Raw genomic sequence first — 144,179 nt, forward strand, 5'->3', positions numbered from 1 at the left:
TTTTTCGACTACGGAAACTCGGCGCCACGCGCTCCGATTGGCCGCGGGATTGTCCTGTTGCCGAATGCACTGGACAACGCATGATCGCGAGTGCTTTGCTTGCCGGAGATCTCGATGTATCCAAGGGGGCCCTCACGCTTGGTGGTAGCGCGCCACTCTGGGGGCCTGGGGACGAATCTGCTGGGGTCCCGACACATCCATTGTTGTTTCATGATGAGATATACCGGGAACAAACCTGTCAACATCTGTTAGTCTGCGTACAGAAAATCTTTTACAATTTGTGTCGGCCCTGAAAAGGGCCTTTTTGTAGGTAGTACATTGCTTTATTAAAGCTGGTGCTCGAACAAACGACCCTCTGACGCGACACAAGCTTGGTAACATCAAATGGTGTTTTGCCGAGCTCTTTCAAAGATCCCTGGCGTTGCCCTGATGTGATTGGTGGCATATTGAATGCGATCGATTAACTACTCTTCTTTTGTTGGTGGTTCGCGTCCGGGTGGGTGAACTAGAACCTTGAAGAATCCCCACAGGAAAAAGTCCGGTGCCGTGAGGTCTTGCGATCGCGGGAGCCATGTCGTATGACCCCGTCTGACTATTACCCAGCCCTCGAAGCGTTCATTTAATCCTGCGTTGCTGCTGTGTTCGTTTGTACCACCGTTGCTACATGGGCTCTCAAAGAGCCCACCTGCGTATCTGATTTGTTAAGGATAGGGAGCACAAAAGGGCTTGGCACTCACGTATGTTGTCTAGATCAAGTAAACAAACACGTTTTGCTTTGGGTTAGAGTAAATTGTTGTCCTTCATTACTACGTAAGCATATTAGACAGTGATTGTAACATTTACATACCGTACAGGACAAAAATGGTTACACAATGTGACTATCGTGTGTCATAGCACACAGAGTAGAACAATGAAAGCTACGAAAACCAAACTCAGGTATGAACAGATGAGCAGAAATCATGTACGAATACGTTGTAAGTAAACGTAGAAACTCCACAATGTCTTTTGAACGTACTTTTTCCACGTGTCGTTTCACCACACCAGGCCACTACATGCAGTCTTTACAAATTAAATTTGAGTGCTTCTTGAAACACACAAACTTAGAGCATTTGTAACAAATTTGTAGCATTTTGATATCTTCACATCCATATCACCGTCGTCTCTGAAGCACCGTACTCTGGTTCACACTCCCATCGTCTTGCTGTTTGACCCCGCCAGTCTGTTGACAGATCTTTTGAGAGGTCGGCTGATATGCTTACTGCCACCCCTGTGTAGTAATTGGCCTCTGACAACAGCCTTCCCAAGTGATTTCCGACTCCTCGCCGTCTCCCCCTGATTGTTAGCTCTGAAGATGACGATGCTATTTATGTCTGCTACATTCAGTAAGCAAAGGAATAAGGCCAACGGCCACCTTCTAGTTGTTCTTGTTACATCATAGGTCGCACATATCTGATCTACTAAATCTACCCCACGCTTAGTAGTATTATACAGAATTATCGTTTCCGGCTTCATTGCTTCCCCAGTTGTTGCATCTATTTTGTTCTCATGGTGCATAGTACTCATTAGAAGTAGGCACCTGCTTTTCTTTCGTACATAACTCACTAATGTGCACGTCTACTGAAAGCCAAAGATACTTGTAAGAGCATTTCTACGTCTTGTGTTCACGAATTCTGGAGGAATTCGTCTGCAGTTACAGCAGTTCCGTGGCACCACTCACCTCCCCCACTAAAAGTCTCTCAGAGAACTGTACTATTGATGGAACGGTTGATACTGTTAAGAAACTGTTGCCATGATCTTCGTTTATTCCCTTCTATAATTCGTGGGAATATGGCCCTCGCTAGACGAAAGGCTGCGACGTTCCCTGGTGTTTTTTGACATTTAAGCCCATGCAGAACCACCTGGCTGGCCTTGCTATCAGAGCAATGCTCATAACTCCCTCCAAGCATATACTTTCTTTGAAGATGGCAGGAATGGGTGCTTTGGCGGCGTGGTGGATCGTGTATGAGCTACGATCCATCCATTCCTAGGTACTTGCATGGTGCTCAAAAACAGCGAGTTATCTGTACAGCTTCCAGATCATCCTGCAGCTCACCCACCTCGGTGGTATACTTTCGGGCCGCACTCTGCCAGATGAATCCTGATGGGAAAGGGTCACTAGAATGCAAGTCGTCTGCCATCTTTCAGTGTGAAACGTGTGCGATTGCTGGAGAGCATATCGAAAGGTCGATGTCAGAGACAGACCCCATAGCAGTACTACAATGATTATTCTGAAGACAAAGGTTTTATGCCATCAAAAGGTTCTCAACTGCTCTTCACTGGGCCAGGTGGCAACGGATCATCGTAGCATATTGCTTGTATTAAAGATTTCACATAACATGAATGGGAGGAAGACCTGTATGATGAGATTGGTGAGACCTTCTTGATCGTCTACATGTTGATGGGGCAGATAGAAGGACCTGATTGTGAATCTGTGTTTCAGATAAGCTGTGATATGAAATAGTTACACATTGGTAGTAAAGGGAGAGACAAATGGCTCTGAGAACTATGGGACTTAACTTCTGAGGTCATCAGTCAAAGGGGGAGACAAATGGTATGTACGAGGCCTGTTCAGAAAGTAAGCTCCGATTGATTGCCAAATTGAAACCACAGTGAACATCAGAAATGTTTTACTTGTAACAATTAGCTACACCTTTCAGCTACGTCTCTACGTAGTCGCCGTTCTGACTTAGACTTTTGTCATAGCGTTGTACCAACTTTTCAATAGGCTCATCATAGAAGGCAGCCGCCAGTGCTTTCCGCCAATTCTCCACGCTGGCCTACACCTCGTTGTCTGTGTCAAAATGTTGTCTTCAAAGACAGCGGTTCATGTGACCAGAGATGAAACTCAGGGGGAGACAATTGCGGACTGTATTGTGGGTAATCTAACATTTCCATTTGAAAACGATGCAGGAGCATCTTCATTGCAGAATGCGGCTGAGAATTGTCGTGAAGACGAAACAGCACGACAGTTATGTAATGTTAGCTGCATAGCTTCAGGCGAAATTTCTCACCAGGCCCTCGTACTTGGCGGCAGACACTATTTTCTAGACATCTTTACGCACTCACTGCGAGCTCAGAAATGAGAAGAGCGACGTGATGCTAACTGGGGTTATACTAGAGACACTACCCAACACATCTGTGCAAAGCTTTATCGGATTTTCATAGTCGTTTCCATTTCGCGACCGATCGGAGCTGACTTTCTGAACGCCCCTCGTATAATCTAAAGGGACGGCCAGTCCACCTTTATGTCTATTTCCACTGAGAGCATCCTTTCTGCGGAAGCTATATCCACTTAGCACAAGGGATGTCCAGTGACTTTGAATGCCTCTCTTGTAAACACAAACACAATGGTCTTCCTTGTACTAAAATTTGAGTTCCTCTACATGAGTCCTCAGCCTATTAAGTTTCCTTTGCAGAAAACTACCGCTTTTATCAGTGATGTTTCCCTTTTCCCCTGTCTCTCCACTGAGATGAGGATTTCGTGTCGGTTAGGGGTCCAGTTGAAGGGCTGGATGGTAGCCTTAGACACACAACATTATACAACCCGTTTCATTACTCCTGAGTAGTTCACAGACGTTGCGTCGGGTAACGTAGTGAAAGGTCCACAGTATTTTATGTGCTGTATATTTTCCTTAGACATTTCTTTACTAAGAAAACTGGATGAGCATTCGTAGCATTCATATTGCTCGTATGTTTGTAGGAGTCTGCATGTTTCGTTATTTGATTTTCTATAATGCTGGTAACCATTTTGTTTGACGAGATATGCAGCTGTTGTGGTAAGAACACCTTTTCTAGTTCACTTACATAAGCAGATGTTTGAGTTGGCGCTGTTTACGTGTGTTTGGGTAGATGAATAAGCTTTCTGGTATGACCTTCTTAATGCGGAAACAAAAGTGGTAGTGAAACTGAAACTGTATACAGGGTGGCCCATTGATCGTCACCGGGCCAAATATCTCAGGAAATAAGCGTCAAACGAAAAAATTACTATGAACGAAACTTGTCTAGCCTGAAGGGAGCCGGCCGAAGTGGCCGTGCGGTTAAAGGCGCTGCAGTCTGAAACCGCAAGACCGCTACGGTCGCAGGTTCGAATCCTGCCTCGGGCATGGATGTTTGTGATGTCCTTAGGTTAGTTAGGTTTAACTAGTTCTAAGTTCTAGGGGATTAATGACCTCAGCAGTTGAGTCCCATAGTGCTCAGAGCCATTTGAACCATTAGCCTGAAGGGAGATACCAGATGGCGCTAAGGTTGGCCCACTAGATGGCGCTGACATAGGTCAAACGGATATCAACTGCGATTTTTTTAAATAGGAGCCCCCATTTTTTATTATATATTCGTGTAGTACGTACAGAAATATTAATGTTTTAGTTGGACCACTTTTTTCGCTTTTTGATAGATGACGCTGTAATAGTCACAGATATATGGCTCACAATTTTAGGTTTTTTAAATTAAAATACAGAACGTAGGTACGTTTGAATTGTTCTGGAATGTTTTTAACACTGTGGCCGGCTTTTAACCTGTGCGTGTCCATTCAGTGTCTTCTCTGTGCTTTAAGAATCGCCAACTGTGTTTTTTAACTTTCTGGTGACTTTTTGTTTTATATTCCCCTTTTCGTATCAGCTTATGTATGTAACATTTTATTCTTATTTTAGTTGTCATGTCACTCCGCTGAAGAGCGGCGGATTGTGCCTCTGACAGCCCTCCCCTGCCCATATGGGGCAGGGGAATGAAATCACAATAAAGAAAAAACAAAGTTTGAACATTTTATTTCGGTTGTTCCGCCGGCGGCTGTGGCCGACCGGTTCTAGGCGCTTCAGTCCGGAACCGCGCTGCTGCTACGGTCGCAGGTTCGAATCCTGCCTCGGGCACGGTTGTGTGTGATGTCCTTAGGTTAGTTAGGTTTAAGTAGTTCTAAGTTTTAGGGGACTGATGACCTCAGATGTTATTCCCATAGTGCTCAGAGACATTTGAGCCATTTTTTCGGTTGTTCCAATGAGATACATGTGCGTGTGTGAACTTATCACTTCTGAGAACGCCTGCTGTTACAGCGTGATTACCTGTAAATTACACATTAATGCAATAAATGCTCAAATTGATGTCCGTCAACCTCAACGCATTTGGAAATACGTGTAACGACATTCCTCTCAACAGCGAGTAGTTCGCCTTCCTTAATGTTCGCACATGCATTGACAATGCGCTGACGCATGTTGTCAGGCGTTGCCGGTGGATCACGATAGCAAATATCCTTCAACTTTCCCCACAGAAAGAAATTCGGGGACGTCAGATCAAGTGAACGTGTGGGCCATGGTGTGGTACTTCGACGACCAATTCACCTCTCATGAAATATGCTATTCAGCACCGCTGCATGCAAGCTATGCGCCGGACATCCATCACGTTGGAAGTTCATCGCCATTCTGCATGCAGTGAAACATCTTGCAGTAACATCGGTAGAACATTACGTAGGATATCAACATACATTGCACCATTTAGATTGCCATCGATAAAATGGGGGCCAATTATCCTTCCTCCCGCCGGCCGGAGTGGCCGAGCGGTTCTAGGCACTTCAGTCTGGATCCGCGCGACCGCTACCGTCGCAGGTTCGAATCCTGCCTTGGCCATCGATGTGTGTGATGTCCTTAGGTTAGTTAGGTTTAAGTAGTTCTACGTTCTAGGGGACTGATGACCTCAGATGTTAAGTCCCATAGTGCTCAGAGCCATTTGAACCAATCCTTCCCCCCATAATGCCACGCCATACATTAACCCGCCAAGGTCGCTGATGTTCCACTTGTCGCAGCTATCGTGGATTTTCCGTTGCACAATAGTGCATATTATGCCGGTTTACGTTACCGCTGTTGGTGAATGACGCTTCGTCGCTAAATAGAACGCGTGCAAAAAATCTGTCGTCGTCGCGTAATTTCTCTCGTTCCCAGTGGTGGAAGTGTACACGACGTTCAAAGTCGTCGCCATGCAATTCCTGGTGCAATAGATGTTGATGTAGCATTCTCAACACCGACGTTTTTGAGATACTCTATTCTCGCCCAGTTTGTCTGCTACAGATGTGCGGATTAGCCGCGACAACAGCTGAAATACCTACGTGGGCATTATCATTTGCTGCACGTCGTGGTTGGCGTTTCACATGTGACTGAACACTTCCTGTTTCCTTAAATAACGCAACTATCCAGCGAACGGTCCAGACACTTGGATGATGTAGTACAGGGAACCGAGCAACATACATAGCACACACCCGTTGGGCATTTTGATCACAACAGCCGTACATCAACACGATATCGAGCTTTTCCGCAATTGGTAAACGATCCATTTTAACGCGGGTAATGTATCACGAAGCAAATACCGTCCGCACTGGCGGAATGTTACGTGATACCACGTACTTATACGTTTGTGACTATTACAGCGGCATCTATCACAAAGCGTAAAAATTGGTCCAACTAAAACATCCATATTTCTTTACATACTACACGAATATGTAATAAAAAAGGGGATTCCTAATTTTTTTAAAAATGCAGTTGATATCCATTTGACCTATGGCAGCGCCATCTATCGGGTCAAACATAGCGCCATCAGGTTTTCCCCTTCAAGCTAGACAAGTTTCGTTATTTGTAGTCGTTTCGTTCGATGCTTATTTCGTGAGATATAGGTGGATATGGTGCCTGTTCTCTCCGACATATCCATATAAGTATGTACGTCTGGCAATACCGGCCATGACCTTCTTCTTCTGTGCGGATGCACACATATTCCCCGAACTCTTACGGGACTAGGTAAGAATGTCTTCCACGAGTAATGAGTGCGTTGGGGTGGGACACTACGAACGTAGTGTGTGGACATACAAGGTGAGAATGTGGGTCTCGCTGAAGGCGTGCGCGAGGTAGTCTCTGCAGTCGTACTATCATCTGTGCCCTCGGTGGCTCAGATATATATAGCGTTTGACATGTAAGCAGGAGATCACAGGTTCGGCTCCCAGTCGGGGCAAGCATTTTCAGCTCTCCCCGTTATGTATCAACGCGCGTCAGCAGCTGAAGGTATTAAATTAATTCTCACTTCGTACTAGACGGATGCAGGTCATCAATGGCGTCTGTTCTTTCGGACATGGTCGAAAGAACAGACACCATATCCATATAAGTATGTAAGTCGAAAGAAGTCCCTGGGACTAGACAACATTCCATTAGACCTACTGATAGCCTTGGGAGGGCCAGCCATGACAAAATTCTTCCATCTGGTGAGTAAGATGTATGAGACAGGCGAAATATCCTCAGACTTCAAGAAGAATAAAATAATTCCAATTACAAAGAAAGCAGGTACTGACAGGTATGAAAATTACTGTTCTATCAGTTTGTAAATCACGGTTGAAAAATATTAACACTAATTCTTTACAGAGGAATGGAAAAACTGGTAGAAGCCGACCTCGTTGAAGATGAGTTTGGGTTCCGCAGAAATGTAGGAACACGAGAGTCAATACTGACACTACGACTTATATTAAAAGACAGGTTAAGGAAAGGCAAACCTGCGTTTTTAATATTTGTAGACCTAGAGAAAGCTTTTGACAATTTTGTCTGGCATACCATCCCTCAAATTCTGAAGTTTTCAGGGGTAAAACACAGGGCGCGAACGGCTATTTACAAGTTGTACAGAAATCGGGTGGCAGTTATAAGAGTCGAGGGGCACGAAAGGGGTACCAGTGATTCAGAAGCGAGTGAGAAAGGCTTGTAGCCTGTCCCTGATGTTATTCAGTCTGCATATTGAAAATGCAATAAAGGAAAAACAAAAGATAAATTTGGAGCAGGAATTAAAATCCAGGGAGAAGAAATAAAAACTTTGGGGTTTGCCGAAGACATTGTAATTCTGTTTGAAAAAGCAAAGGACTATGAAATGAAGTTGAATATAATGGAGAGCGTCTTGAAAGGTGGATACAAGATGAACATCAACAAAACCAAAACGAGAATAACGGAATGTAGTCTAATTAAATCAGCTACGGTCGCAGGTTCGAATCCTGCCTCGGGCATGGATATGTGTGATGTCCTTAGGTTAGTTAGGTTTAAGTAGTTCTAAGTTCTAGGGGACTAATGACCTCAGAAGCAAAGTCCCATAGTGCTCAGAGCCATTTGAACCATTTCCACTACTGCCATAAACACTCTTAGTGCATGAGATGGTCTCCAGCAGATTTCACACACAACGCACGTCAAACGCCAATGGAGGCTAGTCCTCCACGTCGTGTGAACAAAATTGCTTACGCATGCCAGTGCATGAGCCAAAATTTATTTGTTGTTGTTAATAGAAAAGATGCGATGTTCATTACAGTGTAGTCTTTTAGAACGAAGAGCTAACACATTACGACCACCTGCTTAATAAGTTGGCAGTCCTCTTTTGGAATGCAGTACAGCAGCACCTCTGTGCCATAGAGTCGAGAACTTATTCGTAGGTTCCTAGTGGTATGTTCCATCAGAATTCTACGCAAATGTTACATAGTTCCCTTTAATGACTGACAGATTGTTTGTGAGCGCGTAACTGGCATCCGAAAGCGATCACACTGTGTACCATCGTTTACAGATAAGGTGAATTTGGTGCTCCAGACATCAAGGTGAGTTCACTAATCTGCTCCTCAGACCAGTATAGCACGAATCTGGACTTGTGACACGGACAGTTATCCCGGAGTCGTCGGGGAAGACATCAAGCATGAAGGGTGCGCAATAATATTCACGTCCATAGTTGTCATGGTGCCTTCGATTACGACCACAAGTTTCGTGGAAACCCAGATGAATAGGGTGCATAACATAACACTGCCGCCATAGGCTGTCGTTCATGACAGACTGGTTGTTTCGAACCGTCGTTCGCCTGCATGATGACGTATCTATAAAGGACCATCGACTTTCCTTAACAAGAAACGTATTCATGCTGCCAGGCGAAATGGCCCAATCTCTATGTTCCCTGCCACTCAAATTGACGACGTCGTTGGGTCATCATTGGCACATGTAAAGATCGTTTGCTGTGGAGCCCCACGTTCAACGATGTGCCCTGAACGATCTAAATTGAAAACACTTGTGGCTGCAGCAGAATTGTACTCTGTCGTCAAATCCTGCACACGCCGGCCGCGGTGGCAGAGCGGTTCTAGGTCCTCCAGTCCGGAACCGCGCGACTGGTACGGTCGCAGGTTCGAATCCTGCCTTAGGCATAGCTATGTGTGATGCCCTTAGGTTAGTTAGGTTTAAGTAGTTCTAAGTTCTAGGGGACTGAAGACCTCAGATGTTAGGTCCCATAGTGCGCAGATCCATTTGAACCACTTGAAACCCTGCACGGATCGTCGCCTGTTTTACAGAAAGTGGTAGACTCCGACCTCGCTAGAATTATACCTCACTGCCCTCTGCTCCGCTCACACTGTTTTCTTACCACGTGACATGACTGATTCGCCACCAGCTGGCGTTCAATCTCCCACAGGACAGTGGTTATATCGTTTTGGCTCGTTAGTGTGTATTCATATAAGTTTGGTAGGTACTCTAAAAGCATCAACTCTTCCAGGACATTGTACGCTCCTAATTAATCCTGACATATCTAACCAGATGAAACTACGAAGGGAACGGCTAAAATGTGAAGAATTTAAGATAATTATGAGATAATGGAGATCGATATCTCATGAACGAAACAGGAAAGGATATGTAAAATGGAATAGTTTACGAGGGATAAGTAATAAAAAGAAATAATGAAGTACTCGAAGAGACCATCGCTTTCATAGTTAGTTCCGTAACTAGTTTATGTACAAATATAAAATGGTTCAAATGGCTCTGAGCACTACGGGACTTAACATCTGTGGTCATCAGTCCCCTAGAACGTAGAACTACCTAAACCTAACTAACCTAAGGACATCACACACATCCATGCCCGAGGCAGGATTCGAACCTGCGACCGTAGCAGTCGCGCGGTTCCGTACTGAGCGCCTAGAACCGCTAGACCACCGCGGCCGGCGATGTGCAAATATATCAGGGCACTTTTCCTAATCTCTATGACCAACATTACCATGAGTATTAAAGAAAAATTTGAGTACAGAAAATGTGGAAAGGCAGCTTATCTGCCTGGCACTGATTGCCCATCGTCAACTACGTGCAAAGTACTTTTGGGAGCCTTCAGAGTGGAGCCGAGACTTCTCAATATTCATTGAGGAAATATAAAGCCAAGAAATAAAAGTGAAAGAAACCATAGATTTCCCACTCGGAATCCCAGAACAGAATTTAATATGACTAAACCTTCTATTTTTGTGACCTCCTAAGCATCGCTGGGGATCAAATTTGCCACTGAAGTTGATTTATTGGCACAAAAGACATCTAGGAAATCTGGAAACGACACCTGCATTTGTATCTGCAAAGGTAAACAGGGAAAAGGATCAGAAAACATAGAGGGGCAATATTGCAACAAAATACAAAATATGTATACAGTTTTGGGAAAGCAAATGAACGTAGACACCACAGTAAGCAATCCTTTACACTTCCTCCTCGACACAAACCCGGCGTGTGTGTATGTGTGTGTGTGTGTGTGTGTGTGTGTGTGTGTGTGTGTGTGTGTGGATGAGTGTGTTTGATTGTGTGTGTGTGTGTGTGTGTGTGTGTGTGTGTGTGTGTGTGTGTGTGTGTGTGTGTGTGTGTTGGAGGAGGCGGTTGGAAATTAAAAAAAAAAAACTCTCTTTAAAATGGCTTCCATACTTCACGGGATGTAACTGGGTCCAGCACACTTGTATAAGGATTGACATTTCCTGCTCAAATGATATCTTTACTAGTATCAAACACTGACCAAAGTTTTAGAAATAAATTTTTAGAAAGTACGCTTGGAACAAGGCACTGTATGGGAGTAAATCACGGAGGGTGAGAGAACCATGAAAACTAGGTATTGAAGTGTTAGAGACGTGGTAGAAGTTGAAATTTAAGTGGATGAAGGTGAAAAATGAGGAGGTTCTCCAAAGAAACGGCAAGAAGAGAACCATGTAGAAAACAATGACTAGAAGAACGGAAAGGTTGATTCAATGTGTGTGAAGACATTAATAAATAGTTTTCATGGTACTTGAGGAAGCTGTGGAGGCTGAAAACTGTAGGAGAATGCAGAGATGGGAAGATTTCCAAGAAATACCCGAGAAAGTTCGGTTCAAGTGATACTTTGAATTGAAGAGGTTGGAACAGGAAAAGAGTTCGTGGCGTTCCTCATCAAACCTGTCAGAAGACTGATGACATGGAAAAGTACAGGAAAAACCTCTCTACCAGCATATACGAAAGACGTATTTCATTAAAAAAATTTACACTCATGTTGTACATTCTACACTCCTGGAAATGGAAAATAGAACACATTGACACCGGTGTGTCAGACCCACCATACTTGCTCCGGACACTGCGAGAGGGCTGTACAAGCAATGATCACACGCACGGCACAGCGGACACACCAAGAACCGCGGTGTTGGCCGTCGAATGGCGCTAGCTGCGCAGCATTTGTGCACCGCCGCCGTCAGTATCAGCCAGTTTTCCGTGGCATACGGAGCTCCATCGCAGTCTTTAACACTGGTAGCATGCCGCGACAGCGTGGACGTGAACCGTATGTGCAGTTGACGGACTTTGAGCGAGGGCGTATAGTGGGCATGCGGGAGGCCGGGTGGACGTACCGCCGAATTGCTCAACACGTGGGGCGTGAGGTCTCCACAGTACATCGATGTTGTCGCCAGTGGTCGGCGGAAGGTGCACGTGCCCGTCGACCTGGGACCGGACCGCAGCGACGCACGGATGCACGCCAAGACCGTAGGATCCTACGCAGTGCCGTAGGGGACCGCACCGCCACTTCCCAGCAAATTAGGGACACTGTCGCTCCTGGGGTATCGGCGAGGACCATTCGCAACCGTCTCCATGAAGCTGGCCTACGGTCCCGCACACCGTTAGGCCGTCTTCCGCTCACGCCCCAACATCGTGCAGCCCGCCTCCAGTGGTGTCGCGACAGGCGTGAATGGAGGGACGAATGGAGACGTGTCGTCTTCAGCGATGAGAGTCGCTTCTGCCTTGGTGCCAATGATGGTCGTATGCGTGTTTGGCGCCGTGCAGGTGAGCGCCACAATCAGGACTGCATACGACCGAGGCACACAGGGCCAACACCCGGCATCATGGTGTGGGGAGCGATCTCCTACACTGGCTGTACACCACTGGTGATCGTCGAGGGGACACTGAATGGTGCACGGTTCATCCAAACCGTCATCGAACCCATCGTTCTACCATTTCTAGACCAGCAAGGGAACCTTCTGTTCCAACAGGACAATGCACGTCCGCATGTATCCCGTGCCACCCAACGTGCTCTAGAAGGTGTAAGTCAACTACCCTGGCCAGCAAGATCTCCGGATATGTCCCCCATTGAGCATGTTTGGGACTGGATGAAGCGTCGTCTCACGCGGTCTGCACGTCCAGCACGAACGCTGGTCCAACTGAGGCAACAGGTGGAAATGGCATGGCAAGCCGTTCCACAGGACTACATCCAGCATCTCTACGATCGTCTCCATGGGAGAATAGCAGCCTGCATTGCTGCGAAAGGTGGATATACACTGTACTAGTGCCGACATTGTGCATGCTCTGTTGCCTGTGTCTATGTGCCTGTGGTTCTGTCAGTGTGATCATGTGATGTATCTGACTCCAGGAATGTGTCAATAAAGTTTCCCCTTCCTGGGACAATGAATTCACGGTGTTCTTATTTCAATTTCCAGGAGTGTATGTTGCCTCAGGAAAGACTAGTTTCCTGGTGACAGGATGAGGGGTAGTGTGACAATGTTCTTCCAGGACATATGCCACGCGTCACATGATTAGCCACAACTCTGGCACTGTATGGAGTCGCCAATCAACGCAACACTACAGGCAGCGATTTCCATGGTTCGTCACCCCAACAGATGAGCCCATTGGTGGTGACACCTCCAAAAAGGACTTCATCGTACGTTGTGAGCTGTAAGGCTCCACCACCACCTTTCTCGTGGATCAGAAGACTGCGAGTGTTTCACAAAGGCACATGTCACTGATAAGAGTAGAACTATAGGTTCTTGTAACGTCATTGCTTTCATTTGCCTCATCTGTCCTTACATACTCTCTTCAGTGTGAAGTGGATAGTGACTTACATGGAAGGAGCTCATGCTCACCTAGATTCATGTGCCACACGAAGTTGATCTGAACTGAGACTGCTAATGTGAACACTCACTAATGTCCAACTTACGATTTGTAGCCAGTTGACTATTTTTGGATACCATGAAAGGGTCCGGGTCTGAACGGAGCACATTACTGACGTATTCCCCCAGACCCCTGACGCATCCATCTGAAACACAACCAAACAACTGCCCTGTCTCTTAGACGAATGGAAAATATTGCTACGCTTAGAGCGGCAAGTCGGTAACGATTTCAGGATTGAAAGTGGCTTCCAATAACATAGCAGTCTTCAGGATGGAAAGGTCAGAGGCGACTGTAAAAATTAAAGATTGTAGAAGTCATAGCATTAGTTTCCAAATTCAGTCAATACTGGCTGGCTGTAATAAAAATTACTGTGTTACAGGAGCTTAAGTGTGGGTTGTATACACTGCAGGGCCCTGAAACGTCTTAAGTGTATTCTTTAATATGCGGACTCGTTGGTTATTCTGAAAAATAGATTCCACTTTCGGCCACCAGGCGAAAATATGGCGCTGTAAGTAGTCGTAATTGGCGTAGATGCAGGAGAATGGGAGCAACGATCAGACACACGATACCAGTGGTTCTGGCATGTTTATTAGGATATGGTCACAAGATACAACATACTCAGCAACATGCTGCATCTGTAATACTGTAGGGTTGACAGTTGGTCGCCGCATATCTAGTGTAATCAGAGCTATATATCGACGTATTGTCCGCAGCTCGTGGTCGTGCGGTAGCGTTCTCGCTTCCCACGCCCGGGTTCCCGGGTTCGATTCCAGGCGGTGTCAGAGATTTTCTCTGCCTCGTGATGACTGGGTGTTGCGTGCTGTCCTTAAGTTAGTAAGGTTTAAGTAGTTCTAAGTTCTGGGGGACTGATGACCATAGCTGTTAAGTCCCATAGTGCTCAGAGCCATCGACGTATTACATCCTTCATATCAGGATGTGTCTGGATACATCCCTGATAGATACGATCGTTCAAATATTTCTACAACCAAAAGTCACCTGGATTTAAGTCTGGGGCTCTGAAAGGCTACACTTACTGAAATTACTTAGGGATGATGCAGTCGTTACCGAAAGTCTCTCAGAGCCCTATATGCGACAGGGTTCTGTGCATTCACGCCACCATGCAGAGTAAAATGTACGCCATCCAGTCATAGAATTTCTCCAGCCTTATGCAAGCCATTTCCATGCGCGGCGGAAAACGAAGGGCAAATTCACGGCGTTGTAGCATATCTTGGGACTTCATTTGGTGCATATTACGAATCTTGTAAAATACGCTGTAAAACCTTTTGAACTGTTGAACGGGGGGAGACAATTCCTTTGACACAGCTGGTGCGCGGGTTGCAGAATTTGACGCGTGTGTTGTACGGTCGGTCATAGTTACAGCAACTTCGTCAAAAACTTCCATGCGAATGGGTCACTCCCTCTTCCTGCTGCACCAAATATTTCACCGGTTTCTTCAACTTTCTTGATCGTTTGTTTAACTCAGTTATTGTCGTTGTGCCTCTTTGCAGCTGTGCGAAATTCCCGAAATACAGCGCTGCTATTGCTGTAGTTTCGGTAAAACAACTTTGCCGTCAGTTCACAGACTTTCTTCTCCGCAGACGCTGCATTTCACTCGGGAACTTCCTTCGTAACCCTGATTACCATCAGTCACTTCATAAAAGAAATCAACACGCATCACCAATGACAAATAGCATGCTGTCGTTAATACAGGAAACATTTCATATTATGATCCCATAAAGCTTGGTATTTTGAAATGGTGGCAGGAAGTGGAACTATCATTTTTTTCAGCATACTTCACGTTTCAGTGTCCTGCGGTTCATACAGCCCGTACTGCAGCACTCGAAACACTGTCAGTTTAATTATAACCACCCTGTATATCACACCTGGAAATAAAATATGGATAACCGATAACACAATTCTCAAGTAGCATTCACAACTGCCTGCAGTTGCCTTACAAGATCATGGGTGCCTTCTAACAACATTAAGTATCATCGATATCGAATATGGCATCATCTTATACGAGTATCAAAACCAACTACGTCTTGGATCCATATTCGGTCACTATTGGCTCGGACGATAAAACACGTTGGATATGATTTCCTTTCCATTAACACTGATGAATACAACTACCCCTTTATCTGGGGAAATGTATTTTTCTTTGTCCATGGTTCGTGATGTCTTACCCTGTGGCCACCTGATAACTCTGATCTTATTAAAATACTTTTAACTTAAATTCACTAATAGGAACATATAACAATGTCTGATAAGAATCCATTTTAATCTCAACCGGGAAAGGATGATACTTGCCTTACTAGTTATTGTAGTGAAAATTACAGAATTTGAATAGCGAATACCAAGGAGCACATGGTTTACCGACACCTAGCTTGTGTTCTCGAAATCTGGTCTCTTCGACGTCGCTTCCTATGTGGGTTCAGGAGGCATCACTCTACACTCGACGACCTAACTCAGCCTGAAGTAGGAATATAACAGGCTTTACAGCTGAAGCAGCACCTTGGAATTGGGACCTTAAATTGATTTAATTGATTTTCACCATACCCATCTCTATTTATTTTAAATATGCGAGTGCATTAAAGGCATCCCCGTCACCATCATAATTTATTATAATCATTAAGCTCCCGACCTAACATGAAGTGGCTCTTACTGGCTTATGTGTACTTTCAGCATCTGATACCTGATATTAAGGCATATGACCAGAAATACCAGTGCACAGGATCTGATGTCCTCGAGGCGAAATCCTAATTCGGTGCCAGAATTGCAACAGTGGCTGGCAGCGTCGGTGTCCGTGCATGCCAGCTCGGGTGGCCCAAGGGCCGGCGGCTGGCATACATTGTCGCCAGCCCTTAGAAACTGGCATAAAGTGCAGAGTTGAACCAAGGGCGGTTGTAAGTTGACTGGTGTGACAGGCGATTCTGAGTGAGCTCGCCCCGGCAAATCAAATTCGAAGTCCGGACCTATCATGGCTGGCTGTCAGGTAATAGGCAAGCGGCTCCAACTAGTAGACGACGCTTCTGAAGGATGGACAGTGTAGTCTAGTCGAACAACCGGCCTATGAATGGCCAATAGACTGCGTCAGTCAAATTCAGGATGTTCATTTATTTCGCCTGCTGAGCAATGCGTATATATACACCATGACGCCTAGTGTGATGTTGCAGTAATCTGACTCAGTTCAACTACGCTACAGTGGCATCGCACTATAGCAGTTCGTAGCCGTACAACTGTAGCTGTGGCTGGTCTGCACATAATCGTCTGGTTGTGAAGGGTAGCTTGCTTCTTAGGCCGATTCATATGATACAGCTGCTCTTTATCCGTGTGAGAGTTTCGATCTGTGTCTAGTGACGACCCAGACAGCATTCAGATACGAACCTGAGTGTCGCACGTCATACGACCCGGGGTGCCATCTTTTATTATAGCACTACCCTTTTGGTCATCATCCGACGTACCCTAACCGCATAGCGGTACGTCGCCGATTGGACAGAATTTAGCATGATATCCCTCAGAAGGATATCCATTAACTTTGGGAGTCATTGCCAAACCGAATAATGGCTTGCATAAGAGCCAGAGGTAGACCAGCACGTTATTGACTTACTAAATTTCTCAAGCGCTTTCTCTTCAATAAATCATTCAATTTTGCTAAAACTACAACAATTTGTTTGTCTAGCGATATTCGTCCCATTCTAATAATTCCTTCGTGTTGCGTCGTTTCTTTTATCTTTGAGCGTATTACTTCAAACAGGTTCTTACGTGAATTGATTCAGAAACCAATAAGTTTCAAATGAGTGTGCCACAGAGATACAGAATAAATCTTAGTAAGGCTGACAGTGTTTCGGTATACAAGAACGTACGTTCCCTTTGTCTGTTTTGGCAATATTAGTATGTAAATGGAAACGTTTGCTACTATTTTCCAAGTATTACAGAGAAACTTCTGATGTCCTTCACTTGTTAGAGCGTTAAACTTTCCAATTAGAGTTACCCAGAATAACTGTCAACCTCTAATTGACTAACGTATTATGTGCCATCCGGTAGCATCAGTATTCGCGAATATGAATTGTAACAGACGTAAAACTTCACCGAAACATGGGTTCTTATATTTTATAGTGGGAATTGAATTTTCGCTTAAATTTTCAGCCAAAGTTATGACACAAAACACACGCTTATATGAGTGACTCCAACACACAAAAAATACAACGTGAAGTCACTCGATACCAAACATATCAGTGAAGCTGTGGAGCCAGTGCTGGAAGAGAAAAGATTTCTACGTTGCAGCCTCGTCGTATTGCCGCTGGTGGTGGAGGTGGTGTGGGTGTGGAGGCAAGGAGCGTATGTGGCAGGACGACAATCTGAGTTTCATGAGCTGCAACAGATTACATCACGTGACAGCCCAGATCGATAATACAGGCATCGTACATATATAGGCAAGAACTAACGAGGGTGAGAGGTAATCAGGTAAACGACTGAGTGGGTCTGGTCGCTAGAGGAATCAGCGTAAGTGGCGCTACTTACATGTAGTCGTACAGGGATCCCGGCCCGGGGCCGTCGGGCCACTCGGGGTAGCAGACGATCTGCGTCTCCCCGCCAGCCTTATCCAAGGGCGCCGTCGTGAAGAACAGCAGCATGGGCAGCGACATAAGCGAGCCCAGAACCCAGATGCCGCCCGCGATGCCCAGAGTGGTGCGCCGGCCCATGCGTGGCTTCAGCGGCCGAATAATCGCCAAGTACCTGCAACGAACAAGCGCACGCCCTTGATTATTCTCGCTGTGGATAAAGTACGAGAATAAGGATACAAAACGTTTCCCTGCCACAAGCAAGAAACACGTAGTATAAAATATTTGCAAATGTCAATTCTTGCGCTTTCAAAATCTAAATCAAATAAACAAGTGGTACCGAAATTAGACAATTTTAACTAAACTACGAGAGATACCCAAAAATTAATTCTAAATTAAAATCGTGTCGTTATTATCAAACCTGAAATATGATGACCATGTAGCTATAGTTAGGGAAGAGCCGGGAAGAACGAGAAAGAACATGAAGGCTACAACGTGAATGCTACGATTTCTTCATTAATAGAGAATCATTAGGTGCACAGCAGCTACTACACGTACGACCCCAGGAAACTCACAATATGAATATGCCAGGAAGCGTTTTAGCTCAGTTTTCCTCACAACAGACGGATATTAAAGCGAGAGAGAGTATCTAAGTGTGATTCTCGGCCATATGAACTTTTCGACACATCGTTTCCCTTCCTGCCGTCTCCTAATCTCAGAATCTCCTAAATTTAGAATTTCATTGGAAGGAGACATTTTTGACCATTAAATATCACAAACGTTCAAAGTTTTACGTGCAAAATATGTTGGAGAGATGCACTTTCTGACACTTCACACAGGTACCAGCAGATCTTCGGTAAATGATTCTGTTTTCCCTGAAATCGGTAATTAAGTTTTTCATAATCACTCTGATTTTTATCACGCAGTTATATCTTTCTCTGCAAAACTAAGCTTCACGCTGACGTTTTTGATACCCCAGTTGGCCATTTTCCACTCTTTTGGCTATTAAAATTCGGACAAAGATTTTCGCTCTGTTCAATACAATTCAAGATTTAATTTCTTCATAATCACCCTGATTAATATGAATCATTTAACCTCCTTTTTCTTGCAGAGCTAAATCGACCCTTTTCAATTATTTATTTGGCTATGAAAATTCGGAAAAGAGTACATAGGAGAATTTTTCTTCACATCACTTATTAAGTTTTTTTTAATTACACAGATTATTTTCAAGCGATTACATATTTTTTTAGCAAATCTAGGCCTCACACAGTCAGTTTGATACCCAATTTGTCCATTTACCATTCTTCGCTTCACAATGAAAATACGGACCAAAATCTTTCCTCAAATCATTAAATTGCTTTTAATTACTCTACTTAATTTAAAGACAATTAATCATGTTTTCCAAAACTAGACATCACATTGATCAATTTTATACCACAAATGTCCATTTTCCACTCTTCGTTTGTCTATAAAAATTCGGAAAGGAAGTCGTTGTGTAATTTATAGAGAGTATATTTTTCCTTTTTCTCTGACATACGACCAAAAATTGATACAAGATTTACTGTCGTCCCAAGTGCTCACTAACATCATGTATAACCCGTTTCCAGACACGTGGAAGTCCTAGGATACCTTTAGCAGAGCCAGTTGTGTTGGTAGTTCGAAATTACCGTTCAGTTGCCCGACTAATCTTTGTGACAATTCTGAATAGAATGCGAAGTGCATCTTTTATCTTAGGAATCTAGTAAACGTCACAAAGGCGTAGGTCTAAAGGGTATAAAGGATACAGCACTTCACAGCCCATCGATCGAAAGAGTTAGTCATAACTTGTGCTGCATGCGGCAGGGTATTGTCTTCCAAAATGATGGCTGATATTGCAAATTGCGTCGCCGCTGCCTTCTCAAAGCACTCAAAGCAGGACGCAAGCTGTGTTCTTAAAATCAACAGTGATTCAACTCATTAACTGTCTGCCGTTGGGAAGCCGTATGTGTCAGCATAACGCCATCACAGTAGTACCCGATAATCATTGAAACTTTCGCATTCCTGAGGTTCTGACGAGATATCGATGGTCCTGGTAACCCGTAATGACGCCATTCGTTTCATTGGCATTTCGGGTGTGGGTCGTATGATTTGGCTAATGTCTCAACCGTCGTAATGATACAGTGTAAGGAAACCTCTGTTTATTCTCATAAGTGCTGTATTAACAGATACGAGCAACGTCATATCCTAGACCTTTCTGCATTTCTCCACGCAGGACCTATCGTGATGCAATTTTTCTTATGCCCAAACACTCCTTCAGAATATGAGGCACAGTCATATGCACTAACCCTGTCTCTCAGGCCACCCTTGAATCGTTTGGTGCCAATCACTGTCCACTAACGTGATAGAAGCAGGTGCTTCTTCTTCGCTGACACGGCACGACATGGTCTACGAATATCTGCTACATATTTGCGTCCCCCGTTGAAAGCTTTTAACCATTTCACTATTATTCTGTAAGGAAATGCAGATGCTCCGCGAGCCTGTTGAAGGTCCTGATGTCACTGTACTGAGTACTTCCTCTCTGACATTCAATTTTTATCCGAAACTATCGTTCTTATTTCGAACGCTTCGTGACAGCACTATATTAGACCATCAGCTTCAAAAAGCTCTATTATTCTCTAGACTACACATGCATCTGGTATGAGATGGGCGTGATCATCTGGGCTGCGGTAACTAACGTGTGATATAAGCAACATTATTAGATTCCTTTGCGTTGGAGCACTACGGCAGTGATACCACTATTAATGTTCCATCCCATGTGTATGCGACAAGTGACTGTACAGAGAATATCGTAGGATACTACGTATCATTAATAGTCGCTCCATAACCCATTGTAATGATGTGTCAATCGAGTGACAAATGACATTTTGTGTCACTTCCTAGACTAGACATATGTGGTAGCAGCAGAATTGTAGCAGTATTTATCCAACACCGTTTTCTAAATTTATCCAACAAGCTATCTTCAGAATGTCCTCACGTTTCCTCCGGAGAACCAGAATGAAGTTCACTGAGCACATTCTGTACGATTTTGTATGGATTACACGCACCTGTTACAATCCTAACAGCGCGTCTTGCAATTTCTTCGAAATCTGTTACCGGCTCTAATTTACGGGGGCGGTACTATAGAGTATCTCTCCTTGGTGTTTCGCAAGTTTCATTTGCTGGTGTACTGCATGTTCGTAAAAGGCTCCCGTAGTGTAGATATCAAGCTCTTGTTCCATTTCATGTCGCTTTCTCGTACTACCACAAACCATCTGTGGTGTCACCGCCAGGCACCACACTTGCTAGGTGGTAGCCTTTAAATCGGCCGCGGTCCGTTAGTATACGTCGGACCTGCGTGTCGCCACCAGCAGTGATTGCAGACCGAGCGCCGCCACACGGGAGGTCTAGAGAGACTTCCTAGCACTCGCCCCAGTTGTACAGCCGACTTTGCTAGCGATGGTTCACTGACAAATTACGCTCTCATTTGCCGAGACGATAGTTAGCATAGCCTTCAGCTACGTCATTTGCTACGACCTAGCAAAGCGCCATTACCAGTCACTATTGATATTGTAAAACATGTACCGTCACGAGCGATGTTCACCAATTATGGATTAAAGTTAAGTATTCCAGCAGCTACGTACTTTTTTTACTAGACTCAACTCCTTTAACTGTTCCAGACCTCACGCCAGCCTGCGTGAGCTTAAACGCATGCCTTTCGGCTTCCTCCTAGTGGATTGGCTGTCTTGCCAGTCCACAACACCATCAATCTTTATATCACATTGATATAGTTCAACAGTTACTTAAGGCAACGTCAATGACAATGGCTATAAACTGCAGCAGACAAACTTTTTCACTTTCGAAATTTAATTACATATGACATATCAGTTCATAGTACTCGATTTAGGAATCTGAGCACAAATTCCTCGCAATTGTAGCCTAGGTAACTGTATATTTTTCATTTTTGCAGTTTTTTAAATTATGTGTTAGATTTGGGTAATGTTCTGCAAAGCGCTTCCAGAAGCCTGTTACAATCAAGTAAAAGTAGCAGCAAATACAAGATGGCTTAGCAGGATGATGTAAGTGGACTTTATCATATTTTCGCATACTTTACTGTAACCAGTAATCGCTGGCTACATAATTTTAGTCTGAAAACGTAAGAAACAGGAGAGACATTGATAAATGAAAGTCTCGAAAGGAAACAAACTTCGATTCGGTAATTGCCTTATATGTTGCTAACGTTTCTATGAACTTCTTTACTTGAAACATCAACTACAGTCTACCATCGAATACAGCACATCTTAAATTGGAAGGGATGATAACTGTTGTACACACATCACAACATGTTTTACATCACCCCGGTTCACAGAACTCCTGAAGAAAGACGTTGACTGTGGATATTGTATCCCAGACACAGTCGCTTTGATTGTTCAGAGATGTCACTAAACCCACCCAAAGATGTAAACAACCATGCATGAGCAGCGCCTATTAGACAGAGGTCCGGCAGCAGATCAGTTCCAGTCGTTCCATTAGGTACGAGGTACTCGGCTAGTGTTGTACGTAGTTCAACCGGGCCTAGACGGTGAATACTGAATATTACAGTCCAAGCAAGAAAATTCGTTACACCTCCAGTAAACGTTCGACTGGCTATGACAGAGAGCTATACACCAAGAGATATTCATACATGAACACACACATCTGGTGCAATTTCTATTTTTAGCATATTCGCAGTTATCAAACTAGCACCTGAAGTACCACTGAATAAACGTTTCAAAGACCCCGAAGGTACACACGTCCGGCTGGTGGCCTTTTTTTTAAAGATTACTATTAGGAAACCGTTTAGTTCCCTGCAATATGCCAGACACCCTGGGTCTACCTGCAAAAGAGTTGTGGGTGAACAGATACACAATTCACAGGTGCGCAGCTCACTGACTCCGAGTAGTTTTTTACACGTTTGTAACTTTTTCTCCATCGGGGCGAGTGAAAGTTTCCGTACTACTATAGTTTGTAATCACGCCACGTGTCCCACAACGTCTCCATAAACAGACAAATACAGATGGTGTCAGTATAGCTTACGCAAGCTATAAAAGGGCAATACATTGGAGGAGCTGTCGTTTAGAATTACGTGATCCACTTGAAAGGGTTCCCGACACAATTATGGCCACACGACGGGGATTAACAGACTTTGAACACGGAATGGTGGTTGGTGCTAGATGCATGTGACACTACATTTCGGAAATCGTTAGGTAATTCAGTATTCCAAGGTGCACAATGCGAAGAGTGGGCCGGGAATCCCAAACTTCAGGCATTATCTCTCAAATGGCTCTGAGCACTATGGGACTCAACATCTGTGGTCATCAGTCCCCTAGAACTTAGAACTACTTAAACCTAACTAACCTAAGGACATCACACACATCCATGCCCGAGGCAGGATTCGAATCTGCGACCATAGCGGTCACGTGGATTATCTCTCACCACGGACAATGCAGCAGCTGACGACATTCGCTTAACGAGCGAAAGCAATGGCGTTTGCGTAGAGTTGTCAGTGCTAACAGACAAGCAACATTGCGTAAAATAACCTCAGAAACCACTGTCGGACGTACGACGAACGTATCCGTTAGGGCAGTGGGGCGAGATATGGAATTAATGGGCTATGGTAGTAGACGACCAACGAGAGTGCCATTGTTAACAGCACGACATTGGCTGCAGCGCTTCTCCTGGGGTCATGACCTTACCGGTTGGATCCTAGACTATTGGAAAGCAGTGGCCTTCTCAGATGAAAGGATGGAAGTGCACCATGCAGTTTGTTTGAAGAACATTCTCGACAGTTCAAGCGAACGATTTGGTCATCCAGATTGCCCGCTATGAATCTCAACGAACATTTATGGGACATAGTCGAGAGGTCACTTCGTGCAAAACATACTGCACCGGCAACACTTTCGTAGCTGTGGACGGCTACGGAGGTAGTATGGATCAACATTCCTATAGGAAACTTCTAACGACTTGTTGAGTCCATGCCACGTCGAGTTACTGCACTTCGCCAGGCAAAAGATGGTCCACACGGTATTAGAATGCGCCTTAAGATTTTTGTCACCTCAGTGTAATATAAAGAACCATGGTGTTGCTATATGAAAAACAGTTAGGATTAAAGTCTATTGCAAATCGTTCGTCTATCAAGAAGCTGTGAAGGAGAAACAATTGATAGTATCAAGCTCTCAGGAAAACTCTTATAAGAAATTCAGCATGAGCGCCATGTTACAATAACGTCTGGTAAAGTACTAACGAAAATATCATTTGTTATCATGCATTTTTTTACATATTTCAGTACTACTTTTTCGTATGTATAATCTTTGGCTGAAGAATGTTTTTTTCCACCTAATTGCAAAGACACCTGCTTAAATAACCAATTATCTTCACCTATGAATGACTCAGTAAACCCACCCCGAACTCCTATACGATCTTCTGTATACATAATCACGAAACTATAGAGTTGTTAAATGTTTTGTGTGTTGTGATGGATTCCGCTGGCCATTTTTGCTGTCCATTGGTTCATCAGCTGCTTAGTTGCCATATTTCATAGCCGACCAATTGACGGATAATCTAGTGAACTACCAAGCGACAGAAGAAGCAGTATGTTTAATGCCAATAAAAACTGGACATGCCTACTACCTTCTGGTCGAACGTTAGTTATATCAATAGTGTGTCAATGGTACACAGAGAAGAGTGAAGAATGTCGGCCAACGTCAAATCAGTTATTAATATTCGTAGTGTAACTCCATGGCGTCACTATTCAACGGTATAGAACGCAGAAGTGTGTGCTGAAGTGTGCCACAAAATCGGATAAATTAACATACAGAATCGCTCATGATTTCCCGACTGAACTTCTTTCTGACAAATCCAGCTTCAAGACATTTGACTGACTTGCGATAAAATGACCACAATAACTTACTGAGGAACTGATACCATTCTTTCCGTGAAGAAATTTTCTAGTATATCGATCTAGAAAGGTCAACAACTGAATCTGCTGCAAGGTGCAATACATGAAGTTAGCGACAGGTATTATGAGTTAAAAACTAGTAGTCATAACTGCCTGGAATGCTTGTGTGTAGCGGATCTGTCCGTCCATTTGCCTCTGCAATATGGAGGCATTGTTCAATACGATTCGTCGATGGAAGGAATGACTTAACTGAAGTCAGCAAGGAGATTTTTTCGGGTGCAAAAATTTAGCAACATTTCAGTCCGAGAATCTGATTTCCTCCGACTAAACAGTAATGTGGGAGTAACTTCAAATAAGAAAAGAAAGGAAGACATCCCAGAAAAGCATAAAAATAATTCAATTAAGAATATTGTTAATAAGAAGAACATAGTGTCGACTCATAGGAATTATATTGAAGAAACAATTTGGCCATACTTAACATCGAAGTATCTCTTAAATAATTGTCATTTATACCAATAATTGTCATTTATGCCAAGAAATGAGTATTTATCCTCCAATTTATTATAAAGAAAATGACTTTCATCTGATCATCGGGCCTCAGTTACAGAGAAAACGTGTAGTACACTGATACATACAGTGTGAAAACCCGTTCGCTGCCTTTCTTTATAATGTTAAATGAACTCGTCTTTCTTTCTGTGTTTCATCTCCTTCAACAAACGAATCGGAATCACCCGTTCGTAGTATCAGTTAGTACCTGTTGCTGACCAGTGGTTTTGGGAATGATTTTACGACATGATTGGCCTCTTTGGGTAGAGATTTAATGACGTTTGTGCCACGACATTTTGAGCATACTAAAAAACCGAGGTAGTAGCAATAACCTTACACAGTCATCTTTTAGGTATATTGACACTGCAGTAAAAAAGTTTGAAATTTGTAAGTGTATTGTCAGAGATAACCACCAGTATCTATAATCAGCTACCACCTAAGCAAAGGAATTACGTTCAGCGATTTGAGTGGAGGGAGCGGAGTGAATGAAACGAAAGTGACCTTCACTAACGAGTGAGAAAATATTTCCAGTGTGACTCTTTGTTGACGTACGAGAGGGACAACTGCTTGTGTCATAGGAGGAACTAGTTTGAATCCGTGGCTTTCATGAGCTGAGTCTAACGATGTACCTGAAAGTTGTAAATGTGAAAAGCCAGGAAAGCGTTTGTAAATCCATAGACGGTAAAGAATGTGTGTGCAGTGCTAATGCTAGCGGAACATGGGCGCGCGCGGATATTCTCTTTATACACTGCGGTTTGCTGTGTCGCCCCCTCCTCTCCCCCTCTTCCCCATTAAATGTGCACAGTTAAAATCCTAAGAAGGCAGTGATCCTTTTTCCATGCAGGCTACTTTGTATGCTCTGAAAACCAAACTGATTGTTACTAGTTATAAAGTTGAATATTCTACGTAGATATGTATTTATGAATGACAATAAACCTACATTTTCTTTTAAAGAACATATTATTGTACATATTTGAAAAAATATTATCGCTATTTGCGTGGTTATTTTTCTCCAGATGACAAAGTTCTAAATGTACATGAGTACAGAGATTATTCCTAAAAGTGAACAAATGTTTCAGTCCCTTAATAAATCCATACCAACGATATTTTGAGACTATGTTTACAGTGTATTGTGCTTGTTGAATCTATAGTGTGACACAAAACTTTACGGAACAATCAACTGATTAGTGAGTTGCATTTATTTTGTAACATAATGATACTATGCGAAATAAAACCAAGTTAAATAGCAACTGTAATGCTAATTACAATATTTGGAAGCAGTTAGGAACTGTTTAATTTTCCTCCTAATGGCATGATTGTTTACTTATTTATTTATTTGTTTTGTACCGTTATCAGGATCACACGTTTAACTGCGTGGTACAAAAACCGTAATCAAGCAAGTGATGTGAACCTTAGAGGAATGGTGTAAGATACAACCTGCAATATGGCATGGACAATTCCTAGTAAGCGATTCTATTGAAACGAGTCTTCGGTGTGCTGACTATTGTTCCTACGCCTTAAAGGCCGTAAATTATGAAATAACGTGGAGACGTTGTCCGTGCTTCATTTGGTGTTTGCTTCTGGCTCTGAGGAGGAAGCTCCGTTTCAAGCAGGAACACCTAGCCGGTTCATTAAATTTTCAATCCTTAAGTCGACACTTGGGAGCTTATTTCCCACTAGAGACTGTGTTCATTAGATAACTTTTAAATTCCTTTCCCGTCTAGATTCAGACGCTGCTGTGTCTCCTACAGTTGTCTAACATTCGAGGTTCCTTCTGCTCCAGAGCTTACTCTTAAATCGTTTAGAGTCCATTTGCTACGGTGCCCATGTTATAGCATGAAAAGTTAACTGGCATTTCCATGGAGATTTTTACATGATGAACGGAACTATATTTAAGCGTAAGATTCCAGAAATGTGTAAGGAAGTATTTGGTAATCTGTTGACGAGGAAGAAATATGATATACGTGTATATTACATACATAAATTCTGTGTGTACAATAATAGGTGTATGTTAATGGAAAAGCGAAAGGTCAACTTCGTAGTTGTAAGATAAGTGTCCAAGCGAAAGTTGAATCAAGATTCTGGTACTACTAATCAGAAACTTCGCCCTTGAGATTAAGCTGTAATACAAAGATAAGAAAGACTGGCAAGTTTATTTTCAGTTAAAATTATGCACGAGAAACATCTTCTTAACTAAAACTGGAGGGAGAGGGAAATCTGGTCACCTGTCCGATAAAGATTTACTTTTCACATATAGAAATCTGTAAATACTATAATCAAGCCGGCAGTATTCGTTCATTCTAGAGTTGTCGTGAAGTGTCCCAGTCTAAATAATGTTTGAAATTTTTGTACTCTAAATTTTTATTGGAGACATAAACAACACATCACGAAAAAGTGTGGGGATATTCATGTGATAACACCCACTTAAACTGTTATCAGTGTACAAACTCTTAGTTGCATGTAGTGAAATATCACAAATTATCTAAACGTGACAACCTGATCAGCCATAACATTATGGCGACTGTCCAGGGCGAGGTTGAACGCCACCTGATGGCGATACTGGCACTTGATGACGGAAGGAAGGTATACAATCGATGTTGAGACGAATGGAGAGTCAATGTAGCTACGGTACAGGTCACAAATTGGGAAATCCCCTGCCATAAGTGACTGATTGTTATAAACTGGATGCTGGGGGCGAGCGTCTCGGCTAAGGCAAAGATGGTCGGCTGCTACCGTAGTACTGTGATGGGCATCTATGAAATATTTTCATTACAGAATGTAGGATCGGGGGCTTGCCACCTCTGAAAAACAAGATAGGCGACGATCTGAGATAGATCTGACGACAGACCACAGTGCTGGCGCAGCCATAGTGTATTAGAACACACTGCTCAGCTCGCATTGTTGAACCTGGGGCTCCGCAGCCGACGACACTTATGAGTTCACATATTCGGCCGACAATATAGTCAATAAAGATTGCAGTGAGCGACGAATCATCGAGAGAGGATAGTGTCGCGAGACCGGATCCCTCACATTTCTTGTTACGTTAGATCGATGATGTCTCCGGATAAGCCCTTTTTATGGAGAAAAGCCATTGAAAGATGACGCTGTCATTGTCTTTGGACCTGTAGCAGATCCGGACCACTTGCACGCGTTCACGCTTGATGTATTTTCCGACGCTGATGGCATCTTCTAGCTGGATAACGGTACGTGTCCCAAAGCCACAATCCTGCTGTAATGGTTCGAGGAGTATGATAGTGAACTCATGGTGAAAACTTCGTCACCGAATTCGTCTGATCTTAACCCGATGGCACACTTCCGGGACGCTATCGGGCGCCGCTCTGCTCTCACAAATAGGCACGAAATTTAAAGGAGTTTCTGGAGACATACGTGTAAATCCGGTGCCACACGCGTCCAGGTACCTATCAAGGACGTGTCGAATCCATGCTGAGCATAATCGCGGCTGTAGTGCGTTCTAAACATGAACCCATTAAATAGGTGAACATAATGCTCTGGTCCATCAGTGTAATTCGTGATTAAAAACTCAACAGTATTCTCAAAAAAAAAAAAAAAAAAAATGCTCCTCAATCTAGCACATAGTGTTTTTTTCTGTTTTCTCTTCTTCGGCAGATGAATGTGAGCAGTTTTTGCTTTCTCTTATTGATTGTCGGGTGGAACGCACAAATCCTTATCTCTCATCCACTGGCTTACTATGCTCCAGTAAAATGACCATTTGACCTTCTGCACTGGCTTGACTCCGACTTTCTAGTGGCCTACTGCGATAATCAGATGTAATCTACGAGTTACCCCCTAGATCTTCATGCCACATCTGGTGAGAATATCTGTTTTTGGCATTCCAATGTTATCTCTTTCGGGATCTCATGGTCAAAGCAGTAAATAAAACTGCTTACACACCCACTGTTTTTTGTACTAAATGTGTAATACTGTACTAGTGTCTATGTCTCCATAATGTATATCAATCCTGTAACCACTGAAATAAAATCACATACATTCTCAACTTGGGAAGTTTCAATTCCTCCTTTCATTTTGACTGCTTCTCTTTTCGCGTCAGGCAGTGTAGATGTGGCGAGAAAGAATACTGGGTTGAAAAGTATAAGCTGGAAATTCTGAGACAATAAAACCCCTGGCTTAAATTCATTATATGAAGTCCAGACGTCACTGAATGTTTAGAAGATGTACGATACTCATCTATTTGTCAGACAAAATGGAAGCTTGGTCCTCAGTTAAACTTAGTTCCTCTCACTCATCACCCATTTAATAAGTGGTGTAATGAGAATCGTACGCCATAGGCATGAAGATTGTGGCGAGGAGGGGGGGGTGAAGGTGAAACGATGAATGAATGAACAGTGTCCTACTCGAAGGCAGCGTCAGGGTAATTTTGACCCATCTTAGTGATCGGTATGCGGTACGGCATGATTCGAAAGATCTCTTTACCACATACAGCATATTCCACTCACCCCTCATTCACCACCTCCGCGCCTCCGTTCTGGCACTCCTCCTCGTGCATATTTACGGCACTCTGTCTTAGCAGTTAGAGGAATACCGCTCAAATATGTCGCTTTATGCCACGTTGTGTTGCATATGGGATTCCTTGGCTGCTTGCTCTTTATCCCAGATTTCTGTTTATGTCTGTACAAAACAAGGGCATGTATTCATCATTCATTCTTTCGTCCTTTCAACTGGGTACAATCTATGCAGAGCATTTCTTGTTTTGATTGCGTCTCACTTAGCACAGCACCATAAGGTTCAAATGGTTCAAATGGCTCTGAGGACTATGGGACTTAACTTCTGAGGTCATCAGTCCCCTAGAACTTAGAGCTACTTAAACCTAACTGACCTAAGGACATCACAAACATCCATGCCCGAGGCAGGATTCGAACCTGCGACCGTAGCGGTCCCTCGGTTCCAGACTGTACCATAAGGTTCATTGGCATTTCCACCTTGTATGTAGAGCAAGAATTGGGATGGCGAGTCCTAAAACAATATTGGGATACACGACTAAACAGCCACGGGTCTCCTGCCACATACCGTATGGGCGTGTAAAATTTTCAACTAATGACTAAGAGCTAAATCCGATGTGCAGTCTTCTTATAACCGATTAAGTCTGAAGTAATACTTCACGTCTTATGAAGACAATGCATAAATTTCCCACCTATCTAGGCTTAAAACTTTATAAACCATACATGTCTCTGAAAGGCAGTAACTCATACGGGTGTGAAAGAACTTGCTGTTCGCAGTCGATAACTAAACGGTACATAGTTGCGGCCTGGAAATTCTTTAATAGGCTAATTGGAGCAAGCGAAGTCGTCTGCTCATGTTAAATGGTAGCTTATCAGCATCAGCGCAGTGACTCCCAAAATCACCGTTACTCACCCGAAATCGTTCGTGGTTCTCTACGCGCAACGGTTTCGAATGGGAGTGTCTTACAGACCCATACGTCAAGCACCAATTTAAGACTGGGACCACATATGTACGACGAACCTTATTAATGTTGATATGTATTGTGGACATATTAAATTGCCTACCTCTTGAAGAGGTACCTACGTGACGTCTGTTGGTGAACAGCACATATTTTTCCTACTGCTGGCTTTTGTACAATCAGTACTTTCTTTGTAAGGGATGGTTTACTCAAGAGACTATTCTGTAAGACATTATTGAGAGGTTTTATGTAAATTATTTCAGGAAGTTGATAGTTTGTTTGCAAGATTAGCAATTGTAAGAGAAACAAAAGTAGCTGATCGTAATTGTTTGTGAAGCTCAGTCATATGCTCCTTCCAGTTCAAGTTTTCGTCGATATGTACACCCGAAAATTTTGAGCATTCTGCCCTCCTTACTGACTCCTGCTCATGTGCTGCAGCAGTTGTAGGTAGCAATCTGTTTGTTGTTCAGAACTGAATGAAGTACGTCTTTTCAAAATATAAGGAAAGCGCATTTTCCGAGAACCCCTTAATAATTCTTTAGAAAATATCATTTTATAACTCTTCTGTCGCTTTGACCTCTAATTGGATTTATTATAACACCTGTATCGTCTTCTAAGAGTAGTAGTTTCGCTTGTCAAGGTCGTTCACAAATATAAGGAATTGGAATGGGCCCGGAATTGAACCATGTGGGAGTCCATTTGTGATTTTACCCCAATCACTACAGTTTAGTACCGTTACAACACTGTCTGATCTATTCAGCACAATCTTTTGCATTCTGTTTCTCTAGCATGTTTCAAATCAGCTATGTGTAAAGCCAGCACTACCACAAAAAACCATGGGTTTTTCTAAGAGAATATAATGATCTACACAATCGAAGGCCTTGGAGAGCTCCCAAAATGTAGCAATTAGTGATATATTATTATTTAAGACTTGTACTTCTATTTCATGTGTGAGTCTATAAATAGCATTCACAGTCGAGCAAGATTTCTCTAATCCAAACTTTGATGTGCTGAGTAGATTGCTTCCACTTAAGTGTGCAACTACTTTTGACTACATTACTTTTTGAATATTTTGGTAAAAAGATGTCTGTATGGAAATTGGACGATCGTTGTTTAAGTCTGTCTTGTCACCTTTCTTATGAAGTGGTTTAATAACTGCCTATTTTAACCAGAGGGGACAAATTCTCTGTGCTAGTGATGCATTTCGTATATCACTAAGGGCATGTCTTATTAAGTTGGATAAACTTTTCAGGATTCCGTTTGAAATTACATCAACCTCACAAGAGCTTTTGTTTTTTAGAATTTTTGTAACAGTATTTATTTCAATGAAAGATGTTGATGCTACTTCTAGTTGCTTTCTGTTCATAATGAAACTATGTTTAAAATCAAATGTGACACCCATAAAACTCACTCTTCCCTTAAAAATTGCACATCTTCAGTGAGACAAAATTAGAAGTTGAACGCGATTGGTTAAAAATGATATACAGGCTTTTCAGTGGAAACATTAAAACATTTCTTCTCCAACCAATCATCCTCCACTATAGCAGATGTTATCAACGACTGAACGTTATTGTGGAGGACTGAAGGAGTATCAGTTGACGGAGAAGTCATGCACAAACAAAGAACACCCGAGAGGTCTTATGAATGGAACGTCAACGTTAAATAATTATAGTCACGGACAACAAAGTTACACATACCATACTTGGCACCCATCTCTCGTTCAAAGTGGTAATTAAAGAATTCGAAGACACAAACTTTATAATATTGTTGTTAAATGTAAAGTTATATAAAAACTGAAACTGACCTGGAACCCCTATTCATATAGCTCTCCAAGGATAATATCCCTCCAAGTAAAAAGAAAGCCTGCCTCAATGTCGAAGAAAATGCTTTCTGTGTGGTGATTATGTGCATAATCCTGTTGTATAGTCCCTTGCAATTGAGCCCGAGTATTCAACGTGGAATAATACCTCCAAAAATGCCCGGATAGCAAATTAAAAGAGCAGTTATTACTGTAAGATGCATACAAGGCACAGGTAAGTTGTCAACTTCAAGGAATTTCTTGTGTAGCTGGTTACAGTATTATTCAGATAACTATTAACAAACATTCGTACTAGTCTAGGTTAAGCCAGTGAATTACAATATCTTCTTTTAACGTGAAAGGGAACCACACTCTACGACCAAAAAAGGATATCCTAGCAGGACTGAAATCTGTAAATTTGATGTACATGTACGGAAAATCAATTGAAAACAATTTCAGAAAAATTGAATGATTTAGTCAAGAGGAAACAAGAACTTCACAAATGGAGCAAGTAAATAACTCGTTGTTTCAATTCTGGCCCTTATGCAAGCAGTTATTGGGCTTGGCATTGATTGACAGAGGTGTTGGATGTCATTCTGACAGATATCGTGTCAAAATCTGTGAATTTGGCACGATAGATCGTCAAAATCACGATCGGGTTGGAGGTCTTTGCCGATAATTCTCCAAACGTTCTCAACGGGGGAAGATACGACGACCTTGCTGGCCAAGTTAGGACCTGACAAGCACTAAGACAAACCGTAGAAACTCTTTGCGTGTGCGGGCAGGTATTATCTTTCTGAAATGTCAGCCGAGGACGACTTGTCATCAAGGGCAAAAAACCGGCTTAGAATATCGTCGATGTATCGCTGTTATATAAGGGTGCAACGAATGACAACCAAAGAGGTCCTGTCGTCAAATTAAATGGCATCCCAGAACATCGCTCCTGGCTGAGGGGCCGTATGGCGCATGAAAATCAGATGGGTGTGCCACCGATGACTGGGGCATCTCCAGACTAGTGTCCGCTGACTCAGTTTGAAGTGGGACGCATCCATGAGGACAATTCTGCACCAGTCAACGATATTCCAGACCAAATGTGTCTGTCATCACCGCAAAGGGGCTTGTAGGTGTATAGAGGTCAATGGCAGTCGGCGCAGGGGCGTCTTGAGCTCAGTTCCATATCTGTGAGCCACCTATTAATGGTAGTTGTGGTCATCAAAGCCCTACTTGCACGTCGGATCGATGGTAAAGATGAATTCGGAGCTCTGAGGGCCTCTTTGACGATTTCTCGGTACTCTCGTTCTGTCGCTTCCGTAGGTAAACCACTCACTTCTTGACGCTGTGTTCGGCCATAGTTCACTCATTCTTACAGACATCGTCGAATAGTGTCACCGCTCCCATTAAAATGTCCACGTCAGCTGCACATCCTCTCTCAAATGCTGCCATTTGCATATGTTGTTCAAGTGCCTGTCTGCGGGGCATAATTGCTGTTCAACTGAGTACATAGAATGAAATCTGCGAAGACTGTATGCACTGGTATCGACATGCCTTCTGTTTATTATCCCTGCCAACTGCGCAGTGATATTGCATTGCACACGTCCGGCAGCCAAAGTTTATAGTTTTGAATTTTCCGTCGATACCTGTAAGAATATCAATTTGTCATCAGTTTGCGTAACTCCTTCGTGGTGCGATTTTTTTTTTTAATTCCTTGGAATGTAGAGTGTATTTCTCAATCGGATGAAATCATAAAGGACATGTGAAAACCTACTAATCATTTGGGACCACGCTGAATAAGTTACGAAACCGAGACTGCGTGGAATATTTATTTGTATATTTCTGCCTTCAGTCACATTTATTTACTTTACGTTCATTTTAACGCATTTTCGATCTTATTTTGCTCATCATCAGTCCTTTATGCATATACTTGTTATTTAAAGATAAACTATCTTAGTCTAACAAGGGTACCATGAGACCTGTTAACCACATATTATTGATGGATCTTAAGTATGACGTTGAGGGAGCTGTCCTGAGTAGTTGACTAACAGCCTTTAATGTGACGGCCCCAAATTTTCGAGAAAATAGGTTCTGAAATGTTATGCATACGTAACGTCAGTCATGTTTCGATTAAGCGAGTGTAATGCGGGGGCGAAGTTTATGGATACCGCGCTGGCTCTGCGGGTTCAGATCTTGCCCGTGTACCTTCTTTCAGTTTCGTCGTACAGTTTATCATTATACAGAATATTTCATGAGAGCCTGCCGGAGTGGCCGAGCGGTTCTAGGCGCTACAGTCTTGAACCGCGCGACCGCTACGGCCGTAAGTTCGAATCCTGCCTCGGGCATGGATGTGTGTGATGTCCTTAGGTTAGTTAGGTTTAAGTAGTTCTAAGTTCTAGGGGACTGATGACCTCAGAAGTAAAGTCCCATAGTGGTCAGAGTCATTTGAACCATTTGAACCCTTTCATCAGAAACTATTCAAAAGTAGTCATTTTCTCTAAACTAATTTCTTTTATAAATGAGTCTCTACAGCACTCTTTTCAAATATGTATTCACTTTTCTGTTTCGTAGTAAAAATTCCAAAATTTTAGACAGCTACGAAGAGATCTCAACGATAGACGAAGTATTAGCATCTGTGAAACGATTCATGATAAAGACACAAGTACTCATCACTAATTTTGACTTCGTAATGTAAATAATACCGACGAAACTGGCTCCAGTGCCGATCGACGTTCAATAGATTCCTTGCGAAGCAAGGAGCGAAAACCTATTTGAACAAGAACAATATACTATAACTACGTCAGGAAAGGAATTCCCCTACGTTTTCTTACGTATGCAAGAATCATTCGGGAACTTTGGTGCGATTGTTCAGAAAAGAGATGACGGTTTGACTCATAAATGCCGGCCGGTGTGGCCGTGCGGTTAAAGGCGCTTCAGTCTGGAACCGCGTGACCGCTACGGTCGCAGGTTCGAATCCTGCCTCGGGCATGGATGTGTGTGATGTCCTTAGGTTAGTTAGGTTTAATTAGTTCTAAGTTCTAGGCGACTGATGACCTCAGAAGTTGAGTCGCATAGTGCTCAGAGCCATTTTTTGACTCATAAATTAAAGAATGTAACTGTGAGCAGCCGTATATCAGGGAAGTTCACGAAAGTGATAGAGGAAGAGTTTTTAAAACTTGTCATTCTTCCGCGCGTACAAGAAAACTTTATTTACAGTATTGATTCGTGGGGAAAGCAGACAGTCCAGACACTTGACGATCAAATATATGTGGATGAAACGCAAGCGTACACCTGCACCGTAAAAATAATTCCCTAAAATCTATTCCACTGAGTCACCACAGTGATGTTTAATTGCCCATAGAGTTTAGACTTTTTACGGAAAAACTCAAAATGCTCCCCAGTGCCAGAGGCTAACAGAGATATCGCTTCGAGGGAAGATTCTGCATCAATTTATTCGCCTGCTTTCACAGGAATACTCAATACGCGTAGATCGCATCGAATGTTTTTAAATCCCAGCGAACTGTATTTTCAGGTATCGTTTCTGAAAAATCCTTGTGCCTGCGAGACAGTAGATTTCATTAAATCCGCTTGGTGCCCTATGAATTTGTATTTCAGTTATTTCTGCCACAAATATCACCCGGAATTCTCTTCTATCACATAAAAGCGGTGTAAGCGATAGCGAGTAAGACGATTCTATGATCTGTTTTATAACGTATGAAATACACATTTGAACAAGTTTGCTGTAATGATTGAGTTGCTAATGAAATTACTACGGCAAAAATGATTATTTTTGAATAATTTTACATTGCATATACTGTTTAGTGATATTCTGTACGGTAAGACTGAAAAAGGTATACGGGCAGGATTTGAACCCCTACCACCAGCCTGGTGAACGTAAACTTTTTTTTGAATGGGGGTCCGTCTCATAATAGGAAATTATACATGTACTCGGGACAGGTCCCACTACAAATTACTTCCATATATCAAAATCCGTGATTAACAGATCTGGTGGTCCCAGTGTAAGTTAACTTAAAACTGTTCTGCTCCTGGAGTGACTTTTGGTTTCTTTTGGGTGGAGTGGGTGGGCAGTGGGTGGCCAAAAATTGTTGTGATGATACCAAAGCCTCTGAGGGACGATATTTTGCATCAGTTCTTTTGGTATTATAATCGTGTAAAGTACTTTTTTGTATGTCAGTTGTTGACTCACGATTATCACGTCCCAAAGATACATCTGCATCGTTGGTAGAGAGATTCTTCAACATTACACTAATGCACTGCTTAATCTAGCACTGTTTTTGTCAAATTTCCACTGAACAAAGAACCAGTAATGACCCTGAGCATTGACCTAGCTTGTTCACCGTAGCTTAATGACATACGTAGAAGGAAGCTACGGGTGCACCTGGACTTGAGCACAGCTTTTTTTTGACACGAGGGAATGTCTCTACGCTTTTTCTGTAACGCATTATAGAACGAAACAATATCAGCACTATTTCTGCCATAACAGTTCATCCACATTCAGTAAAATAGTGGATTCGAAATGCCAAACTCTGAAGTGACCAACGAGGAAGATCTTGCTACCTCAGGTGCAGCAACTGAATCGTCTCTTATTTAGTAGAGTCAGAAGGTATTACAGCGCCTACTGCTAAACAATTAACAAACAATCATTATCCTATTTCTGAATGGCATATGTCTTTTTGTACACGACATTATGTATCAGGCTTTTTTAAAGTTCTAAATACTGGAACTTGTAGTAGTATCTACACCTATTTATCTAATTTCTAAGTGCTTTTGTATCCCGTGTGGCTCAGCCTATATTTCATTTTGGAAGTCCATAAGTCTTTTTATCCGGCTAGGTAGCGCTTTTGCGTCGGATGTGGCAGAGTCTACATCTCATTTTTCAAAACCAAAGACCTGTATACCGATTGAGATGTAGCGGTGTTTAAACTGGGACTCGAACTGAGCAAGGCCAGGTTTCTGATACCAACTTATAGCCTTAATCAAAGTGTTCAACAATTGAAAAAATTATTTAAGTGGTGCACTGGAATGGTAGCTTTGGAAGAGTCTCAGCCGATTTCGTTCCCCACTTTTGCCGTATCCGAGCTTGGGCCACCTCTCTAATGACCTCGTGGTAGACGGGATGTCAGAACCTAAGACTTATTCTTCTTCTATCAATGAATTTCTGTAATATTATCATCGGTGTAAGTTTTTTTTATTTACTGCATTAATAGTTTCGTTCTGCTCAGGCAAATATTTTTCTGCTTTGTGTCACCGGTAATAAGTTCCTCCACTTTTTATCGAAGCTTTGTTCGGTACCGCAGAGACGTATTTGTGAGGAGAGGTGTTCGAACCCTTTTCAACGATCCACTAGGATATCCTCTTCCATTATCCCACAACGGATGCCAGTGCTCCATTTCTAAAACGCAGATGCCGAAGGGATATTCCGTTCATTTATAAGTACGAAATGCTAAAAGATTTAAAATATGCTGCATTGAGAAAGTGATTTAGGACATGCTGTAGATGAATCAAGCACTTATTTCCCACCATTAATGATACCACGTATGTTGCGCAAGGAAACACTTCAAGCGAAATCAATACGCATTCCCGAATATTGTTTCTAATTCGATAATCTCAACATCAGTCGCACTTCTCATATAATAAGGAGAAAAATGTACTGTTTCGTTCCTTAGAACTATCTATATATGGACAGTGTGTTCAACTTTAAACTAAATTAGAAGTATATGCGCATGTTACATGTGTATATCGACCTTATATGAATAAATTTCAGTTTTGTGTAGAAATTCTGCCCTTCCCAACGAAATGAAGGGGTTGACATCGTGGTGAAAGGAGATAGGGAACTATAGAAAACAGGTGTGAATCATTTCCAGCCTGGAGACCGCGCGAATGAAGACACGAACAGCGCGCATTCCGTCCGTGCGAGACGGAGTGGCAGCACAATCCGTATAAAGCAGCGCGTGTTAAAAATAGAGTGTTCAGTAATGAGTGTCGCACCGGAGAGAATTCTGCACGGCCGGAGGAGCAACGCAGCAGCCGCGCTTTCCTCCGTCAAGCACTGCCTATGGAAACAACGTCTTTCACTGAGGAATATCTTATTTCCGCATTTGTAGTTCACTTTATGTCCACCTGTTACTGACTTAATCCTGAATGTATTAACGGCTATAAAGCAGAAGAAAAACTTGTCAACGACACTCTCTGTCAGTGACGGACAGATTCATGGGTAAGAATCTCAATTTAATTATCACAACAGTTCCCTTTTATGTCCAGTCACTTTGTAAAATGGTTTATTAGGTAAGATATTCTGTATATGAAATACGATTCTGGCAAGTCTGCTTGTTACTTGTTTACGGCTGCCAATAAGCCTACATTTAACCCAAAAATTTTCAGTCAGATCGTTCTTCATATGATGGAATCGTTAGAAGTCAGCCTATGCTTATTTCGGAGAATGGAGCGGATATTTCAAAAATTTCTACTTGAAACCTTCCAGTTGTACTACTGAAATAGCACCTTGCGGGTTACTACATTTTCCTAATGGAAGATAAAATCTTTATTTTCTTTTGTAATCCAGTCACCTTCAAAGGTACTTTTATATGTAATTAGTTAATATGACTGGTGAATTTGTCAATAAATTGTGATCTGCATCTTCCAAGGTACAACTAGGTACTACACGGTTTGCATACCACGAAACATAATCCGTAAAATTTCTAGCAGATTATATCGAGTACGCTCATTTTGGCATAGACCAAATGGTTAAATTCATTGATTCATTCGTGTTTCCACACGTAACAAACTGACCCAAAACTATGCTAGACTGTATTACAATTGTCAGAATTCAGCAAATGTCGTATCAGTGTTGTACAAAGCTGTCATTTAAGTATTTACGAATAATCATCGTAATGTTCTTCTAATATGCCAATGGCACCAGTCGTTTCATAGGACACTTAAGCACCAAATTCTATATTGGGCACTTTTTTGTAGATGTTTTAATACGTGGCTGTAAATTAGTGACAGTTTCGCGTAAATCATGTTCAAGGGATACTTCGTATCGATTTTATTCAGCTGGCCTCTTCTTAATTTAAACATGATCTGTAGGAAGGGGAACGAAAGAGAAAGGATGGGTGGGAATTTATGGAGACCAATGGCACACGGCATTGTGGTAATACGACGGTGAACGTTGAAAACTTGTGCTAGAGCTGGTCTTTATCGCGTATCGACCATCCAGACACAGTCACTGACAGACTCAGATTTCCAACTTATCGCACGCTGCAATGCAAGTCCTATGTCCATTACACTCACTACTGGCAAATCCTGATTCCCGTAGGAGCTTAAGCGATATTTGTGCATATACACTGAATCAAACGACGTGGAGCTGTTCCCGTCTTGTTTTCAGTGTATCTGATTGGTGTCTCCGCCAGAACAGACACATCCTGCCTCGGGCATGGATGTGTGTCATGTCCTTAGGCTAGTTAGGTTTAAGTAGTTCTAAGTTCTAGGGGACTGATAACCTCAAATGTTAAGGCCCATAGTGCTCAGAGCCATTTTTTTAACACTTAATCGTCAATCACTTTAACTGTCACCATAAACAAATCCACAACACTGACAAAATTGACACCTGCTTTACGACGTTTTTAAACGTGCTCCAACGTAATAAGAACAATGTTTAAATGATATCGTCGCTGTTATGGTAACAGTTCGCTAATATTTCACGCTGCAGTCGCGTAAGAGGTCGCACGATGATCTATAAAGCATTTAATTCCGTCTTAAATATTGGCAGCAGCTTTTGCTAAATATAAATAATGCAGCATTCTCCAAATTAATGGTCTCTCCTTATAGTTTCCCAAATAAAAAACGATAACGTCGTACGACGTCTTAGATGGATAATGCTGGACAGCAGTTTCCACGCTTACCAGTCAGATGACATCGGGGACGCTGGGCAGGGCAGGGAAGTGATTGCGTTTCATTGGGCTCTCTTTGAGGACGGACACAAAGGGAGTAACTGAAAAGGCTCTCAAGACAGCGGAGCTGCTGTTCATCGGAGTTCCACGACGTGAGCGATCTCTAGTGTCTCAGCTTAGCTGTAGAGCAAGACACCACGCTCGTAGTATCTCTTGAGTATTACTCTGAGACCATCTCTAAGAATATTGAATTATATTTAGCTGAATATATTGCAGATTATAGACTCAGTTTGCTACGCGCATCTCTATTTGGAAATACATTGATTTATCCTGTGTTTCAAGCTACCTAGGACACCACATATATTTCCAATGTGAACCAGAATTCCACTGTCAGACTCACAGAGGTAGCAGCATGGACCATACCGAGAAAATATTTTTCATCTGCACTACTGTGACACATTTATTCTACTAAACAGGTGCTGATAGCTCGTAAGGTATCCAGTTTAGTGTCCACGTCCACTGGGCACTTTTTCCTTATTTTGGTCCATTCTGCCGCATCCCAAATTAAAGCAAAGACATTGATTTACAAGAGATGTGTATCACAGTGCTGATAATGAAAAATTGCTCATAGCTTTTAAGCTATGCATTTTAGAGGCTGTGTTTACTAAACAGTTGTCTCTTTTGTTAGTCCTTACCAACAGCCCTGAAAGTTCGTTGGTGAAGTTCTTGTTCACCCTGTATTTCAGTATTCTCCAAGATATCGGAAAAAAATTCCGAGTACTAATTACAACCTTCGTGACATCTATGTTTCTGTAATAGCTGCAACTTTTGTGTTGACAGATACAATGAAGCATTAAACATGCTTTTCTTCAAAATGGGGACCCATACGATTTAAAGGACATACGAGAGACCGTTGTAAGAGGAATACAACGTCTTCACCATGTTTTTTGCAGATACTTCAACCAGCAATAGCCGAAGATATTTTGGGTGTCCATATCAAGTCACCTGTACGAGGCGCATTTTCGAGCCTATGTGGTAACAGAAGTAACTGTTCATTTTCCATCAGTTCATGGAGCAAGTTCCTCAGGAAACTTTAACGCGCCTTATGTCACTGATAGTTAAAAATGTGGATAATTCTATTTAGAGTACCGAGGTATTTATACTATGGAGGTAAACGAAAGTTTTAAGTGTATTAACCCCTCACATATCACTCGTCGCTTTGCGTAGCTTTACAAGCTCCATGTTTAGATGTCTGGAGTAATTGCTATAACGATAGTATTGTCTACATTAGACGAGAATGCATGGATGTGTGGATATCAAGTATATAACTGGAATGATCAGTTACCAAATTTAACTCTAATGACTTCTGAAACGACAATTTATTTGTTGCTTTAGTCTTACATTTGATTTTGGATACGCAGAACGTAGAAGGAAGAAGCAATTGAAGGACAAGCATTGACTCATTTAGTACCACACTATTTATCTACGTTGTGAATGATAATGTTATTGAAAAATACGCTGCCCATCACAGTCCACATACAGCTATCGAAAAAATGCACTTATAAATGTAAAAAATATTAATATAACTGCTGAAGTTCCAAAATAATTCAAGTAAAAAGAAAAATGATAAAAAATTAGGATTTAATAAATCGACGACGACGAGGACATCAGAGGCGAAGCACAGTCTCGTATAGGACAAGGGTGGAAAATGAAATCGGTAGTGACTTTTTCTAATGAACTATTCTGGCGACCACTTTAACTGATTTAGGCAAGATATGGAAAACGGATGACAGGACGGGGATTTGAAACCGCTTCATCCCTCGTGGAAGTCTAGCGCTTTAGCGAGTTGCCGAGATAAAAGTCACTCAAGAATGACTTTGTGGTACAATGAAATAACTGGCAAGAAATTTAATGAAATTATATAGAGAATCTAACAGAGACAATTCGATTGGTGATACTGTAGAGTAGTGACTTGAAACCTTATTCCGGGGCCGGCCTGAGTGGAGGTGTGGATCTAGGCGCAACAGTCTGGAACCGAGCGACCGCTACGGCCGTAGGTTCGAATCCTGCCTCGGGCATGGATGTGTGTGATGTCCTTAGGTTTGTTAGGTTTCATTAGTTCTAAGTTCTAGGCGACTGATGACCTCAGAAGTTACGTCGCATCGTGCTCAGAGCCATTTGAACCTTATTCCGGCATTATGATTTCCATGTTTTCGTACTGTAAAATTCGTTTCTGCAAATGCATACATTGGTTTCTGACTCATGTCTTCCTGAATTTCTTTTTACATGAAACTCTAATTTGCAGTAATAATATTCGGCCAGTGTTTTCAGTTTCAGTATCTAGTAATGAGGACATCATTTTTGAGGGGACGAATAAAACTTACCCTAAACGTTGTGAAACAATGGAACCATATGTATGTACATGGTCAGAAGATATAGTTCTGAATACTTTCACATATAGAATTAAAGGACAAAATTTATGTGACTCGAAATAGTTCACTTATTAACTTATACTTATGAAAAATTGTTATGTGAGTACCCAGTGCTCCTTGGGTATGTAATAATTCAAGTCTTGTGTTAGTTCATCTCCTCGTTCCCCCTCTTTCTGCCCGTCTCCTCGTCCTCCACACTATCCGTCACTCTTCCCCCTCTCTCTGTGTCCATCTCCTCCTCCCCCTCTAATTCCATCTCCTCCTGCTCTTCTAACTCCTCCTCACTCTCTCTAAGTCCATCTCCTCTGTCCTTCCCTCTCAGTACATCACCACCTCCCTTATTACTCTGTTCATCACCTGCTCCCCCTCTCTCTGTCCATCTCCTCTAAATGATTCAAATGGCTCTGAGCACTATGGAACTTAACATCTGTGGTCATCAGTCCCCTAGAACTTAGAACTACTTAAACCTAACTAACCTAAGGACATCACACACATCCATAACCGAGGCACAATTCGAACCTGCGACCGTAGCGGTCACGCGGTTCCAGACTGAAGCGCCTAGAACCGCACGGCCACACCGGCAGGCTCCATCTCCTCCACCATCCTCTCTGTCTGTTTATCTCCTCCTACCCTATTCTTTCTCCATGCTACCATCCCCCCACCAGTAAAAGGTTGCTAGTTTTACACCTATAGTACTTCTTTCCTGATAGTAAGTACTGTGTGTACCAACTGTGGTTGAAATCAATGGAGTGATTTAGGAGTAGCTTATCACCCGTGCTGTGCCAGCACGAATTTTCACAAAATTAACCCATTTTATCACGTTAAGCAACGAATAGAAGAATATTTTGGCCAGAAAATTTATTGTTTTCGAGAGAAGGTCTCCTTGGAACCACTAGGACACATAATTTTGAACCAAAAAGCATTTCATGTGATATACGCTGGAACGCCAAAGAAACTGGTATAGGCATGCATCTTTTCAATTGAGACATAGGGAAACATGCAGAATACGGCGTTGTGGTCGGCAACGCCTATATGAGACAAGTGTCTGGCACATTTGTTAGATCGGTTACTGCTGCTACTATGGAAGGTTATCAAGATTTAAGTGAGCCTGAATGTGGTGTTATAGCCGGCATACGAGCGATGGGAGACAACATCTCCGATCAAATGATGATTCTCCTTTATGACCATTTCACGAGTGTACCGTGAATATCAGAAATCCGATAAAACATCAAATCTCGGACATCGCTGCAGCGGGAAAAAGATCCTGCAAGTACGGGACCAACGACGACAGAAGTGCAACCCTTCCACAAGCTGCTGCATATTTGAATGTTAGGCTATCAACAAGTGTCAGGGTGCGAAAGATTCAACGAAACATAATCGCCGGCCGCGGTGGCCGAGCTGTTCAAGGCGCCTGAGTCCGGAACCTCACGACTGCTACGGTCGCAGGTTCGAATACTGCCTTGGGTGTGGATGTGTGTGATGTCTTTAGGTTAGTAAAGTTTAAGTAGTTCTAAGTTCTAGGGGACTGATGACCTCAGATGTTAAGTCCCACAGTGCTCAGAGCCATTTGAACCATTTGAAACATAACCGATACGGGCTTTCGGAGCCAAAGGCCCACTCGCGTACCCTTCATAACTGCACGACACAAAGCCTTATGCTTCCTCTGGGCCCGTCAACACCGACAGAGAACTGTTGATGACTGGAAACATGTTGCCTGGCCGGACGAGTCCACGGGTGTGGAGACAACCTCAAGATTCCATAGACCCCGCAAGACAGCCGGGGCTGTTCAAGCTGGTGAAGGATCTGTAACGGTGGGGGGGCGTGTGCAGTTGGAGTGATATGGGACCCCTGATACGTCTACATACGACTCTGACAGGTGACACGTATGTAACCATCCTGTCTGATCACCTGCATGCATTCACGTCCATTGAGCACTCCGACGAACTTGGGCAATTCCAGCAGGACAATGCTACACTCGACACGTCCAGAATTGCTACAGAGTGGCTCCAGGAACACTGTTCTGAGTTTAAGCACCTCCGCTGGCCTCCAACCTCCCAAATATGAACATTATTGATCATATCTGGCTGCCTTGCAACGTGCTATTCAGAAGGGATTTCCAACCCCTCGTACTGTTACGGATTTTGGACAGCCCCGCACTATTCATGGTGTCAGTTCCCACCAGCACTGCTTCAGACATTAGTCGAATCCCTGCCACGTCGTTTTGTAGCAATTCTGCGTGCTCTCGGAGACAGGTTTGCCGGTATCTTTGGCTCTTCGGTGTATATCAAGGCAAATTTGCATTTTTCCTAGGCACTGCCTAATATGCCTTATCTTAGAGGAACTAATAATGCCTAAAACAAATTATAGTCGTAAATAACAATCAAAAATTAAAATGTACGTTTTAGTAACTATAGATACAAATACATTCACTGTCAGTTATCTTATCAAAATGCTCACTATAGAACGAAACACATTTCACAATCTCCTACTATCACCTAGCAGATTTTTCGCGCCGACTGATTCGTTGAACGGGGTAAGTGTGTATCACATGTATTTCATTCGTAGAAGTGTTTCACTTTATGTCTCTGTTTCGCTACCGCATCGATGATTTCATGCTAAATACACTGGTTTCACGCAGAAGCCACAGGGAATCAAATGGTTACGCAAATGGGTGAATGTTCTACTGAAGAATTTCTGTTCTTCCGTTACAGTAAAAGGCTTACCTGCGCCTTATTCATTACTTGTCGATCAAAAGTTTCAAGCAAATAATAGAATAAATATAATCCTCATTCGTTTTTATACTTTCTACACCTTCATACAAAATTACGGTAGGAAAGTGGCCTCGGTATGTTGGTCTTCAGCTTTGATTTCCACCTGGAAGAGCTCTGATTGGTACTGCGCTCTTTGCAAGAGTATAGAAAACAAACTTCTCGGGCGACGCCATTGCTGAATAACCTGTTGTGAAGTAGTGTTTCGGGATTGTTGTAATGTGCTTCTACTCTAATTTTCATCAGATTCCTAGCCACTGTAACTAGCCCCTGCCTTAGTATTTTTTCACTAAACCACGTTCCATGAATACTACTGTTGCACATGAGGTTTAACTTAGCGTATAGTTAAAGTATTTTTGATAATTAGGCTGTCGGGGTGGCCGAGCGGTTCTAGGCGCTACAGTCTGGAACTGCGCGACCGCTACGGTCGCAGGTTCGAATCCTGCCTCGAGCATGGATGTGTGTGATGTCCTTAGTTTAGTTAGGTTTAAGTAGTTCTTAGTTCTAGGGGACTGATGACCTCAGAAGTTAAGTCCCATAGTGCTCAGAGCCATTTGAACTATTATGTAATTAATCCTAAACTTTAAGGATGATTTTTTTCAAACCACTGAAAGCGGGTACCCCCAGTACGTAACCTCGTGGAAATGGCAGAAAGCTACCTTACCCCTCAGTCCCCAGGTGTAGTTCAATGCTTATTTTCAGCTCAATTAAAACATGCCTTATTTTAACTATCCACTTCGACACCTTTACAAAAGCCAAGAACATAGAAAAGAATCAAGAATCGGGAAACTTTTTCCGAGTTCACCCTTAATAATTTGTTGAATTTCGTTGCTGAAGTTAATTCTTTTAATGCTACACAAGGCCCAGTCTGACGGCGTTTTGAAACGAAATGCCGTGATAAGCCATACAAAACCCGAATCCACTAAATACATATTTCGAAAACATAGAAAAATGTTTTTGCAACCGATTACACCCCAGATGGCATCTACAATAGGGATAACAGCGTTACAAGAGACCGGATCATTAGTTGCTACTAAATGCAAGAGAAGGTTCGGCTTAATGACCAGTAGGGAGAGGAGAATGTTAGTGACGGTAATATGTGCTATGTGTGCGGCAGGAAGTTTCATTCTTACAATGTTTATTTAACCCTGAAAAAGTATGAGCCACTTGCTAAGAACAAAAAACATGGTCCACATTGTGCAATATAAGAAAACTAACCAAACGTTTGCAGTAACGAAGAATTGTTCTTTACTTGGTTATAGCACTTTATTCATTACTTCAAAGTAAGCCTTCGGAAGTATGTATTGCTGAAGCTGGAAATCACAAAAACTTCGCAATCCTATACGTCATGTAAAAGTAATTAGGTTACCCTTGTCTCCTTAACAAGATGCACTACTCTGGCAATTCCGAGAAAGTCGCAGGATAAGTTTTACGTGTTTGTTATTTAACTGATGTATCTGTGCGTAGGTGCCGCACGTAAGCGCTGATGGTGGTCAAGTGGTTAGTGTTTGAGCTTCGTCAGGCGAACGAGTATGAGGCGATGGGTCGACTGAGACTCAGACCTTCATTTTCGCAGTACAAGTGTAAATTCTGTGATATTCACAAAATTTGCGCCAACGCTTTCGTTGTTGCTACTTTAGCAACGTCTCACCGGTATGCTGGTTAACTGCCAAATGGTGTCTGCGTCTGCCTCCGCAGCTCGAAGAATCCAGGTGCAAAGTAGTTCTGGGTACGTGACAAGATTGCGTGTCTAAGGGATTTCAGAAACCACGACATGCATACATTCTCAGGAAAACACTATACGTTTCTTCATTTACTTGTCGATAGTTATAAATACACTCCTGGAAATTGAAATAGGAACACCGTGAATTCATTGTCCCAGGAAGGGGAAACTTTATTGACACATTCCTGGGGTCAGATACATCACATGATCACACTGACCGAACCACAGGCACATCGACACAGGCAACAGAGCATGCACAATGTCGGCACTAGCACAGTGTATATCCACCTTTCGCAGCAATGCAGGCTGCTATTCTCCCATGGAGACGATCGTAGAGATGCTGGATGTAGTCCTGTGGAACGGCTTGCCATGCCATTTTCACCTGGTGCCTCAGTTGGACCAGCCTTCGTGCTGGACGTGCAGACCGCGTGAGACGACGCTTCATCCAGTCCCAAACATGCTCAATGGGGGACAGATCCGGAGATCTTGCTGGCCAGGGTAGTTGACTTACACCTTCTAGAGCACGTTGGGTGGCACGGGATACATGCGGACGTGCATTGTCCTGTTGGAACAGCACGTTCCCTTGCCGGTCTAGGAATGGTAGAACGATGGGTCCGATGACGGTTTGGATGTACCGTGCACTATTCAGTGTCCCCTCGACGATCACCAGTGGTGTACGGCCAGTGTAGGAGATCGCTCCCCACACCATGATGCCGGGTGTTGGCCCTGTGTGCCTCGGTCGTATGCAGTCCTGATTGTGGCGCTCACCTGCACGGCGCCAAACACGCATACGATCATCATTGGCACCAAGGCAGAAGCGACTCTCATCGGTGAAGACGACACGTCTCCATTCGTCCCTCCATTCACGCCTGTCGCGACACCACTGGAGGCGGGCTGCACGATGTTGGGGCGTGAGCGGAAGACGGCCTAACGGTGTGCGGGACCGTAGCCCAGCTTCCTGGAGACGGTTGCGAATGGTCCTCGCCGATACCCCAGGAGCAACAGTGTCCCTAATTTGCTGGGAAGTGGCGGTGCGGTCCCCTACGGCACTGCGTAGGATCCTACGGTCTTGGCGTGCATCCGTGCGTCGCTGCGGTCCGGTCCCAGGTCGACGGGCACGTGCACCTTCCGCCGACCACTGGCGACAACATCGATGTACTGTGGAGACCTCACGCCCCACGTGTTGAGCAATTCGGCGGCACGTCCACCCGGCCTCCCGCATGCCCACTATACGCCCTCGCTCAAAGTCCGTCAACTGCACATACGGTTCACGTCCACGCTGTCGCGGCATGCTACCAGTGTTAAAGACTGCGATGGAGCTCCGTATGCCACGGCAAACTGGCTGACACTGACGGCGGCGGTGCACAAATGCTGCGCAGCTAGCGCCATTCGACGGCCAACACCGCGGTTCCTGGTGTGTCCGCTGTGCCGTGCGTGTGATCATTGCTTGTACAGCCCTCTCGCAGTGTCCGGAGCAAGTATGGTGGGTCTGACACACCGGTGTCAATGTGTTCTTTTTTCCATTTCCAGGAGTGTATATTTGTGTTACTAATGAAATCCGATCAAATTTAGTAAGTAGTCGAATAACATAAAACTCACGAAAATCTTCAAGCAAATACTCTTTGTTTTTAACCATATTACCTCTCAAACGTCACATAAATTAAATAATATAACCAGTAATGAAAAAAAATATTAATGATTAAACTAAAGTGGGAGTCGAATTCTCGCCACATACATGTTCGTCTTACGAAGCTCGAACGCTAACCACTTTTTTCATTTTTTAAAAGGAACCTTTCCGGTGCTCAAAGGGAGATATGCGGGCAAAGTGGGTAGGGGTCGCAACCCGAGGCCTCACCATGATGTCCCGTTCTCACCCTCCAGGAACCAAGGAAAGTGTAGTTAACATGGATTAGAGGTACAATAAACATCGTTTATTTATTTATTGTTAATTTCGTTGTTTTTTATTTTTATTTATTTATTAATTTATTTTTGTCATCAATACCACCGAGAATTTCGGAAAGCGGCGTCACGTGAGGAGAAGGACGCAGCAAGACATCAGACTAAGAAGAACATTCCTATTGCTAGTGAATATATCGGTTCTAAGTGTGGAAGAGACGGGGATCAACTCTTCATGACAGGAACACCCCCGCTCTGAGGTCGGTTAAAAAAGACACTGCTAAGGAAATTAGAGAAACATTATCTGTATTTTTGATTGCGGGCAACTGCACAGTGGCGTTCATCCAGGAACTGCCTAAAGTCAAAGATACATTTCTGGCCTTCAGCAGAGAAGTAGTGTGCTGCGTGTACACAAATCCACTTCACAGAGTCCGTCTTTGCTTGCGGGAAGCATCCCGCCTCCGGAAAGAGGAGTTGTATGGGGATTTAGGGACAACATCTGTCGCATTAAGAACCAAGGACTTCACGCCGATCTGCACACCAGGCGGTGCTCATCTACGGCCATAAAATCACAGTCGACACACAACAGTGTGTCTGCGAGGCGAATCCCTCGAAGGCGTGATCGGTATACTGGCTTCCCATTGACAGTAAGGTACCACGCAGACTGGACGTCAGTGTCAAGCTAAGGAGCGCACACCGATCGCCGAACGGCACGCCAGTCGACGTGGGGAAGCTTCCCCTCAACCACATTTGGTGACCAGTGCTGCTGAGGGAAACCATAGACCGCCTGCGTGGATGTCAATTGTGCCGGCAGTACCAAAGTAAGGACGTAGCTCAATTCAAGGAAAAAGTGACGGAAGTAAAATAAGGGCGACAGGACTATCCAAAGTTGGATAGGTACATCCAGAGAGTGTGGTGCAAGGGTCTCCTGCAATAGGCTGGTATGACACGGAGGACTACGGCGCCACAACGTCGTGTGAGAGCCAATGAAATGGGCTATCGCTCTGACAGGCACATGATGCAGACCTAAACTGTCCCAGCACCGCGGGAGGGTGAGGTTTTCGTACCTTATTTTGAATAGCAAGCCGTGGCAAACATACAAACGCAATACCACGTTTGGGATATGTGACGTCCAATATACATTTACGTATTGTGAGCGTTGCAGAAGATCAAGTGCTCGTAAACGGTGATCTGAAAGCCCCGCTCGTAGTTGGGAAAGAAGACGTTAGCGATTGAGGGCATTTGTCCGCGGCAGATCACTTGTGAAATCGATTCCTGAGTATCGAAGAGTGTCAGCTACACGCAAAGGAGCAGCATTGTCCGCAGGAAGTTCCGCACCTATAGCCATGTCGCTCGATTTGTGGACGTTAAGGCAGCCACCAGAAGCTTCGTCGTAGGTAGTAACCCATGACAGTGACTCCCTAACCTCAGCACCGCTATGAAGAACGAAGGTTTAGATCAGCTGCATATGCAGTGCAGCTGAATAGATGTTCACAGAGAGACATCCCAGAGAGGCGTTAACGGAGGCTGCATAGCAACGGTTCCACAGCGAATGCACACAAAAGTGCAGAGAGCGGGCAGTCTTGATGCACGGATCGACGGATCGAGATGGGAGGAGTACGACGGCGATTGTAGAGTACACTAGACGTAGCTCCACAAAGGAGGCGCATTACGACATCGATGGTGGTATCAGGGTAGCCCATATTGCAGAATACCCCGGAGGACGTCGTGATTGACGCGATCTAACGCCTGGCTGAAGTTAAGAGCTATCAAAGGTCCATTCAAAAGACGTGCGTGAGCAAGAGCGATTATGTCCCAAAAGCGACAGAGAGCAGTGTTATTGTTACGCCGGCCGGAGTGGCCGAGCGGTTCTAGGCGCTACAGTCTGGAACCGCGCGGCTGCTACGGTCGCAGGTTCGAATCCTGCTTCGGGCATGGATGTGTGTGATGTCCTTAGGTTGGTTAGGTTTAAGTAGTTCTAAGTTCTAGGGGACTGATGACCACAGCAGTTGAGTCCCATAGTGCACAGAGCCATTTCAACCTTTTTTTTTGTGTTATTGTTACCTTCCAAAGAAGTTTGATAAGGGGAAACTACGTACCGAGCTGTCCGTTTAAGCCGCGCAGCCAACAGCCAGCTGTTGAGTAATGTCAAGGGGCGGTAGTCGCATATCCGTGAGGTACCCTAAGTCTTGTGAATGGGAATGAGGAAACCATCGAGGAAAGCGTCTGGAATCGGCACGTAAGGTGACAAAGGTCCTGACAAATTTCCGTCCTCACGGACGTCAGAAGCGAACGAAATGTCCGATAAGACTGCAGTGGGAGGCCGTCAGGGCCAGGCGACCTGTTCGCAGAATCCGACTGCATACCGTCATGGACTGAGCTCTTCGTAACGTTAGCAATCAGACCCATCGTCACCAAAGGAGAGGCTGGAGACCGCCGTATTGTTGGCCGGGCGGTGACGTTGTTGAGAGTACAACGTAACATAATGTGCATGGAGGGCACACCCGATATACCGCTGGGTATCAAAACGTTGGCATCATCAACAGTAAGAACATTAAACAAATTCCTGCGGCGGTGACGTCGTTCCGCTATGACTTGATACATAGAGGTTCAAATGGCTCTGAGCACTATGGGACTTATCTTCTAAGGTCGTCAGTCCCCTAGAACTTAGAACTACTTAATCCTAACTAACCTGAGCACATCACACACACCCATGCCCGAGGCAGGATTCGAACCTGCGACCGTAGCGGTCGCGCGGTTCCAGACTGTAGCGCCTAGAACCGCTCGGCCAACCAGGCTGGCATACATAGAGGGACGTTCTTGCACTAACCTATCGTGTGTGCAGGACCTGACCATGGCTCTTTCAAACTGGCGTCGATAGAGGGACATGAGCTGTGCCTTGGAGTGGTTCAAATGGCTCTGAGCGCTATGGGACTCAACTGCTGAGGTCATTAGTCCCCTAGAACTTAGAACTAGTTAAACCTAACTAACCTAAGGACATCACAAACATCCATGCCCGAGGCAGGATTCGAACCTGCGACCGTAGCGGTCTTGCGGTTCCAGACTGCAGCGCCTTTAACCGCACGGCCACTTCGGCCGGCTAGAGCTGTGCCTTGGCACGATTCGCCATTGCGAATATATATATATATATATATATATATATATATATATATATATATATATATATATATGTGTGTGTGTGTGTGTACGTGTGTGTCTGTGGGTAGGGTGGAGGGGTAGCTATTCTTTTGGCTGTATCCAAAAGAACAGACACCATTTAGATCCAACAGCCGCTATTAACACACAAAGGAATTACAAATTAGAGACACAGGCTGCAAGTGGGAATAGATTAAAATCAATGAGGAAATTTAAAAAACTTGTGCCGGACATGAATTAAGAGCTGGGTCTCTTGATTACTATGCACATGCTCTGACCTATAAGCCATCGCGACACAGTAGTCATCGCAACTGCAGGGACCTTCCTAGCATGCCACCTGTCAGACCCTATCACAGCCCCCGGCGGAGGTTCGAGTCCTCCCTCGGGCATGGGTATGTGTGTTTGTCCTTAGGATAATTTAGGTTAAGTAGTGTGTAAGCTTAGGGACTGATGACCTTAGTAGTTAAGTCCCATAAGATTTCACACACATTTTTTTCTATCTCAGCCGCGCGGGGTAGCCGCGTTGTCTTGGCGCCGTGCCACGGTTGGCACGGCTCCCCCTGCCGGAGGTGCGAGTCCTCCCTTGGGCATGGGTCTCTGTATTGTCCTTAGCGTAAGTTAGTTTAAGTCGCATTAAGTAGTGTGTAAGCCTAGGGACCGAATAACCCAGCAGTTTGGTCCCAAGGGAGCTTACCACAAATTTTCAATTTCCTGATTCTCTGCTAATCCACACATTACTAATGTTGTGCCCCTTGCTCATAATCCTCATTAATCGCGGCATTTCCGAGAGAACAGGCACCACATATACAGGGTGATTTTTCCCACATGAACAAACTCTAGGGACTGATCGGTGAGAAGATCCGGAACAAGAAAGGTTTTCTGATACAACCTTGCCGCCCGCCGCCTGTTGCCATTTGCCATGACGTAAGTAAACACAATGTCGGCAGGCTCTCGATTCGAATACGGAACACTATGTACAACACTGCATCACATCTACTATGAGGAGAGGCAGCAAAAGAAGTGAATAGGACATTGCATTACCAATTATTATGGTAACAGAGGTCGCAAGGTCAAGATGTATGAGGAGCAGTACTACCCTCTAGAAGGAAGCTATGCATACTGTGACTGTGGATGCATGGTATAGCGCGTATTAGACCACAGGCTCCGTATTAATGTATGGTTGAATAAATGGTCTTCAAAGCAGAAACCATGCGTTTCCGGACATAAGTCCATTAGACTTATTTGTTCTGTATCCTCTCATCGATCAATCCCCGGAGTTTATACACAGTGGAAAATATCATCCTGTATATAATTAAGGCGACGACGGCCAGTAATCTCTTCAGTGTGGATGCACACCTGGCTCGAAATCTTACGAGAATCGGCAAAATGCCACTAATAATGAGGATAATGTGCAATGGCACAACATAGTAGGATGTGGATATGTTGAGAATTTGGGACTGACAGGAAGCGTGCTGGAGTAGTCTGTGCAGTTGCGATGATCACTGTGTCTGGGTGGCTTAGTGGCAGTGGTGAGGCGAGCACGCTTTGTTTGTGTCTCGCCTGCTGTGCAGCTCGCGAGTGAGCGCGCATTTGTTTACTCCTGAGAAGCGACTTGTCTTCGTGTCGTAATTCACCGACCATCATGGCTGTTTACTGTCGCCTAGCGACGATTAAATTAATGTTACCCACAGTGTATGAAGTTTCATGATTTATAGGGGACAAAATGCGCCTTCTGCCGCAAGATATTTCATTTTTAGATTCTTAGGCTACCTTGTACATACAACTGTCGGATGAAGAGCTGTGCTATGCCATGCTAACGACCTCACGTTCCGAAAATGTGACGGGAATATAGGAACTGTCATGGTTTATCACGCTGGTTTTGTCCTCGGAACGTTGCAGGTTTTTGAACTCCCGTTTGAGGTCCCACCGGATGCTGTCATGGCCACCTTTAAACATTAAGGCAACGTAGTTATTGACGTTGCTGAAACGAGATAGCAGTTTGAAACATACCGTCTCCTCAGTGGTGTCCGACAGATAAAAATTCAACTGAGGAAGCCGTGGACTCCATCTTGGTAATTGCTGGCGGCAGATCTGTCGTCATGTATGATGGCCAACAGCGCACTGGTTCAGGTCATGGCCAGGAAGACCATGTCCATTCTGAATGTCCCTGACATAAACTGGTTCAGACAGCGATTAGAGACGTCACTCTCCCTGCGGCGCCCACTGTGTTACTTCTATCTTATGCACCCGCAGTGGAGCTGTCTGCTGCACCCACTGTGAATGAGCTGGTACCATCGTCAACTCCTCTCGACAATGGGGTGGTCGTTTTGCCTGTCTCTCCCACACTGCCACCGGAGACTGTACCAAAGGATGATGACCATCAGCAGACAAAAGCCGTCAGTCTGGACCCCATTGTGATGGTAAGTTCCTATGGTACCAAATGCTGAGGTCATCGGCCCCTAGGCTAACACATGACCAAAAGTAATTTACGCTAAGGACAACACACACACCCATCCCCGAGAGTGAACTTGAACCTCCGACGGGTTGAGCTGCGCCAACCGTGGCAAGGCGCCTCAAACCGTGTGACTACCCCGCGCAGCTTCGACCTCATGGTTGTTGATCATGGAGCTGTACCGACCTCCGCTTTTCAGCCATTTGGCCATGTGTCGGACGATAGCTGCCAGCCTTTTGACATGGAGCAGCATGTTAGGAAGCAACGGAAGAGACAACACTGTACCCCATATGAGGATATGTACAGGATGATGATCCTCCAACTGATAATACGTTGTCCTCTGACGCCCTGGTACCTGTCGACGGGGTATCTTTCCCCACTCGGTCTTCAGTCAGCATCCACCGACAGACACCACCCTTCCCTGCCTGAGTCTGATGCTGCTGCTTCCCTTTCTGTGACTGACGCTACCTGTTGAGGCGTTTGTCTCCTGAGTGGATGACGTCGATTCGGAGCATGGACGTTCTGGAGGCGTACAGTGCAATGGATACCCCATGGCGGTTTCGGCTCTCTCACTGTCACAGTGATGTGCCCTTCCACATGTGCCTAACAGGGAGCTCTCAGTCCTTCCCCCTTTAATGAGTGACCTATCCTCCTGATGATAGCAGCTTTTCAGACTTATAGCATAGCCACAATCAATGTCAATACCATTCCCATACGCCACAAACTGACCTCACTCTGTTGCATGCTGTATGCTGCAGACGTTGACGTTGCACTCCTTCAGTAGGTGCACGTTGCAACCTTAGTGCCCACTATGGTTAAACAGCACATGTCTCCCATGCTTCCCTGCTGGTTGTGGGGTGACGATCCAGCCACATGACGGTATACTAGCTGAAACAGTTGCCTATCTCCCTAATGTCAAAGATACAGCTCTCACTTTTAGTGGCGTCTGGATCCTCAATATCTATGCACCATCCAGTTCGAGTCGACGCTGCGAATGTTCAGGTTTCTTCTCTGAGACCGTCACGCTCCTTTTCCTGGTCGGCAAGGATGCGCTGCTCTTGTGATGCGCTTTAATCTCCACCCAGGCACCTAAACACCATTTACCAATTCAGCATGCGTGTCGCTAGCGACAATTCTCCAGCACCTCAACCTTGTGGATTTCTTGCAGGCATGTTCATGGTGATCGCCCTTGTTTTATACATTTCACTAGCCGTTGTTCCAGCCATCTCGATCGTGTTCACATCTCCATCACTACTTTCAGTGGGGTGCAGGTTGTTGAAGTCTGGCTTGCTGCATTCTCTGACCACGGTGCATACATGTGTGCCATAAACCTCAGCTGTCAAAGGGTGTGGCACTTCTGTGGACCATGGAAGCGGAACATCATCCGTCTTACCGGTAACTCATCGAGACCACGTGGACAGCTTGTCATTCATGCCTTGTTTTTTTATCCGTCTGCTCTGGCATGGAGGGTGCACTGCGCAAAGCCTGCCCTATGCTAGGACTAGATTGGTTATGAATTGGAGGTCACTTCGTCAAGGAGACGAACCCAGGATTTCTTTTTCACCAGTCTCCTGTAATGTACTATGATGCTCTAATCGCCAGAGTGCCAGGTGACAGTGAATGGTGCCAAGTCACAGCCCACATCCCTCTCTAGCCGTCACCTTTAATTAGCTATGGTCAGGCGGCGCACAGACGATGGGTTAGCTCAGGAGCGTCTATCTACACATCATGCGATAGTGGAGAGGAGCCACCGTCGGAAGACATTGACTAACGTTCTTACGAGTGATGATGGGTGGCGCTTAGATACACAGCGCGATATAGGGTCTGCTCACCACGGTCATTATGTTATGCTCAACTCTGAACAACGTCACCATCCTACCAAAATTTCGTCCCCTATTGGCGCTGGTGTGGTGTGAATTTCTTCAGGACCTTATGTCACGTCTCTGGCAGTTCCCAGACGCTTTTCTTAACGGACTCCTCATTGCCATTCACGAACCTCGAGAAACCCCGCGGAAATATGATTACCACGCCTTGACGTTGCTCATCAGTAACACGAAGACTTTTACCCAGCTGTTGGCTACACGGCTTAAAATGACAGCTCAGTACTTTGTTTCCCCTGAATAAAGTTCTTTGGGAGATGCGTTGCCCTCTACCACTGTCGAGACATAATCGCTCTTGCACACACTGGACTTTGGCAGCTCTATTGCGTGTAGTTCCTACTATAGGATGCTCAGTACTTGAGGTCGCAAGTGATCTGCGACTCACGATTGGCCTCAAGTACTGGCGCCTACTGAGCCAACTACGAGCTGGGCTCCTAGATCATCGTCTATGAGCCCTTGTTTTTTTGCAGTGAACACAATGTGTAAATGTCTATCTGGCGTGACATATTCCCCACATAGTAGAGACAGTTCATATTCCGCTGTCACCGGCCGGCCGGTGCTAGTGGCATTGGGTTCATATGTTTACAACGGTTTGCTGTTCAAGATAAGGTACGAGACCCTCACCGTCCCGCGGTGCAGGGACGGTTTAGGTCTGTATCATTCGCCTGCCAGAGCGATAATCCTTTTCGGCAGCTCTCACATGACACTGTGGCACCATTGTCCTAGAGGCCTCACCAGCCTGTTTCTGGAGGCCCTTGTACCACACTCTCTTTCAGCTTTCAGACGTCTCGCCCCCTTCTTTTACTTCCGCCACTTTTTCCTCGAACTGAGCTACGTCCGTACTGCGATAATATTACAGAGATTGACATCCACGAAGGCGATCTATGGCATTATTCAGCAATACAGGTCACCGAATGTGGTTGAGGGTAAGGATCCCCACCTCGGTTGGTGTGCCGTTTGGCGACCTGTGTGCGCTCCTTATATTGTCACTGACGTCCAGTCTGCATGACACCTTACTGTCAATGGGAAGCAAGCAAGTCCATCACGCCTTCAAAGGATTCACCTCGCAGACACGCCGTTGTGTGTCGCCTGTGATGGTTTGGAAATGGACGAACATTGCCTGCTGTGCGGATCGGCAAGATGTGTGTAATTCTTGGTGCGACAGTTTCTGTCCCTAAAACCTGTACGACTCCTCATCAGATACCTACTCACGAGCTCCTCTTTACGGACGCGGGATACATCCTGCAAACGAAGGCGAACTCCATGAAGTGGATTTGTTGACACGCCCTTTATTTTTGGCACTTCCTTACTGAACGCCATTGTGCAGTTGTCCGAAATCCCAAATACAGACAATTGTTCTCCAGTTTCCTTTGTAGTGTCTTTGTTAACCCACACCAGAACTCGTGTGTTACTGCAAGGAGGGGTAGAATCCACTCTTAGAACCGGTTATTCTCTGCTCATCGGAATATTGTTCTCTGCAAAATTATGCATCGATTGTCTCACCGACTTTGACAAGTGGCCCCTCCCTCCTCCTTGCAACGTCAGTTTCCCGGTATTCTCGGTGGTATTAATAATAACTTACAAGTAAAAGGAAAAAAATAAATTACTGGTGCGCTTTGTACATCTCCACCTTCCCTGCACTTTTCTTGGATCCTGAGTGGAGGGAACGAGACATGATAGCCATGCATCGGATTGCGACTAGTGGCCACTTTGCCCCCACCCCGCCACTGGGTGGCAGGAAGACAAGATTCCAGTTAAAACAGAAAGTGCATCTGCAGAGTAAGCAGGAGTCAAAGGTTCGACTCCGGGTCTGGCACAAACTTGCAACTTTCCCCATGCCCACTAGCGGCCGATGTCTCTAATTCATTTGTTTCTTAACGCTACATTGAGTTCTGTACAACAAATGGAATTATGCCAACAACTGATGACACTCACTAATAAGAGTCAGTAAACAGGGTGATATGCCTAAAAATTTTTGATGTATTTACTGATGGAAACATGATCTGGAAAAAGCACATTACTGAGCCTCTCAAAAAATTAAGTTCTACGACTGTTGCTCTTGGTATAATTTCTAGTCTTTGAAGCAAACTAATCAACTTCCTGACACATTTAGCATATTTCCAGTCAGTAACATCTTACAGAATAATTTCTGGGGTAACTTACCACTCAGAAACCAAGCGTTCTACACAAAGGGGATCAACAGTGGTCAGCCGCGATCTGCATGTAGGTATTGACTGCCCAGAGAGTGGAAGTATTATTGTTCTGGGTACCCAGGCTCGAGGATATCTACGGAAATGAGAAAGCTGACACTGCAGACGAGGAAATGTATAATGGACACAGTAGAGAAATGTGCGGTCCCACTGTTGACCGTTTCCTATCTGTTGAGCTTGGAGGTCACGGGTCGCTGGGAGGTATAGTGCCATTAAGTGTAAGTGATACTCACAGTCCTCGTGAATAATTTCGGATGATTAATTTCATCATGTCTGATAGTGCATTGCAGTCAGCTTCCAGTATAATTGATAAGTAGCTTTATTCTTCCCCTGTTATACATTGAAGAGCCAAAGAATCTGGCACACATTCCTAATGTCGTGTAGGGCCCCCACGAGCACGCAGAAGTGCCGCAACACGACGTGGCGTGGCCTCGACTAATAATAATAATGCCGTGTGGCTAGGGACTCCCGTCGGGTAGACCGTTCGCCTGGTGCAAGTCTTTCGAGTTGACGCCACTGCGGTGGCTTGCGTGTCGATGGGGATGAATTGATGATGATAAGGACAACACAACACCCAGTCCCTGAGCGGAGAAAATCTCCGACCCAGCCTGGAATCGAACCCTATTCGTTATGTATGACATTCCGTCGCGCTGACTACTCAGCTACCACGGGCGGAAAAGACGACTAGTCTCTGAAGTAGTGCAAGAAGGAACTGACAGCATGAATCCTGCAGGGCTGCCCATAAATCCGTAAGAGTACGATGTGATGGAGATCTCTTCTGAACAGCACTTTGCAAGGCAGCCCAGATATGCCCAATAATGTTCATGTCTGGGGAGTCTGGTCGCCAGCGGAAGTGTTTAAACTCAGAAGAATGTTCTTGGAGCCACTTTGTAGCAATTGTGGACGTGTAGGGTGTCGAATTGTGTTGTGGGTTGGCAGGAGAGCCAACACCGGGTTACTAGAGGAAGCCGAAAGGCACGCGTTCTAGCTCACGCAGGCTGGTGTGTGGTCTGGAACAGGACAAGGAAATTAGACTTTAGAAAAAAACGGACGTAGCTGGTGGAATACTTAATTTTAATCCATAAATGGTGAACGTCGCACTTGACTGTACATTATTCACAATATCAATAGTAACTGAACATGGCGCCTTGCTAGGTCGTAGCAAATGACGTAGGTGAAGGCTATGCTAACTATCGTCTCGACAAATGAGAGCGTATTTTGTCAGTGAACCATCGCTAGCAAAGTCGGTTGTACAACTGGGGCGAGTGCTAGGAAGTCTCTCTAGACCTGCCGTGTGGCGGCGCTCGGTCTGCAATCACTGATTGCGGCGACACGCGGGTCCGACGTATACTAACGGACCGCGGCCGATTTAAAGGCTACCACCTAGCAAGTGTGCTGTCTGGCGGTGACACCACAAATTGTCCTGCTGCTATTGCTGAAGTGCGTCGGAATGCACAATGGACATGAATAGATGCAGGTGATGAGACAGGATGGTTACGTACGTATCTAGAAGTATTGTTGTTACTCCAACTGCACACTATTACAGAGCCTCAATCAGCTTGAACAGCCCCTGCTGTCATGCAGGTTCCATGGATTCCTGAGGTTGTTTCCATACCCGTACACATCTATCCGCTAAATACAGTTTGAAACGAGACTCGTCTGACCAGGCAACATGATTCCAGTCATCAACTGTCCAATGTCGGCTTTGACGGGCAAAGACGAGACATACAGCTTTTTGTGGTGCTGTCATTAATGGATCACGAGTGGGTCATTGTTTTCAAAAGCCCATGTCGATGATGTTCTGTTGAATGTTTCGTTCGCTAACATCTGTTGATGGTCCAGCATTGAAATCTGTAGCAGTTTGCGGAAGAGTTGCGCTTCTGTCACATTGAACGATTCTCTTCAGTCGGCGTTGGTCTCGTACTTGAAGGATCTTTTTCCGACAGCAGCGATGTCGGAGATTTGATGTTTTATCAGATTCCTGATATTCATGGTACTTTCGTGAAATGGTCATAAAGGTGAATCCTCACCTCGCAGATGTTGTGTCCCATCGCTCGTGCATCGATTATAACAGCACATTCCGACTCACTTGAATCTTGATAACCTACCACTGTAGCAGCAGTAACCGATCTAAACAACTGCGCCAGACGCTTGTCGTCTTATATAGGCGCTGCCGAAGGCAGCGCCGTATTCTGCCTGTTTACATATCTCTGTATTTGAATACGCATGCCTATACTAGTTTCTTTAGTGCTTCAGCGTACATGTGCGACTAAAGGAACAGAGTGAGCGTGCAGCGAATCGTTGCAGTGGAGTTTCTAGTGGGTCTTCATTCAGGTAATGGAGGGCATTTTCCACATAGTCATGTTTACACATGTTTCAGTGGCAGAATGTTCAAATCGTAAATAAGCAAAATATGCTCAAAAATGGTTCAAATGGCTCTGAGCAATATGGGCCTTAACTTCTGAGGTCATAAGTCCCCTAGAACTTAGAACTACTTAACCTAACTAACCTAAGGACATCACACACATCCATGCCCGATGCAGGATTCGAACCTGCGACCGTAGCGGTCACGCGGCTCCAGACTGTAGCGCCTAGAACGCTCGGCCACTCCGGTCGGCGCAAAATGGGTGATGAGACACTAAACTTCGAAGCATATTGACCTTGCCGCTTTTCTGAGACATTGCTCCAGCACTGCTCCCAGTATATCCTTAAAGTTCAATTGATAAACTGTTGATGAAAATACACAAGGCAGACCTGAAACAACGTTTATCACAGGGCAGTAGCTCTGAACTAAGATATTTACGAGATGATCGATATAAACCTCCAAAACATGTCGTAACCAATTTATAAAATAATATGGTGACAGATCACGATGGAACACCGTCTACAACTTTAACATACAGCTTTCTTTACCGTCTCGCGTTAAGAAACCTATTCGTCAGTGATAACATAAGGAAGATTGTTTCTTATTTAATTAATGCAATGTTCTTTACTTCACAGATCTGCTATGAAGTCTCAATTGTAGACAAGTCTCAAGTGCAGACAATTAGTGTATATTCAATCCTGTTACGTCCGTTCCGGAATATACGTTACGATACGACCATAGAGTATGTTTGTTTCCCTGTTACTGGCAGCTTAGAACATGAATTAAAAGTTCGGTCTTAGCACTCGCACCACAAATTCACTTTTAATGAGATCTGCGCAAATTTTTTTCTGTTTTCCGGAGTGGCACGGGGTGTAAAGTTATTAAAATTCTCTCGTTAAACTTGTCCCTACGAGCGTTACTGAAGGCGTACCGAAACCATTCATTACGCGCCGGCCGTAGCCGCTTAGGTGTGCTCGACCGTGTGATTATCAGGGATGGTTTCCTTAATCGCTCGTTACACGCGGATGCGACCTATTGGCAGACAATGCTAATGAGCACGAGGGCGGCGGTGACGGAAATGCAGTGTCGCTTTGATTACAGCTACGAGGGAGTCTCACTTCGCGCCGTCAGCCTCGTCCGGCGTGACGACGATAAATTATAAGGCTCTCTGAAACGAGCGTCGCTAAATACTCACTAGGGCTAACCATAAAGAAGCAAATTATAGGGGTTTCGACAACTACACTGTTCACATCGTATGTTACAAGTTCATTCCTTCGGCCATTTGTAAAATGGCCAAAACTATGACCTAGTATTCGTCTTCCTGTACTTACATTTCCACAGACGTTATTCCACGAACCTTTACAATATCGTGGCCCCTGAATCACTTACACTAGTTGACATATAATTTAAGCCTATTTCACATTACAAGAAATATCTCTGCTGTAGCGCAGTGATCACAGATTTCTGTTTTCTGAAAAATGGTTCAAATGGCTCTGAGCACTATGCGACTTAACGTCTGAGGTCATCAGTCGCCTAGAACTTAGAACTAATTAAACCTAACTAACCTAAGGACATCACACACATCCATGCCCGAGGCAGGATTCGAACCCGCGACCGTAGCGGTCACGCGGTTCTAGACTGAAGCGCCTTTAACCGCACGGCCACACCGGCCGGCTCTGTTTTCTGATACAGCGGTATAGTATTTATCACGAAATCAAGCTCTAGTCTGAAGCAAACTCATCCGAGAGAACCTCACAGACAGACCCATAGTACTGTCAACATAAGCGATCGATCATCTTTCACTATACACAGTTAGCGAAGAAGCACAGTGGTTATTGGTGTGGACTCACATTTGGGAGGAGTGGAGTTCAAAACTCTGCCCGTCCTTCAGCGTTCATGTTCTCTACTGTTTCCCAAAAATATATAAGATAAATGCCATGGTGTTCCATTTCAAAATTTTACGATCATTTACCGACTCTATTTTTATCCAGTCCGACGTTGTTCTTCCTACAGAACTATTCCGATCTTCACAGACGTTCTTACGTCCTTGTTACTGATTTGATATTTCGATAGCAAGTACGAATATACATTCTGATGATGGTTAGACTGATCGTTTGATTATTGCACAAAGGTTTATTACACATCGATTCTCATCAGGGGGCGCCTCTCTCGTTAAACAGATTATTAATGTCACAAGAAAAGAAGACTTATTAACCATATGGCTTTAGTTTCGTACCATTATCTGTTTTGTGATTGAGTGACTCGATGTCATTTTATCTACGAACCTGAAAGAAGCTGTCTATTCCTCTACTCTTGTGTAGAATTTACCATACATCCATAAATTTGTAAACCAGTTGACTGAAATAGGTGAGATGGGGGAAGCTAAGATAAGACAGTAACCGTCTTATTATAGTTGGTGATTGCGTCATTAATCATGCCAAATGGAAAACAGTACCACATCGGGATACGAATCTAGGGTCCCTGCCAATCGCCAGTCATCCGTGCATATCCCAATGAATGAATTAAGCCTCAATATTATTCTGAGCACTTACGAACAGTCTGTCTCTGTCTCCACACCCGTTCTTCCAAGCTGCTGTTACTCTACACTCGTGGAATAAAAACGTCTGGTATGAGCGCTACGAAGTAAGAGGGTTTTAGTGTTCGGAACTAATAGGAGGAAAATACAAGTAACAGTGGAGGTTTGAGTCAGGTGCAGAAATGTTTTCACGTAGATAACTGTTAACTGACCGCGTGAAGCAGTAAATATGAGATCACGCCAGGGTTTCGCACAAATCTTCAGTTTTCGTGATAAATTAACAATATTGCGCTATCTGCAGTACTAAACTGACTTCATTGATTTTCGTGATACCTTTGTTTCCGCATACATTGATAGTAAACTTATGAAATTAATCCCTTAACTTACGGGGCAGAGCTATAAGCACGTGAGATACTAAACTACCACACTAGTTCAAGCAATCTTGATTCCTTACTACACATATCTGTCCTGAAACGTGATGAGGTTAAAAACACCATTTTTTCCAACGCCAACAAACGCATTACTTCTGTGTTCATCTAGAACTGAAATAAGGAGTTCCCATGAAAGACTACATTTCGAGTGCTCTACACAATAATTCCTATAGCATTCTGCAGGTTTTAACTCGAATTCTTAGTTCCTACGCCGCGATAAGGTCGCTTAGTTTCACCATCAGTTTTGACATTACTTACCGAGCAAACAGCATCGCAGAGGGCCTCGTGTCGTTGGCAGATATCGAGGAGAGTCCACTTGCCACGTTTGAGGACTCTATTGAAGATGTCCGGCAGCTTTTGGAGAGCAGCCTCCCGGTGCCGGCATTGTATAGTTTCTATGGGGACGAGTGGAAGAAAGATATGCCGTGAAATATTGACTGCGCACAGCTGCATTCCTTTTAAGAGCAAGGTAAACAAGCCGAAATAACACACGCGCGTCTGTTACGCTGCCCGAAAGAAACTTCACCTCAAGAGTCACCTCAGCACATCCAGGCGTTATTTGCAGCTTACTTGGCTATTATATCTGGTAATGTTCAAGATGATTTTGCAGTTTAATTACAAATTATTTCCCATTGATAAACAATGTCCTCGTTTCTTTTCCGTAAAATTATGTGCCGCTAATACGATATTGCTATGCCTGTGTTACTAGGAATACGATGCAATTTCATATTTATCCGCTGATATCGGGCGAGCGAATTTAAAGCAAAATGTCTCCCCTCTATGGGAATATTCATAATGGATGTACGAGTACAGGTTGTAGATACATGGCTGACGACATATGGCAGTTTGCTTCTGGCCGTGAGTCGTGCTCAGATAACAAAACGGTAAGGCGACGCCTTGCGATAGGCGGGAATCCGTGTTTTATTCCAGATCTGGCAGATATTTTCACTGTCGTCATTCCATTAGACAGCTGATTAATTAAGAAGTATGTAAAATAGATAATTGTTAAGATTTGTCCTGTTGTAATACTCACAACTGCGAATACATGTAGTGTATGTGTCGTTAAATTAGGACATTTTAAATCATTAACGAGATGCATTAGACAAACCAAGTCCATGGGAAAGTAAATAATCACTAAAACGTAAAAGCTAGAGTGACACGACGAAGTGATGAGCACAGATTTATATTGCAAATAGTCTCTACTTCTCTTTGTTAATTTTCCTTTTCATGTTTTCCATAATTCACTCACTGAAGACTAGAACGGGTAATTAGGCCCGCTGCTGAAAACTATCAAGTGTAGTGCTCCGACGTGGATGCACGGTTGCGATGGCAGTCTGAAACGTATAATGCTTACTACTGCAGACAGTATAAAGTACTCTGTAACTACACGCCAACTGCGAGAGGAAAAATCATAGAAATATTAAGAGAGTGAATCTTCCTGAAGTAAACTTGCTTTTGCAATAACTAAGGAGTGTAGTTTAATATTTCCTTCCCGTATCTAAGAACCAGTGAATTTAACTAAAATCAACCCCTTCTCACCTGAGAAGCCTAGCATTTATCATAAAAGCACTCACGAAATAGTCTAAGGTGAGAGTCATAGTAAAAGTTGCAACAGATTACTGTTAAATTCAGACCTGTTATTATTATTGAAGCACCGCTGGCGCATAGGAGTAACGTTATAACTACCGATGTAGAGTTGGAGGTTAAGGCTATACACTTTTCTCCGTACATCGAGTAACGTATATCCTGAAGTTGTTACGTTGAGATGAGCGCTGTTGGTTTCTTTTCTCATCATAATCCCAACCATCTCTAAGTGTCTCATCGATGCCGTTGTGATAAATCATAATCTTCAGTGCTTTCTCCAAATGCACAGGAAAAACTGACCCATATACTCCACTCGCTTGCACAAGGTCATACTCTTTTTACATTAGAGTGAAATATAGTCATCATTCTACGATTTAAGCATCTGGTGATAATAAATGAAAAATTGATCTGTAGAAAATTATATCTAAATTTTAGTAAATTGTGAACCAGAATTGACATAATACCTTAGTTTGGAGGTTTTCGGAGCTATTTTCCAATGTGTAATAGTGGATGCATTTTGTTGCCCTACACGACATGTTCCACAAACCTTGGGAAACCTTAATATTTCATGAATGGTTAAGAAAATGTAAAAAATAGATTTTTCCGAAATTATTAAACCCAAAGGGGTTAGTTTATACTGTGTGAGATACATAAGATTTTCAGCTTCCATGCTTTGGAGGAGCTAAGGTACCGTTACACACGAAAATCGATCTTACAACATTATGTTTCTAATGAAACAGGAGCCCACTGATATACGTGCATCTGCATAGCTATACATACTCCGGAAGCCATCGTATGGTCCGTGGCGGAGGGTACATTATACCGCTACCAGTCTTTTCCTTTCCTCTTCCACTCTCAAATAGAGCGAGGGAGAAACGACTGTATCTCTGCCTCCGTACGAGCCCTGATTTCTCTTGTCTTACCTCCGTGGCACTTACGCGAAATATACGTTAGTTTCAGTAGAATCCTTCTGCATTCACCTTCAAACGCCGGTTCTCTAAATTTTCCAGCGGTCACCGCCTGTGATCCGTGCTTGCTCAAAAGCAGCATGGAAATAAGAAGCCGGTAACAAACGTTCTAGGAACCTACAGGTCTGATAATTACAGAGGACTAGTCAGTGAGGTTACTGGGATCTACATGGTCGTGGGATTAATACGAGGGTTGGGACTCTAATAGCGCCAACTATTTATGTAAAGCTCGTACAAAATAGATACATGTTTCAAAGTTTTACTGCCCTTCAAAGTAGTCATCAGCATTGTGTATAACCCGTTGCCAGTGATGTGGAAGTCGTAGGCTAGTCTTAGCAGTGCCAGTTGCGTTGACAGTTTGAGAGGCGTAGTCTATTATCCGACAAATTTGTAGCAGTTCTGAAGCGAATGCTGTGAAGTGTTTCCTTCAGTTTAAAAATCGAGTTGAACTCACGACGGCTTAGGTTAGGTGGGTGCAGTAGCTGGTATAGCACTTAGCAGTCTTATTAGTCAAACAAATCAGTAACAGATTGCACTGTACGTGCTTGACCATTGTCCTTCAAAATGATGGTCAGGTAGTGTATAAAGCGTCGTCACTTCTGTCTATATGCTATTTATTTTTGGAACATAACCTACGACAAGCTAAGATTGTCCTACGACTTCCACATCGCTGTCAACGGGTTATACACAATGCTGGTGACTACTCTGAAGATCAGTGTAACTTTGAAGCACGGATCTATTTTGTACGAGCTGTAAATAAATAGTTGCCACTATTAAAGTTCCAACCCTCGTATGTCGTTGGAAATATACATGTTGTACTCCTACTTACATTTATTCCCTGACACCCTCGGTGCTGCCGTCGGCGACAAACACAACGAGCGTTTCATTAAGACATCGATGAAATTAAAAAACGCTACGAAGGGAACTGCAGTACAAATATGTTGGAAGACTACTGTTGGACACTCAAAAGAGATGTTCCTCGGGCTAATTATCGTCGAAAACCTACTTCACATACAATTGAGGAAGGTAAAACGTATTTTAGCTATGGTTTCATATTAACTTAAATGCGCAATTATCGGAAATATTTGCGGCGCGAGGTAGCCGCGAGGTCTAAACGCCGCTTTGCCACGGTTCACGCGGTTCCCCTGTCGGAGGTTCGAGTCCTCCCTCGGGCATGGGTGTGTGTGTTGTCCTTAGCGTAAGGTAGTTTAAGTTAGATTAAGTAGTGTGCAAGCTTAGGGACCGATGATTTCAGTTGCTTGGTCCCATAGGAACTTACCACAAACAGCTCAAACCAGAAACATTATTAACGTAATTACAAACTGTGGGTGATGGTAAAACTCTTGTAAAGATATGAAATCAGCACACGAAATGTAGGGAGAAACACCCATTATACTTCTTTTAATATTAAAAAAATTAATTTTATTGACAAGTGCTATTTACAGAAGAATGAATAAACTAGTAGACCTTCGCGTTATAAGATTGGTTTCCTGATAAATGTAGGAACACGCGAGGAAATACTGACCCTACGTTTTCATAGAATGTAGATTGAAGAAAGGAAACCAACGATTATTGCGTTTGTAGATTTAGAGAAAGCTTCTAACAAATTTTTTAAAAATACTCTCTTCAAAATTGTCAAAGTAACGATGTAAAGCACAGGAAGTGCAGTAGTTTCTACATGTACTTATACATTCTGTTACAAGCGAAACGGATAACGATTGTTGAGTGAGAGACGATATAAAATGTAGAATGGCTATAGCAAGGAAAGCAGTTTTGCCAAAGTGATATTTGTTACATCTGATACAGATTTAAATGCCCGAAAATGTTTTCCGGAAGTGTTTGCCTGGAGTGTCACCTTGCACTGAAATGACAACTCCGAGGATAATTTGTTCAGACATCACTAAGCACATTCGTGCTAGCTGGCCTGCTGGTAGTGATCTGTACGTGGAGTGATTCCTTCCGCCACCATCCACAGTGCTCGACGTTGCCTCCCCATCCGTTCATGAAGAGTGCCTGACCTTAGCTTACGTGTGGTTGTTCGTCTGCGTTTCTATTCACAGTCAAATTATCAAAGTCGATTTGTGCAGTTTTAGAAAGATTGAAATATCCCTCGTGTGTTCGTCACTCAGGTAATATGCAGTGAGTATTCCACGTTCGATGTCCCCGAGCTCTCTTGGCTGACCCATTCTGCCGTTACTGCTTCTCTACTGACAACAACACATTGTCCATATTCATAAAGAGGAGTTTCCCCCTCGTGATATCTGCTGGTGTATTCCATACTACATGGACGTGTATGGATATTTGTTATGACAGTGTGTATAGTGTCCGTACGTTTTTGATACTCACGAATAATTGTACGACTAATTTGATGTTATTTACTTCAATAACCAAGCAGTTAACAAGCAACAACAAAAAATCCTTGACGAAATTGCGCCTGACCGAAACACGCGATTCTTCTATTAATTCGAGTTGACGTATAGTTTAGGGTAACCCCATAAGCGTCCAAAAATATACACGTTGTATCTAAAGGATTCGATGACAAGAAAACTAATGTAACGTATGTTAAAAGCGCTTACACGAAATTAGTGTAAAAATCTGCAATGGAGACTTTTGTAATACCGTTGAATGTGTATGGAACATAGTTTGTGAGGATGATCAGGCACATAATCGGATTGCACTGAACATTTTAATGAGAAATCCTATCGGCCATCTGCTCACGGACCAGCGCCGATACTAGTTACTGCAAGTAAATGAGTGACTGGTTGAATTTTTCTTACCCATTCATATTTCATATAACAGGCGCGGTGATCTAGGACCACAATACAGGAGATAATTTGTTTTTGGATCGAGACGGTAAATAGAATTTTGGTGATGTTACAACTCTGACTCACAAAATAACGAGTGTGGTGGCGCTGTGATTAGCACACTGGACTCGCATTCCGGCGGACGACGATTCAATCTAACATCCGGCCATCCAGATTTCGGTTTTCCTTGATTTCCCTAAATCACTCCAGGTAAATGTCTGGAGGGATCCTTTGGAAGGGCACCGTCGATTTCCTTCCCCTTCCTTGACACCATCAGAGCTTGTGCTCGCTCTTTAATGCTTTCAATGTCGACGGGACGTTCAACTCAATCTTCCTTCCGTCTTAACTTCTGAATCAGCACCTAATAAGCATAGTAACAGATATTCCAAATCAAAGATAGCATACGCTGGCACAGAATCACTGATTCTTTCGGAGATTGATATCGATGGGCTATATGGTTAGCAGATAGTGATGACACCATCATTCACAATAATTTCTGTAACATGAAGATCAGTTCCCAGTTTCCTCTGCTTTAGTTATTGATAAGTACCTGACAAACTCTAAAACAGATGTGGATACTATTTGATGTTTTATGGAAATGTTTGAGCAAGAAGCACGCTCGATCCGAAGTAAAGCAGTCAGCCATAACCGTTGTATATTACCGCTGTGTGATTCACACTTCATGTGAAATCAATGCTTTACTCAGTTCCGAACGAAGCTTTCGCTTTCAATTTCATGTAGCTTAACAACAGTTTACATGGCCCTGAGCACTATGGGACTTAACAGTTATGGTCATCAGTCCCTCGCAGGTTCGAATCCTGCCTCGGGCATGGATGTGTGTGATGTCCTTAGGTTAGTTAGGTTTAAGTAGTTCTGAGTTCTAGGGGACTGATGACCACAGCTGTAAAGTCCCATAGTGCTCAGAGCCATTTGAACCATTTTTTCATCAGTACCCTAGAACTTAGAACTACTTAAATCTAACTAACCTAAGGGCATCACACAACACCCAGTCATCACGAGGCAGAGAAAATCCCCGACCCCGCCGGGAATCGAACCCGGGAACCCAGGCGCGGGAAGCGAGAACGCTACCGCATGACCACGAGCGGCGGACAAACGGTTTACAGAAGCTTAATATACATAATGATAATCATAATAGTGAAGTTTATTGGTATATTATGTATTCTTGGTTTTATAATTCCACAATGATTTAATTAGAATGACTGAGTAAATATACGTCACTAAGACGAAATCAACACATGAGTTTTATTCAAGACCTTCCGGGGTTTGGTGACATAATTTCAAAATTAGAGAAAAAAGTAATTTAAAATAGGTTACACATTTTGCCATGATGTGTCCTAGTACTTTTTCTGCACCTCACATTGATCTGCTATCATTAGCCGGAACCTTTTCATAAATAACTTGTTTATTGCCCCAAGTTCATAGGAACAAAGAAGCCACTGTTGTACTCTATTCAAGTGGGAGATATGTTCTCTTTCTGTCGTTATCTATTTGCGGTTACGAGTATTACTTCATTCAGGTCTGTAACAATATCATATAATTGTAATTGTATCAACATTAACATCTAACATCGCATGGAACATGAATAGGGTCACGCTGCTGTTCTATCCCAGCTTACCTAACATCCAATTCAAACTTAAAATTCAATACATTCTAGCAAGTATGGCGATCAAGCATGCAGACACTGTCTCATCTGAAGGCGTTCTGTTCAGTGATATGTGATGGATGGTAACGGGTATAGATTTTCATCAGATCGGAATATTTTTGTTTTCTCTTTATAAGCTAAACCAACACTCATCCATGAAGTGTGCAAACCCCTCCTCTCAGAACTAGTACCAAGCGGTAGATACTTGCTAATGGTCTCACATTCCTGCTATCCTCGCTACCCCTTCTGCGTGCAGTATGCCGACTTGCGACTGAAACATGGGCAGACTGTTTCTGAAATGTGGTCACTCTTCTATTTCCTGAGAACCTGAAGTTCTAAATAGCGGATATACAGTACAGCCAGTCGTTAACTACAAAATTTGACCTCAGAATAAATCTGCCACCAACCTTCAACGATCCAATTCCATAATTAACTTGAAGAACATAGTTTACCAATTAAGATATACAAGCTTCTTTCTACAGCCCTCAGAGCACCAGCTGCTGGGCTATCATTTAACAAACATGGTCGAGAATGGATGCGGCCATTTGGGGAACACTGTCGACAGGTTTGGCTAGATTGCACATCGAGGAATACGCTGAGAAGATGTAATCACGTCACTGTATGTGCCCGACTGAATTCATCATGGAAATGTTCGTGCGAATATGTAACTTTTCGAATTCTTTCCTGGACGTGAACGTCCAAAAAATCTCCCGATTGACTTATAGGCATCTCAGACGACTGATTTGTTGACACACGAGTTGGCAACATATTTTTTTGTGAATGCCGTTTAGATTAAGGTGATTAATGATGTAGTTAACATGCGTATATCTCAAGGGCAGGCGCATTTGGTCCTTAAATTATGTGAAATTCGTAAGTGACCAATTAGATACGCGTAAACAGGAATGCGATCGATGAATGTTCAAAAATTGCTCTGAGCACTATGGGACTCAACATCTGTGGTCATAAGTCCCCTAGAACTTAGAACTACTTAAACCTAACTAACCTAAGGACATCACACACATCCATGCCCGCGGTTCCTGACTGTGCGCCTAGAACCGCTAGACCACCGCGGCCGGCGATGAATGTTCACAACACGCAATTTGAGACCAAGAGTAACATTATTCAATACACTCTTGTCACCTACTGTAAAGTACATTACTTTCATAAAGTGTGCTGGCAAAACATTACTGATAACCTAACACAGATGATGTACTCCGTTTCTTAAGAATGGAATTTACTAAATCTATCTCCTCGTACCTGACTGAAGCCTATTTTCGAGCTCTCACCTTTACAGCTTACGAAGTTCTACATGCGCAATGAGCGGGAAGCACAGTGTTACACCACGATCACTGCAACTAACAGTTTCTCCACAAAATTATTTATCTAAAAGTACATCTACACCTATATCCATGTGACTATTCTGGAATCGACACTGAAGTACCTGGCAGAGGGTTCATGAACCACCTTCAGACTATTTCTGTAGCTTTCCACTCTCGAACGGTGCGCAGAGGAAACAAACTTTTAAATCTTTCCATGGGAACTGCGATTTATCTTATTTTCTTATGATGATAATTTCTCCCCATGTAGCATGCCATCAATAAAATTATTTTCACAGTCGGAAGAGAAAGTTGGTGATTGAAATTTCATGAAAATATCTCGCCACAACGAAAAAATCATTTGTCTTAATGACTGAAACCTACAAATCTAGCTATCTTTCTTTGAACTTTTTCTATGTACTCTGTCTGCACTATTTGGTAAGGGTCTCATACTGCTCAGCGAAACTCCAAATGAGAAAGGAAAAGCGTAGTGTAGGCAGTTGCTTCAGTAGACTTGTTGATTTTTCTAAGGGTTCTGCCAATAAAAGGCAGTCTTTGGTTCGCCTTTCCCACAGTACTATCGCAATGATCGTTCCATTTCAGGTTGTCCGCAATTGTAATACCCAGGTATTTAGTTGAACTGACTGCCTTTAGACGAGTGCTATTTATCGTGTAACCGAAATGTAACAGATTTCTGTTTAGTACTCATGTGGATAACTTCACACTTTCCATGATTTAGAATCAACTGCCACTTTTCATACAGATCTGTTGTCTAAATAATTTTGCAAATGGTTCTGATCTTCTGATGACTTTACAAGACCTTAAAGGACTACACCATCTGCTAACAATCTAAGAAGGCTGCGCAGATTGCCTCCTATGTCGTTTATGTAGATCGGGAACAGAAGAGGGCCTACAACTCTTCCTTGGGGAACGCCAGGTATTACTTCTGCTTTAATCGATGACTTTCGATCGTTTACTAACAACTGTGACTTTTCTGACAGGAAATCACGACTCCAGGTGCACAATTGAAATGATATTATTTAGGTATGCAATTCGATTGGAAGACGCTTGTGAGGAACGGTGTCGAAAGCCTTCTGGAAATCTAGAAATACGGAATCAGTTTCAGTTCTCCTGTCGATAGTTCTCACTACTTCGTGAGAAAAAAGGTATAGTTGTTCTGTTTCATAAGAACGATAATTTCTGAATTCTTACTGACTGTCAACAGTTAATTTTTCCGGGCTAGTTCATAATGATCTAACTTAGTATATATTACAGAATTCTACTACAAATCAGCGGATTACTGCTATTCCATTTATTGAGTACGGTATGACTTGCGCAACTTTTAAGACCTTGGGTACGGATCTTCATCGAGCGAACGGTTGTGTATGAATGCTAAATACGTAGCTATTATACCAGCGTGTTCTGAAACGAACGTAACTGATATATGGTCAAGACCGGAAACTTTCCCTTAGTAAGTGATTTAAGCTACTTCGTTACACAGAGGATATCTACTTCTAAGGTACTCACGGCGGTAACTGCTCTTGATTCGAATTCTGAAACATTTACTTCTTGGTGAAGGTATTTCGTGTTTAGTAACTCCACTTTAGTGAGGTTGTCATCGGAATCATCACAGGATCAGCATAGCTGACAGCCCGCATCTCATGGTCGTGCGGTAGCGCTCTCGCTTCCCACGCCCGGGTTCCCGGGTTCGATTCCCGGCGGGGTCGGGGATTTTCTCTGCCTCGTGATGGCTGGGTGTTGTGTAATGTCCTTAGGTTAGTTAGGTTTAAGTAGTTCTAAGTTCTAGGGGACTGATGACCATAGATGTTAAGTCCCATAGAGCTCAGAGCCATTTGAACCATAGCTGACACCGCTTTTCCGCGACACAACGTGCAATCACCCAGCGACGATTCCTCCTCACAGTGACTTTCTACTGTGAAGGTACTACTGACATGTGTTGAAGTCTGTTAGAACTCAATGTAAAATGCCTACTATCCTTCAGGATGAAGAATGTATCTACTAAAGTATGTCACAGAATTAGGTACACTATGTGATCAAAAGTATCCGGACACCTGACTTAAAATGCCTTAAGTTCGTGACGCCCTCCAACGATAATACCCTAATTCGATATGGTGTTGGCCCACCCTTAGCCTTGATGACAGCTTCCTCCTCCGCAGACATACTTTCAATCAGGAGCTGGAAGGTATCTTCGGGAAGGACAGCCCATTCTTCATGGAGTGCTCCACTGAGGAAAGATATCGTTGTCGGTCGGTGAGGTCTCCCACGAAGTCAGCGTTCCAAACCATCCCAGAGGTGTTCTATAGGATTCGGATCAGGACTCTGTGCAGGCCAGACCATTTCAAGGACGTTATTGTCGTGTAACCACTCCGCCAAAGGCCGTAAATTATGAACAGGTGCTTGATTGTGTTGAAAGATACAGCATCCATCCCCAGATTGATCTTCAACTGTGGGAAGCAAGAATGTGATTAAAACAAAGTTGTAGTTCTGTGCTGTGATTCGTCACTCCACACAACGTTTTTTTCACTGTTCAATCGCCCAGTGTTTACGCTTGATACACTATGCTAGGCGCCGTTTGGCATTTACCGACGTGATGTGTGGCTTATAAGCAGCCGCGCGATCATGAAATCCAAGTTTTCTCACCTGCCCCCTGACTGTAATAGTACTTGCAGTGTCTCCTGATGCAGTTTGGAGTTCCTGTATGACGATCTGGATAGATGTCTGCCTATTACGCATTACGACCCTCTTCAACTGTCGGCAGTCTGTGTGAGTCAACAGACGAGGTCGGCCTGTACGCTGTTGTACTGTACGTGTCCCTTCACGTTTCCACTTCTCTATGACATCGGGAACAGTGAACCGAGAGTTGTTTAGGACTGTGGACATCTCACGTACAGACGTATGACACAAGTGACACCCAACGACCGACCATGTTCGAAGTCCATGAGTTCCTCGGAGAGCCCTATTCTGCTCTCTCAAGATGTCTGATGACTACTGAGGTGGCTGATATGGTGTACCTGGCAGTAGGTGGTAGCACAATGAACTTAATATGAAAAACGTATGTTTTTGGGGGATTTCTGGATACTTCTGGTCACATAGTGTAGCTCGCTCGCTCAACTCAGCAGACGAAATACGTTTCTAACCGTTTTAATTCGCAACTGAGTGTTTACGTACTACCGAACATTGCATATTCTACTGAAATCTGCTTTTATTGAGTCTTACTGGTTACTAGTACTAAAAAAAAACACATAACTGCGCAGCAGCCGCAATTTAAGATTTATGCTCTTCATAAATAGTGTAACAGGTCGTTTATGGCATTTAGTCTCTACTGTTTAACAGTCATCAATTCATACAAGATGTAGTGCCTCATCCAACCGATAAAAGTTTATTGCACCTAGCAAAACCGTAACAAATTATTAGTGGTCATATGAAGTTTCGATCGTTATAGGACTAATAAACAATAAGGCTCCATAATAGTGGAATTCCAGCAGCAGGTGCAGTTCTCATTTGTACGTAAACACGCAGTTACGAGATAACAGGTGCAGAAGCGTAATTTGTCTCCTGAACTGAAAGAGCGAGGGAGCGACTCAGGCCTACTTTCGAGACGTACACACCGTGGCTTGTCTTTCTCTTACGCCTCGCATTCTTAAGTCGGGATGTCACGTGCCCGCAACGAAAGTCACCATGGGCAGTAGTCATAATGTAGTCATAATGTTTTGGCTTATCAGTACATATGTTTCCGTGAGAGCTCTGATTTCCCTTACTTCATTACGATAATCGCTCCTCCGTAATTAGGTCGGCGTCAACAAAATACTTCGTCATCCAGAGGCGATAGCTGGTGATTGATATTCCATGAGAAGAGCCCGCCGCAACGTGGAACGCTTTTGTTTTAATTATGTACACCCCAAATCCTGTATCATGTCCGTGACACCCTCTCCCCTATCTCTCGATAGTACAAAGTATTGTCTCCCCAAGACATCCCACATCTTCTCGATGGGATTTAGGTTGAGCCAACGGACAGGAAGTCTATTCGACACATATCCACTCGTTCCAAGAGCTCCTCTACTTTCGCAAGTCAGTGCAGTTGTGCACTGTCCCACATAAAAAGACCGGGCAAGTGTGAGGAGGACTCGCGCACTGAGCGTTCCGTACGAACCTCGTTGTATATAGAGATATTGATATAATAATAATTTCGTGTGGCTCATTGACCTGATTCTGGCGCAAGTCTTTTTAGTGGACGCCACTACGGCGGCTTGCATGTTCTAATGGTTCAAATGGCTCTGAGCACTATGGCACTCAACTGCTGTGGTCATCAGTTCCCTAGAACTTAGAACTACTTAAACCCAACTAACCTAAGGACATCACACACATCCATGCCCGAGGCAGGATTCGAACCTGCAACCGTAGCGGTCGCGCGGTTTTAGACTGTTGCGCCTAGAACCTCTTGGCAACCTTGGCCGGCGCTTGCATGTTCCTAACCTACACCAGTTACCAAAGAAGTTAAAGAGCACCTACAGTAAACTTGGAATCTGAACTACGCTGATCGTAGCCTCTCGGTTTACAGGCAATATAAGAAATAAGAGTTGACCTATAGTTTGACTCGGGATATGAACCGCTGTTGATCGCGACCTCTCAGTTTAAAAAAATGTTTCAAATGGCTCTGAGCACTATGGGCGTTAACTTCTGATGTCATCAGTCTCCTAGAACTTAGAACTACTTAAACCTATCTAAGGACATCACACATACTCATGCTCGAGACAGGATTCGAATCTCTCGGTTTACAGGCACGAGATTTTCTATTGGGCCATTATGCACGACGAGTGTAAAGATATTTCATCTATTAATTTTGATGAGCGAGTCTGCGAGTATCAATACATGTGACATGTATGTTTTGACTGCATTGACCTCGACGCTTATATTATTTACACCGCCAAGCGGAGGTAGGTCTTAGAGTCTGACATAATTTTCAGCTTGATACTTCTACCTGCTCCTGAGAAAAATTGGTCTTCACATCATAAGGACATAAGGATATAAGGACAACAGTCAGTTTATAAGGGTTCCGTTTTTACCGATATAGGCACGGAATCCTAAAAATGATGTCGGGGACGAATGTACCTGTTAAAGACGTACGTGGGGAAGGAGTACAATGATCCACCAACGTTGACCGGTCAGTGTATCACTTCGAAAATTTTGGATGTCAGTACGCCAATGCAACACTATGCTTCCTTACAACGTAGCACCTGGAGCATCAAAAGTGCATCATCGACAATGTTCCTAGGGTCAATAAGTCTTCCTACCTCTCTCCATATGGGGGTATGTTATGCATAAAGGAACATTGTCGAACATGATCGTTTTGGTGGTCGACGTATTGTGGTGTGGAGAGGCATGATGTTGAATGATTGTACTGACCTACAAATCTTTGATCACGGTACACTCACCGGTCAACGCTGACGTGACACTTTCCTCCTTCTCCATGTGTGTCTTTCCAGAAACGCATGCGGCCTTAGCTCCATTTTGATTTAACACAGTGCGCGACCGTACCGAACAGCGCTTATGAAGGAGCTCTAGAAATGAGTGGGTTGTCTGCGGATTGACTAGCCTGCCCGTTCCGCCGCCTTCAGTCCCTTCGAGCAGGCGTATGATGCGTTGGGGAGACGTGTTGCAGCAGCAAGTCCACATGCACCAACGACCATTCCGCCGTTGTAACGGCACAGGTGGATGAATGGAAAGCCTTACAGCAGTAACACTCTGTCAGTGCGTGGCCAGCATGGGAGCACGTAGGGGAGCTTCCAGTGCCGTCCTTGGTTATCATACACCCTATTAAGTACAGTCTTCTGTAATGCCCAGGGGACCATCATGAATAGCGGTAACCTCAGCGTAATTATTGTCTTTCTGTAAAAGTGTCACTTCTGTTCGTCTCACTGCGTATTTCTTTCAGTTACCTGCTGTATTACACTGTATCAGCTCCTTCTATGTATGGCCGACCGTTCATCGAGCTATGTTACTTGGCAGAGACACATCGTGCGACATTTATTCGCCGGCCGGGGTGGCCGAGCGGTTCTAGGCGCTACAGTCTGGAACCGAGCGTTCGCTACGGTCGCAGGTTCGAATCGCGCCTCGGGCATGGATGTGTGTGATGTCCTTAGGTTAGTTAGGTTTAAGTAGTTCTAAGTTCTAGGGGACTGATGACCTCAGAAGTTAAGTCCCATAGTGCTCAGAGCCATTTGAACCAATTTTTTGACATTTATTCTCGTCCTTGAGTTTTGCACTCCTGTGTGGTTTATATACTGTGTCACATGTTATAACGCTATCCGACTGACTTCAGTCTAGTAGGGGTGATTTGTCATAATGTTTTGCCTCAACAGTGTATGTGTTGCAACTGTCCCGGTACTACGGCTCAAAAGGTGAATCGTTATCCCGCCTCAACTCAAGTGACGTTTTTCGACTGGTGAACTGCTTTATACGCTTCAGAGTTTCCTCGGGAAAAAATGCACGTCGTTGATTCTGTACCAGCTGTTTTACAAGAAGCACAGCCACATTTTACGTGAACAGTTAACTTCCATCTTTAACGCACTGCTCCCTCTCCCTCTGTCTATTTTACTTAGGGTCTCACTGTTTTAATTTCGAAACAAACTCATCCCCCTACCATCCCTGATTACCACCCTAGTACCCTAGTGAATGTGGAATTTAAATTATTGTCCCCATTTTTTAACGCTAGATTGTCTCCTGTTTTACCTTGGTTTCAAATAGCTTTAGAGAAATGGGCCATTCTTGGGCCTTCTATGATAGGCATCTATGAAGCCTATAGTGATCACGTCAACGTCGCCTCATGGAACCATTTTATCAGACGTGTTTATGTTACAACAGTTGTCCATACTTCTGACGCTTATGAGAAGTTCGTAATTCAGTCTCGCCTTTGCTAACTTCTTCTTTTCTTCTTCTTCTTCATCTTTGGATTTTCCCACTCCCCCCTGAGCTGACTCAAGTACGCTATGTGTCTGCGTCTAGAATATATCTCATATTCAAATGGTAGAACTATTTCTAATTGCTTGCCCTGTGTGTGTATCTGAACCGGTACGAGGGTTTCATCCCAGTACTCACCCAAGTGCATGTGTGAAGCGGCCTACAAACCGCTATCAGGCTCGTCGGCTCACCAGCCCTCGCTGTTAGTCAACGAAGCATATTACATTCGAGGCAGGCTCGCCTCGCCGCAACAAAGGAAACGACGCGTTAAAGCGCTGGGCTATCCGGATGGATCTGTCTGGCCCCTCCAAACGTAACGCCGACATGCATTCAAGGCTCGTGGACCATTTAAGCAAAGGCTCACTACAACTACGCCACAAGTATGGCTGCCCGCTGTCGTCAGCGTTGCAAGCCATCGCCATCGAACACCTCCATCGTAAGTTTCTCCATAGTCGGATAGGATTTACATTCCATCGAGCCAAAACTGCTGTTCAGGCGTGTGATGATGATTTTAGTCTTGCTTTCCATGAAGGTAACGAATCAATTATATAGATGTGTAGCGTCTGTTGCTTCGGACATGTCCGTAAAAACAGAGGCAATGCAGTCATATAAATGATTTGCCTCTATGGGCAATGAGTCCACAACCTTCACTGCGGATGCACATTCACGTTTGTAGTCCAACTGAAATCTAGAATTAGAGAGCATGGAAGGCATGGGCAGGAACTGTGTATAGGTGGTGGTAGGCGGGAATGTGGGTCTGCTGCGGAGCGTGCCGGGAAATTCCACGCATTTGCGATAAACACTGTGTCCAGATGGGGCACTGGTTAACGTAACTGCCTAATAAGCAGAAGATACCGGGTTCGAATCCCGGTTTGACACACATTTTCATTCGTCGCCACTGATTCCGCGTAAAGCGCCAGTGCTGCTGATGTTATTAGTTTCTTCTCTATCCTTTCGTTATCGCGGGTTCGACTCATGGTCAGACACACGTTTTCAGTCGTCGATTCTACACAATGTCCCAGGGCATCTAATATCATTAGTTCCATCCTTGTCCTCTCCTTCCTCCCCCTCCCCCCACCTCCAATTTACATAATACATATCACAGCTGTGGATTCCGCGCGATGTCTGTTCTTCCAGACATGTCCAAAAGAATATATGCCACCCATTCGTGTAAGTGATTCACCACGATGGCCAATTCATCCACAACCTTCAGCGGGAATCTAAAATTAGCGAGCATTGAAGACACGGACGGGATTGTGAATAGGATCGCACTAGGTATGAACCTGAGTGGGCAGGTCCCCGTTGATATATATCAACGCCTGTCAGCAGCTGAAGGTATTAATATAATTCTCATTTCGTTCTAGACAGCTGCAGGTCATGAATGGTGTCTGTTCTTTCGGACATGTCCGAAAGAGCAGACACCATATACATATGAGTATGTACGTCTGGCAACACCGGCCATGACCTTCTTCTGTGCGGATGCACACATACTCCCCGAACTCTTACGGGACTTGGTAAGAATGTCTTCCACGAGTAATGAGTGTGTTCTACATCTACATTTATACTCTGCAAATCACCCAACGGTGTGTGGCGGGGTTGGGATGGGACACTGCGAATGTAGTGAGTGGACATACAAGTTGAGAATGTGGATCTCGCGGGAGGCGTGTGCGAGATAATCCCTGCACTCGCAGTATCCTCTTTGCCCTCGGTGGCTTACATGAACAGATCGTCTGCCATGTAAGCAAGAGATCCCGGGTTCGAGTCCCGGTCGGGGCACACATTTTCACCTGTCACAGTTGATATATATCAACGCCTGTCAGTAGATGAAGTTATTAATATAATTCTATTCTCGTTCGAAAGAACAGACACCATATCCATATAAGTCCTCTTAAATGTCTTAAGCACTGCCTGTCTCTTTAAAGTTTATGAAGGACAACATTGTGGTTGTTTCGCTGGTGGCCTTCTCACATACTGACATTGAAAACTCTGCAGTTCCGTTGTCACAGATTCGTTTTCTGCGTGCCAGATGTGCATTCTAGTCAGTCACCATTCGTATTCACCCCAAGTCAAATGAATAACAAACGTCAAAGTAAAAATCTTTGAGAGTTGATCAAATTTTTACACCAAACAATGATTGTATGTATTTAATAGCTTCCTGGTCTAGACTTTTGAAATAATAGTAGGACTTTGTGTTCACATTGCAAAATTAGCCTGTGGTAGGTTCGAGCAGTACCTCTGTTGTAACAAAAGTCTCCCACTCTCTTGCTAATGTTGGAAAACAATTACATTTATCCATACGTATTACAAAGACACAGTCGTCCTATAGAATCATTTTGAAAATTTGTATGCTACCCTGTCCAAATTGAGCCAGCAGCGGGTAGTTTGTGAAGGCAATTCTTTGCTGATGAAGAGACTAAAACTACGATAACTGAGTAATCAATCTCACAGCCCACCTCATTTATTACTCTTTTAGTTGCTCTGCCAGTCGGTTTAGCTGACAGCCGATTGTGGTTTTGGGCGCATCGGCAGTGGGGTGCTAGTAGACCACAACGAAGCTGGGCAGCCCAAAATATTTAATGAGCTGCATACATGCACAAGCACCCGTTCAAAATTCACCAACTCCATTAATAATTAACAGCGTACATATCTTTTTTGTCGCATCTGAACTTTTTTCCCACTGCAGAACAGTGAGAGCTTGATCCTGACATGCATAGGGAAACCAAACACTGGCAGAAACACGCATCCATTTAACAACCCAAAGTGTTGCTTTCCGGAAACTCAAGATTTGGTCTTTAAGTGGTTTATCTTAATAATTTCACAACGCCACCACGTAAAGAATTCCGCACGGAATTTAAAACTAAAAACCGAGAACACAACTAAAATTATGAATGAGTGGATTGCTTATGTATTCATTTATTTACGTTGATGTACTGCAAACTATTCAGGTTATAATGGCTAATACATGCTGCATATTCTAACACGAAGAAAGAGTTTTCAATAAAATATGTTAATATACTGCTGGGTGTTACTTGTCTCACGAACGCGAGTTTTTAACCCTAGCTTCTCCGTAATAAACTTTAAGTGTCTCGAGCCACAGTACTAAATATTTTTAATTTCATTTTTTCAAAAATTTAGAATATCGTACACACCACATTATACTTAATTAGTAATTACCAAACATGAATATTTTATCATATTGTCGACTGTTTCACAGAAGTGTTAAAACTTATTTATTAACTACTTGACTGTTGTACAGCGAGGATTACACCGACTTCAGGGCCCAGCAATGAAGTGGTCAAGCAATTTTCTCGGATTTTTTTCCAGATTTTCCACAATGTACAGCTCTGAATTGTGCCGATATAATTTACTACAATCAAGCAATAAAGATTATGAATATTACAAAGGAGAGTGCTTCATGTCGGAGAAGTAAAACAAGTATATGTTGAGACGCCATGCCTTACAAGAAACCCTCGAGTGCAAGGTCGCAAAAGGTCAATAATGTTCACGGCATTCGACGCGCCACATATTATCTACCATGGAACCACAATATTGGCGGATAATGGCAACAGGGGACGGGACTGAAGGTATCCAGTGGTGAGCACAGCATGAGGCTACGTAGCGTAGTTGAACATTTTAGTCGACTAGTAACTCACAACAGTGCTACAGTTGATAAAAAATTAAACAATGACAACGATAAACAAAGCAAACGTTGCATTACATCTACAACGACAGTTGCCGATGTTGACATTTCGTCAGAAAGGAACCCAAGGAATTTCGCAGAGTGAGAAAGATGTGGCAGATGAAATATTAGTTTTACTCCAAGGTGAGTCAGCGGAAAGTGTGGTGTCGCAGATGTACGACTGTGCGGACAATGGACATTATGGAGTACAATAAAGGCGATGCGTGCTTAACAAGTCAAAGTGATATTCCAACAGGTGTCAAGCCATGTAGTTCATTAGCCTTGCCGGACAGGGAACCACAAGTACCGTCTCCAGTGCAACGTATGGTAATCATTGTCCACGTAGCGGGTGCTAAACACAATTACGTAAATGGAAGATCATCCACAGAAAAGCAAAAAAAAAAATTGTGAACTTTAGAATAAGTCCACAGCAGTATGACCTCGTAGTGCATAAGAAGAGCTACGGATATTCAAAGGAGGACAAGGCGCACTTTCTACAGTAACTGGTGTCTGCACGTTTCAAAGATGGTAAATACAATTTACAGGATGTGCATGACAGTGACCTACGTTATGCAAATCAACCAGCATGCGACATAGATTACAGTGATTTCAAGGAAAGCTGTGGATGGTTGCATAACTTTAAACAGTGCTACAGAATTGGAAGGTGTAAGATAACGAAATTAGAAACAAAACGTCAAGTTGACGATGCACAGAAAACTGGGGAATCTGCCGGAATATTTGTAGATGAGATAAATTAACTTATGCCATTGTTCAGTAAGGAACATTATTTCAACAGCGACCAATCGGGATTTGAAGATGAAATGCATATGGAAGGAACCCTGGAAATTAGAGGTACCAAGAGAATTGTATAAACTTCAACTGACATCAATGTCTTAACGAATTCGTGTACAATCTTGCCAAATGTTAATCAGGATGGTAAACAGGGTGGGTAGTTATTTATTGTACTGTGAGAAGTTGGCAGTGCTTTGCCACCTACGATACCTTCTCGTGTGCGTGATCATGGAAGGGCAGAAGGGAATATTTACGTCACAGGAAGCTAAGCTGGGAAAATAGACGTACGAAATCTGCAAACTTCGTATGAACACTGTTTTTGGCAAACAGCTGCTAGAAATAATTAGCTTTTGCTTGATTCCTGGGCAGCGTATAAAAATTATACTCTTTTAGAGCCGGCCGCAGTGGCCGATTGGTTCCAGGCGCTACAGTCTGGAACTGTGCGACCGCTACGGTCGCAGGTTCGAATTCTGCCTCGGGCTTGGATGTGTGTGATGTCCTTAGGTTAGTTAGGTTTAAGTAGTTCCAAGTTCTAGGGGACTGATGACCTCAGAAGTTAAGTCCCATAGTGCTCAGAGCCATTTCAACCATTTTGAACTCTTTTGGAGTAAACTTTCGCTCCTGAAAAGTATGACACATGACAAACTAAGCCTCTGTATTCTTGTTTTTTCCATGCCTACAAACATATTATCGCAACAGCGCCATACAGGATAGCCAGATTCACGATCGGCTCCAAGACAGACTGTTTCGCACTCGGTTGCACGACCTCAGATCCATCCGTCACATTACCTTGTTACACCCATATGACTCTACATGCATTCATTGAGAGTGGATACCTAACTAAATGTCCAGCACGGTTTGTAGCTCCCAAGTCGTTCGCCTTCGATGTTGATGGTCTGAACCTTTGTCATCACTGTGGCGTGTCATTTTTCATTCTGTGTTCACGGTACACGTTAATGGATTATCTTAAACATTTCTTGAATGTCGACGATATCCATTTTGTGATATATAATACGTACCTCCCAAAGGAGATCAATCGCTGTGTATCCCGAACACTCATATTCTGTCGCCCTCCTGTTACACATGTTGAGTCATTAGCAGTTAATTTAGTTAATTTTTTTCCTGTCGTAATTTTTTACACATTGCTTTCAAACGGGCCTTACTAAACATTGAACCTGCGACCTCGTACTCAAAGCGTTCCGTTTTAGACGGATGCCCACTGTCGTACTTAAGTGTTTATTAATAATGAAACTATACCACTCCCGGTAAAATTATTTATGGCCATTGCGTAGAAAAACCGCCGCTGCAACCACTCTACTCTCCCCCCTCCTCTCGTCCCCACCACCATCCACTTAAATTTTCAATTTTTGACCCAACATGGTTGCTGTGTGTTTCTCAACGACAGCCTTATCTTAATTAGTATAATTTATTAGTCAATATGGCAGTGAACTATGTCATTACGATCAAACATAGCAACCTAAGATGATTTCCACACTATTACATCACTGTGCACATAATGCAGATTAAAAACACCTGGAAATTACGAAAATCACTTACTATTACCTTAAAATGCTAGGAAGCCCTCTAGTAATTTTCAGAAGTATAGCTCGCTGGTGCAGCTTGTATGGCTGTCAGTTAACTGCCACTGCCCTGGGTAGTAGGATAGGAATGGGATAGGTGTACACTTGAATTTTATTTCTTGAAACACAGCCATCTGCACCAGCTCGCTAGCATAGCACGCAAAACGCCGTGCAGTATCCCCCACTCATCTGTCCGCTGTGGCCACCGTCTAATACCCCATCCCCATACAACGAGCGAGGATACACCAGACTCCTCTGGCAGAGAACAGCCATTCTTAGGTCCATTGGAAGAAGGTTATGATAATGTAATACATCCAAAAATGAAGTGGCTAACAAAATTGTTGCAGGACGGATTCCTGAGTTGTGCTCGTCAATCTCGGACAGTTATCAAATCATGGTAATAGAAGGGGTTGACAAGATCGTCTGAAAAGCGTCACACACAACTGTCTTGGGGATGATAAACAAACTCCAGTTGTAGCCACTACAACAGACGCGTTGTGCGTCAGTCACACGTTTACTGTTGACAAAAGTCCAAGAGAGTACATTACACGCAACTTATTACTTCCTCCACATACGTCTCACAAAATTTGTGCAATGAGATAATCTGAGAAATTGCAGCTAATAAGGGGGTTTAACAACAATGATTCTTTCCTTGCACCATTCACGAATGGAAGAGACGCAGGGGTTAAATGATACAGGTAGCAGAAGTCTCGTCTTTGAAACGAAAATGTCAGTAATATGGTTGTCTATAAAATAACTTTTACCTACTGCTGATGAGGATCCTATATGACACACCATTAGTCTGGAAGAAGATGAACAAACCAGGTGTAGAGGATTTGTTGCGCCTTCCTTGTGTTCTGGCAATAAAATGCAGTCTTTGGGTAAACCTTTCACGCAGCCTAAATACTGTTGCAGATGCTAATCATGATATTTTGCCCCATTTCTGTGTATGTATTAATGTTAGGTAGAGCAGAAACCCACTAATCATGGCATAGTTATTACTAATTTACTATGCAGTGCACTATTAGTGAGAGGAAACAATCTTAACCGAACAGAAAGGATCTATGTTATGCATACTGCGCAGTAACTTAATCAGCCGTTAGTTGCGTCCTGAAGACCCTAACAAGCAAACATTCATTCCATCTTAAGAACGAAATTTAAGTAAAGGGTTTGTTTATAAAGTAGCTTACGTTCTATTAGAAATCATAATTTCTTTTAAAATACAGTGTACATTTCAACCAGCAGACACACCAACATGAATGTACACCAACAGATTTACAGTAAGTTTTGATCAGATAGACTTTTTAGAATGTGGATCACAGAATCTGCTACAAGCAATTAGGAGGATAGCAAGTTTACGCATGTTTGCTGAAAGAGCACTTGGGAAAAAATTAACAATGCTTGTATTAAACATCTGAGGAAGAAAACATGTGGACTGTGCGGCTGGTCCCGGCGGAGGTTCGAGTCCTCCCTCGGGAATGGTTCATATATGGCTCAGAGCACTATGGGACAACATCTGAGGTCAACAGTCCCATAGAACTTAGAAGTACTTAAAGCTAACTAACCTATGGACATCAGACACATCCATGCCCGAGGCAGGATTCGAACGTGTGACCGTAGCAGTCACGCGGTTCCAGACTGAAGCGCCTAGAACCGCTCGGCCACACCGGCCGGACCCTCAGGCATGGGTGTGTGTGTTTGTCCTTATGATAATTTAGGTAAAGTAGTGTGTAAGCTTAGGGACTGATGACCTTAGCAGTTAAGTCCTATTAGATTTCACACACATTTGAACATTTGAAGAAAACATACTGTACTCTTATAATACCTCTGTACTGTGCTGCCATCTGTGGGAGGATGTAGAGCGAAGTACAAGCTGTATCCATATGCATCTGAACCCGAATCGCGGGCTGGAGTTGTCATGCAGCTTTGTGATTAATGTTTCTTCAGGTGCCAGACGGTAGTGCTCGTGAGGTGTTTATTGATATAATGCTCTCTCCAACGGTGGAATATTTTGGTTGCGTCCATGCTGCTCGCTGCAGGTGGATGGGCGCAGGGGCCTGGCTGCAGCTGATAGAAGAGTGAGGGACGTTACACACTGTGCTGTGTGTCCTGTGTGTCGACCAAAGAGAGTGGCAAGTGGCAGCGTTTAAACAAATATGATGCAAGTGCATACCTCTCCCGTTCTCTTCCTTCTGCACACAGCTATGGAAATATTCTAGAACCATACAGGTTTTGCTACTGAAGTATACAGTTTTAAGCTTGGGTCAAGTAGTCTACTTTCAACAACTATGTAGCTTCAACCAGGCGGCTGCCCAGAATTTTAAACCTATGGTCAATGCATTCTGTTTAGTTTCCCATCATTTTACACTGGGCTATGTCCACTATTATGTCACAGTATCGGACCCATTTCAGGTATCCAAATCTCATTGAGATGTCATTTTGTGTCGGTCATATCTGGTCATAAATTATGGTAATTAAAATAAGTCTATACTGAAAAACAATATCTTTTGACACCATTGAGTAAAAATTATAGCGAATAAAATAAGGCTGACGCAAATATAGAAAAATTCAATTCTGTAATAAATTAGATCTTGTGTAAATAATAACATCTACCCTCTAGCGAACACGATAACACCACAGTGTAACAAATTAGAGCCTAAAGAAGCAGAGGAAAACAGCCAAAGTAGCCAACTGCCAGAGAGGGTGGAAAGAGGAAGGGGAAGGGGAAAGGCTGACAAGTACAGTTTATTAACGTAAGCGTCATAAATCATTGTGGCAGGAGTGGTACTGTTCAACTACTATTGTGAGGCGAAATGTTTCATTACAGAAAAATATACCGACATCCATACCATCTTCGACACTGACGAAGTACAGGAATAACTTGATTCCCCAAACGTAAAACGATGCTTATTTGAGAAACTTTCAATAAGGAATCAAATGACGACTTTACTATTGCACGGTTTAGTATAACTAAACGTATAACGAATCATATTCGTGTCGGACTTTTGCTTATTTTGTATTTATTTTTGTAGTTGCGACAAATACGTTTAAGAGAAGGTTTTGCTACTCACGTAATTCGCGATGATAAGATAAGAGATGTTGAAGTTTTGCTCTTATACTGTGTAATAAAGTCGTCATATTTTCTGCTGTAATCAGCGAGAACCGCACCCCTATATATTTACTCTACCTGGATATGTGAGCAATGACTTGTCCTATGTGCCTCATGCGGCATGGTAGCATATCCAGGAGTGAGTGAACAGTGGAGCTTCTTCGTTGAAAGCTGGACGTTATGCACAAATTGCACTATGGGAAACAAGCTGATACGCATTTGTAAAGCGATTTGCAGAGTCACTGCAACCACGTACATATGAGAGCATTTACCTTAAGCTGTAGTGCCGTCCTCTAGATGCCTTCAGTGTCCTCCACTTCACCCGATCACTGTACTATGAATGCAGAGCTAGATTTTAGACTCCTTTGGTTTACCATGATCCAATCAAATGAAATGCATGGGACAGGAACTGGATGATGGTGTTTTACTCACTGCTTTGACATTTCTTGCCACAAATTAAGTATATTGTGTCATACTCTTAGTGTATCGACAGTAATTCTGTACATTATGCCCTGCGTCTGACCAGGAAGTCATAGCAGTCAACAATGACACCAAGGTGGTATACTGTTTCTTATACACCCCTACATGAAGTCAGTTTACGAATGAACCCCTTATGTTATTTGTTGTCAGATAGGTTAAGCGGGTACAAAGTCAAGCATGCCTACTGTATTTTTATCCGGTGTTTTAATCTGTTCATTGAAACGCCACATCAGCAATTTGATGACAGGTAAGGGAGGAATGTATGAAAAAGCAGCCATTTCTGTTTTGGGAATTATGACACTGTAAGTATTGCATATGTTAACATATATTGTTTCAAGAAAGCTTTCAACCTTTTGCAAGTTCGTTCTTGTGGATCTCCTGGCCACAAATATCTGTCTCATGGTATTGTTTCTTCAATTATTTGTGCTTATGTACTTTTTAGATCGTTAACTTTCGAAGATAGATTTATACAAATACAGAGTTTTAAAGACCTTGATTGATGTTACAATCGATACATCCACGTAATTTATAATTATTTTTGTTTGGGTTTAGTGATAACAGTGTGGGTACTTTCCTTTTAAGGTTATCTATCAAGTACACCTTCCTCAAAATAAAGTTTTCGGAGTTTACATCCAAAATATTACGAAAACTGTGGTTACGAAAGTCACTTACGAACATTAACAAAATTGTAACGCTACCTGGTCTTTTGTAAAAGTTCTAAATATCACAACCCGCATACGCAATCGTAATGCAAATATCCACTTCATAAGCGGGTGTTTCACATATCCATTCGCAATAACTGACCCACTTTTCTTCTATGACAGAACCACTGCTCTCAATTCCGAACGTTCCATACTCTGCACCCTGTTTCAATATTACAAGATATTTGTAGGGCGACATAACCGCGTTTCTAAGGGCTACATTACCAACAAAAGGAGTAGAAACAAAGAGCCGTCACGTACGCATGTCTATAAAAATCCAATTGGAAATGGCGGAAATCCACAGATCTGTGCAGGAATGTCTTACGTTAGGACTGTTTGCGCAGATACTATTCGCAAATATGTAGCGTTCTGCCTTGGACACTATATCTCAGCAACGAGATCGCCATAAGCTCTGGCAGTTATACTTTTTGAGTTAGTATGTAAAGAACATTGTGCAAACGAACGCACGTTTCTTGTTTTGTGCAGTTCATGATAACTGATCTCGTCAGCTCACAGCAACTCGTTGAACATGCTGAAACGTTTTCACTTCTTGTCTCTACATATGTATCATCTCCTGTCATGGAATCTCATAATGTTTCAGAAACCTCAGAAGAGCCACAAAAGTTTTTTCAGGTTTGCATCATATTTTGATAAATAGCCTCTGCAAATTAAAATCTCCGCTAGATAAACTAATTTCTTCAGCTTCCTTGAGGATAGACGTTAAGAACGAGGAAGTCGGGTGAAAGTATAGGCCTTCACTGATGTAACAAAAGTCATGGTAATCGCTAGCCAGAGCATCTCAAGTGGAATGACTAAAATGCCTCTCTACGTGGCACACTCTTGCATATCAGGTTTCTACAGTCCTTGCAGAGGAATTAGAACTGCTATAAATCTGTTTAGAATAATGATTTTTCAGAGGGCTTATAACCTACGGGGTATAAGAGCTTCTTTTTCCAAAGCGTTTACCTAACAATCTCATACCTCCTATTCCGACCACGTACAATTGTAGCTGCTCGCCAGTAAGTTCCTCCCATAATATCCTTTGCTCTGAAGTGAGGAACTTTCAGATGTAACTGCCCAGCTAATAACAGATTTCAGCTCTTTTAAGATGCCTGTACATACTCATCCTCCAACACATTTGAGAATTCTGTTGTTGTGATTCTTGAGTTTCTCCCGGCGTATTTGATAATCAAAATATCCACGAGTGTACTGCCGGTCTACAGTGCCCAACGGGCACAATATTTCGGCGATCATACATGTCGCCATCATCAGGTGAACTGACAGACTGAGTGTGGTGTCACCGCCAGACACAACACTTGCTAGGTGGTAGCTTTTAAATCGGCCGCGGTCCGCTAGTATACGACGGACCCACGTGTCGCCACTGTCAGTAATTACAGACCGAGCGCCACCACACGGCAGGTCTAGAGAGACTTACTAGCACTCCTACCGGAAGATTAGCGTTGACCCAACAAAGAAGGTGGAGAACAAGACGAGGTCGCTTTTCAAGCACGCAGATTTACCGGAGGGTGACGCTAAGAAAATGTTACCGCAAGGTCCGGTACCGCCTAGGCTATATGGGCTCCCGAAGGTTCACAAAGAGGAGTTACCATTACGTCCCATTGTCAGCAACATCAGGGCATCTACATATTTGTTGGCCAAATACCTGACGGGAATATTAAGTCCTTATGTGGGTAAATGCCCTCATCACATCCGTAATTCCGTGGATTTTGTTAAACGCCTTGATAGCTTCAGGTTGGATGAGTCACATATCATGGTGAGTTTTGATGCCATTTCCTTGTTTACGAGGACTCCCTTGCGAGAGTCACTAGAATTGATTAGTCAGAAGTTTGACGAGAAGACCACTGAACTTTATAGGCATGTCTCGACCTCCACGTATTTTCTTTTTAATGGAGAATACTACGAACAAACGGAGGGAGTCGCCATGAGTAGCCCACTCTCACCGGTGGTAGCGAATTTGTACATGGAGAACGTCGGGGAGGAAGCCCTGTCGTCATCCGAATGGAAACCTACTTGCTTTTTCCGTTACGTGGACGACGCGTTCGTCATCCGGTCACATGGTATGGATAAACTCCTTGACTTCCTTACACATCTAAACTCCATACACCCCAACATCAAATTCACTACGGAGACTAAAACGGATGGTAAATTACCTTTCCTTGACGTCTTAGTCAAGAGAAGGGCTGATGGCACCCTAGGTCATGGGGAGTATCGGAAGACAACGCACACTGATCTGTATTTGCACGCAGACAGCTGCCACCACCCTTCACAGAGGAATGGGGTACTTAAAACTCTAGTACATAGGGCGCGCACTATCTCTGGCGCAGAGAGTCTACCCCAGGAATTGGAACATCTGAGAACTGTATTTCGAAAAAGTGGGTACTCAGAGTGGCAGATTCAACGTGCTCTCCGCCCAACCACTACAGCACAACCTGTGGAGATGGATGAAATCACGAGGGAGGCAGTAGGCACTGTGTTTATTCCATATACAGGCGCACTCTCGGGGAAAATCGCCCACATTTTGAAGAAACACCGGGTCGGAACTGTGTTTTGTCCTCCGAATAAAACTCGTGCACTGGTGGGGAGCGCCAAAGATGACCTCGGTCTGAGGAAGGCCGGCGTGTACCAGATTCCGTGTCTATGTGGCAAGTCGTATATTGGTCAGACGATGCGTACCGTCGAGGATCGATGCCGTGAACACCAGAGGCACACTCGACTGATGCTATCCGAGCAAGTCGGAGGTCGCTGAACATTGTTCGTCGGAAAATCACGCTATGGAGTATGAACGCACGAGGATTCTGGTACAGACTTCGAGATACTGGGACAGCGTTGTTAGAGAGGCCATCGAAATACGCACCAATCACGACCTCATAAACCGTGACAGTGGCTATAATCTTAGCAAGACTTGGGAACCAGTGATTGGGTTAATCAAGAGTAAATCGAGCAAACGTATAGTTATGACGATCACGGCGGACAGAGCCATCACACCGACGTCATCTCAGACGCCGTCGCAATCTGTTCCACCGCATGACCGTGGCGCGGGGCGCGGACGGCGGAGGGAGTGCGCCGCGGGCGGAGGGTATTTAAATCGGCAGCCGCCGCGACCGAAGCCAGTTCCCCCTGAGCAGCCATAACGTACGGATCTCCGTACCGACGCGTTCACAGGAGCTCAGTCCGTCAGTTCACCTGATGATGGCGACATGTATGATCGCCGAAATATTGTGCCCGTTGGACACTGTAGACCGGCAATACACCCGTGGTTATTTTGATTAATTCTGTTGTTGTTTTTCATCACAATTTTCGTGAGCCACTACACTTCCTGTGTGAAAAATTGACATATTGTGGGTGAATGTGCGTTACACTGTTTTCTAGAAGTCTTTATATTATAGTTTAAAGCTCAACGTAAATAGTAGAATATGTTGCTATATATATAGCTATATATTAGACAATCTCATGCTTAAGGGAAAAATGCCGTATCATTTATCATTCGTTTTCCAATACAGCTCGGCCATCCTGATTTAGGTTTTCCGTGATTTCCCTAAATCGCACCAGGCAAATGCCGGGATGGTTTCTTTCAAAGGGCACGGCCGAATTCCTTCCCCATTCTGCCCTAATCCGATGAGACCGAAGACCTCGCTGTTTGGTCTCCTCCCCCAAACAACCCCAACCCAATACAGCTGCATGCAAAAAATACAGAACTAACAGTTCTGGCCACTACCATACAGTCTGTTACTGAATGCTATTCGTTTCCGGATAATTTCGAAGTTTTCCATTTTTGTTGCTTTTACGAGGTAGTGAAACCCAAGTAATTAAAGCATTACATTTCTTAAATCGAAATGCCAAGATATTTAGGCATTTAACGCGTACCAAGTCTAAAACCAGAATTAGTGCCGAAATCTTAGACCCCCAAGCATACGTCATTCCATTTGATCACAGGGAATGTACGGCGATCAAAGTACCGCTGATTCTAACAGTAATACACAGTCATTGAAATTCGGTGGTGTTTTTCTAGTAACCGCACAGCGTGTGACGAAGAACAAATATTCAACTTTTCAAACGTTTAAAATACTCACTGGAGGCTAACAACATGTATTATGCAAGACACTACAGAATAAAAGAGCTGTTAGGCACAATCGCTCTGGCACCACACCACTGTCTAACAGATCATTCATGTATCAGCAGGGGTAAGACATTATACTGTTAGACACATCTTCGTAATTGTTTTCAGAATAAAGTTCGTTTGCGTGTTGTACATCCAGCATTGTAGAAGCTCACAACTTTCACGAGGGTTCTTTCAGAGAAGACTGCGAAAATCCCATAAGAACCCGCCGCAAACTCTGAAATACAGAGCAAACATAGCGAGGCAGCACGCAGCACAGTGGGCCGCTAGTCTTGTCGGAGGGAAAGAAAAGGAGAGGAAAAAAACCTCTGGGCCAGGGGCCAAGTCACTGTTATTTGTTCACTCTGTCACAATTAGTTTATTTACCACTGAAAATCGTGTAGTGTTTTAGGCTTCTAAAGTTTGTATTTTAACAAAGGGTACGGATTAATTTCAGGTTTCAAAGTGTAGCGTGGTATGACTTCCTTCTCTAACAAACTTACCATCGATGGAACGCTTAGTCGTAGTCCCTCCTTTAGTTTATCGCAAAGACACCGTGAAAACATTAACTGCGTACTCTACAGAAGAATAATGTAAATTTCTAATCCACGATATTCTGCTGTATGTCTGTAGCCCTTGTGATGGTCTTCCATAGGTCAGCTTGTGTATTTCAAATGACCAGTGTCCGCATATTACCTGTGGACCAACATGGATGGCAGATGGAGCCTAACTGACCCTGTCATTTTGATGAGGAGCCATTTACCACAGACCACCATAGCCTATTACACTCATCAGGTTGTACGAGTATTATGGTAATATGCTACTGATGAACAATCATGGTTCACGTGTTATACAGTAGCGTCCTAAGTTCATGTCGTACTTCCCAGTCCATAAAAATAACAGTGGAATCAAGATTCTCAGTTTTTTCTGCCTTAAAAAATTAATAATACTCTGTGGCACCTACATGTACTATGAACTGTTGACGACATGTGATGAGAAAGAGTGTGAGAATGGAAAAGATTTGCTATATATTCTGCGAGAAACAATATGGGCTACGTAGTTTTAGAATGTGCTGGAGCTATCTCGGCTAAAAATGTTCCTTAGTAAAATTTGGTTACTTAGTCTAGCGCACATATTGAAACGTCTCTTTTAGATTTGTTTCATACTACTTAACTTGTATATAGTGCTGCACGCTCAGTAATTTGTAATTTAGTTTTGTACTTCGTGTTTGTCCCCATTCAATGGTAAACAATGACATTATAGTACCAATTTTTTCAGTGAGCACCTTTATTTTGTCCTCCTAAATTTCCCTTTTTTTTCATCTGTATGAGTGAGTGAGTTAGTGTGTATGTTGAATTTGTCTTTTAATTGGTACAGCTTCTGGCTGTCTGGTGTGGTAGCAACAGTGCAGCCAACGTAGCTCTCTCAGTCAAGGCATAGAGATTTGTAACTTTTCGGTAGTCATTCGACAGTAGTTAATTTGGTCGCGGAGACGACCCACCTCGTCTCTTCCGGCTACTTGGGGGAAATTCGTTCGTTGTAGCGAAAGCGTGCTCTCGGCACACGAAACAGGACCGGTGTTGAGTGAAGACAGTACCCATAAGAGCGACTTGGCGCTGGTGAGTGTGTTAACATGTGATGGTGTGTAGCTATTCCAACTGATGTACACGTTTGATCTGCTTGTCCATTTTCAAGTTCTGTAGGCGAATTCCTATATATTACAGAGTTTAGTCACGAGTATATTTTTCTGCATGTAGTAAGGTTTCCGGTCCTCGCTTCGTGTAATCAGAACACGTGGTGTAGGGAGATCGTCACTCCAACACACTTTCAAAATTCAGTGTTATGAATTCTTTTCTAACTGAAATATATGTGTGACTTTTTCACGTGTGTATGTGTTTTATTTCGTCTACTTTTGATTTCGTTTCAAAAAATGGTTCAAATGGCTCTGTCGGACTATGGGACTTAACATCTGAGGTCATCAGTCCCCTAGAACTTAGAACTACTTAAACCTAACTAACCAGGACATCACACACATCCATGCCCGAGGCAGGATTCGATCCTGCGACCGTAGCGGTCGCGCGGTTTTAGACTGTTGCGCCTAGAACCTCTTGGCAACCTTGGCCGGCGCTTGCATGTTCCTAACCTACACCAGTTACCAAAGAAGTTAAAGAGCACCTACAGTAAACTTGGAATCTGAACTACGCTGATCGTAGCCTCTCGGTTTACAGGCAATATAAGAAATAAGAGTTGACCTATAGTTTGACTCGGGATATGAACCGCTGTTGATCGCGACCTCTCAGTTTAAAAAAATGTTTCAAATGGCTCTGAGCACTATGGGCGTTAACTTCTGATGTCATCAGTCTCCTAGAACTTAGAACTACTTAAACCTATCTAAGGACATCACACATACTCATGCTCGAGACAGGATTCGAATCTCTCGGTTTACAGGCACGAGATTTTCTATTGGGCCATTATGCACGACGAGTGTAAAGATATTTCATCTATTAATTTTGATGAGCGAGTCTGCGAGTATCAATACATGTGACATGTATGTTTTGACTGCATTGACCTCGACGCTTATATTATTTACACCGCCAAGCGGAGGTAGGTCTTAGAGTCTGACATAATTTTCAGCTTGATACTTCTACCTGCTCCTGAGAAAAATTGGTCTTCACATCATAAGGACATAAGGATATAAGGACAACAGTCAGTTTATAAGGGTTCCGTTTTTACCGATATAGGCACGGAATCCTAAAAATGATGTCGGGGACGAATGTACCTGTTAAAGACGTACGTGGGGAAGGAGTACAATGATCCACCAACGTTGACCGGTCAGTGTATCACTTCGAAAATTTTGGATGTCAGTACGCCAATGCAACACTATGCTTCCTTACAACGTAGCACCTGGAGCATCAAAAGTGCATCATCGACAATGTTCCTAGGGTCAATAAGTCTTCCTACCTCTCTCCATATGGGGGTATGTTATGCATAAAGGAACATTGTCGAACATGATCGTTTTGGTGGTCGACGTATTGTGGTGTGGAGAGGCATGATGTTGAATGATTGTACTGACCTACAAATCTTTGATCACGGTACACTCACCGGTCAACGCTGACGTGACACTTTCCTCCTTCTCCATGTGTGTCTTTCCAGAAACGCATGCGGCCTTAGCTCCATTTTGATTTAACACAGTGCGCGACCGTACCGAACAGCGCTTATGAAGGAGCTCTAGAAATGAGTGGGTTGTCTGCGGATTGACTAGCCTGCCCGTTCCGCCGCCTTCAGTCCCTTCGAGCAGGCGTATGATGCGTTGGGGAGACGTGTTGCAGCAGCAAGTCCACATGCACCAACGACCATTCCGCCGTTGTAACGGCACAGGTGGATGAATGGAAAGCCTTACAGCAGTAACACTCTGTCAGTGCGTGGCCAGCATGGGAGCACGTAGGGGAGCTTCCAGTGCCGTCCTTGGTTATCATACACCCTATTAAGTACAGTCTTCTGTAATGCCCAGGGGACCATCATGAATAGCGGTAACCTCAGCGTAATTATTGTCTTTCTGTAAAAGTGTCACTTCTGTTCGTCTCACTGCGTATTTCTTTCAGTTACCTGCTGTATTACACTGTATCAGCTCCTTCTATGTATGGCCGACCGTTCATCGAGCTATGTTACTTGGCAGAGACACATCGTGCGACATTTATTCGCCGGCCGGGGTGGCCGAGCGGTTCTAGGCGCTACAGTCTGGAACCGAGCGTTCGCTACGGTCGCAGGTTCGAATCGCGCCTCGGGCATGGATGTGTGTGATGTCCTTAGGTTAGTTAGGTTTAAGTAGTTCTAAGTTCTAGGGGACTGATGACCTCAGAAGTTAAGTCCCATAGTGCTCAGAGCCATTTGAACCAATTTTTTGACATTTATTCTCGTCCTTGAGTTTTGCACTCCTGTGTGGTTTATATACTGTGTCACATGTTATAACGCTATCCGACTGACTTCAGTCTAGTAGGGGTGATTTGTCATAATGTTTTGCCTCAACAGTGTATGTGTTGCAACTGTCCCGGTACTACGGCTCAAAAGGTGAATCGTTATCCCGCCTCAACTCAAGTGACGTTTTTCGACTGGTGAACTGCTTTATACGCTTCAGAGTTTCCTCGGGAAAAAATGCACGTCGTTGATTCTGTACCAGCTGTTTTACAAGAAGCACAGCCACATTTTACGTGAACAGTTAACTTCCATCTTTAACGCACTGCTCCCTCTCCCTCTGTCTATTTTACTTAGGGTCTCACTGTTTTAATTTCGAAACAAACTCATCCCCCTACCATCCCTGATTACCACCCTAGTACCCTAGTGAATGTGGAATTTAAATTATTGTCCCCATTTTTTAACGCTAGATTGTCTCCTGTTTTACCTTGGTTTCAAATAGCTTTAGAGAAATGGGCCATTCTTGGGCCTTCTATGATAGGCATCTATGAAGCCTATAGTGATCACGTCAACGTCGCCTCATGGAACCATTTTATCAGACGTGTTTATGTTACAACAGTTGTCCATACTTCTGACGCTTATGAGAAGTTCGTAATTCAGTCTCGCCTTTGCTAACTTCTTCTTTTCTTCTTCTTCTTCATCTTTGGATTTTCCCACTCCCCCCTGAGCTGACTCAAGTACGCTATGTGTCTGCGTCTAGAATATATCTCATATTCAAATGGTAGAACTATTTCTAATTGCTTGCCCTGTGTGTGTATCTGAACCGGTACGAGGGTTTCATCCCAGTACTCACCCAAGTGCATGTGTGAAGCGGCCTACAAACCGCTATCAGGCTCGTCGGCTCACCAGCCCTCGCTGTTAGTCAACGAAGCATATTACATTCGAGGCAGGCTCGCCTCGCCGCAACAAAGGAAACGACGCGTTAAAGCGCTGGGCTATCCGGATGGATCTGTCTGGCCCCTCCAAACGTAACGCCGACATGCATTCAAGGCTCGTGGACCATTTAAGCAAAGGCTCACTACAACTACGCCACAAGTATGGCTGCCCGCTGTCGTCAGCGTTGCAAGCCATCGCCATCGAACACCTCCATCGTAAGTTTCTCCATAGTCGGATAGGATTTACATTCCATCGAGCCAAAACTGCTGTTCAGGCGTGTGATGATGATTTTAGTCTTGCTTTCCATGAAGGTAACGAATCAATTATATAGATGTGTAGCGTCTGTTGCTTCGGACATGTCCGTAAAAACAGAGGCAATGCAGTCATATAAATGATTTGCCTCTATGGGCAATGAGTCCACAACCTTCACTGCGGATGCACATTCACGTTTGTAGTCCAACTGAAATCTAGAATTAGAGAGCATGGAAGGCATGGGCAGGAACTGTGTATAGGTGGTGGTAGGCGGGAATGTGGGTCTGCTGCGGAGCGTGCCGGGAAATTCCACGCATTTGCGATAAACACTGTGTCCAGATGGGGCACTGGTTAACGTAACTGCCTAATAAGCAGAAGATACCGGGTTCGAATCCCGGTTTGACACACATTTTCATTCGTCGCCACTGATTCCGCGTAAAGCGCCAGTGCTGCTGATGTTATTAGTTTCTTCTCTATCCTTTCGTTATCGCGGGTTCGACTCATGGTCAGACACACGTTTTCAGTCGTCGATTCTACACAATGTCCCAGGGCATCTAATATCATTAGTTCCATCCTTGTCCTCTCCTTCCTCCCCCTCCCCCCACCTCCAATTTACATAATACATATCACAGCTGTGGATTCCGCGCGATGTCTGTTCTTCCAGACATGTCCAAAAGAATATATGCCACCCATTCGTGTAAGTGATTCACCACGATGGCCAATTCATCCACAACCTTCAGCGGGAATCTAAAATTAGCGAGCATTGAAGACACGGACGGGATTGTGAATAGGATCGCACTAGGTATGAACCTGAGTGGGCAGGTCCCCGTTGATATATATCAACGCCTGTCAGCAGCTGAAGGTATTAATATAATTCTCATTTCGTTCTAGACAGCTGCAGGTCATGAATGGTGTCTGTTCTTTCGGACATGTCCGAAAGAGCAGACACCATATACATATGAGTATGTACGTCTGGCAACACCGGCCATGACCTTCTTCTGTGCGGATGCACACATACTCCCCGAACTCTTACGGGACTTGGTAAGAATGTCTTCCACGAGTAATGAGTGTGTTCTACATCTACATTTATACTCTGCAAATCACCCAACGGTGTGTGGCGGGGTTGGGATGGGACACTGCGAATGTAGTGAGTGGACATACAAGTTGAGAATGTGGATCTCGCGGGAGGCGTGTGCGAGATAATCCCTGCACTCGCAGTATCCTCTTTGCCCTCGGTGGCTTACATGAACAGATCGTCTGCCATGTAAGCAAGAGATCCCGGGTTCGAGTCCCGGTCGGGGCACACATTTTCACCTGTCACAGTTGATATATATCAACGCCTGTCAGTAGATGAAGTTATTAATATAATTCTATTCTCGTTCGAAAGAACAGACACCATATCCATATAAGTCCTCTTAAATGTCTTAAGCACTGCCTGTCTCTTTAAAGTTTATGAAGGACAACATTGTGGTTGTTTCGCTGGTGGCCTTCTCACATACTGACATTGAAAACTCTGCAGTTCCGTTGTCACAGATTCGTTTTCTGCGTGCCAGATGTGCATTCTAGTCAGTCACCATTCGTATTCACCCCAAGTCAAATGAATAACAAACGTCAAAGTAAAAATCTTTGAGAGTTGATCAAATTTTTACACCAAACAATGATTGTATGTATTTAATAGCTTCCTGGTCTAGACTTTTGAAATAATAGTAGGACTTTGTGTTCACATTGCAAAATTAGCCTGTGGTAGGTTCGAGCAGTACCTCTGTTGTAACAAAAGTCTCCCACTCTCTTGCTAATGTTGGAAAACAATTACATTTATCCATACGTATTACAAAGACACAGTCGTCCTATAGAATCATTTTGAAAATTTGTATGCTACCCTGTCCAAATTGAGCCAGCAGCGGGTAGTTTGTGAAGGCAATTCTTTGCTGATGAAGAGACTAAAACTACGATAACTGAGTAATCAATCTCACAGCCCACCTCATTTATTACTCTTTTAGTTGCTCTGCCAGTCGGTTTAGCTGACAGCCGATTGTGGTTTTGGGCGCATCGGCAGTGGGGTGCTAGTAGACCACAACGAAGCTGGGCAGCCCAAAATATTTAATGAGCTGCATACATGCACAAGCACCCGTTCAAAATTCACCAACTCCATTAATAATTAACAGCGTACATATCTTTTTTGTCGCATCTGAACTTTTTTCCCACTGCAGAACAGTGAGAGCTTGATCCTGACATGCATAGGGAAACCAAACACTGGCAGAAACACGCATCCATTTAACAACCCAAAGTGTTGCTTTCCGGAAACTCAAGATTTGGTCTTTAAGTGGTTTATCTTAATAATTTCACAACGCCACCACGTAAAGAATTCCGCACGGAATTTAAAACTAAAAACCGAGAACACAACTAAAATTATGAATGAGTGGATTGCTTATGTATTCATTTATTTACGTTGATGTACTGCAAACTATTCAGGTTATAATGGCTAATACATGCTGCATATTCTAACACGAAGAAAGAGTTTTCAATAAAATATGTTAATATACTGCTGGGTGTTACTTGTCTCACGAACGCGAGTTTTTAACCCTAGCTTCTCCGTAATAAACTTTAAGTGTCTCGAGCCACAGTACTAAATATTTTTAATTTCATTTTTTCAAAAATTTAGAATATCGTACACACCACATTATACTTAATTAGTAATTACCAAACATGAATATTTTATCATATTGTCGACTGTTTCACAGAAGTGTTAAAACTTATTTATTAACTACTTGACTGTTGTACAGCGAGGATTACACCGACTTCAGGGCCCAGCAATGAAGTGGTCAAGCAATTTTCTCGGATTTTTTTCCAGATTTTCCACAATGTACAGCTCTGAATTGTGCCGATATAATTTACTACAATCAAGCAATAAAGATTATGAATATTACAAAGGAGAGTGCTTCATGTCGGAGAAGTAAAACAAGTATATGTTGAGACGCCATGCCTTACAAGAAACCCTCGAGTGCAAGGTCGCAAAAGGTCAATAATGTTCACGGCATTCGACGCGCCACATATTATCTACCATGGAACCACAATATTGGCGGATAATGGCAACAGGGGACGGGACTGAAGGTATCCAGTGGTGAGCACAGCATGAGGCTACGTAGCGTAGTTGAACATTTTAGTCGACTAGTAACTCACAACAGTGCTACAGTTGATAAAAAATTAAACAATGACAACGATAAACAAAGCAAACGTTGCATTACATCTACAACGACAGTTGCCGATGTTGACATTTCGTCAGAAAGGAACCCAAGGAATTTCGCAGAGTGAGAAAGATGTGGCAGATGAAATATTAGTTTTACTCCAAGGTGAGTCAGCGGAAAGTGTGGTGTCGCAGATGTACGACTGTGCGGACAATGGACATTATGGAGTACAATAAAGGCGATGCGTGCTTAACAAGTCAAAGTGATATTCCAACAGGTGTCAAGCCATGTAGTTCATTAGCCTTGCCGGACAGGGAACCACAAGTACCGTCTCCAGTGCAACGTATGGTAATCATTGTCCACGTAGCGGGTGCTAAACACAATTACGTAAATGGAAGATCATCCACAGAAAAGCAAAAAAAAAAATTGTGAACTTTAGAATAAGTCCACAGCAGTATGACCTCGTAGTGCATAAGAAGAGCTACGGATATTCAAAGGAGGACAAGGCGCACTTTCTACAGTAACTGGTGTCTGCACGTTTCAAAGATGGTAAATACAATTTACAGGATGTGCATGACAGTGACCTACGTTATGCAAATCAACCAGCATGCGACATAGATTACAGTGATTTCAAGGAAAGCTGTGGATGGTTGCATAACTTTAAACAGTGCTACAGAATTGGAAGGTGTAAGATAACGAAATTAGAAACAAAACGTCAAGTTGACGATGCACAGAAAACTGGGGAATCTGCCGGAATATTTGTAGATGAGATAAATTAACTTATGCCATTGTTCAGTAAGGAACATTATTTCAACAGCGACCAATCGGGATTTGAAGATGAAATGCATATGGAAGGAACCCTGGAAATTAGAGGTACCAAGAGAATTGTATAAACTTCAACTGACATCAATGTCTTAACGAATTCGTGTACAATCTTGCCAAATGTTAATCAGGATGGTAAACAGGGTGGGTAGTTATTTATTGTACTGTGAGAAGTTGGCAGTGCTTTGCCACCTACGATACCTTCTCGTGTGCGTGATCATGGAAGGGCAGAAGGGAATATTTACGTCACAGGAAGCTAAGCTGGGAAAATAGACGTACGAAATCTGCAAACTTCGTATGAACACTGTTTTTGGCAAACAGCTGCTAGAAATAATTAGCTTTTGCTTGATTCCTGGGCAGCGTATAAAAATTATACTCTTTTAGAGCCGGCCGCAGTGGCCGATTGGTTCCAGGCGCTACAGTCTGGAACTGTGCGACCGCTACGGTCGCAGGTTCGAATTCTGCCTCGGGCTTGGATGTGTGTGATGTCCTTAGGTTAGTTAGGTTTAAGTAGTTCCAAGTTCTAGGGGACTGATGACCTCAGAAGTTAAGTCCCATAGTGCTCAGAGCCATTTCAACCATTTTGAACTCTTTTGGAGTAAACTTTCGCTCCTGAAAAGTATGACACATGACAAACTAAGCCTCTGTATTCTTGTTTTTTCCATGCCTACAAACATATTATCGCAACAGCGCCATACAGGATAGCCAGATTCACGATCGGCTCCAAGACAGACTGTTTCGCACTCGGTTGCACGACCTCAGATCCATCCGTCACATTACCTTGTTACACCCATATGACTCTACATGCATTCATTGAGAGTGGATACCTAACTAAATGTCCAGCACGGTTTGTAGCTCCCAAGTCGTTCGCCTTCGATGTTGATGGTCTGAACCTTTGTCATCACTGTGGCGTGTCATTTTTCATTCTGTGTTCACGGTACACGTTAATGGATTATCTTAAACATTTCTTGAATGTCGACGATATCCATTTTGTGATATATAATACGTACCTCCCAAAGGAGATCAATCGCTGTGTATCCCGAACACTCATATTCTGTCGCCCTCCTGTTACACATGTTGAGTCATTAGCAGTTAATTTAGTTAATTTTTTTCCTGTCGTAATTTTTTACACATTGCTTTCAAACGGGCCTTACTAAACATTGAACCTGCGACCTCGTACTCAAAGCGTTCCGTTTTAGACGGATGCCCACTGTCGTACTTAAGTGTTTATTAATAATGAAACTATACCACTCCCGGTAAAATTATTTATGGCCATTGCGTAGAAAAACCGCCGCTGCAACCACTCTACTCTCCCCCCTCCTCTCGTCCCCACCACCATCCACTTAAATTTTCAATTTTTGACCCAACATGGTTGCTGTGTGTTTCTCAACGACAGCCTTATCTTAATTAGTATAATTTATTAGTCAATATGGCAGTGAACTATGTCATTACGATCAAACATAGCAACCTAAGATGATTTCCACACTATTACATCACTGTGCACATAATGCAGATTAAAAACACCTGGAAATTACGAAAATCACTTACTATTACCTTAAAATGCTAGGAAGCCCTCTAGTAATTTTCAGAAGTATAGCTCGCTGGTGCAGCTTGTATGGCTGTCAGTTAACTGCCACTGCCCTGGGTAGTAGGATAGGAATGGGATAGGTGTACACTTGAATTTTATTTCTTGAAACACAGCCATCTGCACCAGCTCGCTAGCATAGCACGCAAAACGCCGTGCAGTATCCCCCACTCATCTGTCCGCTGTGGCCACCGTCTAATACCCCATCCCCATACAACGAGCGAGGATACACCAGACTCCTCTGGCAGAGAACAGCCATTCTTAGGTCCATTGGAAGAAGGTTATGATAATGTAATACATCCAAAAATGAAGTGGCTAACAAAATTGTTGCAGGACGGATTCCTGAGTTGTGCTCGTCAATCTCGGACAGTTATCAAATCATGGTAATAGAAGGGGTTGACAAGATCGTCTGAAAAGCGTCACACACAACTGTCTTGGGGATGATAAACAAACTCCAGTTGTAGCCACTACAACAGACGCGTTGTGCGTCAGTCACACGTTTACTGTTGACAAAAGTCCAAGAGAGTACATTACACGCAACTTATTACTTCCTCCACATACGTCTCACAAAATTTGTGCAATGAGATAATCTGAGAAATTGCAGCTAATAAGGGGGTTTAACAACAATGATTCTTTCCTTGCACCATTCACGAATGGAAGAGACGCAGGGGTTAAATGATACAGGTAGCAGAAGTCTCGTCTTTGAAACGAAAATGTCAGTAATATGGTTGTCTATAAAATAACTTTTACCTACTGCTGATGAGGATCCTATATGACACACCATTAGTCTGGAAGAAGATGAACAAACCAGGTGTAGAGGATTTGTTGCGCCTTCCTTGTGTTCTGGCAATAAAATGCAGTCTTTGGGTAAACCTTTCACGCAGCCTAAATACTGTTGCAGATGCTAATCATGATATTTTGCCCCATTTCTGTGTATGTATTAATGTTAGGTAGAGCAGAAACCCACTAATCATGGCATAGTTATTACTAATTTACTATGCAGTGCACTATTAGTGAGAGGAAACAATCTTAACCGAACAGAAAGGATCTATGTTATGCATACTGCGCAGTAACTTAATCAGCCGTTAGTTGCGTCCTGAAGACCCTAACAAGCAAACATTCATTCCATCTTAAGAACGAAATTTAAGTAAAGGGTTTGTTTATAAAGTAGCTTACGTTCTATTAGAAATCATAATTTCTTTTAAAATACAGTGTACATTTCAACCAGCAGACACACCAACATGAATGTACACCAACAGATTTACAGTAAGTTTTGATCAGATAGACTTTTTAGAATGTGGATCACAGAATCTGCTACAAGCAATTAGGAGGATAGCAAGTTTACGCATGTTTGCTGAAAGAGCACTTGGGAAAAAATTAACAATGCTTGTATTAAACATCTGAGGAAGAAAACATGTGGACTGTGCGGCTGGTCCCGGCGGAGGTTCGAGTCCTCCCTCGGGAATGGTTCATATATGGCTCAGAGCACTATGGGACAACATCTGAGGTCAACAGTCCCATAGAACTTAGAAGTACTTAAAGCTAACTAACCTATGGACATCAGACACATCCATGCCCGAGGCAGGATTCGAACGTGTGACCGTAGCAGTCACGCGGTTCCAGACTGAAGCGCCTAGAACCGCTCGGCCACACCGGCCGGACCCTCAGGCATGGGTGTGTGTGTTTGTCCTTATGATAATTTAGGTAAAGTAGTGTGTAAGCTTAGGGACTGATGACCTTAGCAGTTAAGTCCTATTAGATTTCACACACATTTGAACATTTGAAGAAAACATACTGTACTCTTATAATACCTCTGTACTGTGCTGCCATCTGTGGGAGGATGTAGAGCGAAGTACAAGCTGTATCCATATGCATCTGAACCCGAATCGCGGGCTGGAGTTGTCATGCAGCTTTGTGATTAATGTTTCTTCAGGTGCCAGACGGTAGTGCTCGTGAGGTGTTTATTGATATAATGCTCTCTCCAACGGTGGAATATTTTGGTTGCGTCCATGCTGCTCGCTGCAGGTGGATGGGCGCAGGGGCCTGGCTGCAGCTGATAGAAGAGTGAGGGACGTTACACACTGTGCTGTGTGTCCTGTGTGTCGACCAAAGAGAGTGGCAAGTGGCAGCGTTTAAACAAATATGATGCAAGTGCATACCTCTCCCGTTCTCTTCCTTCTGCACACAGCTATGGAAATATTCTAGAACCATACAGGTTTTGCTACTGAAGTATACAGTTTTAAGCTTGGGTCAAGTAGTCTACTTTCAACAACTATGTAGCTTCAACCAGGCGGCTGCCCAGAATTTTAAACCTATGGTCAATGCATTCTGTTTAGTTTCCCATCATTTTACACTGGGCTATGTCCACTATTATGTCACAGTATCGGACCCATTTCAGGTATCCAAATCTCATTGAGATGTCATTTTGTGTCGGTCATATCTGGTCATAAATTATGGTAATTAAAATAAGTCTATACTGAAAAACAATATCTTTTGACACCATTGAGTAAAAATTATAGCGAATAAAATAAGGCTGACGCAAATATAGAAAAATTCAATTCTGTAATAAATTAGATCTTGTGTAAATAATAACATCTACCCTCTAGCGAACACGATAACACCACAGTGTAACAAATTAGAGCCTAAAGAAGCAGAGGAAAACAGCCAAAGTAGCCAACTGCCAGAGAGGGTGGAAAGAGGAAGGGGAAGGGGAAAGGCTGACAAGTACAGTTTATTAACGTAAGCGTCATAAATCATTGTGGCAGGAGTGGTACTGTTCAACTACTATTGTGAGGCGAAATGTTTCATTACAGAAAAATATACCGACATCCATACCATCTTCGACACTGACGAAGTACAGGAATAACTTGATTCCCCAAACGTAAAACGATGCTTATTTGAGAAACTTTCAATAAGGAATCAAATGACGACTTTACTATTGCACGGTTTAGTATAACTAAACGTATAACGAATCATATTCGTGTCGGACTTTTGCTTATTTTGTATTTATTTTTGTAGTTGCGACAAATACGTTTAAGAGAAGGTTTTGCTACTCACGTAATTCGCGATGATAAGATAAGAGATGTTGAAGTTTTGCTCTTATACTGTGTAATAAAGTCGTCATATTTTCTGCTGTAATCAGCGAGAACCGCACCCCTATATATTTACTCTACCTGGATATGTGAGCAATGACTTGTCCTATGTGCCTCATGCGGCATGGTAGCATATCCAGGAGTGAGTGAACAGTGGAGCTTCTTCGTTGAAAGCTGGACGTTATGCACAAATTGCACTATGGGAAACAAGCTGATACGCATTTGTAAAGCGATTTGCAGAGTCACTGCAACCACGTACATATGAGAGCATTTACCTTAAGCTGTAGTGCCGTCCTCTAGATGCCTTCAGTGTCCTCCACTTCACCCGATCACTGTACTATGAATGCAGAGCTAGATTTTAGACTCCTTTGGTTTACCATGATCCAATCAAATGAAATGCATGGGACAGGAACTGGATGATGGTGTTTTACTCACTGCTTTGACATTTCTTGCCACAAATTAAGTATATTGTGTCATACTCTTAGTGTATCGACAGTAATTCTGTACATTATGCCCTGCGTCTGACCAGGAAGTCATAGCAGTCAACAATGACACCAAGGTGGTATACTGTTTCTTATACACCCCTACATGAAGTCAGTTTACGAATGAACCCCTTATGTTATTTGTTGTCAGATAGGTTAAGCGGGTACAAAGTCAAGCATGCCTACTGTATTTTTATCCGGTGTTTTAATCTGTTCATTGAAACGCCACATCAGCAATTTGATGACAGGTAAGGGAGGAATGTATGAAAAAGCAGCCATTTCTGTTTTGGGAATTATGACACTGTAAGTATTGCATATGTTAACATATATTGTTTCAAGAAAGCTTTCAACCTTTTGCAAGTTCGTTCTTGTGGATCTCCTGGCCACAAATATCTGTCTCATGGTATTGTTTCTTCAATTATTTGTGCTTATGTACTTTTTAGATCGTTAACTTTCGAAGATAGATTTATACAAATACAGAGTTTTAAAGACCTTGATTGATGTTACAATCGATACATCCACGTAATTTATAATTATTTTTGTTTGGGTTTAGTGATAACAGTGTGGGTACTTTCCTTTTAAGGTTATCTATCAAGTACACCTTCCTCAAAATAAAGTTTTCGGAGTTTACATCCAAAATATTACGAAAACTGTGGTTACGAAAGTCACTTACGAACATTAACAAAATTGTAACGCTACCTGGTCTTTTGTAAAAGTTCTAAATATCACAACCCGCATACGCAATCGTAATGCAAATATCCACTTCATAAGCGGGTGTTTCACATATCCATTCGCAATAACTGACCCACTTTTCTTCTATGACAGAACCACTGCTCTCAATTCCGAACGTTCCATACTCTGCACCCTGTTTCAATATTACAAGATATTTGTAGGGCGACATAACCGCGTTTCTAAGGGCTACATTACCAACAAAAGGAGTAGAAACAAAGAGCCGTCACGTACGCATGTCTATAAAAATCCAATTGGAAATGGCGGAAATCCACAGATCTGTGCAGGAATGTCTTACGTTAGGACTGTTTGCGCAGATACTATTCGCAAATATGTAGCGTTCTGCCTTGGACACTATATCTCAGCAACGAGATCGCCATAAGCTCTGGCAGTTATACTTTTTGAGTTAGTATGTAAAGAACATTGTGCAAACGAACGCACGTTTCTTGTTTTGTGCAGTTCATGATAACTGATCTCGTCAGCTCACAGCAACTCGTTGAACATGCTGAAACGTTTTCACTTCTTGTCTCTACATATGTATCATCTCCTGTCATGGAATCTCATAATGTTTCAGAAACCTCAGAAGAGCCACAAAAGTTTTTTCAGGTTTGCATCATATTTTGATAAATAGCCTCTGCAAATTAAAATCTCCGCTAGATAAACTAATTTCTTCAGCTTCCTTGAGGATAGACGTTAAGAACGAGGAAGTCGGGTGAAAGTATAGGCCTTCACTGATGTAACAAAAGTCATGGTAATCGCTAGCCAGAGCATCTCAAGTGGAATGACTAAAATGCCTCTCTACGTGGCACACTCTTGCATATCAGGTTTCTACAGTCCTTGCAGAGGAATTAGAACTGCTATAAATCTGTTTAGAATAATGATTTTTCAGAGGGCTTATAACCTACGGGGTATAAGAGCTTCTTTTTCCAAAGCGTTTACCTAACAATCTCATACCTCCTATTCCGACCACGTACAATTGTAGCTGCTCGCCAGTAAGTTCCTCCCATAATATCCTTTGCTCTGAAGTGAGGAACTTTCAGATGTAACTGCCCAGCTAATAACAGATTTCAGCTCTTTTAAGATGCCTGTACATACTCATCCTCCAACACATTTGAGAATTCTGTTGTTGTGATTCTTGAGTTTCTCCCGGCGTATTTGATAATCAAAATATCCACGAGTGTACTGCCGGTCTACAGTGCCCAACGGGCACAATATTTCGGCGATCATACATGTCGCCATCATCAGGTGAACTGACAGACTGAGTGTGGTGTCACCGCCAGACACAACACTTGCTAGGTGGTAGCTTTTAAATCGGCCGCGGTCCGCTAGTATACGACGGACCCACGTGTCGCCACTGTCAGTAATTACAGACCGAGCGCCACCACACGGCAGGTCTAGAGAGACTTACTAGCACTCCTACCGGAAGATTAGCGTTGACCCAACAAAGAAGGTGGAGAACAAGACGAGGTCGCTTTTCAAGCACGCAGATTTACCGGAGGGTGACGCTAAGAAAATGTTACCGCAAGGTCCGGTACCGCCTAGGCTATATGGGCTCCCGAAGGTTCACAAAGAGGAGTTACCATTACGTCCCATTGTCAGCAACATCAGGGCATCTACATATTTGTTGGCCAAATACCTGACGGGAATATTAAGTCCTTATGTGGGTAAATGCCCTCATCACATCCGTAATTCCGTGGATTTTGTTAAACGCCTTGATAGCTTCAGGTTGGATGAGTCACATATCATGGTGAGTTTTGATGCCATTTCCTTGTTTACGAGGACTCCCTTGCGAGAGTCACTAGAATTGATTAGTCAGAAGTTTGACGAGAAGACCACTGAACTTTATAGGCATGTCTCGACCTCCACGTATTTTCTTTTTAATGGAGAATACTACGAACAAACGGAGGGAGTCGCCATGAGTAGCCCACTCTCACCGGTGGTAGCGAATTTGTACATGGAGAACGTCGGGGAGGAAGCCCTGTCGTCATCCGAATGGAAACCTACTTGCTTTTTCCGTTACGTGGACGACGCGTTCGTCATCCGGTCACATGGTATGGATAAACTCCTTGACTTCCTTACACATCTAAACTCCATACACCCCAACATCAAATTCACTACGGAGACTAAAACGGATGGTAAATTACCTTTCCTTGACGTCTTAGTCAAGAGAAGGGCTGATGGCACCCTAGGTCATGGGGAGTATCGGAAGACAACGCACACTGATCTGTATTTGCACGCAGACAGCTGCCACCACCCTTCACAGAGGAATGGGGTACTTAAAACTCTAGTACATAGGGCGCGCACTATCTCTGGCGCAGAGAGTCTACCCCAGGAATTGGAACATCTGAGAACTGTATTTCGAAAAAGTGGGTACTCAGAGTGGCAGATTCAACGTGCTCTCCGCCCAACCACTACAGCACAACCTGTGGAGATGGATGAAATCACGAGGGAGGCAGTAGGCACTGTGTTTATTCCATATACAGGCGCACTCTCGGGGAAAATCGCCCACATTTTGAAGAAACACCGGGTCGGAACTGTGTTTTGTCCTCCGAATAAAACTCGTGCACTGGTGGGGAGCGCCAAAGATGACCTCGGTCTGAGGAAGGCCGGCGTGTACCAGATTCCGTGTCTATGTGGCAAGTCGTATATTGGTCAGACGATGCGTACCGTCGAGGATCGATGCCGTGAACACCAGAGGCACACTCGACTGATGCTATCCGAGCAAGTCGGAGGTCGCTGAACATTGTTCGTCGGAAAATCACGCTATGGAGTATGAACGCACGAGGATTCTGGTACAGACTTCGAGATACTGGGACAGCGTTGTTAGAGAGGCCATCGAAATACGCACCAATCACGACCTCATAAACCGTGACAGTGGCTATAATCTTAGCAAGACTTGGGAACCAGTGATTGGGTTAATCAAGAGTAAATCGAGCAAACGTATAGTTATGACGATCACGGCGGACAGAGCCATCACACCGACGTCATCTCAGACGCCGTCGCAATCTGTTCCACCGCATGACCGTGGCGCGGGGCGCGGACGGCGGAGGGAGTGCGCCGCGGGCGGAGGGTATTTAAATCGGCAGCCGCCGCGACCGAAGCCAGTTCCCCCTGAGCAGCCATAACGTACGGATCTCCGTACCGACGCGTTCACAGGAGCTCAGTCCGTCAGTTCACCTGATGATGGCGACATGTATGATCGCCGAAATATTGTGCCCGTTGGACACTGTAGACCGGCAATACACCCGTGGTTATTTTGATTAATTCTGTTGTTGTTTTTCATCACAATTTTCGTGAGCCACTACACTTCCTGTGTGAAAAATTGACATATTGTGGGTGAATGTGCGTTACACTGTTTTCTAGAAGTCTTTATATTATAGTTTAAAGCTCAACGTAAATAGTAGAATATGTTGCTATATATATAGCTATATATTAGACAATCTCATGCTTAAGGGAAAAATGCCGTATCATTTATCATTCGTTTTCCAATACAGCTCGGCCATCCTGATTTAGGTTTTCCGTGATTTCCCTAAATCGCACCAGGCAAATGCCGGGATGGTTTCTTTCAAAGGGCACGGCCGAATTCCTTCCCCATTCTGCCCTAATCCGATGAGACCGAAGACCTCGCTGTTTGGTCTCCTCCCCCAAACAACCCCAACCCAATACAGCTGCATGCAAAAAATACAGAACTAACAGTTCTGGCCACTACCATACAGTCTGTTACTGAATGCTATTCGTTTCCGGATAATTTCGAAGTTTTCCATTTTTGTTGCTTTTACGAGGTAGTGAAACCCAAGTAATTAAAGCATTACATTTCTTAAATCGAAATGCCAAGATATTTAGGCATTTAACGCGTACCAAGTCTAAAACCAGAATTAGTGCCGAAATCTTAGACCCCCAAGCATACGTCATTCCATTTGATCACAGGGAATGTACGGCGATCAAAGTACCGCTGATTCTAACAGTAATACACAGTCATTGAAATTCGGTGGTGTTTTTCTAGTAACCGCACAGCGTGTGACGAAGAACAAATATTCAACTTTTCAAACGTTTAAAATACTCACTGGAGGCTAACAACATGTATTATGCAAGACACTACAGAATAAAAGAGCTGTTAGGCACAATCGCTCTGGCACCACACCACTGTCTAACAGATCATTCATGTATCAGCAGGGGTAAGACATTATACTGTTAGACACATCTTCGTAATTGTTTTCAGAATAAAGTTCGTTTGCGTGTTGTACATCCAGCATTGTAGAAGCTCACAACTTTCACGAGGGTTCTTTCAGAGAAGACTGCGAAAATCCCATAAGAACCCGCCGCAAACTCTGAAATACAGAGCAAACATAGCGAGGCAGCACGCAGCACAGTGGGCCGCTAGTCTTGTCGGAGGGAAAGAAAAGGAGAGGAAAAAAACCTCTGGGCCAGGGGCCAAGTCACTGTTATTTGTTCACTCTGTCACAATTAGTTTATTTACCACTGAAAATCGTGTAGTGTTTTAGGCTTCTAAAGTTTGTATTTTAACAAAGGGTACGGATTAATTTCAGGTTTCAAAGTGTAGCGTGGTATGACTTCCTTCTCTAACAAACTTACCATCGATGGAACGCTTAGTCGTAGTCCCTCCTTTAGTTTATCGCAAAGACACCGTGAAAACATTAACTGCGTACTCTACAGAAGAATAATGTAAATTTCTAATCCACGATATTCTGCTGTATGTCTGTAGCCCTTGTGATGGTCTTCCATAGGTCAGCTTGTGTATTTCAAATGACCAGTGTCCGCATATTACCTGTGGACCAACATGGATGGCAGATGGAGCCTAACTGACCCTGTCATTTTGATGAGGAGCCATTTACCACAGACCACCATAGCCTATTACACTCATCAGGTTGTACGAGTATTATGGTAATATGCTACTGATGAACAATCATGGTTCACGTGTTATACAGTAGCGTCCTAAGTTCATGTCGTACTTCCCAGTCCATAAAAATAACAGTGGAATCAAGATTCTCAGTTTTTTCTGCCTTAAAAAATTAATAATACTCTGTGGCACCTACATGTACTATGAACTGTTGACGACATGTGATGAGAAAGAGTGTGAGAATGGAAAAGATTTGCTATATATTCTGCGAGAAACAATATGGGCTACGTAGTTTTAGAATGTGCTGGAGCTATCTCGGCTAAAAATGTTCCTTAGTAAAATTTGGTTACTTAGTCTAGCGCACATATTGAAACGTCTCTTTTAGATTTGTTTCATACTACTTAACTTGTATATAGTGCTGCACGCTCAGTAATTTGTAATTTAGTTTTGTACTTCGTGTTTGTCCCCATTCAATGGTAAACAATGACATTATAGTACCAATTTTTTCAGTGAGCACCTTTATTTTGTCCTCCTAAATTTCCCTTTTTTTTCATCTGTATGAGTGAGTGAGTTAGTGTGTATGTTGAATTTGTCTTTTAATTGGTACAGCTTCTGGCTGTCTGGTGTGGTAGCAACAGTGCAGCCAACGTAGCTCTCTCAGTCAAGGCATAGAGATTTGTAACTTTTCGGTAGTCATTCGACAGTAGTTAATTTGGTCGCGGAGACGACCCACCTCGTCTCTTCCGGCTACTTGGGGGAAATTCGTTCGTTGTAGCGAAAGCGTGCTCTCGGCACACGAAACAGGACCGGTGTTGAGTGAAGACAGTACCCATAAGAGCGACTTGGCGCTGGTGAGTGTGTTAACATGTGATGGTGTGTAGCTATTCCAACTGATGTACACGTTTGATCTGCTTGTCCATTTTCAAGTTCTGTAGGCGAATTCCTATATATTACAGAGTTTAGTCACGAGTATATTTTTCTGCATGTAGTAAGGTTTCCGGTCCTCGCTTCGTGTAATCAGAACACGTGGTGTAGGGAGATCGTCACTCCAACACACTTTCAAAATTCAGTGTTATGAATTCTTTTCTAACTGAAATATATGTGTGACTTTTTCACGTGTGTATGTGTTTTATTTCGTCTACTTTTGATTTCGTTTCAAAAAATGGTTCAAATGGCTCTGTCGGACTATGGGACTTAACATCTGAGGTCATCAGTCCCCTAGAACTTAGAACTACTTAAACCTAACTAACCAGGACATCACACACATCCATGCCCGAGGCAGGATTCGATCCTGCGACCGTATCGGTCGCGCGGCTCCAGACTGTAGCGCCTAGAACCGACGGCCACTCCGACCGGCAATTTCGTTTCAATTTTAAGACTGTGTAGGTTTTGGCATGTCACGGGGTGGCGATTTCACCGTGTATAATTTCAGTACCATTTTGAATAAGTTTTATCCTTAATTCCACGTAATATTGTATTGGTGCTTGTGTCTATATGGTCTTCATCTATGTTCCTGAAGTTTTCACGAGTGTTAATAATTTTGTTCTGTTCATGAGTATTCACGGCATTTGCGGGTATTTCTCGCCACCGTAGCTTAGTTTGATGTGCAAGGTTCCAAAATGGTTCAAATGGCTCTGAGCACTATGGGACTTAACATCTGTGGTCATCAGTCCCCTAGAACTTAGAACTACTTAAACCCAACTAACCCAAGGACACCACAGACATCCATGCCCGAGGCAGGATTGGAACCTGCGACCGTAGCGGTCACGCGGTTCCAGACTGACGCGCCTATAACCGCACGGCCACAACGGCCGGCGATGTGCAAGGTAATGCAGATAAATTTCTTTGTCGGAGAGTGTTCCTTTATATTCTTATTCAAAATAATTCAGTCATAACGATAGGAATGAACCTCTCAGCCTCTGACTCACTGTGATGGGAAAAATTCTTTTCATCTCTATTCTTGTTTGTAAATCGTGTATGTTTGTGTGAACTTTTCCCATGCACCTAGAGGATTTCATTTTAATGTATAACCACAACGTACCACAGTATTTAATAGAGTAGTAATACAAGTGAGTTAACTAGTTACAAACCAGGCCACAACAGATCATGGTTTAGAATTACTTTGTGAACATTTAATATGATGTTTTGTTTTAATAAACTACGTTAAAATGTGATCTCTGTTTCTCAGAAAAACCCGTTCCGTACCGTTTTAATTTTAATTGTGCCTCAGATAGATCTCAATATAAATGAATTCATTGGATGCCATTTATGTTCCACAATAAATAAATCAAACGGTTCAAATGGCTGTGAGCACTATGGGACTTAACAGCTGAGGTCATCAGTCCCCTAGTACTTAGAACTACTTAAACCTAACTAACCTAAGGACATCACATACATCCATGCCCGAGTTAGGATTCTAACCTGCGACCGTAGCGGTCGCGCGGTTCCAGACTGAAGCGCCTAGAACCGCTCGGCCACACCGGCCGGCTCACACAATAAATAAAGTCCTCTATTAAAAGGCACACACACACACACACACACACACACACACACACACACATACACATACACGCCCATACACAAAGATATACACTGATCAGCCAGAACATTATGACCACCGACCTACTGTCGATATGAACCCATATAGGCGATAGGAGTCACCTGGCGAGGAATGACTGTTCGGCAGACACAGGTACAGTAGATGCAGTATCAGGGAGCATGTTGTCCGTGTGTAGAATGGTGAAGGCGCGTGATCCATCTGAGTCTGACCGAAGGCAGATTGTGGTAACCCGGAGGCACGGCACGAGCAAAAAATGGTTCAAATGGCTCTGAGAACTATGGGACTTAACATCTAAGGTCATCAGTCTGCTAGACTTAAAACTACTTAAACCTAACTAACCTAAGGACATCACACACATCTATACCCGACGCAGGATTCGATAAGCAACGCGGTTCCGGACTGAACAGTACGAGCATTTCGGACACTGCTAAACGTGTTGGGTGTTCGAGGAGTGCTGTGATGAGAGTCTTCAACACGTGGCGAAAGCAAGTTGAAACCATATCTATACGTCGTAGGGCGAGGCGGCCACCCCTCTTTACAGATGGTTGACTTGTAGGCTGGGCAGACTGGTGAACCAGGACCATCGTTAAACTGTGGCGGAACTAACATCAGAGTTTACAGCTGGGCAGCGTGCCAGTTTGTCTGAACACACAGAGCACCAAACACTCCTAACGATGGGCCTCCACAGCTGATGACACACACATGTGCCAATGTTAACACCACAACATTAACAACTACGACAGAAATGGGCATATGACCAGAACTTGTCGTAGTGACGGAGCGTTGCGTGGTCTGATGAATTCCGTTCTTCGTCATGCCCATGGGAGGGCGCGAATCCATCGTCTTCCAGTGGAACATCTCCTTGATATCTGTACTGCGGAAAAGAGATAAGCTGGCGGCGCTGTATCATGCTCTGGGGAACGTTTACGTGGACCCCCACGGGTCCAGAGGAGGTCGTGCAATGCACTATGATGGTCAAGGTTCAAATGGTTCAAATGGCTCTGATGAGCACTATGGGACTTAACATCTGTGGTCATCAGTCCCCTAGAACTTAGAACTACTTAAACCTAACTAACCTAAGGACATCACACACATCCATGCCCGAGGCAGGATTCGAACCTGCGACCGTAGCAGTTACTTCTGTAAAATATCTGGGAGTATGTGTACGGAACGATTTGAAGTGGAATGATCATATAAAACTAATTGTTGGTAAGGCGGGTACCAGGTTGAGATTCATTGGGAGAGTGCTTAGAAAATGTAGTCCATCAACAAAGGAGGTGGCTTACAAAACACTCGTTCGACCTATACTTGAGTATTGCTCATCAGTGTGGGATCCGTACCAGGTCGGGTTGACGGAGGAGATAGAGAAGATCCAAAGAAGAGCGGCGCGTTTCGTCACTGGGTTATTTGGTAACCGTGATAGCGTTACGGAGATGTTTAATAAACTCAAGTGGCAGACTCTGCAAGAGAGGCGCTCTGCATCGCGGTGTAGCTTGCTCGCCAGGTTTCGAGAGGGTGCGTTTCTGGATGAGGTATCGAATATATTGCTTCCCCTTACTTATACTTCCCGAGGAGATCACGAATGTAAAATTAGAGAGATTAGAGCGCGCACGGAGGCTTTCAGACAGTCGTTCTTCCCGCGAACCATACGCGACTGGAACAGGAAAGGGAGGTAATGACAGTGGCACGTAAAGTGCCCTCCGCCACACACCGTTGGGTGGCTTGCGGAGTATCAATGTAGATGTAGATGTAGATGTAGACTGAGCGCCTAGAACCGCTAGACCACCGCGGCCGGCGATGGTCAAGGAGTATCGCACACTGGTTGCAGTCCACATACAACCCTTCATGCCGATCATGATTCCTGACGGCAGTGGTATTTTTCACCAAGATAATGCCCCATGTCACAAAGCCAGGAGTGTGATGGAGTGGCTCGAGGAGCACAGTGGCGAATTCCAATTGATATGCTGGCCACCCATCTCGCCACATCAGAACGCGGTCAAACACATCTGGGATGTGACTGAATGGGCTCCAGAGCTCATCGCTCATCCATTGGATTTACTGGAATCAGGAGACTTGTATGAGCAGATGTCGTGCCATCTCCCTCCAGCATCGTACCAAGGCCTCATTGTTTCTATGTGACGAGGCTTCACCACTGTTATCCGTGCGGATGTAGGACATACTGGCTATTACGTAGGCGGCCATAAAGTTCCGGGTAATCAGTATACATACAGGGTTATTAGAAATCATTGAAGCGATTTCACAGCTCTACAATAGCTTTATTATTTGAGATATTTTCACAATGCTTTGCACACACATACAAAAACTCAAAAATTTTTTTAGGCATTCAAAAATGTTCGATATGTGCCCCTTTAGTGATTCGGCAGACATCAAGCCGATAATCAAGTTCCTCCCACACTCGGCGCAGCATGTCCCCATCAATGAGTTCGAAAGCATCGTTGATGCGAGCTCGCAGGTCTGGCACGTTTCTTGGTAGAGGAGGTTTAAACACTGAATCTTTCACATAACCCCACAGAAAGAAATCGCGTGGGGTTAAGTCGGGAGAGCATGGAGGCCATGACATGAATTGCTGATCATGATCTCCACCACGACCGATCCATCGGTTTTCCAAACTCCTGTTTAAGAAATGCCGAACATCATGATGGAAGTGCAGTGGAGCACCATCCTGTTGAAAGATGAAGTCGGCGCTGTCGGATTCCAGTTGTGGCATGAGCCAATTTTCCAGCATGTCCAGATACACGTGTCCTGTAACGTTTTTTTCGCAGAAGAAAAAGGGGCCGTAAACTATAAACCGTGAGATTGCACAAAACACGTTAACTTTTGGTGAATTGCGAATTTGCTGCACGAATGCGTGAGGATTCTCTACCGCCCAGATTCACACATTGTGTCTGTTCACTTCACCATTAAGAAAAAATGTTGCTTCATCACTGAAAACAAGTTTCGCACTGACCGCATCCTCTTCCATGAGCTGTTGCAACCACGCCGAAAATTCAAAGCGTTTGACTTTGTCTTCGGGTGTCAGGGCTTGTAGCAATTGTGAACGGTAAGGCTTCTGCTTTAGCCTTTTCCGTAAGATTTTCCAAACCGTCGGCTGTGGTACGTTTAGCTCCCTGCTTGCTTTATTCCTCGACTTCCGCGGGCTACGCGTGAAACTTGCCCGCACGCTGTCAACCATTTCTTCGCTCACTGCAGGCCGACCCGTTGATTTCCCCTTACAAGGGAATCCAGAAGCTTTAAACTGCGCATACCATCGCCGAATGGAGTTAGCAGTTGGTGGATCTTTGTTGAACTTCGTCCTTCGTTGCACTGTTATGACTGACTGATGTGAGTGGATTTCAAGCACGACATACGCTTTCTCGGCTCCTGTCGCCATTTTGTCTCACTGCTTCAGCCGAACAAAACTTTATGAGTTTTTCTACGTATCTGTAGTGTGTCGTGACCATATGTCAATGAATGGAGCTACAGTGAATTTATGAAATCGCTTCAATCATTTGTAATAGCCCTGTACATAGTGGGAGAAAGAGAGTCAAATTGCAGTCTCTATTGTTGCCAGGTGTACCCTCCCCTCCACTCCCCCTCCCCCTCCCATATCCCTTAGACGCCTCGTGTCTAGGCCAATTGCCATATGTATAAAATGGTGGGCTGTTCTCTTGTTAGTCAAGGCACACAAGGACAGCATGCACGATTACTAGATTTATTATGTTTTTAGGACCTTAAGGGATAATTTACCACTAAAATTTATGGTCAAATATAGTTTCTGGAATGTTGTCCGAAGATAGTCTTATTCCTATTTAGTATCGTTTATGGAACAATATAGTTGACACACTATGACGGCACTATCAAACACGTCTGCCCAAGATAAATCCACCACTATGATGTAACAGCAGGTATAGCCCAGTGCAAGAAATATGCGTTGGAAATTATATAAATAAAGTATAAAAATGTCTCTGAGCACTATGGGACTTAACAGCTGTGGTCATCAGTCCCCTAGAACCCAGAACTACTTAAACCTAACTAACCTAAGGACATCACACACATCCATGCCCGAGGCAGGATTCGAACCTGCGACCGTAGCAGTCGCGCGGTTCCGGACTGCGCGCCTAGAACCGCGAGACCACCGCGGCCCGCAATAAAGTATAAACCGTGGTCTATTTATCTATGAATATTCATCACCGTGCTAAGTATAAAATGGCATGAAATTCAAATACAAACCAGATACTCAGCTGGTTAATATTGTCGCTAAAGAAACTAAATAGCCCAGTAACTGTAGTGTAGTGGTTATGAGATTACACTATTGCACGGAGGGTCGTGAGTTCAAAAGTCACCTGAACTGTAAGATTTTAATTTCTATATTCGGTGCGAGTACATTCTATAAGTATCCACAAATGTCAATGATCATAGTACTGGAATGTTCTGTAACTGTACATATACCCAATGTGTTCTGGTCGGAGGCAGTTCGCTCCGCGCTGTTGTATGCGCAAGTGCTTAAGAAACCTTCGTTAAATGAAGTTAGTGGTCGTCATTCATCTAATTACACCTTCTTCTACGTGACATTATTCTGGTGTAGACACTGGGTATTGGAACTTGTGATAGCGCACCTTATCGACGACACAGTGGCTCCCATCAGGCCACAAAAGAGCCGCCGTTTACGTGGCGAGGAAACCGAGTTCGAGCCATATTCAACAGATCACGATCTATCGTAGACAGAAGAAGAAGAGGACGTTACGATGACAGCAACGGTGTGCCACCACATTAAACATCCTTCCGTGTTATCTGGTGACGATGGCCAAAATCCAATCAAGTGGCTGAAGGTATATGAGCGTATAGCCAAATTGAACAAATGTGATGACACCGTGTGTTTGGCTAACCTATTTTTCTGCTTGGAGGGCACTGACAAGCAATGGTATGAGAACAACGAGGAGAAGTTCACAAGCTGGGATGTATTCCAGGAGGAACTGCGCGAGTATTTCTGCGACATATAACGACAGGAGTGCAAGGCTGAAGGTAAATTAAAGTGCAGGGCACGTCGTCCAGGAGAAACGACAGCATCCTACATTCAAGACGTCTTGGAGTTTTGTAAAGTAGTGGATCCTAGAATGAAGGAGGAAGATAAGGTTGCACATCTCATGAAGGGTGTTGCTGAGGACATATCTCAAGCCCTACTCCTGAAGGAAGTTTCAACAGCAGACGACTTCATAAAATAGTGGCAGTAAATCGAGACAATGCATCAAAAAAGAATTACTCGCAAGAAGTTTGAACGGCTTCCAAACGTTGTATCGATATCTCTGATGGAGGAAAACACTGATTTCACAAGTATTCTTCGTCAGATGGTGAGAGAGGAAGTTCAGAAGTCAGTTGGATTGCACGGCGAACAAAAAACCGAGACGCCACATGAGGTCATTAAGGAAGAAAGGGAACAGACATTGAATCCAATCTCTCGTCCCTCATTTCCCTTTAAAACGGTAAAAATGTCGAGACCCAGCCGAAGCTACGTTCCTACAATGCCGCATGAGGAACCTGTTTGGGCACAAAGGAAGACTGACGTCTGGCGAACCCAGGATAACCAACCAGTATGTTTCCACTGCGGACGGCCGGGACAGGTGGTGCTCTATTGTCGAGCAAGGAGGCGGATATTTGCGGACGCCCGCACCTACGGGACGACAAAGATGAACAAGAAGATCTGGGTGCAGGACGACGAAGGTCACCTTCGCTGCAAGCTAGCCACTGGAGAGGACGCTCCCCAACACGCCGATCAAGGCCTCCATCGCCGTTTAGAAGCACTAGCGGAACACCCAACCACCGTAACATGGAAAACTAAAGGGTGAGACCTTCCTTGGAGGTGAGGCCGCCGAAGAGAAAAATCCTCCACCATCGATCACTACAAAAATGATAGGAAACTACGTCGATATCCTAATGGATGGCCAACTATCCCGAGCTCTTATGGGCTCTGGAGCATCATATTCAGTCATTTCGGCGAAGTACCGTCGCGTTACAGAAAACCGTAATCGTCGACAGCCAAACAACTCTGTTGAAGGTGGCTAATGGGAAATATGTATAACCTACAGGAAGATGTACCATCTGTGTGGGTGTAAGTGGCCATACACAGCCATTACAATTCATTGTCTTACAAGAGTGTAGTCATGACGTCATTCTCGGATGGGACTTTTTGAAAGCTTCTCAGGGCATTATAGATTGTGGTCAATAGAAGATTATGCTAGACGAGATGAGATACTGTGGATAGGAAGATGCGCATCCGAGTGTGTGGAGACTATGTGTGGTGGATGAAGTTATCATTCCTGCAGTCAGCGCTAGAAAGGTAACTGTCATGTGTAATGCCATGCATCAACCCATGGATCGTGTAGTGGAATGTAAGAGCGCTACCACTACGAGACAAGATCTTCTAGCTCAACTATCACCAGACTACACTAAGGAACATCAGATGATGCTACTTGTCATTCTTCAAGAGTTCTATGAATTCTTAAATCCACAGGCGAAGAGCAAATTAGACAAATAGACTGTGAAGCACCGTATTACCGATGGAGGCCATCAAGCAATAGGCCAGAGAGCATACCGTCTATCAGCAATGTAACGTAGAATAATTTGCGATGAGGTAGAGAAAATGATGAAGAATGACATCATTCAGCCTTCGCAGAGACCATGGTCGTCACCAGTGGTTCTCGTCAAGAAGAAGGGTGGCAGTTGGCGTTTTTGTGTTGAAGCTTAGTAAGATAACTAAAAAGGACGTTTACTCCCCTCCACGAATTGACGATACACTAGATTGTCTGAAGGAGCTACGTTTTTCTCAACCATGGACATGTACTCGTAATACTGGCAAATCGGATTACTCTACTGGCCATTAAAACTGCTACACCAAGAAGAAATGCAGATGATAAACGGATATTCATTGGACAAATACCTTATACTAGAACTGACATGGGATTACTTTTTCACGCAATTTTGGTGCACAGGTCCTGAGCAGTCAGTACCCAGAACAATCATCTCTGGATGCAATAACGGCCTTAATACGCCTGGGCATTGAGTCAAACAGAGCTTGGATGGCGTGTACAGGGACGGCTGCCCATGCAGAATGAAAACGATACCACAGTTCTTCAAGAGTAGTGACTGGCGTATTGTGGCGAGCCAGTTGCCAGACCATTGACCAGACGTTTTCAGTTGGTGAGAGATCTGGAGAATATGCTGGTCAGGGCAGCAGTCGAACATTTTCTGTATCCAGAAAGGCCCGTACAGGACCTACAACATGCGGTCGTGCATTATCCTGCTGAAATATAGGGTTTCGCAGGGATCGATGAATGGTAGAGCCACGGGTCGTAACACATCTGAAATGAAATGTAACGTCCACTGTTCAAAGTACCGTCAATGCGAACGAGAGGTGACCGAGACGTGTAACCAATAGCACCCCATACTATTACGCCGGGTGACACGCCAGTTTCCCGGGTTCGATTCCCGGCGGGGTCACGGATTTTCTCTGCCTCGTGATGGCTGGGTGTTGTGTGCTGTCCTTAGGTTAGTTAGGTTTAAGTTGTACTAAGTTCTAGGGGACTGATGACCATAGATGTTAAGTCTCATAGTGCTCATAGCCATTTGAACCATTTTTTGATACGCCAGTTTGGCGATGACGAATACACGCTTGCAATATGCGTTCACCTCGATGTCGCCAAAAACGGATGCGACAGTCATGATGCTGTAAACAGAACCAGGATTCATCCGAAAAAACGACGCTTTGCCATTCGTGCACCCAGTTTCGACGTTGAGTACACTGTCGCAGGTGCTCCTGTCTGTGATGCAGCGTCAAGGGTAACCGCAGTCATGGTCTCCGAGCTGATAGTCCATGCTGCTGCAAACGTCGTCGAACTGTTCGTGCAGATGGATGTTGTCTTACAAACGTCCCCATCTGCTGACTCAGGGATCGAGACGTGGCTGCACGATCCGTTACAGCCATGCGGATAAGATGCCTGTCATCTCGACTGCTAGTTATGCGTGGCCGTTGGGATCCATCACGGCATTCCGTATTACCCTCCTGAACCCACCGATTCCATATTCTGCTAACAACCATTGGATCTCGACCAACGCGAGCAGCAATGTCGTGATACGATAAACCACAATCGCGATAGGCTACAATACGACCTTTATCAAAGTCGGAAACGTGATGGTACGCATTTCTCCTCCTTACACGAGGCAAGACAACAATGTTTCACCAGGCAACGGTGGTCAACTGCTGTTTGTGTATGAGAAATCGGTTGGAAACTTTCCTCACGTCAGCACGTTGTAGGTGTCACCACCGGCGCCAACCTTTTGTGAATGCTCTGAAAAGCTAATCATTTGCATATCACAGCATCTTCTTCCTGTCGGTAATTTCGCGTCTGTAGCACGTTATCTCCGTGGTGTAGTAATTTTAATGGCCAGTAGTGTAGATGAGGCTGATCGTGAGAAAAATGCATTCATTACTTCTGAGGGTCTGTATGGGTTTAAGGTAATGCCGTTTGGTTTGTGTAATGCACCATCAACTTTTGAAAGCATGATGGATAATCTTCTAAGTCACCTGAAGATGACGGTGTGTCTTTATTATTTAGATGTCATTCTAGTGTTCTCAGTGACATTTGATGAACACATAAAGAGACTCAGCGCCATTCTTAAGTGTCTCCAAGAAGTCGGACTGAAACTTAATCCAAGGAAGAGTCTCCTTGGAGCAAAAGAAATCAAAATACTTGGGTACCTTGTGTCAAACGAAGGTGAGGGGCCAGACCCAGATAAGCTGAGATTTATAACGGAATTTCCTATTCCTGACAGTATTAGAGATGTGAGAATCTTCCTCGTATTATGTTTTAATTACCGTCGTTTTATCAAAGACTTTTGTACCGAAGCCAGGCCACACCAAGAGTTGTTACAAGCCGATGCTAAAATTATCTGGGGTGGTGCTCAACAAGATTCTTTCGATGTGCAGCGGAAAGCTCTCACGACTAACCCTGTACTTGGTCTATATGATGAGAGAGCACCTACAGAACTACACACAGATGCCAGTGGGTATGGGATCGATGCTGTTCTGGTGAAAATTTAGGATGGAAAAGATAAGGTTATAGCCTATGCTTCTAAGACACTTACCAAAGAAACTACTGAACTACAGAAAGACAATACCTTGCTGTGGTCTGGGCCATGTGCAGATTTCGAAATTATCTCTATGCAATCCATGCACAGTTTTTACAGACCATCATTCATTTTGTTGGTTGGCGGGTCTAAAGGATCCAACAGGATGAGTCGCCAGGTGGGCACTACGTCTTCAAGAGTCAGCGTTACCATAGTGTACAAAAGTGGAAGAAAACACTAAGATGCTGACTTTCTCGCAGGAAACCCTGTGCAAGACCATCAAGACTTTGAAGAAGATAGTGACTGTCTCGCTACACTCCAGAATCTCTCTGCTGAGCCGAAGGAGGACGCCAAGATATCTCAAATTATGCTTGCCTTAAATCGGTCAGAGGATGTGAAAGGACAATTTAAGGTAGTTAATGGATTACTTTGCAAGAAAAACTTTGATCCGTTTGGAAAGACGTGGCTACCTGTGATTCCAAAACACACACGCTTAGATGTTCTACAGAAATTCCATGACACACCTGAGACCGGCCATTTAGGATTTATTAAGACACACTATAGGATCCACAACAGTTTTTTCTGGCCACGTCTATTTAGGAGTGTCCGTCACTGTGTGTCGCACTGTCGAGAGAGCCAGAGAAGAAAGGCAGTTCCACAGAGAACTTTCGGCCGACTCATACCAATTCCACCAGCCGAAACGCCATTACACCGTGTTGGGATTGACCTCCTCGGACGACTTCCAACGTCTGCTAATGGCTATAGATAGATTACTGTTTGCACTGATTATCTGACACGCTATGCCATTAAAAACCCGTGAAAACAGCCGAAGCATTCGAGGTAGCCAAATTCATCGTAGAAGATATTGTATTAAAACACGGTGCCCCAGGGTCGTTAATTACTGATCGAGGGAAAGTTTTTCAATCGAATCTTGTGACAGAGATAACCCGTCGATGCAACATTACTCACAGCATAACGACTGCCTACCATCCTAAAACTAACGGGCTTCCTGAATGCCTTAATAAGACCTTGGCTGACATGCTATCAATGTTGGTCAATGGTGAGCAGAGCTACTGGAATGAGGTGCTACCTTTCGTGACGTTTGCCTACAACACCGCCAAACAAGACACCACAGGATTTACGCCATTTTCCTGGTGCATGGGCGTGAGGCGACGACGGCGATGGACACTGTGTTTCCGTTACATCCAGACGACGTGTACGACGATTACATCGGCCAGGTGTTAACCAGAGCTGAGGAAGCTCGGCAGTTAGCTTGACTCCGCCCGCTGCAGGCTCAAGAGAACGATCGCCGTATGACGCGAGCCACCGCTGTGTTGTCTACCAGCCTGGAGAAAAAAATGGTTCAAATGGCTCTGAGCACTATGGGACTTAACAGCTGTGGTCATCAGTCCCCTAGAACTTAGAACTACTTAAACCTAACTAACCTAAGGACATCACACACATCCATGCCTGAGGCAGGATTCGAACCTGCGACCGTAGCAGTCGCGCGGTTCCGGACAGCGCGCCTAGAACCGCGAGACCACCGCCCAGCCTGGAGACCTCGTCTGGATCTTCACTCCTGTTCGGAAGGTTGGTCTCTTTGAGAAGCTCCTCAGGCTCTACTTTGGACATTATAATGTTGTAAGACAGTTGCCTGATGTTACTTAAGAAGTTGAAGATTTCGACCCCGACACAAGACGCCAAAAGATCAGAGATGTGGTTCACGTTCTTAGAATGAAGCCCTATAAGGATCCTGCAACCCAGGTTAAATTCGAAGTTCCAGCGACAGGCAACAAGGGGAAAGGTGACGAGGAGGGTAGCGGCAAGGGAAGTTATTAGAAGATCACTGACAGGTCGAACATCAGTCATCGGGAGTCGGAGTATGCAGGTCAGACGACCCGTTCCCGAACTGGGAGGACGTAACACCGAGACGCTGTTCTCTTGAGGAGGGAGCAATGTTGCAGAAGCAGCTCAGTAGCACAGTCACTGTAGTATAGTGATTATGATACTAGACTGTTGCATGGAGGGTTGTGAGTGCAAGACTCATCTGGACTGTAGAGTTTTAATTTATATATTCGGTTCGAGCAAACTCTAGAAGTATCCACGAATGTCAAGAAAAATTGTACTGGAATATTCTGTAACTGTATATATACCATATGTGTGTAGTGAATAAACCTTCGTTTTGTGAAGTTAGCGCTAGTCATTCATCTAATTACATCTTCTTCTACATGACGTTATAATTACTGATATGTTTTAGTATCTTATTAAAACATTACTAGTTCCTCTTCGAAAGACACAAGAAAATTTTCGTAAATACGAAAGTTACAACGATTAAGCAATTACTGATGTGTGTACAATGTAGGATAATGTAAGAACAGTTGGCAGGTCACCCGAAACAACATCCATCAGGACACCCGTCAGTGTGCCACCGCAAAGGCTCCTGATGCCTCGCCCACACTCCACTGGAGAGTCCTGCGTGACGCCGGCAGTGAGCCCCAGGATGTTACAACTTTCATGTGCGGCTAGCAGAGATACTGGCAGCTCGCCTAAATAAGCACATTATGTGCCATTCCACACGGCAAACGGCGCCACAAACATATACGTCTTGTCTTCGCGTAACCACGCTACAGAACTTAGGCAGCATCAGTCTCGAACACTGTATAGCTCGCTATAACAAAGTAATACATACTGCGAAGCTACAAACTTTTTGCAATGTTATTTTGATGTTTGTGGTCAGCAGTCTGTAATCATACATGTGTACTATGACATGCGACATGCGTGTGTATTTATGTGCATAGTGTTACTCTATACATCAAAATACCTACCTAAGGAGGACATCTAATTGTTCACAATTAAAGGTATCAGCCTCAGTAAACTTTTGAAGTAAAACGTTAAACCCAAGCAAACATTACTTTTAATAATGAGTGAACAATCTCCAAAGCGGCTTAATTTAGGTTAGGAGTAGCAAGAAACCATTAATGAGCTCAGGATTTCAGAATAGAAAAACACTAATCCTATTTGGAGCCCCCTCTACCCACCACAAATCAGAATGTTAACAATTTATAAGACAGCAATTTATACACTCCTGGAAATTGAAATAAGAACACCGTGAATTCATTGTCCCAGGAAGGGGAAACTTTATTGACACATTCCTGGGGTCAGATACATCACATGATCACACTGGCAGAACCACAGGCACATAGACACAGGCAACAGAGCATGCACAATGTCGGCACTAGTACAGTGTATATCCACCTTTCGCAGCAATGCAGGCTGCTATTCTCCCATGGAGACGATCGTAGAGATGCTGGATGTAGTCCTGTGGAACGGCTTGCCATGCCATTTCCACCTGGCGCCTCAGTTGGACCAGCGTTCGTGCTGGACGTTCAGACCGCGTGAGACGACGCTTCATCCAGTCCCAAACATGCTCAATGGGGGACAGATCCGGAGATCTTGCTGGCCAGGGTAGTTGACTTACACCTTCTAGAGCACGTTGGGTGGCACGGGATACATGCGGACGTGCATTGTCCTGTTGGAACAGCAAGTTCCCTTGCCGGTCTAGGAATGGTAGAACGATGGGTTCGATGACGGTTTGGATGTACCGTGCACTATTCAGTGTCCCCTCGACGATCACCAGTGGTGTACGGCCAGTGTAGGAGATCGCTCCCCACACCATGATGCCGGGTGTTGGCCCTGTGTGCCTCGGTCGTATGCAGTCCTGATTGTGGCGCTCACCTGCACAGCGCCAAACACCCATACGACCATCATTGGCACCAAGGCAGAAGCGACTCTCATCGCTGAAGACGACACGTCTCCATTCGTCCCTCCATTCACGCCTGTCGCGACACCACTGGAGGCGGGCTGCACGATGTTGGGGCGTGAGCGGAAGACGGCCTAACGGTGTGCGGGACCGTAGCCCAGCTTCATGGAGACGGTTGCGAATGGTCCTCGCCGATACCCCAGGAGCAACAGTGTCCCTAATTTGCTGGGAAGTGGCAGTGCGGTCCCCTACGGCACTGCGTAGGATCCTACGGTCTTGGCGTGCATCCGTGCGTCGCTGCGGTCCGGTCCCAGGTCGACGGGCACGTGCACCTTCCGCCGACCACTGGCGACAACATCGATGTACTGTGGAGACCTCACGCCCCACGTGTTGAGCTATTCGGCGGTACGTCCACCCGGCCTCCCGCATGCCCACTATACGCCCTCGCTCAAAGTCCGTCAACTGCACATACGGTTCACGTCCACGCTGTCGCGGCATGCTACCAGTGTTAAAGACTGCGATGGAGCTCCGTATGCCACGGCAAACTGGCTGACACTGACGGCGGCGGTGCACAAATGCTGCGCAGCTAGCGCCATTCGACGGCCAACACCGCGGTTCCTGGTGTGTCCGCTGTGCCGTGCGTGTGATCATTGCTTGTACAGCCCTCTCGCAGTGTCCGGAGCAAGTATGGTGGGTCTGACACACCGGTGTCAATGTGTTCTTTTTTCCATTTCCAGGAGTGTGTTTATTTGATGGGACCTGGATAAACTGAAAGAACCAGAGGTAGTACAGAGTTTCAGGGAGAACATAAGGGAACAATTGACGGGTATGAGGGAGAGAAGTACAGTAGAAGAAGAATGGGTAGCTCTGAGGGATGAAGTAGTGAAGGCAGCAGAGGATCAAATAGGTAAAAAGACGAGGGCTAGTAGAACTCCTTGGGTAACAGAAGATATATTGAACTTAACTGATGAAAGTAGAAAATATAAAAATGCAGTCAATGAAGCAGGCAAAAAAGAATACAGACGTTTCAAAAATGAGATCGACAGGAAGTGCAAAATGGCCAAGCAGGGATGGCTGGAGGACAAATGTTAGGATGTAGAAGCTTATCTCTCTAGGGGTAAGATAGATACTGCCTACAGGAAATTAAAGAGACCTTTGCAGAAAAGAGAGCCACTTGTATGAATATCAAGAGCTCAGATGGAAACCCAGTTCTAAGCAAAGAGGGGAAAGCGGAAAGGTGGAAGGATTATATAGAGGGTCTATACAAGGGCGATGTACTTGAGGACAATATTATGGAAATGGAAGAGGATGTCGATGAAGATGAATTGGGAGATACGATATTGCGTGAAGAGTTTGACAGAGCACTGATAGACCTGAGTCGTAACAAGGCCCCGGGAGTAGACAACATTCCATTAGAACTACTGACGGCCCTGGGAGAGTCAGTCCTGACAAAACTCTACTATCTGGTGAGCAAGATGTATGAGACAGGCGAAATACCCTCAGACTTCAAGAAGAATATAATAATTCCAATCCCAAAGAAAGCAGGTGTTGCCAGATGTGAAAATTACCGAACTATCAGTTTAGTAAATCACAGCTGCAAAATACTAACGCGAATTCTTTACAGACGAATGGAAAAACTGGTTGAAGCCGACCTCCGGAACGATCAGTTTGGGTTCCGTAGAAATGTTGGAACACGTGAAGCAATACTGACCCTACGACTTATCCAACAAGAAAGATTAAGGAAAGGCAAACCTACGTTTCTAGCATTTGTAGACTTAGAGAAAGCTTTTGACAATGTTGACGGGAATACTCTCTTTCAAATTCTAAAGGTAGCAGGGGTAAAATACAGGGAACGAAAGGCGTTTTACAATTTGTACAGAAACCGGATGGCAGTTATAAGAGTCGAGGGGCATGAAAGGGAAGCAGTGGTTGGGAAGGGAGTGAGACACTGTTGTAGCCTCTCCCCGATGTTATTCAATCTGTATATTGAGCAAGCAGTAAAGGAAACAAAAGAAAAATTCGGAGTAGGTATTAAAATCCATGGAGAATAAATAAAAACTTTGAGGTTCGCCGATGACATTGTAATTCTGTCAGAGACAGCAAAGGACTTGGAAGAGCAGCTAAATGGAATGGAGCGTGTCTTGAAAGGAGGATATAAGATTAGCATCAACAAAACCAAAACGAGGATAATGGAATGTAGTCGAATTAAGTCGGGTGATGCTGAGGGAATTAGATTAGGAAATGAGACACTTAATGTAGTAAAGGAGTTTTGCTATTTGGGGAGCAAAATAACTGATGATGGTCGAAGTAGAGAAGATATAAAATGTAGACTGGCAATGGCAAGGAAAGCGTTTCTGAAGAAGAGAAATTTGTTAACATCGAGTATAGATTTAAGTGTCAGGAAGTCGTTTCTGAAAGTATTTGTATGGAGTGTAGCCGTGTAAGGAAGTGAAATATGGACGATAAATAGTTTGGACAAGAAGAGAATAGAAGCTTTCGAAATATAGAAGAATGCTGAAGATTAGATGGGTAGATCACATAACTAATGATAAAGTACTGAATAGAATTGGTGAGAAGAGGAGTATGTGGCACAACTTGACAAAAAGAAGGGGCCGGTTAGTAGGACATGTTCTGAGGCATTAAGGGAACACAAATTTAGCATTGGAGGGCAGCGTGGAGGGTAAAAATCGTAGAGGGAGACCAAGAGATGAATACACTAAGCAGATTCAGAAGGATGTAGGCTGAAGTAGGTACTGGGAGATGAAGAAGCTTGCACAGGATAGGGTAGCATGGAGAGCTGCATCAAACCAGTCTCAGGACTGAAGACCACAACAACAACAACAACAACAGTTGTTCCATCTTAATAATTTGTCTCTATCAAATTTTCTTATATAATTTTACAGAGTGTGGGGGAGGAAATTGTAGTATGGTACATTTATTTAATTATAGATATGTGATGACATCTTCCTTGCCGGCCGAAGTGGTCGTGCGGTTCTAGGCGCTGCAGTCTGGAACCGCGAGACCGCTACGGTCGCAGGTTCGAATCCTACCTCGGGTATCGATGTGTGTGATGTCCTTAGGTTAGTTAGGTTTAAGTAGGTCTAGATTCTAGGGGACTGGTGACCTCAGATGTTAAGTCCCATAGTTCTCAGGGCCATTTGACATCTTCCTTCTATATTGTAGCACAATCGTTTGTGTCAGCTGGTTTTATTCTATTTACTCAACATATGCAAACCTTTATTTGCTGTATAACTTCGAATGTTTCTTGGTTCCTTTAGTAACAATATCTCGCTCCTATTCATTTGGGTATAATCAAAATGGGGAGGGAGCGTTACCGATTTTATAGGTGAGTTGGAATGGCAATAGAAGAAGGTCATTTTCATTACGGTGAAACGGTTTTACGAACTTTAAGTCTCCAATATTTCCCATGAGTACGATAATATTTTGTTGGCGCCCATCTGTATACCGAGATATGATCGTTTAATAAAATAAAAGAAACCAGAGCACACATGGAAAAAAATTGATTGTATTTCCCACGCAATGTTAGAGAGTGGAAATGGTAGAGAAATAGTACGAAAGCTTTTTGATGAACCCTCTGCCAGGCACTTAAATGGAATTGCAGAGCTGTAATGTAGATATAGATTAAGATGTATTTAACAGCTACATTGTCTATTCGACCTATGCAATAAGTAATTCACCATAAGAATGTTTACTCATTCTTCTTTTTAAATACTGATAAATGGTGTTATCTCCCTTCTTACGTTATATTCTTCTTCTTCTTTGTCTTCTTCTTTCGAGTAATCCATTTCGAGAGTACGATGAATCAACTTTGGCTACTCTACATTGTATTAGATTTCCTTAGTTTCCAAATTTCCTTCATCCTTGTAGAGTGTTGTTCCCTTTCTTCTTGAGTCCACTTTCGTCTAGTTGTTTTCTTCTCTCGTGAAATTATGCCCTTTGAACTGACTTTGTGAAATGTGTTGTGTTTTCTATTGAGTCTATTGTAATTCCAGTGTTTTTGGTCATATGAAACACTCCTTCCATTTTGTGCACTCTTGTTTATATAGCTGGCTTTTCTTTTGCATTGTATATAGTCCAGTCTCCTTGGTATTTAAAGAATCTGTTTTGTACTGTTGTCAACTGCAATAATTTGAGGAGCGTCAGAGATGTTTGTCATGAACTTTGTTTTTTCAAAGGATATTTGTAGTCTTACTTTGGCTGCTGGTTTTTACAGTTCTCTTATTTGTTCTTGGGCATTATCTAGCCAATCTGTAATCAATGACATGTCTTCTGCGAAGGCGAAACAGTCGACACTGATCTTGTTTGGATTCCTTCCTAGTTTAATCCCTTTAGTATTGATGGCCTTCCTCCGTTCTCGAACTACCTTCTATAACACACAGTTGGAAAGCAGAGGAGACAAACCATCTCCCTATGGGACAGCTGTCTTTATTTCAAACAATACTGAGAGCTCTCCCCTAAATTTTACTTTCGATTTACGATTTGTCAGAGTTGCTAAAATTATCAGTTGTTTTTGTTATATGGTAATCATATTTAGAAGCTTAGCTTACATCGTGTGTTCAATCCATGTACTATGAAATTTCTTGCATAATTTAGAATGTTATGTCATTTCCCTTTTAATGTATATATATGTGGTTTCCTCTCCATCTTTTATATAGCGTTTACATTAAAACTATACAGCTTCTGTTGCGAACTCCGATTACGTCGTCTGAATGCAGCTTTTTTAAGTATATCTATAAATCAGTGTCACATGACTAATGAGGATTTAAACAGTATGCCGAGACATAATTGCTATCTTACGGAGGGTTTGAATGGCTCTGTACACGCAGATGAAATCGTGCGATTTGGCTACAGATTTAGAGTTGGGTAAAGTCATTTCCTCAAATGTAATTGTTACATACATCTGTAATCTTAGGAGTATATGAAAAAATTTTACAGGTGCACTTGATAAGTAAGCAGTGTTATCAACATACAAGAAAATAATAAATCGGTGTCACCTTTTGTAGGTGGTCATGGAACAAGATTGTGTTCGATTAAATAAGCTTAATTCTGTATCTAAGAGCGCTAGAGTCAACACATTCACCAATGATGAGCTAACATAGTAAAACGCTCCACTTGCACTTGATCCATGTGCCTTAGTTTACATAAGGTGTAGTTTTTATAGCTAGCATTGGGGTGTCAGTTTCCTAGGTTGACATTTGAGCAAGGAGGTAGAAGAGATTCTGTTAACACTTTGTGGATACTTTGCCTCGGTGAAGGAATCGAAATCACTGTTCATGCTAAAGGAGCCAAGTTACAGCTGATGTTGTAACATGTAAGGAAACAAATAGTCTTCTAAAGCATTTATTAATTATTGCGTATACATTTACACAAAATATATGGAAAAAATCCGAATGTGAATGAGACATACAGGATATCTGCATTTACTGTAAATAGTAATGAAAGGGGGACTACACATTGGTGAAATGGTAGAAAATGGTGGGTTTCAAGGGCGTTTCTTACGTTACAGGAGACGCAAAAAAGTCTGTTTGTAAACCTCCATTTGCTTTTTAAATAACACATAAAACAAAAGGCAAAAGTTAAACCCCCAAATGATCTTGGTTACTGGCAGGTGTATTGGATGCAGGCTCTTTGGTAGATTTGTTACCTTCTTTAAGTGACTGGCTATAAAAGTGATAATGTGATGAGATACAGCAATAGACAGTAGTTTACATGATACTGCGGCCGTCAGTAACGTAGAAGAGAAGTAGATGTTTTGGATGTTCTACATAGTTTACACTGCGTTAGAGATAAACGATCACATATCCTATGATAAATTTGGCAAAAGGCTGTGTAATTATATACGCATAAAAGATCTCCATGTTTGGCTAAAGTATGACATCGCACGTCAAAATTCTATATGAAGACAAATAATACCTAATTATGCCAAATATTAATAAAATATGTATGATTACATTGTGATCTAAACATCTCCTTCGAAAAAACTGGGAAACGTTAAAGTAGCAAGTCTTTAGTGCTAGAATGTAGAATTTTCAGACAAGAGTCTACACAGTACGACTGTTTTTTGGCGTAGAGACTTTTCTACAGGGTCTACAGGGTTAGAAAGCATCATACTGTTTCCTGCGGTTGAGAACTTTTGTTACGGCATTGAGGCATTTACTACAAAGTTCAGTAGCATCCGATAGCAAGTGCTTTGTGGAGTGAAAATAGCTGAAAGCTTAATGTCAACACAGCACAGGTGTAAGTGCAGATATTTCTCTTGGTGGCTGAGGACGGTGTACTGAACAACATTACAACAGTATTTAAGTCATTTGTAGACTAATAATTGTACCTGTTACAAGTCGTAAATTTTTTGGTTGTTAGTACCTCTAGGTACATGTGGCAATTGCAAGCATTAATGGTTATTTTACCTTGCGCAGGAGGTTAGGTGTTAAAGCGTAGACGCAAAATGAAAAACTGTTAGTCAATACCGACAAGTGTAGACCACTTAGCGGTGTAGTTACGACAGTGCAAAAGGCATCAGGTCATAAAGTTAGTGACGTGATTTTGGAAAGAGTGTTCGGTGCACAGAAAAACCAACCAATGCAAAATAAATGTGCCACGTAAAAAATATCAGCACATACAATTATTACATCCTGTATATGTGAGGGAGAAGACACCAAATGTCTGTACTTTGGTAGAGGAGTGACGAAACATCCTAATTTACCCAAAATATTGCCTAATGCAAGGGTTGAATATCTGATGTAAGTATAAGCTGTGAAATAAAATTATTTTACAATGTAAGTGCCAGATGTCACGACATATTTACATTTTAATAGAGGAACCAGAAAAGTTTCTAAACTATACACGTGAACATTAATAAAACCGACAAACTACAGGGACGCATTCCTGACTGGAAATGGAGGAAAAAAGGTCCTATCAACATACGTCCGGAAATGCATCGTTGCTACGGTAGATGGCGCTGGAAAATGAAAGTTCCTCTGACCACGTGCAATGTGTTCCTTCTGTGTTGCAGGCTGAATTATTGACGCAGCGTACTGTAAGCAGCGGAATGTTCCGGTATGCATTATGCATACCGGAAATATGGCGAGATGGTGTTTGTATACAGCCAACTAGATAGGAACGGTCAAGAGGCATCACTGCTAGTGCCCCCACAGACACCAACCACATCATACAACATTTCAAGCCCTTCTTGGGCGTTTATGTGATCATGCGTCCTTTTAGACAGACGAAAGTGCAGGGAGGTGGAGGATTGTGCGTACAGAATATTTTTAGGGCCAGGTTCCACAGGATATTGAGTCGACCTCTAGAACAAGTTCCTGGCCAGTGGCCCATCAAGATGGTGTAAGTCGAAGTACGACTGTGCGTATCCTGCATGACAACCGCTACTATAGCTGTCAACTAGAACGAGTACAAGGATTATCACTAGCGAATTTCCCTATACGGGAAGGATTTTGTCGACGGTTTTTGGTTGGTTCAAATGGCTCTGAGCACTGTGGGACTTAACTGCTGTGGTCATCAGTCCCCTATAACTTAGAACTACTTAAACCTAAATAACCTAAGGACATCACACACATCCATGCCCGAGGCAGGATTCGAACCTGCGACCGTAGCGGTCACGCGGTCCCAGACTGTAGCGCCTAGAACCGCTCGGCCACTCCGGCCGGCTGTCGGTGGTTTTTACCCCAGACTATAGCAATTATGAGATTTCTGTCATTAGCCTTCTTTACCGACGTGTGAACACATGCATTGCACGCCACGGAAGGCACTTTCAACATCTGTTTTGACGTGGATACAATGCAGCTCTGTATTGTGTTCCGCGACAATTTGTTGTCGTGGCACTCACACCATCTATTTCCTGACACATGTTCAGGGGACCTTTTTTCCTCCATTTCCAGTCCGTTTTATTCATGTTCACCCTGTACGTCAAAATATGTATTGCATGGACTGCGGAAATGATACAGACACCAACTCCCAAACAAGATTACTATATAATATAGAACAGAGAAGCCATAAGATATATTTATTTTAATAAGGGTACAATGCTAGAGATTCTCTGACTGCTGATGGAAATACAAAAAAGGTTGCGAATAGACAGGGGCTTTGCAGTATGCGTCCCTGAACAGTGCAAGGTTGCAATATAACTGTCAAGCTACAGCAAGGTTGCTATAGCATTGTAAAGCTACAGCCACAATACACACATTGCCATCTAGATATTTGACAGTTAACACTGATGCATCTGGTGAGGTGGCAATTGATGGTACCACTAACAAGGCAAAACATGATGATAGAAAACGTCGCTGGTACATAGAGCTTTGCAATAGATATCACTCTACTGTGCAAGGATGCAGTGTAGCAGTCAAGCTGTCATATTACTTTAATAAATACGCCCTGCTGAATTTGCTCCCTAAATATGTACTTTTTAGCGGAGAGTAACTGTATGTGTACAAAAGACACCCAGGCAGCTTATCACGATACGGTATGATTATATCTACATCTCTAATTGCAAATGAAAAAAAAATCAATATTGTGTCAAAATAAGATTGCCTGTATTAATATTTATCGAAATACGTAATGTTTCGAATACAAAACACACATGGAACTATACTCATATCTTAATATTTCTGTAGCAGTAAGAAAATGCACATGGGTCATATGTTGGTGCTACTGACAAAAATTCCGTAAGTAAATGGTTGGTTGTGACAGACCCATAAAGCAACCGCAATGGTATAAATGATCCAATGGGTATCGTCAGAAGCTCCATGAGGAAGGTAGCAGATAATGTGATTGTCTATAAGAAGATAGTTATAGCAGAAGACAGTAGTGAATTGCACAAAGACGTGCCATAGATTGACGATTGGTTCATGAACTGGAATTTGGCACTGGCTAAGTATCATGTAGTGTGCACAAATAAGCCTAGAAATCCCGTAATGAATAATTCCACTATTGATCATTAATCACTAGGAACAGTAGCAATCGTGAAACTCCCGGAAGCAACCATTCGAAGCGACTTAAAGTGGAATGGCCTCATATAATGAAATGTAGGGAGAATCAGAGGATAGGTTCAGATTCACTAGAAAAATCTTAAGAAAATGTAATCCACCTACGAAAGGAGTGGCTTACTTCTCGCAAAATGATTAAACGAGAAAATCTCACGAATCAGAGCTAATGCGAAGGTATACCGACAATCAAACTTTCCAAATGCCATTCGCGAAAGGAAATGGGACGTGTGTTAAATGACTGAGGTACTAGCAGTTCCTTCCTTGGAACAATATTCAAGTAACAGATTTCGTTGTAAAATAACTTTTTTCTAGCGGCAGTCACAGTTTACTCTGAGCAACACGCCATGTCTGCTCGTCATGCTTCCGCCAGGCGATTAGCAGAATGTTTACGATCAGTCTTCTTGGAGTTGGTCTTTGACATTACATACGACAACTAGACCACTTATGGCATAACTTCAGCACATTCAAAGAACCGAATCCACTCGTACCACGCTACGTGTGTAATAATACTGCTGAGATGGTTTCCATTAACCATTAAGACTATTCCTTACTATGACCTCGATCAGTATATTGTTTCCCGATAACGATCCTGTATAAAGCCTCATTAAGGCGGAGTTTCATCTAATAAGTTGGGTCCGGATATACAGGGCATCATGTACTCGTAATTTAAAATCGTCTTTTCAGAGTGTCTTGCCAGTAGATGACGGAGGCGTAGCCAACGTAATAAATTCATTGTGGAGTACCTGTAAAATGTTCGTGTTTAATAGCAGGAAACGTGTGATTATATATATAATTCCCACGCCAACCAAAGACAATTTAAATATCATACGGAGCAACAGGAACTGAGCCGACGTCAACCCGTTCCAGAACATTCAACCTGGATCATCGTCTTCAAGCTACCGCCGTGTTCTGCCGCCGGCTGCTATCTTCCAGCCAGCCGTTCGCTATCTTAACTACACCACTGTTCGTGTTACCACTGACACTTCCCCACCGACATTGCTCGCAAGGTAATCCCGTCTGCAGAAACGCTAAAACATCGCCTACGCTGGCAGCGAGCCAACAAGGTAGGTGATTCATTGCTGCCGTGATTACTGGCTCAATCATCTAGCCAGTCGCAGCCAAACACACGTGCGTGGGCGTCCATCTGACGTTGTTCGTTTCCCCGCTTAGTTCCTTCCAGAAAATTCTAAGAAATACATCAAGCGATGGAAATTATTTATCAGAATCCCTGAGACAACACTTTAAGTACTAAGAACCGATGTACGAATTTATTTTAAGATCTGATCTTCAATATGTAACCTATTACGATCACTGCAGAATAAGAATTATGTGTTTAGGAAACAGTGGGCTTAAATTGAGGTTAATTAATTTAAGAATATCTTGGTATTTCTGAGAAACAATTAAAACTAAAAAGAAATCCGATTAAGTTCGTCATATCAAGTTCTTCAAATTACCCCATCAGTGTTGCAGCAAAATAATGAAGCGTTTAGCATATCTTCCTTTGGCATTGTGGATACACTGAAGTAAATTCCTAGAGAAATCTGTTTAACAAGCATGTCATTCGACATAACTTAAATTTAATAATATTTGTTTTTAACCGCGATAATTCCCGTGTCTCCCCTTTCCAAACGCTGTACTCCAATACTACATAATAGATGTAGGTTCCACAGAATCTGATCCTATTACCAACTGAGGGGCAAAAAATTTAAATTTATCGGTGGAGGTTCCCCTTCGAATCGTCATCTGTACCAGGAAGATGCCACCTCATTGTTTAATCACTTGACTATATCACTCCTAGATCTAAGTTCTCATGCACCACCTGCAACTGCTTGTTTACTTTGAGAAATACTCAAATACATTTATTTTCACTGTTATCCTAGATTCCATTGTTATAACGTTAGAAAACTGAAAGGTACCTTTCCAGCTGTATTGTACGAACTGTAGCTGTTCATCGGTTTCAGTTCAGTTTTCTGAACCATAGATGTGTGTCTTTCGCTATTTTTAATCTCAGTTGACTCACTGGAATTTAGAACTTTATTAACAAGTCCGTGTGAAAAGATACACACTTGGCTTCACATATGAACTTTGCTGTATCTTATCATGTCTTAGCTCAGCTCTGTATTACTTAAGACAACCCTAATTTCCAATTTAGAGGGTTTTTGAATGTTTTGGTCCAAAATCGTTCAGTGCAGATATATGAAAACATTAAATTCATATTATAACACTATACTCTACAAGACATACTGCAACTGTACATTTAGCATATACTAGATAAGTTCAGCAACGAATGCTATTAGTAAAGTTGCTGATGTACGTGAGGAGATAAGTATTGCTAATTATATGTTACTAGTTCCCTGCCCATCAGACAAACCCTTCATAAACGTAAGGCATTCCCATAAAAATTTAGTTACAGTTCCGTATGTATTTACGGTTTCCCTCTGTTGCACATGGCAATAGCGCCACATCTCAAACATGCGTGTTTCTTTCATTGAAGGAAAATGAAACAATTAATGGGGAGTAAGATGAAAAATTCCGTAATAAAAATGCTTTTGTTAACAAGTGAATTATTAATAGACGGTACCAGAACAGCAGTAGTGGAAACAGAACTTCCTGATAACGCATTCACTAGCGGGATAACAGCCAGCAAACTCCTCCGAGCGCTAGATATGCTGGTTCTGCTGCGTTGCAAAGTTTCGTTTGCCTTGGGCGCCGCATCTACTTCCTTCACACGGACACGCCTCCTGAAGTTCCCAACCACCAATGTATTCTCACAGACGGATGAAGCTGCAGAAACACAGCACGCAAGAAGTTCAGTATTATCACCCTGATACTGCTATTTTTGTGACCTGTTTTAAGCATTTGATTCAAAGATCTTGATTCTTTCTTAGAAACGTCTAGCATTAATGTAATGAATGGTGTTTCAAACACTGATCGGGAAATCACTCAACTAAATGAATGCAAAAGTAGGTGCTAGATAATTCAAACCATGCTAAACGAAGAAATAAAACCAGTGAATCTTATAACTAGTCCTCTTAGCGAAGCAGGAATTTTTAGTGACACTTATTAAGTGATTACAATTGGATTCGGAGTTTGTGTCGAAATAATACGATATATTCAATTCTGTACAATAAATACAATCTAGTCAATTACTAATGTAGCACAAGTACAGGGATTAGTAAATAGGGCAGATTTTCCAGTAATTTTGGTATTCGTATTGTAGAAAACGTGAACCGTATGAAATATTTATTGCACTTCTCAAACATCTACGTTCATAGACACTTAATTTTCAGTTTAATTACTATTTTGAGAAGCAAACGTATAGACATCATAAACAGTTTTCGAACAGTTGACACAAAGGTCCTCTGAGCAGTTTTTAAATTATGACGTGGTACGATACTAAGAAAACTTTTATGTTGACTGACTCTGGTAGCAGAAGACCAAACCTTTAAATTTTGGGATATTTTATGTCAGCCACATGGGAATCACAGGTATTGACTGCGAGTGGGCATTAGTTTAAATCAAAGTGGAAGACTTAAAATTTGTGTCGAACTGAGATTCGAATCTGGGTATCCTGCTTACTAGGCAGATGCACTGACGACTGCGCCATCTGGACACAATGGTCATCGCAGCTTTACGTACTACCCTAGCACGCCTCCCGTCACATCCAAATCCTCAACCTATCACACATACTATGAATGCAGTGCCAAGACGAGGACGACCAATGGTCTGCGTAGATGCACACCAGGGTAATTCGTGCAGTTGTGATGACCACTGTGTGTGAAAAGCGCAGTGGTCAGAATATATGCATTGTAAGCGGAAGACCCGGATTTGAACCCCTGTTTAGCATAGACTTTCAACTTTCCCCATTGATTTAAATCAGTACCCACTCGCAGCCAATATCTGTAATTCGTTTGTGGTTGCTGGATGAGAATGGTGTCTGTTCTTTTGGACATGTCCGAAAGAACAGGCACCACACATACATTTCCCATGATTAATACGTCGTGAAACAATACTTTTGGGTACTTCATTTACTTTAATACACAGAGCTGTCCAGTTCGAATGAAATTTGATGTTCCCTCATAGTTATCTCGTAGGCGTCTCTTCATCTAGTTAGATATTCGAAATGCGCCTTCATACTAATAATTCAATAACGAAATTCCTAGCAGGTAATCCAACTAAATTTGAAAACAACATCGATAGCTATAACATTATCACAAAAAATAACGTTCATTACTCATCACAAAAACTTTCACAAGCTTTGCACGGTGTTCAGTACTCATCAACAAATGTATTCAGTCATTTGTCGAGTGACATGTAATGACTGAGAAGCATAATTAAAATTTTAAATCTAAAACAGAGACAATGGGTTCTGCAACCTTTTCTTCTGTAGGCAAATTTATTGGTACAAGACAGTGGCGTGTTGAGCAAAACAATCAAGCTGGTTTACTTGTCTCATTTAGATTTTTCCATTAGTGTCATGAGCAGTCTTAACTACCTTAAGACACTGTTGTGTGGCAATGTCAAATGCCCTCTATCTAGCCACACATTGAAAATCATCATCATTTATATCCAACCTGTAGACTCACTCATTCAACGTAATCAGGAAAGAAATCGGTAACGTGTTTCTCTTACATTGAACAGAACAAGTAGTACGTCGCTTGTTTTGAGCTAAGGTATCTGCATGATAACATTTTACGTTGATCGTCCAGTGGACTCCCTAATACGTACGTTATACCGAACTGCTAGTCACTTTTGTGATTGCCCAGTTTCTTCCTGTTATTACGGTGATACCGAAACTGATACTGCTGCTCCATGACACACGATTTTGTAAGTTTGCAAATGTTCGTAAGTCTTGCACAGAGTAATTGTGTAAAGAGTAATGGTATCTGTCAGTGTCAGTTGGTGGTAGCTACTTCTATTCATTCCTTTAAATTTTAAACAATTTAAATAAAAATACACCATTGATACGTTGATTTCATTAACTATACAAATGAGTATTAAAGACGTTGAGAGGTCATGATAACACTGTGAGGCAACGTCGAATTGAGAGCTCCAAATCAGCTAACCAAATTTGGCTTAGAGCCTTTTGTAAGATTTCGATATGCGAAAAGTACCGACATTTGTGTCCCTTAGACGGCCAAGAATCTCTCTCCACAAAACCTCAACAGTTTATCCGCATGACCTCAAAAGATTAGCCAGATTAAGACAAAAAAAACAGACTGATAGCTGTTCAGCCATAGCCAGCGATCTGTTTCTGTTCGACTTATCCCATCCACTACGATAGTGCCCCCAAACTAAATCTTTACTCAGAGATTAGAACACTATGCCGAGTTTAACCATGTGGTCCTCATGTCCACTGCAGAGGACAGCTGTTACCGTTCCCTTCTTTGGAGTTTTCAGTCAGTCTTCAGGCAGCAAATGTACGCAGGGCAGAGCACCGATAGTGAGTGTCCACTGTAGTGGACAACGTGCAATTGCAGTCACAGAGCTCATTGAAAATGCCGAAGAAGAGACATTAACAGCTGTCTGCTGCAGTGGGCATGTGCGCCACAGAATTAATATACAATCCGTGTACTTTTACGGATGTGATAACGTGGCTAGAGTATTTTAACTTTTAAAAGAAATATCATTATTGGTAACTCTTTGTTTTGTCCGAACGTATTGTTTGAGGTTGTGCACAGATGAACACTTTTCTAGCATTCTGAGAGGTATAACTGCACAGAACGCTTTTCGTGAAAAGCTGAACGCAGGTGTGCTTGAGACCCACGCTAGAAATTCGCCTTAGGTCAGTAGGGATATTAATCTGATATTAATTATTACCCACTAAGAAATATAT

The sequence above is a fragment of the Schistocerca americana genome, chromosome X (assembly GCF_021461395.2).
Source record: "Schistocerca americana isolate TAMUIC-IGC-003095 chromosome X, iqSchAmer2.1, whole genome shotgun sequence".
Lineage (NCBI taxonomy): Eukaryota > Metazoa > Arthropoda > Insecta > Orthoptera > Acrididae > Schistocerca > Schistocerca americana.